Raw genomic sequence first — 107,520 nt, 5'->3', positions numbered from 1 at the left:
TATTTTCTACATCTGCCCACTCTTAAATGCATGATAGCTAATGAGATGCAAATATTTGACAGAAGTAACAAGGGCAGATGTTTAAAAAGAAAAAGGCCATCCCCAGGTGCTTGCAGTGGTGCATCAGTATTATGTTTGATGTACAGGATTATCAGCACTGCTCGTATCCCAGCTCCTTGTAGCTGAAAGCAAATCATTCTGTTACACGAGCATTTTCTCTACATAATGGATCGTTCTGACATAACAGGAGTAGTTATACATTTATACCTAGGTTGGTATCAGAATAGCTTTTCTGTCTAGGCACGCCCTTATTGTCTGCTGTCTCTATCTAAATGTTCATCTGTTTACTCTAGTGCCTGACACACATTGTTAAAAACAGTCTTGCCCTGAGCGTTTTTGATCTCATGTTGTGTCTACATGAGCAGTATTAACAGCTCTGTGCTCTTACTATAGATGCAGTTTATAGCAGCGCAGCTGTGTTTTGTGCAAATTGCAGCAATCATTCTTCCTCTCTCCCTTCAGAAGTGAAGTGAGCTGGAGAGGAGCAGTTTTCCTGGTGTAACAGCAGCTAAGCTGGGGATTCTGTTGCTGAACTCTTGGGACTGTGTCCCTTCCTGCCCAGCACCCATGCAGTATTATTCCTGCACCGTGTGGTGTGTGTTCCATCTCTTGCTCTGGTGAAGTTACAAGGCACCAGTTGCCCCCTCTTGCAACAACACAGAGGATGCATTACACTGCTAAGGCATAAACCAGTCACTGCCATGCAATAATCGATGTCAACAAAAATAAATATTGTCTGATGTTGCCTGCATAAGAGATGCCACCTGTGTGCTATGTGCTGGAAGTACAGTGACTTCACCACTCAATGTAACTATATGTGCAAAATTTGTCATGTGTAGCTGGAGCGCAACTAGCTATCCACACACGCATGAAGTTAGGATGTGAAAGTACAGCAGATGAACTAGATCATTGCCCCAAATACAAAGCAACGCATTGACTTTTTCCAGAAATTATGGTGAAAGAGTTTGGCTTGCATTACGTTTATGCCTGTTACTCGGGGCTCTTCCTTCCTTTGTGGCCCATTTCAGTGCCTGGCACTGCCCCCGGGAGGCCAGAGCCTGTCTTCTCGGGCAGAAACTACGTGGGGCTGGCAGAGGCAGATGCTGAGGTGAGAGGAGGTCAAGCTCTTGGCCCCTGGCAGATGCTTGTGGAAGTCTCTGGGGGAGTCTGCAGGTGCTGTTTGAGCAGGAATATGCAAACCTAATCCAGAACCAACACTTTTTTTTTTTTTCCTTGCTCTCTGCAGTGTGGATGTACAGTTTGGCAACTGAGAATTAGGGTGATGCAGCAGTGGCAGCTCTGGGGCTGAGCACAGGCTGCACACTCACAGGTTGGGGGGAGCTGAACAATGTGTGAATCCACTCAGTGGGGGTACATGCCTGGGTGTCTGTCCTCACCCTCGGACCAGAGGCTGTGGGCACAGGAAGCGGGTTGTAATCCCTCTGCTACTCATGCAGTAGTCTCGAGAAGCTTCCTGCAGGAATTACAGTGCATTTAAAATTAATCCTTTTCTAAATATTTACATCTCACGCTTCCTGACAGATGTCTTTCATACATGTGTTTATACATCTGCACCTACATTATGTTGATATTCACTGTCACATGAACTTTTTTGATGTGTTAACTGAATTAGTGAACACTTTTTAATAATCTATTGCCATGTGTAGACAGGTTGCATGTATCTCCTGAAACAACACTGGACTTGGGGCTCGCAGCAGCTCTGCCCTGAGCATGGAGACACTGAGGCAGCTGCCCTGTGTTTCGCTGGTATTCTTCTCTTTTCTCTGCAGTCCTCTCTGCTGCCAGTTGTACGGGGACCACGCAGCACTGGGGCTGCAGCACACCTGCTGGGCAGTGGCAAAGGGTGGCCACACCAAACGCAGGCTTCTGCACTGCCATAAGGTTTACTGTTAATGACCCAGAAAAATGTCTTGGGCACTGACTGTGAAGGCAGAAGTCAGCTCCTTGCTACGCAGCAAGTCTTTGCACCCTGTGGATGCAGCATCAGGTGCCCAAGACTGGAGGGTTCATTATTATTTATATAGGCCAACATGGTGTACAAGAAGTGAGCCTTTTCATTTCTCAAGTGAACACTGATAGGAACAACGATGATGGCTGCCAGACCTCCCAACTTATGTGCAGCCAGGACATCACTACCCATCCCCAAGGCGAGAGCCACACGGGGGTTATCAGCCACTGGGGTCCTGCAGCAGGGTGCTGGGGACTGTGCTGAGCCGACCAGACGTGGCTCTGAGGCCAGCTCTGTGCCCTGGCTCCAGGTATGGAGCCCATCTCACAGCTCCCATTGCCCAAGCACAAGGAGGGGGCTGGGCCATAGGTGCAGGGAGAGCCCAGTGTTGAGTTACAGAAGGGCAGTCAGAGAGATGTGAGCTGAAGTGACCTGGTGGAGCACTGGTGGGCAAGCAGCGTGCTGGGGAAGAGCCAGAACCAGCTAATTTCTTCTGCTCGTGGCCGTGCTGTGGCAGGAGGTGGCTGTGTCATGGCTGAGGTGCTGCGAACAGGCCTTGGACAGCAGCCACCAGGCAGACCCAGGGCCTTCTGGTGGGAACAGCCAGCCAGTGGGGTGTCAAGAAGGGCCAGTGCAACCCTCACAGCCATTTCAGTGGTATTTTGCACCTATAGTTGTGACTACTACAAGTAGAATAATAGCCCCTGCCCTCCTGCATGTGCAGCAAGTTTTGCTCCGCTCCCTCCAGGCTCTCCGCAGGCCCTGGAGGCCTTGTTGTGACCCATTTTTGCCTCCTTACAGGAGGTGAGCTGTGGAGCTAAAGCTGGATCGGATCAATGCAGCAGTACACGGCCAAGTGCAGAAAGTGCAACAGCCCGAAGGGAAGTCAGGCAGGGGGGAAGGAGAGCTTTTGTAGCACAGCCTTGCCTTGTGCCATACGACGTCCCTTTCTCTCAGCCCACCTGCAGCCTAGAGACGAGGCAAAAGGAAGGGCAATGTACTAAGCAATTAAGCAGACCTCATTATCACCATGGCAGGCCTGTGAGAGGAGAAGCATGGGCTGGGTGCCCCCAGGTGAGCCTGGTCTGCAATCACCAGGCATGGATGGCCTCCTTCCTTCAGGGACCAGGCTGTGTGCTGAGGTTGGCAGGGGGTGAGCATTTAATATGCAAGTGAGGGATGTCAGTGCCAGGAGGGATTTGGTTGCTCAGGCAGGAGAAGGTGCAGTTTTGAATGTTTTTTGGGGTTGTAATGAATTGTTGGTTTGGTGTTTAAGCCTAGGTGTGCTTTGTGGTGAAGGGTGGGCCTGGTTCCTGGCTGTAGTCACATCTGTCCTCACGTAGCTATGCAGATGAATTTGACAGTATAAACAAAAAACATGAGGGAATGAGTTTGACAATATAAAGGAAAAAAAAACAAACAAACAAACAAACAAAAAAAAACATGAGGGAACCCTGAAAATATAAAGTAAAAGTTGGGGTAGGTGCTACAGAGTAGCAGGAGTGCTGCAGATTCCTGTTGCCTATCAGCTTGTTTCAGTTTCGTAGTGGTGCAGTTACAGCACTTGTGACAAAGTGTAGTGCCCTGTAGTGTGCCTCCTGATCAGGATACATCCACCTTTCTGGATGAAACAGCCTCAAGTGACCCTTGTAAGCACAAGTAAGAAATTACAAAATAAAATGCAGGAGAAGCATCAAGTCTTCATTGCAACTTCCCCCTTGGACTCTGATATCGTAATGGATGGAGGCAGAAGGCAGCTCTCAGCACAGCAGCATGCTTTGGGTGAAAATAACAAAATACGAGTACAACTGCCAAGTTATGAAATCTTGTTTACAAATGGTTTAAATGTTTATAAAAACATTTTGCATGAGGCTCCTCAGTGGCCACGTTACTCGAGTAACCCTGGCTGAAATCACTTTTACAAAGCACTTCTGGAAGCCGCAGCCTGGCCCTGCAGCCTTCGTGTGCTGGGCAGAGCTGCAGCTGGGTGAAGGAGGTCGCTGCTGGCCCTGAGGAGTTTCTGCTGCCCCTGAGGGTGACCTGGGGGTGAGGTGAGGCATTATCCCTCCAGAATGTGGCTTTTCCCAGAAGAGTTGGCAACCGAGTACTGATTTCTAGAGATTGCAACTGAACCTCTTCTGATGGTTTTTCTGCTTGGTGCGCCTCAGACCTCAACTCTTGCTGGTGACTCCTGCAGTCCTCTGGTGACAGTGACAAGCAGTCTGTCCATGCAGCCCATTGCTCCAAGAACCAACCGTAAGAGCAACAAAGGATTAAAAATAATAATAATAAAAAATAAATAAAAACATATTTTTCCCTTTCTTTTTGTATTTTCATTCTTATTTGCATCAGTGGCTGTGGACTCTGCTCTGACTTTAGCTTTGTGTCTGCACTGATGTATTTGGGCTGCTTTTCCTGGGGGCTCGTGGATGCTTTGGGTGCTTTGATGTACTAAGCACTGGGTGAAGCGAGGCCTTTTCAGGGAGGGAGCGGGACAGATTGCTGCTGCTTTCATCCAGCAGATGAGTCGTGAGGGAAGCCTACTGGCTGGTGCTGTAGGTGGCAACTCTGACTCCTCTTCAGCAGCTCCTGCTGCCTGTGGGAATGCTGCTGCCCTGCTCGTGGTGTGCCAGCTGAATCACACTTGTAGCTGAGATTATGACGATTTGCCAGGGGAGGTATTGTAAATCCAGACTGGCAAATACAGCTGCTCCGTACTGCCTGTATAAATTGGCTGTTTCCTTAGAGAGTAGAAACCCAATTTAACCAGGACATATGAAAGAGGCAATGACTGCGGGGTGCATGGAAGAGGGGAGGGATGTGCAGGAGTACCAAGCCTCAGGCTTTTGTTTGTGAGCGCAAACGAGTGCCTGAGCTCCCACTGCTTTGCTCACCCGCGGTGCCTGCAGAGGGCTGCCGAGCACAACCGTGCTGGGCCGTGCCTGCCTCCCGCACCGCAGCCTCCACCACAACGCTTCCTGAGCACTAGGGGCCTTCCAGGGTGTGTGGAACTTGGACACTGGGCAAAATGTGACCACAGCCCAACGAACATGCTGGGAGATGTGTTGCCCAGCTCACAGACTGTGGCCCAGGAGCAGCTGGCTCGAAGTGGAGTGGACGTGCGGTCCTCGCAGTGAGGCTCTGCAAGCTGCAGGCCCCTCAGCTGCGAGGTGTATGGAGGTTTGGCTTCTCCTCTGGCTCACGCCAGCACAGCTTCCCACTTGTCCAGGCGAGGAGCTGGGTCGCTGCTTGGGTTTGCTGTCCTGTCTGTGAGGAGCCAGGCTGCTTCTCAGGCCGTGTGTGAGGGGTTACAGAGCAAAGGCTGGAGCAGGAGGGTGGGCGGTGAAGCCCCTGTGCTGGGGCCTCCCAGCCCAACCCCTTCACCAGCCGCCTGTCTCACTTACACAAGTGTTTCTGATGAGTTAAAGCAGGTCGACATAACACTACATGACTGGGTGCTTTGCATGTTGGAGGATGTGGCCTGTGGGAATTGGCAAAGTCCACAACCAATGATGGAGAGGTGGTAGGTTGACCCGGGAGGCTGCTCTGAGACTCAGCCCTCACTTACTGTCCTCCCCTTGCTCTTGCCACAGCCCAAGCGGGGATGGTGTGCTTCTTTGATGTTTATTTTAATTTTTCGTATTTAAGCTATCCTCCTGAAAATTAAGTTTGATGAAGTATTGCACATGTAATGTGTGTAGTGAGAGAAAAGGCATAGCTGGTGTGATGCTTCTTGCCACCTGGGCTCTAAACGTGAGGACTATGTTTAATGGAAGTATTTATATTGCTGAATTAAATGTTTGCTTCTGTCACTGAGCTCAGTAAAATGTGACAGCCATTCCACTACTTTACGCCCTGCTGTAAAACACAGACAATAAACACCTCAAAAATATTTCTGTACCCAATGTTCATTAAATTGCAGGAGGCTTTGGCTAATAAATGTATATACTTCAACAAGCACATCTGCCAGCACACCTGAAAGGCTGCAGGACGTGGTCAGGGTGATGCTGCAAGGCAGATGGTTGCTCTTCGATCCCACTGCCCTCTCTGGGGCTCCCCACGCTGCAGCAGTGGCACAGGAATACCAGGAAGGGTGGGGGGTGGGAGGGAGGACTACTGGTGATTTTCTGAGTTATTAGAATCTTTTCCTCCAAACAATGCATTTGAAATCTTAAAACCTTGTACAAAAAAAAGCTGGTAAGTTTTTATTGACATCTGAGATGGTGGTCAAAGTTCAGGTTTTATGAATCCTGCAGATTCTGGTAAGCCATGCTGAAGACACAGTTTTATTGTCAGTACAATGCTGATGCCCAATGAAGTAGCTTCCTTGTGTCAAGGTTCGGTGTAACATGAGCTTGTGTGCTGAAATAGGAGGCAAAGTGAGTCGAAAGGTACATGTATGGACTGATAATGCAATTTACGTTAACTGTTATGAATACGAAATAAATTCTTTAACTAGATCTTTAAGCTAATTTGCTACATGAAAGGCCCTTTTAACCTAGTCTCCTATTACAATTTCAATGATTTTTAAATTACAGATGCTGTTTACATTCTTGACTGCCTTGCTTCAAACGACATATCTCATTATTCCCCCTGGTTTGGAATTTGGGTTTACTTGGGTGTTTTATTACAGCATTTGAACTGCTGCCTCTGTGTATTTACTGTAAAGTTCCCCGCAGGACAGCCCTGGCACTTTGTGTGCTGCATGACCGCTTGTGCCCGTGCTAGACCTGCAGGTTAGGTCCCACTGTTATCTCACTTGGCCTCCACTTCTGCCCATGGCAGGGCTGAACAATCACAGGAGACAGTGTGTGTAAGTTCTCTGTTCAGAATCTTAACTCAGCTGTATGTTTTTAGAAGTTTCTTAGTGTTTCTTGAGATCTAACCAATTAATGTAATAAGGAGATCTGGTATCAGATGAGGAAAACTGGAAGGGACATACACTGTCACCAACTAGCTCCTCTCTTGCTGAAGCTCAGTGATCCCTGTTGTTTCAAGGTTGGTTTCATAGATATCTTCTTTGTAAACATTTACTTAATGAGCAGATATAGTTGAAGGGGAAAAAAGTTAATGTGGTTTTCTTCTTTACACTAGCAGTGAAATAACTCCAGGGACAATGTGTCGAAAGCTACAGAGAAGGACCTTGTATGTACCACTGTAGAGGAAATCTATAGGAAGTACAAAATGATAATGAGGAAAAACTGGAAAGCTCAAAAAATGGTAATGGTAATAAAGAACTTCCCTCTGTGCTGGTGATCAAGTCAGAGCCTTTTCTGTGTGCCTTACCAGGCCAGGGACCTGAGAGCTGAGTATTGTGAGTGTTTACTGGTTGTAATCAAAGAGCAGATGGAGGCTCCTCAGAAGTGCCCGGGTAATTCAGAATGTCACAGCTGGTGAGCCTTGTGCTCCAGGATCACCTGAATACTCCAGAAAAAATCTCATCCCCTTCCAGAAGCTCAAAGATGGCAGCAGATCTCTGTGCGTGGTAGCCCCACGGCTCCTAGCGCTGTGTGAGCTCGGCCTACAGCTAGGCTGCTGTGAGCATCCTGTCCGCAGAGTCCGCTGTCACCATGCGGGTGTTTTCCAGGCAGCTGTTTGGGCTTATGCTGCTGGGTAGTTGTTGCTGTTGTTGTTTTCCTACCATTTTAAAAATATTTATTAAAAACTTGCTTCAGAATTTCGAACATGTTAACTCAGTGATCAAATTATGTTAGGTTAAGGCATCTCAGCATCACTCCACAACTCGCTCCTCCCTGCATGAGACCAGCCAAGCACCGTCCTTGCACAGCTACTGGGTCTACAGAAAAACTCAGAACAACGGGACAACCTTACCAATTAGTTTCTTTATATGCTAATCCCTGGCAAAATGAATTGTACAACGTCTGAGTTGCCAGAACAGAGCATCCGACTCCCCTAACTTGTTTCCATGCAGTTTTGGCAGTGTCAGCTCCAGCAGCCTCCGGCATGCCGTCAGACAACCACACCAACTTCACACAAACACTTGTGCTGGTGGCGCCGCTCTGCTGCTGGAGCGGAGAGCAGCGAGGGACAGTGGAGCAGCCTCACACTGCTCAGACCGTGTCTGTGGAGCAGCGTCTGGCTACACTCTTGTGCAGCCCAGCCACCCTTTGTTGTGGCCACCAAAATCCCCGCAGTTTTAGGAGGGTTTCTTTCCCCAGTGGCTGCAGTGGAGACGTGCTGATGCTAGAATCTCAGGCGGTACTTTGGAAATAGGACTGCTTTCATGGAGATGCTTGTGGAACTTGAAGAAAGGCAATGAGGATGTGATTTTTCACAGAACATATGGGTTTGGTAGCTCATAAAGCAGGAACAAGGCACTCCAGGTTGCAGTTGCATGCCTTTCTAGTGTGCAGAGGCAATAAAACAATTTTTGCTTGACTGTCCCATAATACTAAAGGTTATCAAAATCAACAGAAGTTCTACCTAAACCTTTCCTGCAAAACTGAGAGGTTCTGATGGATGTGGTTGGCATGTTCAGGTGGTGAAGAGGGGATCCTATAAAAGCCCGCGTAGCTCTTGTGATGGTTTTCTGGGCCTTGTCTCCTCATCCTGTGTAACTCCCTAGACTCGCTCTTCTTTTTTGGTTGAAACCCCAAGCAATTAAAATCATGATAAATCAATTCAAAGTTAAAAGGGGTCTGATTTTTAGAGGACAAGATCCTTATACCACTCGGCATAATGAGGAAAATAGGCCCCTTTGTGTGCCTCAAAATGTCGTTCAAAACAACTGAGTCATGATGTAAAATGTAGGCCTATAAACTTAGCCCTGCGTTACCACACCTTGAGCTATGCTAGAAATTTGGTTTCACTTGTAAACATTCATGGTAGACCCAGGAATGTAATTTCTGACACTAGTTCAATGTAGCTCTGCATGAACACTGACTGAAAGTCATTGCTGTGGCATGTAAATTTGATGGGCAAGGCAAGTAATTTTGACGGTGTCTCTTCAATTGGCCTAGACAGGTTCTGCCTGTGCCGACAATGGCCTTATCTCTGCAAGGGGAAAAAAAAAAAAAAAAAAAAAAAAAGAGCTCAAGTTATTTGGGCCCTTGAATTCACCTTGTCTACTACAGGTGATTTCTGATGATTTTTGCAGACTGCTGAAAAAACAGAAAGGTGTCCATTTTTTATTTTATTTTTTATCTATTAACAAATAGATATATCCCCCCGTCCCTCAAATGAGATGGATTCAAGACACCAAATCAATTGTAACTGGCAATCACAGGTCAGGTGGGACTCTTTGTGGCTATTTTATGAAGTTTTTGCACATCTATGAGAAGTGTGCCAGTGGCTATCAAACACACTCAGGGCGTACATCCCAGCAAACATCCCAAAGTGTGACTATTTTAACCACCCCAACAGCTGTTTGGAGCCTAGGTGTTGGGGGAAATTGAGGTCCTGCATTCTCAATCTGGGTTCAAATTTTGCCTTTGCCCCCCTGTTTACTGCTCTCTGTCCATGAGGCAGCCGGTGTCTGTGGGCAGTTGTAGTCTGGGGCTATGCAGGGGTGTCCAAGGGGCACCTCAGAGCACGGAGCCCATACCTGCCGGCTTTGGGTCGGTGCTTTGCAGGCACGGGGTGTTTATTTTCACCTCTGCTGTAGCAGCCCTGCTTGCTCCGTGGCTAGTGGTGACCGGACCAGCACACGCAGAGGCAGGTACCTTCACACGCACTGCAATAACTCCAAACAACTAGCAGACCATTTATATATTTTTTTTCTTTTTTTAATATAAATCAACACACGTGCAGCTTGTGCCCAGAGGCCCCTAACCACCCTCAGGGCACTACCCAGCGGGGTGTCCTGTCAGCCGAGGGGGCAGCACGGCGGCTGCGAACCGCTTGGAAGCGCGGATGCTCCGCACCTGGCCGCGGAGCGAGAGCTGCCCTTGGGCGGGGGCGTCCGAGCCCGGCTGCAGGACGGGGGGCACCGGGGGGGTGCTGGGGGGCACCGGGCGGGGGGGTCTCTCCCTCCTGCCCCCATCCCTGGGCAACCCCCGCCGTTCCCGGGCCACTTTAGAAAGTCCCTCCCGGGGCACCGCACCGGGGAGAGCCCCAGGCACGAGGCGACCCCCCTCGGGCCCCGGGAGCCCCCCGAACTCACCCGGCGCGGAGCGGAGCTGCCGCCTGGCCTCGCCTCGCCTCGCCTCGCCTCCCCCGCCGCCGCCCGCCCCAGCCCCAGCAGAGGAAATATTGCAATGTTGCAAGCTGACGTAAGGACATTACAAGGAAAGGGCTACATTTCGGAGTGTTTATGAAAAGCCTCGGTACTGTACTGTCACCAGGGGGCATGCAATATAATGCATTTCGCCAAACATTTTGAATAATAATCATTTAACAACAACAACAACAAAAAAGCCCCAGTCCGGTCGGTCGGCGCTCGCGGAGCCGGAGGAACCATGCAGCCAAACTTTGCGAAGCCCTTTATTATTTTTCTGACATTGCTCGCTCGCCCTTGAGGAGCCGTAATTGCATTATCTGATTTTTCCCCCCCCCCTTCTTTTCTTCCCCCTTCCCCCCCCCCCCCCCCTCCCCGCTCCGTCTCTCGACATTGCAAATTTGCTGGCATTTTGGAAGGAGAAGCAGCAAAAGCTACCTAGCGGCAGGAGCCGCAGCGAGCCCCGCTCGCTTGTCTGGGAGTCCAGCGTTGTTTTGAAGGGAGCTAACATGGCGACGGTGCCCGTCTATTGCATCTGTAGGCTGCCCTACGACGTAACCCGCTTCATGATTGAATGCGATGCCTGCAAGGACTGGTTTCACGGCAGGTAACACAAAGAGATCGGGCCTTTTCCCCCCTTTCGCCGCGATCCCCCCCTCTCGCTCGGTGCCTTTCGCCTCCTTTTCTCTCTCCAGGGCAGAGCGAGGGAGACGGTGCCGTTGGAGCCGCTGCCGTGTGCAGTTTTCCAACAGGCCTTTTTGGAGAGGAGGAGGAGGAGCCACTCTGCCCCCGTCTCTCTCTCTCCCTCTGTTGTATTTTTTTTTTGTTTTGTTTTGTAAATTTCGCTCAATTCTCCTCACAAAGCCCCCCCCCCCCCCCCCCCTTTCTCCCCGGGGCTCCGGTGTCACTGGGGTGGGGGGGCTATTGTGCTTTCCCCGGGGCGGGCAGCCGCCGAGCGGGGGCCGCGCTCGCCCCGCCGCTGGGGCCGCTGCTGCGGGGCCCGGAGCTCAGCGGGGCCCCGCGGCTCCCCCCGGCCGCCCGCGGGAGCGGCTCGGCGGCGGCGGCGCGTCCCGGGGCTCGGCCGCCCTGACAGCGGGCTCGGCCGCACGGAGCCCAGGGCCCCCGCGCGGGGTTTCTCTCTTTTTATTTATTTATCTATTTATTTATTAAATTTATTTATTTATTTTTAAATTTATTTTATTGTTTCTCTCTCTCCTCGCCACCCCGCGGCACCCACCGGGTGTTTCTGACAGGGCTGCTGCCATCGCCGCGCCGGCCTCTCGCCTTAACCCTTGGCGGGGCGAGCCGGGCGGCGGCGGGGCAGGGCGAGGGCTGAGGAAAGGGAGGCGTGTGTGTGTGTGTGCGCGTATGTGTGTGTGTGTATTATGTGTATAAATGTGTGTGTGTGTGTCTGTGTGTGTGTGTCTGTGTGTGTGTGTCTGTGTGTACACGGGGGGGACGCGGCGCCGCCGCCGCTGAGGGCCGGGCTCCACACGCGCCCTGGCGGAGGGGAAGCGCGGCCACGCTGGCTCCGCCGCGCCGAGGGGGGAAGCCCCTCCGCAACCGGGGAGCGACGGCCCCGAGGCGGGGCGCGGCCGGGCGGGGAAGACCCCGGCGGCACAGAGCCCGCCCCTCGGCCGGGCAGGGCCGGGCAGGGCGCCCCCGCCTCGGCGGGGACGAGCAGGGTCCCCCCGGTCCCCCCTCCCCCGGTCGTTCCCCCCCCCGGTCCCTCCGCCGCCGTGTGGCGCCGAGCCCCGGGGGCCCCCGGACAATGGGCGCCCGCCTGTGACCGGCCCCGGCCGCCCCACCGGCCGCCGCCGAGGGCTGCAGCCCCTCCGAGGGGGCTCGTTTGGGGCGGACAAAGGCGGGCTGGGGCTCTCGCCCCGGCTCTCCCCTGAAGCATTGTCATGGAAAGCAGGCGCAGGCGGGCTTTTGTGCGGGAGACAATGGCAGAGCGAGCGCGCGCGAGTTAACGCCGCGAAACTGAACTTCGGGAGCGTTTCGCTTTTTTCTTTCTTTCCCTTTTTTTTTTTTTTTTTTTTAATTTTTATTCTCTTTTCCTTCCGCTCTGAGAGCAATGGGGAAGTCGGCAGAGGGGCTGATGAGCCGGGTGGCGGGGCGGGGAGAGACAGAGTCACGGTCAAAATTAAAATGCAGCCTGTCACAGGGCGAGCGCTGGGCGCGGGTGGTGGCCGGTGAGGTGAAATGGTGTTAAATTAGAGGTGTTGGGTACGTGCCTGGGGCAGGGGGCACTGACCGCGGTCACGGGCAGCCGAGCAGGCCCCGTGTCAAGTGCAGCGTCCTGGGAACTGGCCCCGTGCGCAGAGGAGCTGGTAAAGAAACCTAGCGGTGGCCCTCGGGATGGTGTGCCACCAGTGGGTTAAAAAGCTGTTTGTAAACGTGAAGTGAAATAGGGAAATGTGCAGTTCCGTGCCCGTGTTGGCAGTGGGGTGCTCTGCGTTTGTGGTTCTGGACATCAGGCTCGAACAACGCGCGCCGGCCTGCGCTAACACTGAGGTACAGGTGGAACTGACTGAGAGGCTGAAGAGAAACTTCAGTAGGTGTGTGCTTGAGACTCGGGACACTAAAGTACTTGATAAAAATGAAGACTTTCACACTTCATGGATTCCTGAAAAACCTAAGCAAGACAAGGAGTTAAGCTGCCTTGATACAGTGGGTAATGTTGATTAAAACTGATGAAGAGCGATCAGCTGTAACTGAGCAAGACGATGATCGTTCTGTGAGCAGCTCGGTGACCATCTTCCACATGCACAAGGAAAGGTGGTTCATTTATAAAGGGAGAGTGGGGTCATAAATCCATCACACTGCCTTAAAAACAGGGTGCGTATGCTTTTTGCTTAGCCACAAGGTAGCATCCAGAGATGTATTTTAATGTAAACAAAACTGAGAAGGAGGAGACTTCTGTTCGAGGGGAAACCTCATGGTTGTATTGGAGAAGTATGTTGACTGATGAAGTAGGAAACCCCTTGTATATGTGCCTATTTAATTTGCTTGGTATTACATGAACAAATTCAACAATGAAAAATGTAAATCAGGATTTAGTCATGTAGAATTGTCCTGTCTGTCTCCTAGTCTCACAAAGCACTGACAGTATTAATGTTTATGTGGATACTCTACTGCAACCAAAAATAAGCAAGTGTGCAAAGCTGCACAAGGAGGCTTGCCCAACTTTTTAATTCTGTAATCATGCTTGTCTCTTTAACATGGCACACAGTGTGCAATTCAGAAAACAAATGTCATTCCTATTTTGGTTTTGTGGAAAAAGATAAGGTGTTTTCCTGCTTCCTTTCTGGCACTAGTTTCCAAATATTTAAAGAAATATTTTTCACAGTTTCAGTTACACAGCAGTCACTGTCTCCCTGCAATCTAATGGTGGGTAGCATCTCTGTGGCAACTTCAGTGGTTTTGAGGGTAAATTAGAAGTACTAAATGTGAGTTAAACTTGTTTAATGCAATTAGAAACTTGTTTAATGCAATTAGAAGTTGGAAACAGGGAGATGGAACCACCACCACGTGACGGATGAGCGCTTTCCAGACCACCACAGTGTACTCAGCAGTTTGCTGATGTGCCGTTTACTACAGTTTGGAAATCACTGCTCTGTGATGTTTCCTCAAACAAGTGCCAGAGGGAGGGAGCCAGGGTTCTCAGGGGCTTTCAGATTTCACTCATCAGGGAAATTTTTATTAGTGAGGATTTCTCTTGTGAAGCAGTGTTTGATCTTTAGAATTCATTCCTTAACTCTGAGAAGCTTCTACGTGGTTGCTCATTGTCATATCTAAACTTTTGTGTGGCAGGGGAAGGCTGTACCTCAGAGCACTCCTCTGTTTCCTGGCTGCCTGTCATCATTCTGGTTTGGGCCTGTACGTAGTGAAGTTACTGCGTTAGAATACACTGCTGAATTGATATAGATGGCTGATAGGTTTCCTGTGAGAGACAAAGTTTAGGCATCCCTGTTAATTCTGTGCATCAGTCGTCACTGGTAATCTTGCCCATGTGGTGGTGTTGATCTATAAAGAGAAAGAGGAAAGACTTTTTCATCATTGGCTCCGTTCCTTTCCTGTGAATGCCTTCAGAGGCCCTTTGTTATGACTCCATATGTTACCCATCATCAGAGACCCTTAGATGCTGTTTATGAAGTGGATTGAACGAAGGAGCCACTGGTATGTTCACAGAGTGCTGTTTGTGACTTCTCATTAGATTGAGTTTCAATCGTTTCTGTGCTTTCTATGTGCCTGAGCAGCTTGAGACGAGCAGCTCCAAGCTCCGGCTAGAATGGAGATGATCTTATAGGCAAAAGGAAAAAAAATCCCACAGCAGACAGCAGGGTTGTCAGACTCCTCCGCTCACGAAGACTGTACATTCTTTGCCAAAGAAATGCATGGAGTTGGGACACTTTGAAATACTTACTCTTGGATTCCCAAGGAATCACGCTTGTCCCTGCTATTACTTTTCCTCCCCTGTGGTTAGTTAAGCTGGCAGAATGTTTCTGTAGCACAGCACTCACGGGTTTTCCTGTTGCAGTGGTCATGGACTTGTCATCCTCTGTGAGAATGATGAGTGGAAATCTACTGAAGACATCACTTAGGTCAAACGCAGTCTTATGGCCTGTATTTACAGGATTACAGTGGTCTCCAGTGACTCTAATCGCTGAGTCTGCACAGTCCATTCTCACTAGGGATATTGCTGGGGACTACCTGAAAGTCTCGAATAAGGTGTTGGACTCAAATGGGCGGATAAACCATTCAAGACTCAGACTTGTCTTTGTGGAGCTGACCATATACTAGCTTCAGTAATCCCAGCTCCTGTGTTTGCTGTCCTCTGCATCCTCCTGCTATGACCTCCAAAGTGTTGTCTGGTATCTCCTGAAATACCCCTGAAAATTGGATGGCAGCTGTGGCTTTCATAGTGCACAGAACCCACCTCTGACCAGGCAACTCAGCATAACTTCAGCATGCAAGCTCTTTTCCCCATATTTGGCACAGGATAAAACTTGTATAGTGCAGATATTACACATGATTTTGTGTGGTCATTTGGTGCTATATGTGATGTATGCCGTCTGATGTGGATGTTTGGTCTAGTGAAATCCCTACACCCCAATTGCTTCTAATCCTTTGCTTTCTTGTAAATGGCCAGCCTGGGTGCTCCACGCTTTCCTAGCTCCTGCATCTTTGCCATAATGCACGTATGTTACGGCCCCACTTCCTGGGTTCCCTGCCTGGTGAGGAGTGCCAGGAGTCATCCTGCGTGTTATCCAGCAGCAGGACTGTGGGTACGAGCAACAGCGGAGCGTCAGAGGTTCCCCCAGCTGTAAAGCTGGTGTGGGAGGTGGCTCTTTGGGCCTGGGGAAGGCAAAGAGAGGAGAAGGAGGGAGTTGTAGCACGTGCTGGTTGACAAAGAAGCTGAGAATCGGCAGGTTCCCAAGCAGCTCCTCTGCTATGTCTTCTGCAGGCCTGGCCTGCCAAATTGCTTTGTGCAGGCAGTGCTGAGAGCTACACGTGTCTTCCAGGCCACGTACTGTGCAGGCTTGCTTTAGGTGGGGTGGGAGAAGATAGTTTACCAGCTCAGGGGCATGGTTTGGCAAAAGCATGTTCTGCCTCTGTGTTGTGAACGGCACCTTCTTGTCTACATCTCAGTGATGATGTTGCTCATAATCTGTGAAGTTGCACGTGGTTTAGGAGCCACCCGTTTTAGGGGCACCCTCTTCTCCTGTGCACCTTTGCTGCAGTTGAAAGCAGTTATGGTATTTTTGCAGACAGTTTGTGAATGCAAAATAATAATGGTAGCAAGATGTCATGATTAGAAAGAAGTCGTATTTATTAGTGAGCCAAACTCAGCTACTACAGGAGTTTACAGAACCTAATATTCAAGGCAAGGAAAGTCTGTTTGTACAAGTTTGTTCAACTAAAAATCCGTTGTGGGTTATTTGGTACAGCTGTAGGTGAAGGAAGGTGACTTATTTATTTTCTCTGCAGTGGATATTTTGTTACCAGTATTTAAAACATGCACCTGTGCTTTTAGGGAGGGATCGTACAATCACTTGATACAAGAATAACAAGTATTTTTAATATTTATTTTTCTACTCCATGTAGATTTAAACTTTAAAACTTTCTGCCACAGGCATAGCTGAAGTAAATGTCTTAGTAAAATTATAAAAGGTTTAGTTAACTAGAAATTGTTAATGCACTTACTGTATCAGCATAAAATTATGATGGGTTTTAATCATAGTGCCTTGATGCACAGAATGAACTCCATCTGGATTAAGAAATGCACTTTTCTGTTATATTGCAAAACTAAAAACACTGTGTTTGTAGAGATGTAATTCTCCTTCTGGAGTGTTCAGAATTGCCTCTTTTTTAAATAGGTCTAGTTTTGCAAGGCAGTGTTTAGTTCTTCTCTTGTACATCTTTATCACTAGCTGTGCCCAAATTTGGGTAAATCTTAAAGATTAGGTTAATCCTTAAAATACCATGCAGTTCCCCTTAGTACTATAACAATGGAGGGAATTACTAACGTTAATTGTACCTTGCACAGAAAAGATTTCATTGAATATGAAGAATTTAGATAGAACAAGGTAAATAAGTTTTTTCGATAAATAAACAGTTAATATTTAAAATGATTTCTAGTTGTTTCTGCAGAGTTTGTCAGCATTATAGATTCAGTTATACTGAGAGGTTGACCAGAGCAACTATCGTGAATAAGCCATACTAATACCTGTACTGGGAAGTGTTTCCTTATGGACGATTTATTCCAGGGAAAAAAAGAAAAAAGAAAAAAGAAAAAAAAAAAGACAGGTTCTTGAGAAGTGTTTTTATAGAGCCCATAAAGCATGCTAATTATTCTGGATAAACTATCCATACAGACAAGTTAGTGGGAATTGTTTACTTTAGAAGGAAAATAACCTAAACAAACCAAAACACCTACTTAAAAATATATTTGCTAGTGTGGAACATGAAAAAGTTTTGAACTTGTGATAAAGCTGTTAAAAGCCTTCTTCTGTTCAGGCTGAAATCAATGTCACTTTAATCTTCCTTTCTGTAACATAGTATTACTTATTCTGAAAGTTGAAAACGGTTCAGAGAACTTAAGAGACTTTTGTCAGTTCAAATGATGTCAGTTCAAAAAATATATTTAAATGCATTTTAAAAAAAATATCCAGGACTGCATAGAGATAGAAATGCGTGGCACACTTGTCCCAGTACTCATGCTGAGTTTGTTGTCTCATACAATTGTGTGATCCCCCGGTGATTTTTAACAGCAGCTTCCAGAGTACAGGGAGTCTGGCCAGAAGGTAAAGTGAGTCGGTTTTTGTGCTGCCAGTCAGTGTTGTGTTCTTGGTCCTTTGGCACGGCTACGTAGACTGCTCGTCTTACCTTCCCACATCCATTTGTGCTCTGAGAAAGAAACTGTGATTCCGAATAGAAAATATATTAGTTTTAGTATGCCATCAAAATTTCATTTGACCTCAGAGAGTCTCGGGCCTTTGCAGTATCAATCACATCTGCAGGAATACTTCACAACTATTTGTTAAAAGAATATGCTCAATTTATATGGCAGATTTTCAAATGCAGTTTTATCTGCAGTTTTATCTTGCAGAGAAAATATGCTAGAGTGTTGAATGCTTGTCTTTGCTGTAAATTAAAAGTATTGATTTCCAACCTCCCCTCCTCCCCAATAAGTTTACGTTTAAATTGAAGTTCACCCTTAATTTTCTAAGGTGGAATTCTAATGCTGACATCCCCAGGAAAAGCACTTGATGCTGCACTCTCTTGGTAAACTACAGGCTAGTCTGTGGATTTGCATGCAAGAAGTGCATCAGCTTCCTCACTCAAGTATTTTCAAGTCTTCTGTCCTCTTCTGGAGCACTGCCTAAGTAGCAAACTGTCTTTCCGAGGATGTTAATACAACACTTAGGTCTACAAAGCTGACTTTGAATGTGCTTTTCTTTTCTGATCAGTTCTTTGCTGTAGGACTCAGCATGACTGTTAGACACCTCTAGGTTTACAGTGCCTGGATGCCTTGTATTTAAATGTGCTGGTTAGAAAACCCTGAGGTTTCAGTTTGAAACAGCGTTTAACAGATGCACTTTGAGTCCAGCTGTGACAAGCACTGATTAGTCCATTTTATGCAAATAAGAGTTTAGGTATAATGAGTGCCTAACTGGCCTGTACATCGAAGTCTTGATGTGTCAGCTCAGACCTCAAATTAAAGAATGCTTTAGAAAATACGAGTTTCAGTAACACTAGGTGTGGACAGTAACATAGGAGCTGGCCTACAAATATGTTGTTTGTTCAACCGGTATCTGCCAGTAAGTATAGATCACATAAGGGTGCTGTATATAAAGATTCCTGTAATTTCAGAGGGGTTTACAAGTAAGAGGATAAAATGTTGTGAATTCACATTTAATTTAAAAAGGCGTGTTAGAAAAAGAGTATAAATTAATGAGTGCTCTTCAGCAGCCCAAACCTTTTAGCTAGACTGTGTTTGTTAAGCAGTCCTACAAACATCCAGGTGCCTGTTAAGTTCAGTTATAGCAGGACTGCACCCTTAGCAGGTGCTGGAGTTTAATGGGGCAGTTAAAGCAATGCCATTTTTCAGGCAACAAAAAATCAGTTCTGCACGCAACGTGAGCCTTGATTAACTGACCCGCTGCTTTTTCCTTATTGCTAAATAGCTCTGCGGTGGAGGAAATAGATAAAAATGTCATGAAAAAATGATCAAGGCAGTGTAGCTATGTATGGAGAAAAATTGGTGAGGAGAAAAAATGTTCCAGATGAATTATAAGACTCTCTAAACTCCATAATTTTCAATAGCACCTTAATACATTTTCCTCTTTGTGATCAATATACGTTTTCCAGTGAACGAGTGAACATATCCACCTAAGTTCTTCTGATCATGTTATTCCAGCAGAGCTATTACAGTTGCGCAGTCCTCATGCCCAGCTGCTGAACTGTTTGTTGGCTTTGTACCAGAGATACCTGCCTCGGGACACCAGCAATAGCGGTGCAGAGCCCTTTGTCAACACAGGAGGTCCAGCTCTGCTACCTTTCTAGACGTCAGGCGGCTGATGGCAGTTCTGTGGCCTCCGTGCAATGAGGTGGAAGCCTTCATCCTTTCCCAACGTGCCAGCCACATCCAGTACCACGGGGCTGGCTCAGCACCGTGGGCAGGCTGGGCCATTCGGGGAGCTGTGGCAGGCAGGCACTGGGTTAACTGAGAAGTGCTACGTGGCTCCTTGTCACACTTGGAAGGGGCAAGCGGTAGGGAGGGAGGTTAGTATAGTATGTGTTTGCTTCAGTTCTCAGATAACATAGCCACAGTGAAAACTAATGGTATTTTTACGGCCTGGATAGCTGTCTTGTGTATGACAGCCTGTAATAAAGCAAGCATGGGCTGCAGCCGAGGTGCAGTTTGTACAGCTGTGCAATTGCACAAGGGCTCTGAGTAAATACTTGATGCCTGGAGCTGCGCGACTGCCCCACGCTGAAAGCTAGCTCCGATCTGCCTCCAAGAATTTGGGTTGCACTTTAGAGCTGCACTGCAGGCTTATGCAGAGCTGCTGGGAGTCGTGCTCTGTGCAGGAGCACTGCTGAGGCCCTCGCTCGCTGGCCTCCCATTATGACAGTGTACTTTCACTTTCAAAAGCAAACGATCTTTTTGCTTGGAGCTTTATTAGCAGCATTTTACAAGACTTCCAAAACATGCAAGTTCTGTCACAGCAAATATAAAACCCCACTAGTGATATTTTATTACAGCATGATTCCAACGAGCAGAACTCCATTAGCTAAATGGCACTAACTTTCTAGTTGTTTTGACTTGTTTTCCTGTTCATCAGAAGTTCCATATATCTAAAATGTCTTTTGGTTCCTCAAAACATTTATACTAAACCAAGCTTGTGATACTAAAAGTGTGATATAAAGGTGCCCTGTAGACCTAGATTTTTTTTTTTTTTTTTTTTTTTTTTTTTTTTTTTTTTTTTTTTGTGATGTAGGTGAGCTAACTCTTGGAAATCAACTGGATTTTTGACAGTAGCCATTTTATCTGCAATGTGTGTGTATATTAGAAAATCCTAGACTTGCCGAGTGATATAAATAGTAATTCCTTTCCAGATTTTTATTTGAAAACAATAACAGAGTGCACAATCTATTTAGGGCATCATCCACGATCTATTCTGGGGGCATTATCTAGCTGTTCATTGCATTGAAATACCTTTCATATAGTTTATATTGGCAAAAAGGTTTTAAGGAAATTTCATAAGTTCTCTATTTATTTTTTTTCCAGAAAATGAACCTGCTTTTAATTACCGTGTTAGGCAAATTATGTATAATTTTACTTGCAACAATGTAAGTGCTAAACATGAAAAATATTGTAGGCCTTAACTGACATCATCTGCAAATCAGTGAGTATACTTCAAAACAAGGCTTCCTAAATTATGAACATGTATAGTTAGTCCAGTGCAATCTGACTGGCTAAATTCACTCTATTCTTTCCAGATACACTAATTAATACACAGGATTTATAAAACAATTGCCACTGCACCCGTGTTTCTGATGGAAATGTCATAATAACAGGAGATACAATTTGGATTTATCCTCCATGTAATGGCTGAATACCTCAACCACTTCTGAAAAAAATCACAGAAGGGTGGACAGTGGTGACCAAGCTCACTGAGGATGATTCAGCCATACTGCAGCAGTTCCTCATTTATTCTGTTGCCTTTTTTTTTTTTTTTTTTTTTTTTTTGGGTACTCTCCATAGCTGGAATTCCAGCAGGGAGGGTGGGGGGTGTTTACATCCAGCACATGAGGAGATAATTTTCTCATGGTCTCAGAGAGTGAAAACTCCTTGTTGAGCTCCTGCTTTTTTTCAGTTGATGTAAGAGGCTGAAGATGTGTGAAGGATGCCCAGCCAGGAGTAAGTGGAGTTCCTCTCCTCACTGCTTCTCAGGCAGATCCCTGGAAAAGATGGGTACCTCCTTCTCCTGTTCAGGCCACGACTTAGTATTGTACTTGCAGTCCTGAGCAGATGTGAGGGCGGCCACTTTCACTGTGGTTTCTATTTAACAAGATACTCAGCTGTTTTATCCATTAGTTCTAGTAAGTAGTCAAGACAGGCCTAAGCAAGATTGTATTCTGACAGGAAAAACCCAAATAATTTTAAAAAGAAAAATAGTTTTAAATTTTGTATTTGCAATTATTAATGTGATCCCTTAGAGCTATGTGAGAGCACTTGCAGTTATAGTTGCCTTTTTGTCTTTAATTAGTTGCTTATGGATTTAATTGTATTTTCCTATTTTAGCAAAAACTACAGAACATTTACCCTCAGGAAGAGCATTGTTCCTTAAAGTTTTTGTCTGGCAGACTCAAAGGATGTAACAAGTGGGGAAAAAAAGTGAGATATTTGTGCTGTGAATCATTAGTTGTGATTTTTTTTGTTAAACCTCCTTTCTTTGTTGTTAACATCGCAATGGTAAGTGGTGGAAATGTGAAAATTGGCAGGAACATTGTTCCTATGGCATATGTGCCATTCATTGGTCTGGAAAGACTGAATTTTATATGTCCAAATTATAATGACTTAAAAAAAAAACTAGTTAATACCCATTACCAAAAAAAAAAAAAAAAAAACAACACAATCTTCTGTGTTCCTTTTGCACAGTGACATTATGTCTACACTGTGTGTGGACAGAATAGTAATTTCAGTTGACTAGATGATGTCTTTGGTTTTCGTGGGATTTGCACATGTAGCATGAGTGATTGTAGTATGCATTTGTGATTGTTCATGCGTATAAAAATATACTCATTAAATGTGAGCCATGTGGTTATGATTTACCCTTTCAGCTCAGATCTTTATTATTACTAATATGGTGTAGAACAGTATCTCATTGTAAATTTCAGCAGTGGGTACTGTAAAGTCTTCAGCATTCTGATGCCAGATACAACAAAGACTGCAAATGTTTTCCATTATGGTCTTGGATGAACACAGAATAACGTGGGAGCACATGAAACAGCCAGTGATGGTTATTCAGGCATACAATGCAAATAGCCAGAGCCTGAGCAATATTTAGTCCCTTATATTGAAATTTCATCAGAGGGCAGGAGGGGGAAGTGAAAGGGTTTGTCCTTCTGTTGTTGTACAGCCTGTGTCTGAACAATGGGAGTATCTCCTGGGCCACAGTGCTGTCCATCTGTGACTTTCTTTCTCTCCATTCGTGATTATTAAATACACTTATGTACAATTACAGCAGTTGCTAAGGAATGTAAAATTAGAAGTGTTATCTACTGTATTTTTTTTTTTTAAGCTAAGACTTTCAGTTTATTGGCTGGAATTAATTGGGAGGAGGATCACATCCAGCTCCTTACAGACTTCTATAGGTATTGTGTATGAGCTCCTATCCCAGAAGTGTTTCTTGTGGAATTAAAGAATGCTGTCACGGTGAGGAATCCTGCTGGATACCTGGATGAATGCTAAGTGAAAGAAAGTTGGTAAAATTGTAGAGCTATTGAATATTTTTCCATCATCACTTCAGAAACGTACATCACAAAAGTACCATCCAAAGCAATCCACAGAAGGACCGAATAACCGAATGCTGCTTTCCCACTGTGTGTAATCTAGCTAGAGAAGAAGTCCGTGGGCAATCTCTCAGCAGTTTCAACTCATTCATATCTACCTTTTGTGTATGAAATGCTAAAGCCTGTAGTCTACATTTAGTTGCTGACTAGGGATTAATCATTCTAAACACTTGGGTAATTTCTGGTCTGGAGACAAGGCCTTTCAGTTATGCTTTAATACTGGAAGTCATAAAAATGGTAGAGTGTTACAGAAGATCTGAGAAAGACGAGAACACCATTTCCTTACAGCTGAACACAGGACATTTGTTCTAAAATGGTAGGCTTGCTCTTGCTTAGATACGTGAGGTGATCTTAAAATGTTCAGACTTGTTCTGAGAAGATCCTATAAATTCACGGGTTTTTGATGCCAAAATGGTGGTTGGCTGTATTCTGTACTCTTATATAGAATATCAATCAACTTTTTTTTACATCAAAACAAATGAGCTGAATTAAAGCACATCGACTTGTGAGAAAAAGTCAACAATTAACTAGTGAGTTGTTACAATGGTTGATTGTTTCATTAATAAAAAACAAAACAAAACAAAACATGTATTTCCAGTCTGTTTGCTTAGTTTCAGTTTCTAAATGTTGTTTCTTGCTATTTGGTTAGTTGAGTCAAGCTCTTTTTCTCAGACAGATTTTTCCATCAACACATTGACATCCTCCTGTTAAGAGTCACCTAACCTCTTTAATTGTAAGATGTTACAGTTGTTCATTTGAGTTCAGCTGAGAAAGTAGTTGTGTTTCTTCTTGAGTCCAAGAAAAAATGTTTAATTCCCTAGTTCTGTAAAGAGACCTTATTTTTGACCGTATTTCTATGAATGTTTTCACATATCTTCCACTCAACAATAATGGTTCCCTTTTGCTTTTTATATGTGTGCAGTAACTTGCCAGTCATAACCACCAAATATTGGTTAACTGCATTAAACTCATAAAGAAGCCAACTATGAGTTACTAGTTATTTTTTAAACAATTCAGTTCGGAAATGGGCTTTATACCTTTTGAAGTAAATCATGAATATTAGCAGAAGACTCTGAGTCTTTAGAAAGTAAAACCCTCTCTAACATGGTGATCTAGCAATGATAAATCAAAGTGTGAGTATTTAAGAAAATTTAAATCACTTGCAAGCGTGGGCTTATGTTGAATTTAATCACAACTGCAGTGTCAGTGTACCATGGCTACAAGCTAATAGCTCTCAACAGGCGTCAGCTGTGGGGAACATTTCGTCATCAGTTCTGCAGGAGAGTTTCCTATCTGTCCATTAGACTGAGTCGGTCTCATGACCGTAAAGCCATACATCACCTCTCAGAAAATGTCTGCATTTTTCAGGTGCTAAGTATTGTGTTAGCTGGGGAAAATTATTTGCTGCTATGTATAAGGGTTCACATTCTCCAGTCAGTCTATCCTAATATGGAAGGGAAGGTAGAACTTTATGATAAAACTTCAGAATACAGCAGGATGTTAAGACAGTGTCTTTGGAAAATAATAATTTCTGAGTCCTGCAAAAGACATACAAGAACTGTGAAGATGAAATGTCTGTAAAATATTTGATTAATTTGGAGGAGCCCTGCCTAAGCAATTCTCTGGGTTTCCAAAGGATTAGGAGAAATAATGCATTATAATTCTTCAGAATCTGCTTTACTCAGCACAGAAAGGCTGTTCTGAAGTTCCTCACTTTCTGCATTGACTTTGTCTTCAACTTGTACCTCTAACACTTTACAAACTGTTTCAGAAGTGGTAACACTTTTTCACCCACAGCTGTATATCACCCCATGGCACTACTTACAGTTTCCTGTAGTTCTACTCCCATACTATTACTATTGAAAGCTATCCCGCATTACTAGTGGCACGGATATATTCATTGAAACTTACCTGTTCGCAGAATCACAGAATCACAGAATTGTCTAGGTTGGAAGAGACCTCCAAGATCATTGAGTCCAACCTCTGACCTAACACTAACAAGTCCTCCACTAAACCATATCGCTAAGTTCAACATCTAAACGTCTTTTAAAGACGTCCAGGGATGGTGACTCCACCACTTCCCTGGGCAGCCCATTCCAATGCCTCACAACCCTCTCAGTGAAGAAGTTCTTCCTAATATCCAACCTAAACCTCCCCTGGTGCAACTTTAGCCCATTCTCCCTCATCCTGTCACCAGGCATGTGGGAGAATAGACCAACCCCCACTTTGCTACAGCCTCCTTTTATGTACTTATAAAGAGCGATAAGGTCGCCCCTGAGCCTCCTCTTCTCCAGGCTGAACAAGCCCAGCTCCCTCAGCCGCTCCTCATAGGACTTGTTCTCCAGGCCCCTCACCAGCTTCGTCGCCCTTCTCTGGACTCTTTCGAGCACCTCGATGTCCTTCTTGTAGCGAGGGGCCCAAAACTGAACACAGTACTCGAGGTGCGGCCCCACCAGAGCCGAGTACAGGGGGACGATCACCTCCCTAGCCCTGCTGGCCACACTGCTTCTTATGCAAGCCAGGATGCCGTTGGCCTTCTTGGCCACCTGAGCACACTGCTGGCTCATATTCAGCCGACTATCAACCATCACTCCCAGGTCTTTCTCTGCCTGGCAGCTTTCCAACCACTCATCTCCCAGCCTGTAGCTCTGCTTGGGGTTATTGCGCCCCAGGTGCAGGACCCGGCACTTGGCCTTGTTGAACTTCATGCAGTTGACCTCAGCCCATCGGTGCAGCCTATCCAGATCCTCCTGCAGAGCTTTCCTACCCTCAAGCAGATCGACACACGCACCTAACTTGGTGTCATCTGCGAACTTACTGAGGGTGCACTCAATCTCCTCATCCAGATCATCGATGAAGATATTAAAGAGGACTGGCCCCAGTACCGAGCCCTGGGGGATGCCACTAGTGACCGGCCTCCAACTGGACTTGGCTCCATTCACCACGACTCTTTGGGCCTGGCTATCCAGCCAGTTTCTAACCCAACGAAGTGTACACCAGTCCAAGCCAAGAGCAGCCAGTTTCTTGAGGAGAATGCTGTGGGAAACGGTGTTAAAAACCTTGCTGAAGTCAAGGTACACCACATCCACAGCCTTTCCCTCATCCACCAAGTGCGTCACTTTGTCATTCCTTTCATCATACCTATAGCTGTGGCCTTAAAAGGTCTTGAGGACTAAGCAATGAAAGCTGAGCACTACTGAGAGGCTCACAGTGTTGATAAAATGAAAATGAGTAACAAGGACTCAGTGACTAATGTGCTGCCCTTCGAGCAGTTGGCTGGCGTCATGTTGGAAGGAGCTGTACTGTTGGAAGACATGTCCTCAGCATTTAGTTGACCACAGGCAGTCATTAGAGGGCTTTATGGTGATTTCACCAGGCTGGATTTTGTAATGTTAAATTCTGTAAATAAAAAATAAAAATAATAAAATAAATAAAAAATAATACTGGGGAGGGAGGTGGCTGGCAGCAAGCTATACTTTTCTTTCTGCTCTCCTTGGTTCTTCAGCATTTTCATCTCTTGTTGCAATGTACCCAATCTTCTAGCTGAAATGCACAGTAAATTACAGGCCTACACTAATGTGCTGCAACTATCTACTGTGCTTTGTAGAATGACGGAGCATAAAGGTAGTCTGGATTTGAAGTTTCTGTGTAAATTATTATAGTCAGAACTCCATGTTAAATACTTCACCAGTATGAAGACATCTATATTTTCAGACATACTGGTTAAACACACAGATTAATGAAGAGAAAGAAGAGATGGGACTGCAAGATTTTGTTGCTGGTTTTGTTCCTCATTTCCTCCTGAGTTTTTGTCAAATCAGTTAACCCCTCTGTGGTCTGGTTTGGTTTAACTCTTCTGCATGCAGTACAGAATGTAGCAGTAACAAATTGATACTAAGCCAAGGCTGCAATACTGATCCATCTTACCTATAGGATGTAGTAACATCTAATTAGTTAACTTTAGAAAGTGGCTTGAACTCTTTGGTTAAAATGTCCTTTGCACTCCTCATTAATATTTTAAATGTAATATATAACACAATAATGAAAATGAGTAGCTTATATCTGCAAGAGGAAGGGGAATGAAAGTTGTTCTGGAAGACGCGGTCAGAACAGGACCAGGAATTTGTTGGGAAGATGTGATCGAAGTGTGGTTTGTGTTTGTTGGATTCCATTCCCATGCATCTGGCTGACCGTTTGAGTTACTTCTGATACATAATTGTACAGGAACCACTGCAGCCATCCTTTTTGCTCTTCTTTTTCCATGTATTGACTTACACACTGTTGGAAGTATGTATCAATGATCTTTGCAATATTTAATTATACTCGGTGGAAGTCTGGTAAATTGTAATTGCACGGAGTCTTCCTCAGTGATTTAGTATCTTAAGAAAATTGCTTCTTTAAGGCAAGACATATATCTTGAACATGCTGTGCTACTTTGCAGCTTGGCAGTGGTATAGCATAGCAGCTAAGGGACAGTGCACCATGATTTTTCTGAGTGTGTGTCAGAGTACTAGCTCTTGTGATATAAGCTATTGTGAATAAACATATCTGTGTACAGCTTGCAGTTTCTAGAATGCTGCTGTCATAAACTTGAGTAACGTCATTTGATCACTCTTCTGTGGGTTTGTTTTTTTTTCTTGTATTTCATTTTTAGTTTCACTTTTTCTCAGCAGAAGTTACCTGATTTCCCTTCTTACATAAGTCGGTTTCTGATCAGCTTTATTTCACTCCTGCATAGTCACTGCTCACTGTAACTGAGAAAAAATCTGAGTTCATTCTCAGGTAATGTGAAGTGATCGTAGTCTTTTGATTTTCAAGCTCAGTGTGGTCCATTGTCCTTGCTGGGTGCTGTAGGTATTACTCTAAAATAGATGTTTCAAATTCACTTGTGATGTTTGCAAGCTATATCATCCATGGAGTAGGTAAGAAAAAGGGTGCTAGTAGAGTGGTTCTGTGAGACATCCAGCAGAAGCCGTGAGTTTAAATGTGCAGAGTAGAGTTGAGGAAATGGTGTAAAGCCCTGTGTTTCACTGTGCTTGTCCCTGGCAGCGTGCTCTGGTCCCATTCACAAACCAGGGCAGCTCCTGAGTTGCATCAGCTGCCCGCAGTAGTCAAGGACAGGTGGAGCACTGGGCCACTGGGGCTGTGTGTGCTTTGCTGGAAGTGCCCTGGAGTGGTCCTGTGAGGTCAGGCACTCGCTGCTTGGCCTGGGTCCATGGTGGTGTTGTGCTGAGCAGCCTCCTTTGAAGGAGTGCTTGTGATTTACAAAAGGGAAGGAGAGGGAGTGTAGAGGAACGAGCAGCCTGAAGATATAAATAAAGCTGTTACACTGTGTGTATAACTAATCTGCAAGATAACTGCCAGGCTGCTCACCAACTCTCCAACTACTTGAGTCCGATATACAATTTATATCACTTTTTATAATACTGCTAGGTTTTTCCATTTTAAAAAAGTATTGCTCTTGCTGAAATTAGATTACTTCAATGCTATTTGAAAAAATACTCAAACAGCTGTAGTAAGCAGTAACCATAATTGTTCCTTTATGCTTCAAAAGTAAAGGACAGGAGGAAGTTACCAATTCAGCATGTTACTTGTAATCGGAGATGTTGTTACGTGTTGTGTTAAAGGAACGACAAGCCAAGCCTTGAAGTTTTTACCTCCTCAAGCCTCTGCCCTTTCCTGGGAGGCTTTCCTCAGGGAGGGGCTGACAGCTTTTTGTTCGTTTGCTTTTGCTGCCAGCAGCGGTCCAACAGGAGGCAGAAGGAGCGGAGTTGTTTTGTGCTGCGGCAACAGCAAATTGCACTGATCCCAAGTTGTTGCTACAAACGCTGCTCAGAATATTTTTTGTGCATTTTCACGGAGAGAGACGGTTGGCAAATGACGTTATAAAGAAAAGTAGATTTCAAGAAGGTGTGGTATGTGGAGCGTGTTTCTGAACAGTGCTTGCACTGAATTCAGCAGTGAGCAGGAATGCGTCGTGTTTTCAGCCCATCTGACTGCTGACGGTCACAGTCTAAAACAGCTGTCTGCTGCTTATTTTTTTGCTGTTGTTCTGTTTCAATTTTGTGCTTCATTGCGTTCTTGGAGCTAAGTTCAGCTCAAAGCAGGACCGTTCACTTTAAATGCAAAACACGGCTCACAGCAAGTGAGGTTCAGCTGCACCGGCCCCCTTGCGTTCCCACGGAAGTGAGTGGCAAAATGCCTGCTGAGAGCAGCGCAACAGATTCAGTCCCGCGTCTTGCTTGTGCCACAGCTCTTCAGGGAACAGGAATACTGAAATTTAGACATCAGTGGCCAGTATATACACAGATGTTTTTGTCCAGTTTCCATAGAGATTACTGAGAGCAGAGCACGTACTCAAAGCCGAATTTAACTCCTGGAAAGTTTCCTGCTCACAAATCTGCTAGTGCTCTGCAAAGGAATATGTATCAGAATGGAAATGGGACAGGGCTACAAAGACGCTGGAGCATTCCCCAGAACCTTTGATTAAAACCTTGTTATATTGCAGCTTTTCTGATCGTTGTTGCAGGTAGGCTCCCTAGGGTAAAGAAACTTTTGCACTGCTGAGGGAGTTAGTCCTTCTGTGGATGGCTTAAGGAAGATCAGCGAGTGTATTTGTGTAAAAATCTGGTGTGTTTACCATGGGAGGGTGGGCACGCAGAGCAAACCTGCTGTGCAGCAGAGCCTTCCTGAGGACTGGTGTTCGATGAACTGTGGAGCATCTTGGGGAAAACCAGCCAGTGTGGACTTGAAACTTTCACTCCTTAGGTGAAGTTTTCCCTTTCAAGGAGAGCAAGGCTGTGAGTTCTCATTTTGCGTTGATATGCCACAAGCCAGGAAACAATATCAATGCTTTATGTTGGGTTTGTACAATGATATAAAGCCTGCCTGGAGAGAAAGAGTAAATGTATTACTTCCCATATAACAACTTAAGTAGCTTTGGAAATGAATGCCACTAGTACCAGTTCTCATTTTCTTACTCTTTTATGTATGAGTTGCAGTAAATGTAGCATCTTGATACATGCAATATAATTTTTAAATGATAATCTTAAAGCATAATGTTAAGCATAAATATAATGCTAATTTTGCTTAGGAGTATGTACCAGAAAGAAAACAAAGTTTCATCTAAGACTTTGCAGAGGAATAGCAGAAATTCAGTAGCATGTGTCAAGTGTTGTAGATTCAAAGAACCACAGACTTCAGGTGTATGAACATCAAAGCCATTCAGTGTGTTTATGGAGACATTTAATCCCTGTCTCAAAATGTAAAACGATTATGTTTTTTACAGTTCTTTGGTAAATGGAAATCTGCTTCATAAATTGTGTGCAGTAAATGTTTGTCAATTTGCAGACATCCGAATCAGTTGAAGCAAATAGCAATTTGCCAAAGCGTAACATAACATACATAACAATGTGCAATCTCAAGAGCATCATTCGGTTACCAATGACGGGGAATGTTACTTGGTATTTTTGGTCCTGTTACTTGTCTGTGCTCCTCTGCAGCTCAAAATAATGTGTTACTAAGAAATATTTTGGGGTTCTCTGTTAGTTTGGAACAAATTACACGTAGTTGCATAAATGTGAAGTTAGCAGGTCTTAGCATATTTGGAGCAATTTGAAAATAGGCTAAAAATTACTGGAGACTGATGTGTTTCTTACTGAAAAGAAATTAGTATCTCCATTATTATGCACTAGTAATGACATCGTGAATCCTAAGAAAATCAATTTTAGGCAGGTTATTTGGAATATTCCTGCTTAAATTTGATTTCAAATTTGCTTTTTCAACTTTTAAACCTTTTGTGCTTTTAAATGACACAAATCCACAGCAAAGATAAGGAAAGAGCAGCAAGACAAACATCTTAAATGCATCTAGTTTGACTGCCAGAATAGTGCCATTTTGGCACATGAACACAACCTAATAGCCACTTTCGAAGCTTGTCTTTTGCTTCCCACTCAGCCTACAAAAAGCGTTACAAGATTGTTCTGGCTGCCCAAAACGGCCTTTTCCAGCAATGTCAAAAAGGTAGCGATCAAAGAGCTGTTTTATTATTATTATTTTATTTTTTTTAAAAAAGAAGAATAAATTGGCACAACGGGGGCTGAGAAGTATGAAGCTTCTACTTTAAGAGTTGCCTTGGAGCTTCATTGGGACAGCATGAACAAAACGAAGTTTGTCCATGTCACCTGAATTAAAGCGTTGGGTTTATTTTAACTAGCGAAGTGTTGAAGGTGCAGCTAGCAAATGGCTGGTAGTCGCAGGTGCTGAGGGCACTGACCACTCTGGCCATGGAGGCCCTGGCTGGCCTTCAGGTCTGCAGCTGCCCATGGGCTCTCTGTCATCCTGGGCGGGTTGCCATGTATTTCCCAGAACACACACTGCTGCATAGTTCTATTTAAAATGCCTGGTTAAATGAAATTCTGATACTTAGTTTATGCATTCTTTCTTTCACATATGCAAAGGAGTCTTAGGTATGTCAGGTGCCTTGCCTAGAACCCTGAAAAAAAGCCCTATCTTCTTGCTGTTTTTAATTTGCTTTAGTTTAGGCAGCTTACCTCATGGAGGATTTGTATGTTACTTCAGAATTTTGTTTAAACTTCAGCTTTACTTGATATGCATGGCTTTCAAAAGAGTTAAGCATTGCTCTAGTTTCTGTATGAACAGCTACAAGACCAGAAATTGCTCCTGACTTTTGGTTAGATCATTGCATGCTAAACAGCTTTGGAAATCCCACCACATATGTTCCTGGGTTAAAATGGCTGTGAACCTCTTTTCTCTCCGTGGAAAATCAAAATCCCAATTGCTGCAGTCACGTCTACAGCCAAGCACTGCTTCTCACATGAGTAAGCTCCAGTTCACCTCAGTGTCAGGAGAGTAATGCTGGATGTTTGCTGAGTCAGGCTCTAAGGCCTAAAATAGAGCTTAAAAGAACAGTTTTATAAAATACAGTATAAGATTAAATTATAGCAAATTAATTTTTTAGGAATTGGCTGTCAAATCCCTGAGAGCTTGCACTGTCTCAGAGCCTAACAGGCTACTTTTTGCAAAGCATGATGTCTGTGGACGAGTTGCTGTTCTGAAGGCTGAGTAATTTACTGGGACAAATGTTAATATGGTATGTAGGCATGTGCTCTGAAATTGCTGATAAAGGAAGATAAACACTAGTGCAGTACACAGAAGGAATTCGTTTAGCAGCAGAGCTTTGGGACCTGTTTTAGTAACTAAAAGTTCTGTTGAGGTCAAGAGGGAGAATAGGGGCTCTGGGATCAAGCCTTGTTGTTCAGTGTGGTACTCGTTATTTTAGTGTGCCAGTATATTTGTCTGGCATTGCCACAGCGTATCACATTTACTATCAGCTGGGCATCACCAACAGATATATGATCAGTTTTTTCTTTTTTTTTCAGGAATATATTTGCTTGTTTTACATTATCCTGTGAGGGAAAACAAACAAACAAACAAAAAAAACAAAAAACAAAAAACAGCACTTGCTTTTTACTGGCAGAACACAGCCGTTGGGAAAGATTCACTTGTTAATTTATGCCAGGCCTCATGTTTCTCTCAGTAAATCCAAGTATCATCAACCTCTTACATCATGCAACTTACTACAAGTTAAACAAATACCTTTGCAGACCAAGAAGAGACCAGTAGTACCAGAGTACCAGTTAATATTTGAAATGTGTATATTCACGGTTGAATTTTATCAGGTGGAGTAAATCATCATATCTCATTATGATGGACACAAAGGGCACTACTACATCTTTTACCAGCCCGGTGATTCAGCTCAATGAAATTAGGAAACCTTTGTGTTTTACACCTTTGGATACTACATATATTACTATGTGGATTTGTTTCTGAAAAGTTTTTACTTAGTGTTTTACTTAGTGTTCTCTATCACATCTGGCATCTGTTATGCTGAGATATTTGTCCTCTCTGCTGTATCTAAGGAGATGTACCATCTCCATGATGGATGTCTTCATCAGTGAGACAATGAAGAGCACTGGGTAGGCAGAACAATCACATATTGCTGCACTAATTAATAATTTTTGAGGTAAGTCTGCCATAGTTGCAGAGAAGTGTACGTGAAAGTTATTCAGAGAGCACCACAAGTGTACATGTGCGCATATAAAGCCCATTTATCATCTTGAAATAGAAATAAAACATGGTAAATCTGTAATTAGATCATATGAAACTGGATATGAATCTTCAGAAAGGTATATTTGAAATGCTGAAAGCTAATGAGGTTGAGATACAAGAGCAGGTTATGCAAGTGAACTACAGAAATAGTCAAGAGTGGTTTGAGGGTTTCTGTTAATAATTTATTCAAAACGACATTCTTAAATAGCATTGTTGACGGTTTGAATATAATAGGTTCTTCATAAACGCAAAAGTGAAAATCATTCCCTTTCCTTCTGGCCTTCTTGGTATACCACTGGTTCATTGTTGGATTTTCCCATGTGAGCGTTACAGTTGGCTCAGATCATTTGCCATGCAAAATAGAGCATGAAAAACAGTAATGTCAATGTACTATCAGGACTGCTATGTGTTATAAAGAATGCAGGAATGTATGTATGAATGAAAACGAGAGACCAGTAACACGTTGATGGGCATTTTCAGTGAGATCTTGGTTTGCATAGGCATTATTGCTCTACAGTTATTACCTCAGATTAAAAAATAAGTGATAGAAATGGACTTTACAATTAAAGTAAATCAAACATGCAGTATCAGACATTTCATTTATGCATGTTTCAGTACAGTGTTTATGGTTGTACAAACTCAATGATGTTGCCTGGGGCCTTGTTTGTGTTTAGTTTACTTGTAGCATGTTTATTTGCATTTATCTGTAGCTTAGTTGTATATGTGTATTGTGCATCTACAGCATGCTCTTTCAGTACATAGGTTTTGGATGTGATACTCAGAGTGACTGGATTCTTGATTTGGTGGGTAGGTGGCTAGAACGAATATGGCAAGGATTGCACTCCTAAAACAATAGTTGTCTCTGCATGTTACGGTGCATGATGGCTGCTGGAGAAATTAGCGGTGGTTTGGTCATTCAGAGAGTGGCTGACTTGGTGAGGCCAAGTGGTGTTCCCTTCTGTGCAGTCCTCTCTGTGCACAACTTCTTGTGAAGGTGGTAGTCTGATTTCAGAAAACAAAAAGTGTTTTCCGAGTCTTCTGAACAGTTTCTTCAATTGGAGGACAGAGCAGCTGTGACGGTTGTCAGTTGTTTTATTTTAAAGTACTTACGTAGCCTCAATAACTGAGATACTAAAACATAGGCTGATGGACCTCCCATGTAGACATTAACTCCAGAAGACTGCATACCAGTGTAACTTAGCAGTAAAAATTACTCATACATTCCTCTATATAAATGAGCCCTCCAACTGGTGTACAGGGTTGTACAGAAAGAGGCAAAGACATCATTTAATCTCTGGGCGGCCTTTCAGAAAACTTAAAAATATCTGATTCAAAGAGATTTGCTCTCTTCAGAGCTTAATTATTTGTAAACTCACATTTATCAATGTAAAAATGCATGTAAATGCAGGTGTGGTCTACTCAGTTTGAAATCCAAGCCAATGTTGTTATCTATGCACAGGGAAATTACATAAACTCGTTTTTAGCACTGGGAGAAAGCCCTGTTTCTTCTTGTATTATTGATTCAAGCAGCATGGAGTATTTCTCTTAAACTATCCATAGAAACTGGAAATTATTCACCAAAAGAAAAGAGCAAGAAAGATCAGCCTGAGGCAGAGCTTTTTGCTACCGAAAACGTGGGCACTAAAACCATAGATAAGCATGACAGCTTTTCATAAAGCGAGATTTGTCGGGAAATTTTTCACTCTGCCCAGGGAGCAAATACATATGCACATGTGCTTGCATCTGTGCACAGATCCTTCTCTTTCTTTCCTCCTGCTTTTGCATACATGCAGCTCACGATCCAAAGTAAGGAAGATGCATTTGTATTTGGTAAACATGCTTTCTGTATGCAGCCAGAGTTAAATCATGGCCCTCCGTGTGGCCTGTCTGCACCAGACAGCTGTTTGGTGAAGGGTGCGTGGCATTGCCAAGGCAAGGAGCAGCCTTGCTGTCGGCTGCAGCTGCTGGCCCATTCTGAGCCAGCCACACGAAGCTAGAAGGGTTTGTGTGTGTGCAGAGGGGACTGGGGATAGGGAATGAAAGAAGTGAAAAGGAAAAAGACAGAGGCACAGTTTTTAATGGACCTAAATTGCCACAGCTGACTTCAGCGCAGCCAGGACACTGGTGTGCCAAAGGTGTGATCCATGTGTGTCTCAAATGAAGAAAGTGTTTGGAGAAGAGGAAGAGTGCAAGGTTTTCTGTGAAAGATCATGGATTTGTTCATCAGGCAGTTCTCCTAATCTTTCTATTAAGGCAGTTCTCTTAGGCTGCAAATCTGCTCTCAGCTAACATCAGAGGGCTGGCAGCATGGGGGTGCACGAGGGAGGGCAACGAGCAGTTGAAGCCCAGGTCTCTCACTTGCTGCTAGAAAGATAGGAATGTAAAATTATTGTTTATAATCCCAACGTCTTTGGTTTGCCAAAGTTACATTGTTTCTATAAACAGCTGTGCATTATGGTTCGGTGTTTTGGCTTGGGAGTCTGTTAATGTATATTTTTCAAATTGTATTTTCAGCTATCTGGAGTTTCCCCTTAAATCCATGATGGTCTCTCACTCACTAGGCAGAGCTGCTTAGCTGGAGGTTTTCCTGCTGTTTACCAAAGCTAGCAAGTTACCTTGAGGTGCCTCGCAGAGCAATAGCAGATACCTTCCAGGCACTGTTGTTGCCTGTATCTCAGTAAGGAGCAGTCCCTGCATCTCCTCAGCTGAAGGCAGAAGGCAGCTGACCCGAAGACCAGTGAGACAGGTATCTCCAACAGTGGAGTGCAACATACCTGCTGCATCCACCTGAACCATGCTGTAGTCAAGTTGCCTGACTGAGAAGCAATACGGTCACACTGTTGCTTTTAAACTGCAAGTTAGAAAATGAAAATTGCTAAGGGATATACCAAACTGCAGATGTGAGTTTATGACACACCAGTGTTACAGATTTTAGTAAGTCATGGGTATTGCGTGGCTATTTTTACTGTGGTGGCAGGACACTATTGCAGTAACATTTGCAGTAACATTCCTTTTGTAAGAAGAAACAAAAGGAAAGGGTCACGGAAAGACTGTAGCAAAGAAAGCCTGAGGGCAAAATCGAGCTCAGTGTCTCATACTGGGTGCTGTTGGAGGGACTATTGCTTTCCAGTTTTCACTCAGACCAAGCTTCCACTAAAGTCACTGAGGTGCTCTGTGGGGCTTTGGTGTGCGTCAGGGCTACGTCTAGATGCCCATCCTCCTCTTCCACTGTGAGTGCGTGGCAAACTATACATGTATTATACTGTGAGATTGTGACCTTGATCAGTGAGGCCTCAGTGCAGTGTTGCTGATTTGGGCATTTTGGCTTTGGAAAATGTATTTGCAGTTGGTGTGTACCATATCTAGGTAGGGCACTTAGCAGTGTGATGCTGGCAGAAATTCTGATTGTAAAGTAACTAAACTCCTGTGATATATAATATTTCATTTATACAATTCTGATTTGTTTTGGCTGAAGAACAAAAAGCACTTGCTAACAATAGACACTTTTCTAAAGCAGTTTTGACCTGTACTCACTCAGAAAGTGTCATATTAATGTAAACAAATGAAGGCTAAATTGCAGCGCTTCTTTGCGGAGAACAGTTTATGCTGGTTTTGGTGCATAGCTGTAATACAAGAATATTTTGACACTATCTTTCATATGGGCTGCATCTTGAAGCTTTTTATGGGGCAATGGTAAATAGCACGGAAGACATGTTAAGTGGGGATTGGGAGATGTATTTGTGGCTGAATGAATGGTGATTCTCAGGGAGCTGGTTTAAGATGCAGAGAGAGACAAAGGCTGGTCTGAACTCTTTGAGAGTCACCTCTTGTAGCAGCAGTTTCAAAGTACAAAATATTGATTTCTGTTGTTCTTTATTTTAGTCATATAGTTATCAATTGGTTTCATGAGAAATATTTAAATATTGTGGTACCTGTTTTTGGACAAGGACTGTATTTCTGTTCTGTTTGTAGAGTGCCTAGTGTAACAGATCCCTGTCCCCTTGTGCTGGCTGTGCAGGAGGGCTAAGTTTGTACAAGGAAAAGTGCTGGGGTACTAATATCACCTCATTTTTTTGGTCATATAATAAAGCAAAAATGCATTTTTACCACAGACAGTTCCAGGGTGCCCACTGTGGATACCGGGCCACAGAACTGCTCTTGCTATGGCACTGTAATTTCCGGTGACCTATGGGTAGCGCTGAGTGCTGCTGTGGCAGGACACAGAGTGCCTGGTGGTACACGGAGCTGTGCCCTACCAGACTGAAAAGCTGAGAAGCAGCTTTTGTTGCGTTCACTTAACAGGATAGCTGCAGAGAATGGTAGTGCACAGGTACCACTGCAGGCTAGGGCTGACTTGGGACATACTATGGTTCTCAAGCTGTTCTTGATGCTGCTGTGAGAAGGAGAAGGTCAGGCTCCTGAACTCAATTCTCAAGGCACAATGCCTTGAGGTTGCTCTCTGCAGTTCTGTGAGATCCACTTCTTCTACTTGCTGGAGCCTTGTCTTGCTGCAGCACTTGAATTTCCTTTTCTGTCCCTTTCTGCACTGTGCAGGATTTAGCCTACAGTTCCCAATGCGCAGGTGAAAATGAATACATTGCTATTACCGTTTTGTTTACTGTTGCACTTAGGATCTGTTAGAGAAAGTACTTCACTCGATTACTTGCAGCTGGTAAATAACAGCTTGTTTGGATCAATCCGGCACCTAATTTCATGTAAAAGTTTTGAAGTTGTGTACAGGGCATTTGTAGCTACCTGAACAGTTGCCTGGAGAGTCTGGTAGCAAGCGGGAAGTCTGAAGGAGAAAAGGGCAAAGGCTAATTTTGTGTGTGAGTCTGCTTTTTGATTTACAATCACTAAAATGACAGTTTAAATCTAGAGCGAGCCCCAGGCCCAGTACGCAGCTTGTTACTCATGCAAAGCTCTCAGTGACTTCAGTGGGAATTTTACTGAGGTAGTAACTCCAGTACTTGTGTTGTTTGTTTTTAGATCTCAGCCATCAAGAAACTTAGTGTGAGAAGTTATTCTGTTGACAGAAGCTTCTGTTATCCAGATCCCGCAGACCAGAGCTTGTTGTTTCATTGGTGCTGGGTGTAGTTTGATGTCCAATTGAAGAGAGAAGGAATAGCTCAGTATTGGATCCTGATGGGTCAAACCAGATGGTGGGGAAGCCAAAGTGTCTTGCAGAGGGCAGGGAACCACTGAAAAACAAGCATTTGACTCAAAATAGAGGAGGCAAACTTTTTTTCTGTGGTAGATGAAATTTTTATGTGAGGATCACAGGTTTGAAGGCATTGTGCCTGCAAGGTGAATGTGAGGCTATTCCGTGCAGTAAACTGATAACCACCACCAAAGCAACATGCTTCTTTAAAGAATGGAAAGCTGCTCCTTTCTTCTGGACAAAGCAAAATGGGTAAACTGATATTTGACCTGGATATGACTGCATGAAATGATCCGTCCTTGAATTAGGTCTCTCTTTTCTCTGTACAGAACAGAAGCACTTCAGATTCCAAGGCAAAATGCTCTACTTCAAGCATTTTTACTCTCTCAGAAGTATTTTCTCACATGACTTCCCTGTTTTCTGCTCCATCATTCCTGGGAGCTGAGTTGTTTTTGCTTGAACTCAGCTTGCATAGCAGTGTGTAGTTTAAAGTCTTGCACTGCAAAGGTCCTTGTGGTGATTGTAGGTCACAAATGAGGAGCGTGTACTGAGAAGTGGGAATAGCTTTGAGACCCTACAATATGTGTACTATTTATTGTTCAGTCTTGCATCTAGCCTTAACCATGGTTGAGGTCTGTTGTGCTAAATATTTGAGCAACTGGTAGAAGAAAGTCCCTATCATCAGTAAAATAGAACCAGAATAAGATATTAATGTCATTTTATGAAAATAACTTACTGCATATTAATGCAGAAAGTGGATCCAGATCTCCAGAGTCCCTGGCCATTTTGTTGCAGATGCAGCCGTTTTTCTCTTCTGTAGTGTTCTTTCCTTCTTCCCATGTTTCCTAGCAGAGTATCTGAATCACAGCTGTCAGCAAGAACCACTTGGTCAGTGTGTAGGAGACAAAGACACAAATGCTTTGGTTTTATATATGTAGAGATTACAAAACCGAGATTCAAATGTGCATAAACAAGTAGGCTGGGCCCATTTAGAAGGAAATTTGTGTTGACACAGGAGACACAACTGGTTCTTCCAGAAATAACCAGAAATATTTCGGTGCTTTCAGAGATTCCAGACTGGGAGAACGTTTCTATTATCTGGGGTGCTTTTGGGAAAGCATTAGGCTCTTTTACCTGAACAAACTGAAATATGTTGCAGGTACACATCAGAATCAAGTTTCTTACTGCTTTAATCATAGGTCTCATATTGCTTTGTAGCCTTTTCTCTAGAATCTTGATCAGAACTATAAGGACAAATTTAAGTGAAGGCCTGTCCTTGTGTTAAAGTTTTAGAAGCTGATTTGGTGATTGTGAATGCAAGTTTTATTAATAAAAATTGTATTTCACTACCATTTATGTCTGTAGTGAAAAAGAGGAGCTCACTGGGTTCACTGAGAGGGAAAATACATTTGCAGAGATTTCAGCCTTTTTTCTCTATTACAGGTAGGAGTATGTGTCAGCTTTTCATACTGTATTCTCTATATTATATATATTCCTCTGTATTGCCTAACATAAATTTTAAAGATGTGAAATGTTGCATCTGGGAAAATTTATGGAGAGCAATCTGTTAGGCATTCCCTTTGTTGCTGATCAGCAGGCCTGTAATTTTCAGCTTTAGGTAATACTGACCTATTATTTTATTGAAAAATTGCTGCTGATATAATGGAGTTTGGATCATGCCACTTCTGCTTATTTAAAAACTAGTTCAGATTTTCCTCGTTGGTTCCTGTTACGTTGCTATTACTATGATTATTGCATCTGTCTTTTGCCTGCTTGCTAGTCACACAGAGAAATTCTGTGTGGTCATCTTCACTGTCAGCCATGGGACTGCATGCTGCCAGGCTGGAGAGGAGAATTTTGCAGAAGGGACTGTGCATTGCACCTGGGTGTTGAGAGAGCGTGTGTGGAAAGGGAGGCAGAAGGTTTGCAGCCCATCAGTGTTCTCATCAGCCCTTTGGGAAATCCAGCCTCGAGTTTCAGTCATTGAAAGTATTGCGCTGAGGAAGGATTACAGACTGAAGGATTTATGCTGGTACACTTGAAGTGCTGCCTGCTGAGCAGTGAGCCTGGCTGAAAGCTTTCTGGCAACACACTTACACAAATACTACTTTAGATGATATCAAAACACCATTTCTCTGACTGTTCTGAGGAGACGGGGATAGAAGATGATGTGACTGGAGTAGTCCAACTGTGAGGACTTCAGCAAGATCCTCAGACAAGAGATTGTTCTTAAATATGCAGTCATAGCCATACAATACATGAGCTCCATGGAGACGCTGGAACTAAAAAACTGAATATCCAACAAGCCAGTGTGATGCCTCCCGATCTCTTCCACTCCTGATAACTAGATTTACTTTTTAATTTTTCTTCAGAGTGCCAAAAGCGGTCTGTTCAAGTATGTGTTTTGAATATGATATCGCCTTCATATTTTGTAACAGAGAGCATAGATACTGTCACGCTGAGTCAGCCCAGTGCCTTGGCTGGTATCCGTTTTGTGGTCATTAGCCAACACCTGGTGCATCAGTTGAAGATGTAATAGAAAACTGTATGTGAAGAACAGAAGGTAACTGGAGAAAGGAGCGGAGAGAGAAAGAAAGCAACAGAAAAAAAACATGTGCATATAAATTCTTTTTTTTTCACACCTGCAGGCTATCATCTTACACCTTAAAGCACAGAGCTTTGTTGCCCTCATCAAAATCTTCTGTTGTGCAGCTCAGATACAATGCAATGCTTTTGAACACTTGTATAATGGTGCAGTCTGCCAACCAGCATGTTTGTCTTTGTAACCTTCCCCGGCTACCAGGTCATAATGAGCACTTCTGGGCTCCCTGCAATTTCCTTATGTCAAAGTAGCCTGTAAAAAATTGAAGTTCTATTACTGTGTGTGGCTGGATTCCTTTGTGGACCAATGCCACTTCTTTCAGTTGAGTTACACAAGGAATAAATTGCAAAATAAGGGGATGATTTTGAGAGGCGGGTTATTTTTATATTATTTGTTTAATGTACTTCTCGCCCTTTTGTTTTTAATACACTCTAGCTTTGCAGTTTTCTCCTGAAGTTTTTGTTTAGTTCGTTCTTTTCAGCATTGTCTCTTTCTCTGTTGTTTCCCTGTTGGCTTATTTCCCATATGCTTTTGGAAAATCCAGTAGGGCGAAGGGGCAGGACAAGAATCAGAACAGCTGTAATCACAGAGAGCTGAGCAGTTTTTCCGCCAAACAGGCTGCATTTGGCAGAGCCTTGCTTCCAGCAATGAATCCTTGGCACACTAACAGGTGCCTCCACAAATGTCCTGTGCTGAGTGCAAATACCGCATGTGGCATATGGCTGAGGGTTTGACCCGGGCTAGAATGGCTAGGAGACGAGATGAGAGGGCAAGTTAAGCAAAGAAACTCAAGAACAAACTTCATAACTACTGTATGAATTAGGGAAAGAAACTGGAATAGTCACATCAGGATTCTAATCCCAGCTGTTTGGAGGTGTCCCTTGATTTCCATTAGCATGGTCCTACGTGACGGCCTGGTGTGGCTGAGAACAGGATCAGGCTCTGACTATCAAGACGTCACAGAGAGATGATAAATTTTGGATATAAATGGTAATATGTTGCTGTTCAAAAAAATGCACAAGCCGTTCTCCCATGTTGTCTCTGGTAAAGGTGACCTTTTCCAGGTATTGCCTTTGATGTCATTCGGATGACAGACATCACAGTCAGCTGGAATTGTATGACTAAACATTGGGGTCAGATCTCTGAGCCTTTAATTATTTTAAATTATATGACAGTGAGATGACAGAATTTTGATTTGATATAAAATAACAAGGGGGGGGAAGTGTCTCATCTGGCACTTTTCACCCCCACTCCTATTTAGAAACCTTTTCAGCCTAAATTTATTTCTGGTTGGTATCTTCTTGTGAGAGTGTTTTTCAGCAGTAGGAATTGGGAGAACTGGATTCGCTGCTTAACCGTGCCACAGATTTTCTGCATGACCTGCAGCAAATCACTTTATTACCCTTGCCTTGATTCCCTGTCTGGGAGAAGGGGCTAATGTCAGCTCCGTACCTCACTGGGAGGATAATGGATGGGTGACAGTAGGTCATCTAAGTGGGAGGTTGCACTGGTTTGTGTGGGAGCAGTTATTCCCTGAGCACAGTAAGGTGTAGCCTCCTTCCTTGATGCATTGTTGAATTGGACAACGGAAAAAATGCTCTAGGAATGGATTTGGCCCTTGGCTTGAAGTTATAATATCCCTGCTGTCCTTTCTTCTGCCTTGGCTGATACCTTCTCAAGGGTGCTGGTGTGTGACTGTCCTCAGTGAGCCTCTGCTCCTAGTGAAATGAAATAAACTGCAGCTGCTGTAGCCTGAGCAGCTTATCAAAGTTGTGACATTACATGTTGCTTCCTAGAATAACAACTGTCTTAGTTATCTGCAGCTCACTATTTTGTTTGTTTTCCTTTTTTTTTTTTTTTTTTTTTTTTTTTTATGGCTATTGGTGGCAAAAAATACACAGTAAACTCCACATTCTCACTTAAGTATTGATACAACAGGTAGTGGAAGACATCATACCACAGAGCATATGAAAAATTGTCAACTGGAAACAGCCACTCTGGTATTGCCTTGGTCTGCTCTTTGCCTTCTTGGGATGAGGTTGTTGAAAAATGCTCTTTTTAAACTAAACAGTAAGCCTCCTTCAAATTATATCTTAATAAAAAAGAGAACATCTTGGACAGTCTTTGATTTAGATGCACTGCATTTTAAATGTGTTCTAATTATAGTGCTCATCGCTTAACATTAATTTAATGAACATCCTCATTTATAAGGACAAGGTTGGCAAATAGGAATTAATGCCATTAAAACCCACAAGCCTCCCAAAGGAAAAAAAATCAAAAGATCTATGAAGAAAACATAAGGTTATTATTTATGACAAGCCAAAACACAAAATCACCGTCCATAAGTTTTTGTAATTGGCTCACGGGCCCTTAGCACATGCAGTGCTGCCAGCAGCCCATGACACGAGCCGGTGCTCCCAGCCCAGCAGGTGTCTGCACCAGGAGCCGCCGTCGCGGTGGGCACTGACTGGTGGCCTCACTGCAGCAACAAATGCAACATGGAGGCTGAGCACCTAAGGTGCTTCTGGTAGGTCAAGAAGTGTCCCACTCTTCTTGTGGACAAAAGCTTTTAACCTTGAGGTCTGTCAATCTGGCGCCTTGTCAGAGCACTACAACTATCAGATCAAACTACCACGTGTTTCCTATGCCCATACAAGATACCCGATTTGTGGCTGCTCTGAATCATGTTCCCTAATCCCAAGGATATCTTGGGATCCCTTGAGAGTCTGTCAGAGCCTGAGTGGGATTTTGTTGGCAATGCAGTGCAGGCCAGGGGCTGTTCTTGCTGCTCCATGCTGGAGGCTGCTGTAGAGAGCTGTAATTGCTGTAGCACAACTTGTTTTGAGGAATTCAGGTTGAAGTTCCAGACTTGCAGGTGGGCCCTTGGCATCGTTTTGGTTTCAGTTGTACAGATCAACACCGGGACTCTTCTAATCAGCTCCAGAAATGATCGCAATGGTTCATCAAGGCCCAAAGATAATGACTGAAGGAAAGCGTCATTGTTTTCTTAGTGGATCTGGAAAAGTGGTTATAATGCATACTTTTGCTTTTTTTTTTTTTTTTTTTTTTCATATAATTGCACACTGATATCTGAACTGTTTTATCTGAAGAAACAGAAGTGGTCAGATTTTCTCCCAGGGCATTAACTTAAACGTACATGGAAGCTGGGTGCTCCACTTACTCCTGAAGAACCTTTTCCATCCTGAACTGTTTTGGTGATGGCAATGACAGTTACATGTGAGCCAAAGATATGTAAGGGTAGGTTTTGTTAACGAAGGGGTAGCGTAGACCTATATGAACCCCAGCTCCTCTCACACACTGTTGCCAGAGGCTTAGGGTGTCATGTGTATCACAGCCAGCTCATCATACGGGTGTTAACAGGGTGTGGTTGGACACCACAGTGGCTGTGCTTTACATCTAGTCCATCTTGACTAAATTACTGCAAGATAATTTTTCTTCATAAGTATGATGATGATCTGCAATAGTTAGCCCCTTCTTCAGCATTTAGTGAGGAGAATTTTGATCTAGTGATTTTGATATTAGTGAGGAGATTTTTTTTATTAGCCAAATCCCACTGTACAATTATTTAAAGGGTGGGGGACCACAGTTGAGCTCTAAACAAAGACATAAGCCTTGCTTCTGGGAGAGTTATGCCTTGCAGAGATGCTACTCAATAGAAAAATGCTGCAATTTTAGGCCCAGATGGTGCAAAATTTTCCTACAAAAACAAATTTCAGCTTCTGTTTGAAATCAGTGATTAGTACCTGCTGAAGGGCTGCTTGACTTTGGGGTGGAGTTTATCAACAACTGATACATCCGATGCTTTTTTCTTAGGTCTCATCTGTCTTCCACTTTTACTGTGGCAGCAGTGTCAATCCTTCCCCTAGATTGCAGCTGGCTACCTGTCTTGCAGCCTCTATGTTGGAAACTGTATACTCAGCCAACCACGTGGTCAGTTCAAATTCCTTAACTTTATACAGTTACAGTATCTGTATAAATTTAAGGTGTAGGTCTAAATTTCCATCTCTTTCTGAAATGCAGAAACGTAGGTCTTAATTCACTGAAAGTCCAAGCTGGAAGTAACTTCTTCAATCGTTGCAATCACCTCCAAGGTTTGTCAGGCGATGCACAGCTGTAATGGCAGTTACAACAGGAGAACAGAATTGCAGAGCTTTTCCCTCCTGCATGGCTTTTGCATGGTTTTCAGCAGTTCTGCATCTAGAACACCGGCTTTTTCTCCCAGGTAGCTCTTGTGAGCATGAGCATTTTGTGGCATTTTTTCATACAGAATTTGTTTTCAGTTAGAAAGAAGCTTGATAAGATACGTGATCATGAAGTTTTTTTTTTTTTTTTTTTTTTAATGTTTATGGCTAAACTGATTTTAAACTAGGTCCAACTGACAGAACTGGGATAGCACAGCACAGCTGCTGCTTTGTTCTGAGTTTGCTGTCAGTGAGGAGGTGGGAGCCTGCCCTGCTATTATGCTGTGGTGTTACGGTGGATGTGGTTGCATATGCCGCAGACAGTTACTCAAGGACAATTCAAGTGTTATTTTTTTTGTCCCTGCTGTGACATGGCTGAGGACGTTTTGTTGGCTCTCAGCGTTTCCCTGCTCTTGTCCTCTCTGTCTGTGGCCACTTCAGCCTCCTCTTCCGCCTTTGCTTCTTGCCTCCCCTCGTCTTGGCACAGCTCTCTGCTCTTTGCTGTCTTGGCCCTATGATGCTCATGACCCCAGTGTGCGTAGCAGAGGGGCACCTCAGAGCATGTGGCCAGGAGCCCTTTCTCACACAGAGAAGCTGCCGCCTCTGTTGCGTTGCTTCCCTCCCTGGCATTTTTAAACATGATGGAGTATTTTTGGTTTGTTTGCTTTTCTGTGTCTCGGGTTACAGACCAGCTTCTGATAAAGATGGAGGAAAACTCTCCATTTCCAATGACAGACATCCTTAGGGATTAGGTTATATTTTAAATCCTCTGGTTTTGTGTTTTTGTTATTTCCCCCCCCCCCCTTCTCTACAGACAAAATGGCAAAAGTCTTCATGTGTGTTTGGGTTTATCTTTGCCTCTGATGAAAGAACATACCTTCTCTGCTCATCCAGGCCAAAGTACAAGCTCATCAGAGATGATGAGTGATTATGTTACTAATATTTACCATCTTACTAAAAAAAATAGAGGTTAATCAATTAATTGTGTATCTTTTGCCTCTAAGTCTTGTCAGCAGTTCAACTCAGTAAACATTGGAGTGAATATGAGTTGGAACTGTCCCTAGATGAGTCAAAGTAAACAGTTTAATGTCTGCCATCTAAATGTATGATCTTGGACTTTTACATTGTTTTCAAATATTGTAGCTTCTGAGGATCTCCCAAATAAAGTCAATAGTAATTCTCTCGTGGACTTCATAGAGTTTATTGAGGGTCAAAACCGTGTTTATAGGAAAAATGTTATTTGTGTCTTTCTTGTGTAGGTTTATGTCTATATAGATGTGGCTGTGTCTTAGTTGGTGGAGAGATATAGAATTTTTTTTTTTTTTTTTTTTTTTTTTTTTTTTTTTTTTTTTTTTGTGGGTGTGTGTTCTGAAGGGACAGGTTCCCTTCCCTTAGATTTCTCAAATCCTGCTGTTGACTTCAGACAGTCCAGGTTTATAACATTTTATTCTGGAAACTTAAAGTGCCTTGTAGTGAATTCAAAAAAGAAAAAATAAAATGATGCAATTCAATCAGGAGCTGAACTCAATGGGAAAATTGTTTCAAATATTAACATGGCGGAAAGGACTGTAAGACAGAGCTTCAGGAAAACCTGAAAAACTTCCTGAAACCCAGGAAAAAGATATACATGTATGATGGAGAATAAAACATCCACTGATGAGAAGACTTGGGCTAGATCTGTGTATATTTGAAAAACAGCCTACTGATTGCTAGCATGCTTTTCAATTGTCTCAGTACAGGTGTTCTTCCCTTTTTTTTATTTCATTATTCATATTTAGGTTTCTCTCTATTAATAAGACATAAGCAGATCTAAATTGAGCTCCTACATGCATAGAAGAGGATGGGTTCTAAGAGCAGAAGTTGACTCAGATGATTAGTTTTGTGTGCGAATTTATATTTTGCCAGGCATTTTAACTCCTTTTTGGTGACTGAAAATGTATTGTTTCTATGGTACCAAGACACTGGTGTCAGCCTCCAGAAAACAGAGCACAATAGGAAATGCACATCTCAGAGTCTTAATATGAATAACTATTTACATTACTAAATGAGGAAATAGGTACAGAAAGGATATTTTACAGTTTATTTATGTTAGTATTTCGCTTTCTACATGGGCTTCCTGTTTTCATTTTTAAAATTTACATGTTTTGCTTAAAGCAAGAGTGAGAGAGAGATTATATCTCTGCTTGTCTCATGACCTAGTTATTGTTGCTTCAGAAAAAAAAAAAAAAAAGGCAGGATTGTGTCTCTGCTTCTTAGCTTCTTGTGGAGCACAAAACTAAAAGACTGGTCATGTATTCAGTGGCAGGGAACAACAGCAAAGGCTAGGACTATTCCTTGATACCTACTCCTAATTTAAAAGCAAGTTGCACAGAAAAATTTATCTGAATCAAAACCAAGGTAGGCCTTAAGAATTAGCATGGGCTGTGTAGTACGATGATTTATTGGTGAATTTCCTGCCTCTTTTTCAGAGAATGTTTTGAAAATTAAAGCATTAGTTAGTGACCAGTAGCACGTTGAAATGAGCACAGATACCTGTGACAAGACTTTGAGCTTTACATTCGATAAATGGCTTTTCCTGCTGCTTGTGATAAAGATTTCTGTTTCTGTGGAAGCACATCCACAGTGTATATATTGCTGCCTTAAATTCAGCGAACATCTGTTTTTTTTTTTTTTTTTTTTTTTTTTTTTTTTTTTAACCTGAAGAAAAGCTGGGGTTTTTGGGTTCTATGAGGAGAGGAGCACATTTAATCTTTGGAAATGTAGGAACTTACCCATGTCTCAAAGAGTACAAGCTTTTCTGATTGTGGCCCCTCGGGACTGACTTCAGTCCATGTATGTACTCTACTCTGATGTGCAAGCTCTCCAGATGTTTTAAGTTGCTCAGTTTGAGTACTGGTGTGAGTAGCAGGGGCCTGGAGCTCTGTGTAGGCATGTGGGGCCTAGGTTGGTTGGCAGCGCTTGTGCAGCTTGAGGTGCTGTAGTAACTTCGCTGGGCCTACCTGCAGTGGAGTCGTAGCCTCCGTCTTTGTCAAGGCTGCAAAAGCTGAACTGACCCCTTTTCAATGAATACCTAATGATTCTTCGAGTTCCCTAATTTCCAGAATAACTTTAAAGTCTGGCAGTTTTTGAAAAGTTACATTGAAAACCTTCAATATTCAAGTTATTCAGTTAAAAGTATACTAGTTAGTTTGACCCAACTGTGACAGATGAGAAAAGAATGTGAACTGATTTATTAATAATTACTTTTAATAACGGTATGAATAAATGAGAAGTTATTGGGTTATCATAATTTTTCAACAGCCGTACTAATTTAGCTTCAGAGAAGGCTGTGGGAGAGTCAACCAGAACACCCTGGCATGTCCCAGTGCCCCCTTGAAAAATAAGAGGCAAACTGATTAAAGGATCCTTCTCTCAGGTCATGATTTGCCAGCTGAGGACTTAAAGATCAAAATAACTTTAAAGTCATTGAAACACCTGAAGAGCAAAAAGGAGGTGACTTTCAAGTTACCTAGGGAGAAAGCTTGGAGACTCGTGGTTTGACCAGTCTAGGGTAGGAACAGTTAGGAGAAACAGGCATGCAATCCGTTTTGAGAGAAGCTTATTTTAAACAAATACTTTATTTAAAGTACTTTAGATAAGTACTTGCTTTCAGGAGGTTATTTGGCCACTGCTTACAGTTTGTCATTGCTTCTGGAGGGAACAGAATTGCGGGTCTGAGCTTGCATGATGCTAGCTGAGCTAATTATGGCTTGTAGGGCACTGCTGCCAAAGCACCAGGCCTGAGCATGGCGCCAAGTGCTGCTGCTTAAAGATACTTGTGCTAGCTTGGGTACTAGAAGTAGGGTGGTTGCAGGCTGCAGAAGTGCCAGGTGCAGTTTTACTGAAGAGATAAGCAGGCTGTGGTTTCCCCCTTTGCTTCTGGCCAGGACATGCACTCTTGCCTCACGGTGCAGGAACAACCATCTGGCTGTTCCACCACAGCCTGAGCATGGGGGCAGGCGCTGGCCCTGAGTGCAGGTTCCCCTGTGCAACCCGTCCTATGGGGGAGGTTATATTCCTGTGCAGAGCATTTGCTAGTGGAGCTATGTTGTTCTAGCACTTGAACAAGCTGCTTTGTGTCCTGTAAATGTACCCCAAGAGAGTAATTTGATTCCTGCCCCTACAGAGAAGCAAGAATTGAAACTCTTGTCTTGAAATTCATTGTTCACAGAGGAAGTCAGGAAGGCCCCAGGTAACTTCTCCTGGTAACTACGTCACAAAGACACTGCAGGTCATGAAGTCTGTGTATGTGGATACATATGAATCATGATTGCATGAAGATAAATCTTAGGTATAGGCTAATGTCTTAGATTAGGGTTGTGCAAAGCCTCTAGTCTACTAGTTAAACATGCCTTTTCTGGGGACAGCCTCTAACATAAGTGTAAAATCCACTTTTTCTGTGAGCCTTTCTGGCACTAAACACATTGTGTGAAGATTTGTGGTTCCTAAGCCCAATGGGAGTTTAAATACAGAACCAGAAAGATCAAATTCTTATGCAAGTTGATGTTTGTAAAATACTCTTTCAGCTCTTTCTTGAGGCCTCCATGATAACCGGGTGAGAACAGTGATGTTGGCTGACTCCTGCAATGAGAAGGAATTTGGCATGCAAAGGAGAAATAGCAAGGCCAGAAGGAAGGTGGGGACTTTGTGTTGACCTGTGTTCAAATCCCAAACAGCTGCTGCAATAAAGAAGCAATCTTAGCTGCACCAGAAAGAACGCTTTGAAATAAAACCAATACAGCAAAGATCTGAACTTCAAGTCTGCTTGGTTTCTTAAGGGAGAATAGTGTGTAAAACCCAAATGTGACAGACTGTTGATAATTACTATGAATTCATTTGGACAGGTAAATTTTATTCTCTAACTGTTTTAGAGTTATGTTTCTACCACTGAATATCCAGACTGAGTAGCTGAGGGCATATTTACACTGGTAGGTTCAAAAAGCAGGCACTGCTTAACTATGTGCCTTAACAAATGTGCCAGTAATGTTGGAATCACTGATGGTTCTTTTAATATAAAACAGATTTTTTGCATTGCCCCTGCTTTCTTGGAAGATTGGCCAAAACCTAAACCATTTGTTACCTTTTTTAGTTTCCCTAGGTGTCAGGGAAAAAAGGTCTTATAATTCAGCATGTTCCAGGGACCCCCTTATATCATTCTGTTTTTAACAGATTTTTTGATCAAAAAACCATAAGTCTGATGTCAGTAAATGCTTGTTCTGTAAAGGACATCAGGAATCCAAGACTGGCAAAGATTGGGAAACCACTTTTAAATAATTGTGTTAGCTAAAAATTGTATCGAGAGATAAAAAGATGTTTTTGTAACAGATCACAGGGACACCAGTCATCTTTCTGTCTATTAGGTATGTAAAGATCATTATTCTCTGTGTTACTCTGACTGGGAGGACTGTATATTTGTTAAGAAAGGAAAATTAAATTAGTTTTGTGTTTGATACATTATTGAGAACTTTTGTTCCTTGATATGAATTAGATAATGCAGCCTGGTTCTGTGGCATCGGGGCATTCCCCTGTGATGGCTTAATTCTCAGCTGAGCAATTAGTGCAATTTCTCAGTCCTTTGTGCCCCAAGAGCAGCCCAGAAATGCTAGAACAGGATCCAGAATATGGCTTACAGTTTAAATACAAATGCACAAGGAAAGAAAAGAAAAAAATGAAGCCAAACCTGTGGTGCTTTATGAGGTGCCTGGCTCTTGACCCAGGTGAGTAATTGTTACTTGTGGAGCAGTGCCCATGTCCAGTGCAGTGCTGGTGGGGTGATGTTGGAAGACATGTCAGCTGAGGACCTCGGTATGGTCAGAACAGATCACGCCTATTTCACTCCATCCTTAACTACGTGTTTTACAGGAAGGTGAGCTGCTTGTGAAAAGAGAACTGATATTTTAAAAGGCTTTTTAAAAATAACTAGAGAGACTGGAGTCGTCTCTCTCGGGTGAAATGGAGATGTTTGAAGGATTGTTTTGTGCTGCAGTCAGGCATTTGCTGGGAAGCTTGCATGAGGCAAAACTGTAGGAACTATTTTTAGAACATGAAATGGAGAAAAATGTCCCCAGGTTGGGAACTACTGGGCTTCCTTCCCCGACTGCAGCTCTGTGGCGTGATCTGCTGCCAAGAACCAGGCAAGGGCTTCACGCAGCGAGTCCCATGCTGGCGGGCAGCCCTGGGCCCTCTGGCACCCCTGTCCTCCCGTGGCTGTCCTCACTGCAGTTCCCAGGCCTTCGCTCACGGCCTGCGTTGGGGTCTGTGGGGTTCACCTGGCTTTCCTCTCTGCTGGGAAATGCACAGGGTGGCTGTTTGGAGCCTGAGAGGGGCCAGGAGTGAGGCTGAGAGCTGGGGGGTTGTTTTTCACAGCTGGCTGAATTGCAGGACTCATGATGTCTCCACATAGGTGGGACAGCAGTTTAGTAAGAATTGAACACTTCGCTCATTTCACTCACTGATAATTTTATGTATCGGCTAACATATGGATCAGAGGCTTCTGAGTGCAAATACTGCTGCTGAAAAATACCTAATACAAATACCTAAGCTTCCAAGTGGCTTTTAAAAATTGTACCTCTTATTGCAGTGTCACTCAGCTGCTTGCTTCAAGATACCCCCCCTTTTTTTTTGGTATTAATTTTTACTGCCTCTTTTGGGGAGAAATTCTATAGAATTTCTTCTATGTTCCTTCCTAAGGCAAAATAGTGGTATAGCATGCCGTTCATTTTAAGGACTAATTTTCTTACCATAAATTTAAAAGAATCTTATGGTATTTTCAATGTAGGAATAGGCTGAAAATGAGTTTTCTGTGTCTGAGCCACTGGAGTAGTTTTAACATTTTGTATCTATGAATAGCATCAATGCAACCATGTAAAAATAGTAACTCCCTGCGGAGTGAACTAAACTTTTGTTTCCTTTGTAATGTCTTGAGATTACAGAGATCACTGGGGACTTCAGTGAGTGGATCAGATATAAAGCGTTCAAAAAACAAAACAAACAACAACAAAAAAACAGGAAGTCTTTTTCCACAACAAGTAACCTGCTAACAAAAATAGCGACTGAGGGCAGATTATCGTTAACAGCATTCAGTGTAATAGAGATGAAACTATTACACCTTAGGGAAACGTATGCTATAATAGTCTCAGTTACTAAATATGATTTGTTTCTGGTGTTTTTAAACTTGTTTTATGACTCAGGCATGAACTATCTGGATATTGTTGATTGCATAAAATTGGTGATTCTCTAAACGTAATTTAAGTTCTCAATGTCTGTCTTGTTCCTGTACCTACTTTTATTTTAACTTTCCTTGCAATTTCGGGTGCTCCTTCTGGAAAATTGCTTTTAAAACTCCAATTGTGATTTTTGCTCTCCATAGAGCTCAGTGTGGGTTGTGCCTTCAGCAAACCGACCAGAGCAGCAATCCCCTATTTCAAGCAGCTGAGTATTTTGCATCACTGGGGTTTGAGACATTTATGTTTAGACTTTTGCAGCTCTGTCTCTGTGATAAACATGTAGATGTAATGTATACTTCAATGCCTGTGTACTGCAGAGATGGTCTTCACCCCAGAAATAGGGAAGATTTTTCTCTTGATCAAGGCGGTGTTGAGCACCTGCAATGGCCAGTAACATTCATAAAGTCCCTCAACCATTTGCAATTAAAAAAAAATACTCTGCAGCTGGCTTAGTTGGCTGTAACATTTGTTTTTCAGGGAGGTCCTGATTTCACTCACTTTTACGAATAGTTTTGTAGAGGTCAAGTAATTCACACTTTCTGCCAAAGGCCTGATTCTCTGCTGCATACCACAACTGCAAACAAGTTTGAAACAAATCACAAAACATAGTTCAGCCAACCAAAGAGCAAAGTTTCTCCAGGACAGCAAAACTTGTGCAACTGGCTGAGGTGCAGGGATGTAGAAGAGAGCAGCTCCTTGCTGTAATTCAATCCTGTTTGCATTTCTGTCCAGGACTGTAACAGATTTAGTCCGTTCCTCTTTTTAAAACGAAAGGGCACCTACTTTGTAAACAAGCAGCTAACTTCCAGTACTATTGCAAACATCAGAAAGAGCAGGTAGCACCCCTCCTCCTAAAACAATTTCCAAATAATAAAGTGTAAATGGAGGCACGCCCCACGGCTGTGCCCCTAAAAGAGCATTTCCCTCTCTGTGTTCTTGGAGGGAATATAGGACCAGGGTTTTCAAACAGGAGGAGAAGCACGTTTTAGGAGAAAGGAGAGCATTACTTGCAGCCCTGATTTCAGCAGAGGGGTGCAGTTTGACATGAGTCTAAGAGGCTGGCTTGGGGCCGTGCTGGGGTGCTGGCCTGACGTCCCAGCCAGCCCTTGTGCCCGAAGCCCTTCTGCACAAGGGGCTTAGCACAGCACGCTGCCTTTGCTGTCTGTGCACACTTCGAACAGTACGCAGCCAGGAGGAAGCAGCAGCAGTGCTTGTGTTGTGCCTATTTGCTGGAATAAAACCATTTACAAGGCTTGCTGTAGGCAAAAGCTGGTTTTAATGTCATGCCTCCAGTCCCCAAGTGCTTGGATAGTTTTGTGGCTGTAACAGGCACGGCAGCTACTCAGAAGTGGGGGTGTGGTTTGGATGACTGGAATACGTGCCCTGTGTTAGCATGGTATTCCTGGTGTGTGCTGCATGTACTCGTTTGTAGCCTGGTGGCAATATTTGTTTGGACATTCCCCTGCTAAAGCCCAGTCTAAGGTTGCCTGTACATGGCTTGCATTCCCTTTGACTCTAAAATAAAGAAGAGAGCCTCTGCTGGCCATAGTACCTATACCTTACCCATTTGTTGTTGTTGTTCTTTTTTCCTCCAAACTCTTCAGTTTGAAGGAACATTGACAAAATCTTGCAGAACAGAAAATAACTGCCTTCAAGGTTTCTATAAGCTGGAGGAGGTTAATTCTTCCAGCTTCAAATGCACAGTCTGTTTGCTTTGAAGCTGACTTCATTGCCAGGAGGTTAGAGGACATGTCAGCGCTCCTGCAGCACTCTGCCAGGTGGGGCCAGGCACAGCCGAGGGGCTCCAGTCCCTGCGCAGCCTTTGCTCTGTGGTGGTGCTCCCCGAATATGTGGATTTGTGGCACTCAGGAAAGGATAATATCACAAGGAGAACCTTTGTTTGTAGATCCTCACAGGAGAATTCACAAGCAGTAGAGGCAGAACCTCTGCAGCAAAAGGTCTGCATGTGGGTAGCAAAACCAGGCACTTGCATGGAGAGTCCCAACTTCAAAGCACTGAGCAAATGTTTGTTAATTATACTACAGCAGCCTTTGAGGTTATCAGGCAGGTATTAATATTACTGTTTTATAGGTGGAGTAATTGAGTCAAAGAAATTATGTAATTTACCTGGGATTAAAGAGAGCCATAGCAAGTGGTAGAATACGGCATGTGGGAGAGGAGCCCACTGCTTCCTCCTGATGTAGAACACTAACTATCCAGTGGAACCAGGTTCATCATCATTTAGGCTCTTCTTCAAGTCCCTTTTATTAGACACTCGCAGATGTGCCTAAGTCAACAAGCATTGTTTTCCGGCTGCCACTGCTTGCTCCTGGGTTTCCTAGTGAGGTGACACTGATGTGTGCATCTTTCTGTTCTCCACAATGATTTTTCAACTCACTATTTAGCTTTAACCGTATCTGACAGCAGGCTTGAGGTCTCAAAAATTCACATGTATTCTGTGAAAATATGTGGCTGATTAGAAGAGACATATCCTTCTGCTTAGGGAAGGGCTTGTCTGTTTGCTTATTAGACACGGGAGAATATACGTGGAAGAGCCCTGGTCAGAGTTCACCCAGTAACATCCTCCAGGAAAACAGCATGAGACTCAAACCCAGACAACAGCTTTTTACTGGATTTGCTCCTCTTGGAACTATTTGTTTTTTTTTTTTTTCCTTGTCTTGTTTTTCCTTAACAACTCTCATCTGCAATATTAGCCATTGCATTTCTGGATGCTGTGATTAAGACCCAAGAAATCACTGTCATGGCCTGTCTCATAACTACTGTGTAGCCAAGGGAATGTCTCAGTTTGGGGGCAATTACAGCTACTTTGGCAGCTCTGATGAAAAGGAGTAACAAACACATGATCAAGCAGATATGTAAGCACGAGATAGCCATCAAAATGGGAACCATGTTTCTTTTGACTGCTGAGAAGTCACAATTTTCCTGTGGTACCTATAGTGGTGTTTTGTTTTGTTTTTCTCCCCAGATTACAAAGGCTTCTGAAACTCGATGTGTATCTTTCCTATAAGTGGTGTCTTGTTGTTAAGGAAGAGCATTATTGTGTAATGTGTGATAGTTGACATGTCAAGAAATTATACTGGTAGATGCCCTGTTGTTAAATGATGAGGACCAACTTAGGTTAATTACTAATTACCACCTTTATTACCCATAGAAATGCCATGAACGCCTATTCTGCTCCATGATTGCCACCCCACCCGGGGCTTTGATGCTACATCCTCACGTGCTGAGGTCGAGCACCCTTGCTGCCTGTCCCCAAGCCAGGCCCTGCGTGGGCTGGAGCACGGGCCCCTCAGCACCCTCTTCCCTCTCCTGGTTCATAACCAGTGATTTTGCCTCCAGCTTCTGAGAGAAGAGAGAGGAGTGAGGTCAAGCACCATTTTTTGTATTAATGGTCCTTATTTAAAGCTAATGGCACAGGGATGGGTCATCTGGTCTGTACCCCCTACCCAAAGGTACCGTTAGTCTGAATCATCTCAAGAGGATTTTGCTTAAGTTGTTCTCAGCAGCCTTGTGGGGTGACAACCCCACGGTCTCATTAGCAGAATTGCTGTGCCTTACCCCATGCAGGAATCCTTCACTGCTGTTGCAGGATAAGGTAAGGAAATGAAAGGTGAACGATGCAGAGGAGAAAACCATTCATGACAAACCATCCATGACGAAGGAAGGGTAGGCAGATGATGAGAAAGGAGTGCTGAGGGTAAGGACAGCTGTGTCTTTAGGTCTCCAACTTGGCTCTGGGCATTAATTGCTCAGCACAAGAAAGGTTGTCAGACATAACAGCCTGTCTCCTGCCGACTAATGTGGGTCAGTGCCTGGGTGCTCAGTATGTCAGGGTGCCCTGGCCTGGGGCTGTGCTGGTGACACAGAGCTCCAGGCTCTCCTAATTCCTTCGGTGGGACGAACACCACTGGCACGTGCATGGCAGAGGTGGCCTTGCACTCTGTCCTGTTGGGTCCTTGCATGCCTCAAGGCTTGCATATGCTTGTGCAGAAAGTTCCCATGTGTCTGGATTCACGTTCGTGAAGCAGCTGGACAAAAGCTGTTCCTGAGCTGTCAGGAACTTCTTCAGCCATACGATGAAGTTTCCAGGTTTGTGGCTGGTGGTGGAAGTTATTTGGCTTTGGACTGATTGAGGAAAAGAAGGAGAAGCAGATATGCAGTTGTGTGAAACAAGAGTTAAAATGTCATCTTTTACCAGTGTTAAAATTCTCTAAGCTTTTGGCGTGCTTTTAGTGAAGTGGTAAAAGATGAAAATGGAAGTTAAATTAAATAAACAGAATATAACAACTAATGCAGCGGTTTATTTGCTAGTTACAAATTCTGAATAGTGTATTTTGACAGTGGTTGTGACAGACACTACTGCACTTAGCAGCAATCTCTGGAGACTTGTTCTATGTTCAGCTCTGCTGCTGGCCTGCCGGGTAACCTGAGCAGATCCCCCAGTCCTGTTAGTGACACCTTCCGTGCCTGCAGGGAGGTACAGCTGTGCTGGCCTTCTCTGCAGACAGAGTGTGTTTGCATGTAATGCCTTAGCAGAGCTCTACTCAGCAGGAAGTGGATAAACCATGGCACAAAATGAAAGCTAACAGGTTAAATCTGTAATCATCTGGGTGAGACGGAAAGTAGAGAAAGAATGTTTTTTCCCCACTCCAGAATTTGGGACCTGCAATTAGGGGTGCTTCCTCCCACCTGAACGAAGTGTGCTCCCTGACAGGTTACCAAACACGATCGAATCTTGCAGGTGCTCAGCGTCCCGGGAAGCTGCCATCATTTCCATCTGTGCTGTCTTGCAACACTTAGAGACCAGTTCTCTGTGTGAAGACCTTATGTTTCATGCTGCTTTGTAGTTTGTGCAGTAGTGGTCCTTGAGAAAGGATAAAATGTAAGATTGGTTTGTTTTCGCAAGTTTTATTTATGTATTACTAAGTTTTAGTTTCTTTCCCATCAAATTGCCTTTTGTCTGGTTGTTTTGTTCTTTGATATTTTTCTGCACTTGTCTTCTGTTTGATAATGGTTATTACATGGTTTTAATGGAATGGATTAATTTTTCTCATTAACCCCTTAATAGGACGGGTTAATTTTTCTCCTAAAATTACTTAAATGTCATCTCACTGAAGATTACAAATCAAGGTCCTCATAGACGTTCATGCTATAAAAACAGTTCAGATTTATGCACCTTTTATATGCAGGCAACAATAATAAAAAGTCATTAACTTTGTCAGAATACTAAAATCTGAATATCTCTTCATTGTGAACACAGAAGCAATTTTGTTTCAAAGTGGCAAAGGGCAAAGTGTCTAATAAAAATGTAATTTCTAACCTCTGATTGCAAATGCTTCTGTTAGCGCTAATTCTCATTTAAGTCACTGTAAAATGTGCGATATATCAGCTTAAACAGCTACAGTAACAAATGATTTACTTTTATTATTATTATTATTAGCCTATGACACTTTTGGTAAAATCCAAATGCATCAATAACAGTGCTTCGCTTTTATCTGATGATCAAATTAGTTTTACACTGCCTCAACCTGAGCTAAATTATTTTAATAACATTTAAAGTCAACCATTACATTGTTTTAAATCATCCCAACGAGATATTCTTGGATACACAACAATTAACCTCTTCTTCTAGCTTTACTGCATTTGGGCAAAGATGTGGCGCATGCTTTCTGAGGCCGCTGTGCTGCCTGCATCTGCACTGCTGTGACTTGCACCGTAACCTCCAGCTCCGGCTGCTGCCCTGCTTCCCAGCTGGCATCTTGCTGCTGCAGCCTCTCACGTGTTTGTGCCCATGCCACAGTGTCTTTGCAAGACATCCTGGGGAGTGTTTTCTTTCCCTTTTTTCCTTAGCCTTTGTATATTAAGTTTTCTCCTTCAAATCTGCTTTGGGAACCTGATGCTTTTCCTGGAAACAACATACTTGGTCTGACGAAACTTCCTAGTTGTTACACAGTTAAGAAGCAGTAGCTAGAGATGGTTCACAGAGAGTGAGAACTGTCAGGGGGGCTGTAAATACTTGTACAGAGGACACCCCCCTCGTACCTGCACACGTTTGAGTGTGAAATTGCAGGCAGTGGTGGGTTACCCTTGCTGTGCACACAGGACTGTGTTCAACCACCTCTGTCAGACTGCTGTAGGGTAAGTGCTGTGCCACTTGGTCTGTGAGCTCTTGCAGCAGAAGGGGATCTTCTTGGGATGTCAGTACGTCGTTTTGGGGATTTTATGGGCTTTCTGAAACCAATTCTTGGCCTGCTGATACAAATGAATCTGTAAATGAATCAGGAGCCTGCTCCTGCTGCCATTCTGAAAGCTGCTTCCCATTCTGCCTGCTGCTGCCTGCCCCTCTGCTCCCTGCCCATCTTCCCTCACGGGAGCAGCTCTCCACAGCTTCTCCCCTCCAACCCTGTGAAGCTGCAGGGTCTCTCTACTCAGCCTTCTCCATCTCCTCCTGGCCCATGGGAGCCTTCCTGCTGGTGCCACCGGCCTGTGCTCACCTTTCTCCTCTCCTCCCCTCATGCTGCAAGAGAGCAGGGCTCAGCACAGGCAGAGGCCGGCTCCTGCTGCGTGCGTCCCGTGCAGTTGTTGCCTCTGCAAGTGGGGAACAGATTGTGAGGAGGCTGGCAGCTGTGTCTGTCCTGCGATGTTGGCTGGTGTTCCTGCTCCCCCAGTTTATTTCCAGCTCAGACTGTGCTTTTGTAAGCTCTGCCTCGACACTACAAGTGCAGTTCCTTTGCTGAACCTCCCGTGTCCATTTTTATCTCATTGGCAGATCTGAATAATTGCACAAAAGTGCTATTGAGAGTTTTTTTTTTTCCAGTTCTTTGCTGCTGATGGTAATGCGTCCAGGGCTCATATTGACAGATTAATGTGCGAATCGGTGCAGCAGGGGCTGTTGCTGGAGGCTGCTCCCAGGCACGCCGCGTGGGATCCGGCATTGTCTAACTTGGAGCCCGTTTGATCGTTGTAGGGGGTCAAATGGTCGACTCCACTCTTTTTTATGTTTGCATTTCTCTCAGGCAAATAGGACAAAAAAAAAAAAAAAAAAAAAAAAAGGAGAGAGAGAGGAGAAATTGGAGAGTCTAAAGTGGAGCATTCTCGCAAAAAAAAAAAAAAAGATACAAAATACAATGCACATTTTGTGCTAAAATTTGGGGGGGGGGTACAGGGCTTGAGGGAAAGGGCAGCACAGTTCAGCTGCTGTTGATGAAATGGTTTTATTCACCTAGAGGAATGTGATTTTATTCTATTGTTAATTAGCCACCTCGAGTTTAAAATACACGTGTAAGTTAGGCAGGAGACCACTTCAGGACCCTGCGCTGACCTCTGCCAAAGGCTGGCCTGGCGAGCTCCTCGTCTTCCCCCTTCACAGGTGCAAATGTGCTTTTGATACAAACTCAGGGACAGGCCACTGCAGTGGAGCTGACGGCAGCCCAGCAGCCAGTCCTTGTTCCTGTGCTGGCAGGAATTTCTTTGGGGATTGTGCATCTTTAACTATGGAAATTCAATTTTTGTGCCCACATTCATGTGGAAGCGTCTGGCAAGTCAAGCTCTGTTCACTGAGAAAAGGGGAATGAACTGGAGCTGGCTCATAATTTTGTTAATGATCATCAGAGTCATTTCAATAGGGGTGATCGCTTGGAAAGTTTGTACCTGCAATTTCAGGTGCAGTAAGGGTAGCGGTTTCTGGCTGCTGGTAGCTGTAAGTGGCTAATCATTATTCAAAAGCCGTGTTGTGTTGGAAGAGTTGACTGCAGCCTTCAGAGAACCATCTGAGTTTGAGGTCAGTTATTTTTACTCTTCCATTTTGTTCTAGTTAAATATTTTTACTTGCTCTCAGAACAATAGCTCCCACCACACTGAAGCCTTTGCCCATTGCAGTAGCTTTTCATATCTCCTGTAGCAATCCATGCGGTGCCCAAGGGTCTCATCTGCTTAGTTTAGCTAAATATAGGCTTTTCAAGCCCTTGTATAGAGCCTAATCCATACCTTTACAAAGCTCGACAAGCTGAACCCAGTGGCATAAGCAGCTGATGTAGCTTTACGAGCAGAGGAATCCTCCACATTCTGTTACGCTTGTTCTAATCTGCCAGGGTTTGTTTAAATTTTCTACTGCTTAATCTGGTATTTATTGCCTGTACGTACTTGACTCTGAGGACTGGATTGTTGTGATGATTTTTTCCTGTCTGCAAACTTACTCTTCAGTTTTCCATGCTGTCTGCCCAGGGAGACCCTGTGATTTTGTATTTTTTCATGCAACTGTTTAATACAAAAAGCATCAGCTAAATCTGTGATTACTTTTACATGATTCAGAAATAAGTTTTGTTTACCAGCAGTGCTGCTGCAGCTCTGCTGCCAGGCTGAACTCACAAAAATGAGAATTTCTGCAACTTTGGTTGCAAAGCTTCTTTAGTTTGGCGAGGCCTGGGTCCCATGCTTACACTGGTGGCTACAACAGGATGGAAATATCCACAAAGGTTCCTGGCAGAATATTATTTTGTGGTCAGAAAAAAAGGATTTATTTCCATATCTTACCTTCTTTGGCATTTTCCAGCTTTGTGGAATACTCACTGCTTGTTTTTTTTGTTTTTGTTTTTGTTTTTTTTTTGGTGGATGCTGGTTTTCAAAAGCAAGTAGATCTGTGGATTGTAACCATGATCCTTACAGTTACACGTCACTGTGTGGCTTGGATTCAAAGCAGCTTCAAACCTACCTCTGTAAACACAGAGGGTCATTGTGTATTTTGATTTACATGCTTCTGTCACTTTTTCAAAGCAGCTCCTGCTGCCCCAAGCATGCCGGTGTGTGCATGTGTGCTCACTCATGCTGTGTGTGCACATACCCGCACCCCCAGAGTCACAAGAGCTCTGAGCTCCACATAGCCAGGCAGGTGGTGCACGTGATGGCAAGATGACACTTCCATGATATGGGTCCAAACCCTTCCCCTGGCAAAAGAGATATATTGGAGTTTTTGCCAACCGAAGAGCATGGAGAAAGTGTTTCAGGGTTGAAGCAGGGAAACTCCAAGGCTGCTCCTGTTGTGGTGTGATCCAGCCTTGTTTGTGCTGATGGTCAAGGTGAGGCTGCTTTGGTGAGGAGCCTCTCATGGCTCCTCTTGCCCAGCTGAGCTCCCATGGAGCCATGGCACGAGGGTTCTCACAACCCCCAGCTTTCTGCAAGGCAGTTGAAGGATATTTTCCTGTATGTGCTGCAAAAATGTGCCTTGCAGTCTGGGCTGTTTCAGACAGAACAAGCAGGAGCAGAATCCTGTTTGCTTTGCCTCCTCCTGGAGGAACCGTGCCATTCTGGAGTTTGATTATTTGGCTGGCTGCTCAGCGCTTCGGCTGCGCAACATCTTATCTTGGGTACTTCATTCCTTCGCAATTTAGTTTTGTTTTCCCCCAGTGCTGTGTTGTGCCATTGGATTGCATTCACACAGCGTGCCCGCAGGCTGCGCTGTATTGTTACGTATGTTGTGCATCCAAAATAATCTCAGTGGGTGTTCCAAGCAGCTGCCATGATACAACCCATCTTCTTGGCAGCCAGAAGTGCTGTGAGCTGTGTCTTCTTTGCCTCTTCATCTTCAGATATTGCAATAGAAAGGGAACCTACAGAAGTCTTGTATATGGTATACCTTGGCAGAGTGCTCCGGTACCTAGCAGCTGTCCGTACATGCTTGGTGAAGCTGTGTTTTGTTAATTAGGTTTATGCGGGAGGGTACTTGAAGAACTCTGTGTAGGTACAAAGTAGTCTGCCTAGGAAAAAAACATTCTTGGGTACTCGGCCACATTTTAATTGGGAGTCCAGAGTGAGCTGGTAAGTGGCTTCCTGAAAGCCACCTTTTTTAGCATCACATCAGGAACGTAGGCTACAGAAAATCCGGTCAGACTGTACTAGTGTAAAGAGCAGCTAAGTTTTGCTTGGGTATAGCCGTTAGCAGTCAGCATAGCTGCATAGTAAATGCACAGCTTATAGGGTGGTGTTTTTTTTATTATTATTATTAATTGTGTGCTTGCATGTTTGGAAATTGGCTCAAGCTAATGTAATATCTGCTTTTAAATATTCCAGCTGTGTGGGTGTTGAAGAAGAGGAGGCACCAGACATTGACATCTATCACTGTCCAAATTGTGAGAAAACCCATGGAAAGTCTACTTGTAAGTATACTTGCACGGCTGGTCCTCAGACAGATGACAGATTCTGTATGTTTAAACAAAAGAATCTTCCTTTTGTTTTGTTACAGTAAGACACATTTAAATAGATTGAGTCATAAAAACAGGAATTCAAAACATGAGGTGAAAAGAGGCATCAGGGGGAGGGGGGGAATCATGGACTGGATTCTAGAGATCTGAATTTAGCTTCCAGCCTCACCTGGCCTCAGGCAGTGTGCGTGAGCTGATGCAAGGCACCTTACCTCTTCTGCTTCAGTCCCCAGTCTGCGATGAAAATAGCGCGTCCTCCCTTAAGTGTCATGAGGCACTTACTGCTGTGGACTAGACAAAGGTCTAATACAGTGATTTTCGGAAACTGTGTGGTGTTTTTTGTCTTTTGATGAGAAGAGTAAGAAACAATATGTTATGGTTTGCCAGGGTACAAAACTGTAGCAATTTCAGTGGCAGTCAAAACTGTAGGATGCGCTGGGGATGCCAATTCTTGCTGTTATTTCACAGGTAAAAGTTCTCCTGAGTAAAAGTGACAGTTGATCTCAGTGGGAGCTTTGTCTGGGAAAGAATTGTAGGATGTGTTTGCCTTTGGTCAGATTAATTCACAAATTCTTTCTGTTACACAATGGGGAAGAAAAAGAAAAGAAACCAATTGCTGTAAGATTAAATGCTTTACTTGAAAGCCATTTATTGTAAATAAGCAACAGTGATGCGGATGTTCTTGCTCCTTTGCAACATTACAGCAACACACAGAGGAAAAGCACTGTGCTCATCTCCCACGAGCACAGAATCAGAACATTTATTTTTTAGTGAGAAATCAGGGATGGGTGGAAACTGATTTCTGTTGTATTAAAACTCAGTAATACTAAAACCAGCTAATTATTCCTTCACTGTCTTCAAAATTCAAGTTGAAAAAAAAATATCTTGGAGGAAAGGGGAATGGTCTGAAGTGTTTGTTTTGAGGTCAAAAAATGAAATTGTTTTTCCACTCTTTTTCAAAATAAAGTGTGAACTTGAAACCTGGACAATCTGCAGCTGTTCTTGTCACCCAGATGGTCTGCTAACAACTGGTCCAAGCAGGGCACCCACAAATTGGGCACACTGGCAAAAAAATAAATAAATAAAAAAATTGGGAGGCAAGTCCTGAAGGACTTAACAAAATCAGTATGTCCCCACAAAATGTTTTGATTTAAATTAATCAGTTTTGTTGGAAGATTTTTGACAAATGTACTGGAAATTGTTCAAACAAATAAGCACAAGTGATGTTAAAGCAAGCAATTTGGCATTACAATGGCTTGCCTTGAAAAGGGATGTATAGCTACAGATACTCTGAGGCTATTATTGAGCCAGTGTAGGAGAGAAAGCAGAGGACTTCTGAGAGTTTTGTATGACATTGAGATTTAATTTCTTCCACTTTGCTTTGAATTATGAATGGTGAAAGACACCTATTTTTCAGTGTGTGTATGGGGGGGAGAAATCAGACAGAAGTAGCCAAAATCTACCATCAGGAATTAAATATAAATCCTGTTAAAAACAGTGGTGCATGATCTTAGAATTCAGAAATGGCAGTTTTTGATTAAAAAGGCTACAAGTTGAATATACTAGTTAAGATGAGGAGAGTTTAAACTAACGACAGTCTTCTGATGCTTTAAGGTTTTTGGCTATTTAATTCTTTTTACTCCAGATATAATCTGACTTGGCAGTATGTCCCTCAGTCTGCATTGTGCAGCATGGACTTGGCAGTATGTCCCTCAGTCTGCATTGTGCAGCATGGCAGAAAGTGGAGCTAGAACACTGTCACTAGTTACAGTGTTCAGTGTCATAGAAATACAGAACATTATATAACTTTCCCATAGATCAATATGAGTTTGTTTTCTCTCTACATTATGGAAGGTTAGAGGATGTACAAGACCAGCCATCAGAGTAGTTACATATAAAGATCTTGGGAACATTTAAACATTAGTTGTTGATTAACTTACCTTCAGTTTTGGTCTAAGATCACAGGTTCCTCAAGCTGCGTAGCAGTTTTCACCATTAACCAATAGAATCGTGGATTCTGTTGAAAAAATAGGCTGTTATCCTGTAGCCCCTCCTTGCGGAGTGCAATAGGCTAGAAAATAGAAAGACCAAGTAAATGAAGGCAGGAACAGCTTGACTTAATGCGTTCGTTCTGGCAGGCATTTGTATGCAGTACATCCTGCTACACTGCACTTAGCCTCTGTTGAGACTTCCACAAGATGATCAGATTCATTTGTTTATTAACTGTTCCAATATATGTTTAAACGAGTTATCTAGCAGTATCAGTTTTGTAATAAATGAGCAAGTGTTGTTCCTGAGCCAGTTGTTCACTGGTAGGATTTAATTATTGCAAGATTAGCAAAGGGAAACACAGACACCAATTGTCTGTTATGCAACTTGTCTGGATTTAAAAATATATGTGTATTTCTGGAGCACACATTCCACAATATATGTTTTCCAGATGTCAAATTTTAAAATCATTTTCCTCCTCTTACATTCTTCCACTTTACCAATGTGGCTTAGTGGCTACTATTTCAGAAAATTGCTTCCTGTCATATGACATTTTAAGCCATTTCACTTTAATGAAATTTGTAGGGACTTCTCTTTGGGAAAAATTATACACATTCACAAAAATTTTTCTGACATCATTTACATAAAATGTAAGTGCTTTGTTAAGGCAGACTTGACTCATTTTCATAACACAGTCTGAAATGTTTGGTTTGATTGCTGTCTGTTTTGCAGCAGTGAAAATCAGGGTAAGTTCTCTGGAATCAGGGAAGTTACGTAGATGCAAGCAGACCAAAGTTAGGCTGAAACTGTTTTTAAACAGTTACAGCCTTTCATGTAAGTCAATAGAGAACTAATATGGTGCTTCTAAGTAGCCCTTCTTCATAAATACATTTGAAAAACTGTAAGTACACCTTTGAAGTCTAGAATTATACATTTTCAGATCATGAAAATATATTCCTTCTTTCTTCTGGAGGGTTTTCTGTCAGAGGAGAGGGTTATATTTTTCAAAGGTCAAATTTTGATCAGAAAGTTCTGCAGAAAAAGAAATCTGTAATCATTTAAGAAAAAGTCCTCTTTTTGGCCAAAGCTAGTATTTGTTGCACATGTTAATGGACTTTAATCCTTACTGCAGTGCTCACGGTAAAGATGAAACATAAAGAGAATGGCTGAAAATGGGCCAAATGTCGACTGTTTGATGTAGCATAATGGCCTACAGCAGCCGGACTGCTGTGATCCTTGAGATAGCACCTCCTGTGGAGAGTTCTGGCGGCAGATGCTGCTTGCTGTCGTTGCATGAGAGGTGGATGCCTACCCGCTCCCTGTACCCAAGGAAATAGCTCCCTGGTGCTTTCTGGAGAGTTGCGGTGGATTTCTCAGATCACGCTGATTTGCCTCTTTTATTTCTCAACGTGCCATGCTATCTGAAATAGAATAAAAGAACATGCTAATATGATAAGCTCTTTAATTGTCACTGTGACAAGCAACACCTGTTTTGCTGGGACTTGTGTGAGTAGTCCCTGTGCTCCATGGCTCTGTTGGGAGGGGGCACTCACTGGGAAGGAGAGAAGAGGAGGAAGGTTTGGCATTCATGTAGTGCTTGTTTCCTTTGTTACCAGGAGCACTGAATTAATACAGTAAGCCTGAGAGTCATTAAGATAAAGAACTAGCAGCTTTAATGAATATATCCAGCTAGGCTGGAGAGCTGCATGGAACTAATAAAACCAACATGCTTTGTGCAAAACCCGGGGTGGATTCATTGGTAGATGTAATGGAAAAAGTTAGCTTGTTCCGGACCGTATGTCTTATAGCTGTGGCCTCCGGATTCCTTTCTTAACAAAAAAGTATGTGGATATGTGTGTGTGCATGTGCAAAGTGTGAGGAAAGAGTGCCATCCAGGCATGGCTGCTGAGGAGATCTTGATTTGGGGGTAAAATATTTAGTTCTGTGAGGGGTAAAAAACGTTGTGATGTATGAATATTCTGCTAATGGTTCTTGAAACTTTATGAATATGCACTTGGGACAGTACAGTGTACTGCAAAAATGAGCATGTCCAAGCAGACTGTGGAAATAGGAATAGCTGAGAGAGCTAATGCTGACTAAGATAAAAACTGGACTAGTTTTTCTCGTTTTGTGTTATCTGGCTGTCAGAGGCAAGGCAGAACTATATAGACATTTGACTTGCTTATTTGTGCTTATTTCAGCTGACCCTTTTTCCATGAGAAACTCGCCTATATGTCAGTAACCCACAGGGAGCATAAGGGGCCTTCTATTTGATGGTATCAAGTTAGTGCATAAACCTGGCTTGCCTTTCAAATCCTAGAAATAAGAGAAGTTGTAAAAATGGCATTTGTGGTGCCCTTGCGTCTTTTTTTTTTTTTTTTCTTTTCCTGTTATGTGCATGTTGTGTGCAGGGCATAATTCAAAACCTTTCCAAATCGATATCAAACCTACCACTGCTGGACAGACCTTTAGACAAAGGTAATTCATAACAAATATGTTCATAAAGACCTATGTGACGTAGTGACAGAGCAGAAAAGTGTCTTTCCTAAGGGTTTTATGATAAGGATTAAGTGTGTAGTCTGACAAGTACAAAATGTCCAGAGCCTGTGTTTGCATGAAGCCTGTGATAGCTGTGCAGCTCAGTAATTATCCGTCTGGTTGCCCTTATGTTACAAAACGAACACTGTTCAGTATGTAATAGATCTTCAGACTACAGTATAAGTGTCTAATGGTGAATTGAGAGCAATACTGAAATTTTCATGGCAGCTTAGTGGGGGTCCCCTCTTCTCTGCTCACCTAAGAAATGCCATGAAGATTTGTCCTTCTGTCAAATGTTCTAATAATTTTCTTCTACTTAGCATATGCTACTGTCCAACACATTCTTTTTCAGTGAAAAAGAAAAGAAATTGGCATAAACACGATACTGGACAGACTACAGAGGTCAAACCTGTACAGAACGGGAGTCAAGTCTTTATAAAGGAACTTCGAAGTCGTACTTTTCCAAGGTAAGTTGTTTGGCTGCATAAGTAAACAGTGCTCTTGTGAAAAAGCAGATATAGCCCATTTCATATGAAGCTGATTGTTGTTCAGCTTCTTGCTGAAGGCATTGGATAGTACAGGGTTATGAAGTTTAAGTGAACACTTCCTTATTGCAGATGTCCCTGGCTCTTCCATGTTTTTTTTTGTGCAGCAGTATTAAAATCTACTGTTGACTGAACCCAGCTCCTGTGGATTTCAGTAGATGCGAGTATGTGTGAAGACAAGAACAAGAATGTGTTTGGCCCCTACAACATATGCTTGAATAAGAGACTAACAAATTTATTGCATAGAATTATCCAGCTCTCAGAAATACTAATGGTTTTGCTGAAGTCTCTCCATCTTGAAAAGAACAATGACATCCTCAGTTGCTACAGTGACAAAGGCTCTCTTATTTGGGGTAATGAATAGTACTAATTGTTAGGTGACATGTTCCGCACTTTATTAGGCTGCTTCACAGCCGTTTGTAAGAGTGGTATTTTATTTTTTTCTGAAGTAGGCATTAGCCAAATGAATTCTTAATTATTAATGATTAATTATTTTAGAAGTACCCATAGAAACTGGTAAAATGTACTTGGTAAACACAAAACTTCTTAATTTTACAGAAGATTTGATCTTACTTTAATTTCAAATATCAGTTATTAGGCTGGTTAAGGAAAAGGCTGAAAATACCACTGCAGAATGTTGTAGTGCTTGCTTACAGATGTATTTCACTTAATTCAGTACCCAGTATTTTTACTTCATTGGCTATTTTTATCTGGGCCTGCTTTATTTTTGTCTTAGCCATTTTTAAGTACAGAACAATTTGAAAGGTTGCAAAGCTAATTTAATAAAAAAGGATTAAGGTCTAGGCACAATGTTTTCAGTAGCCTAGGATAGCCTCTGAAATTGCAGGTACAAACAGCTTCTGAATCCAAAACCCTAGGCTTGTACACAAAATCCAAACCAGCAATATACCCTAAGAAGTAAGTGATCACATCAAGACTGACATTCCTTTCAGAGAACATGGCAATCTATCTAGTTTTTAGTGAATGTCTTTGTCTCCCCAGTCACTCCAGGGAGATGTGTTCTCAGTTAATGCTTTCAGCACCTTGCTGAAAGTTATACAAAACTGTATAGGATTTCTTCTCTAATTCAAAGAAATCAGAATTTGACTGAGTGTATGTGCTATGCCTGGGTGTCTGAGAGGTTTGCATATACTTGGAAGATCTGTGCTCACATATTCAGTATCTACGAGTCATTCCCAAATTATTTAAAAATATGGACCTCCATTTTTTTTTGTTTGTTTGTTTCCCACTTCCATGCACACGTAAGGAAATCCATGCTGCCAAATCAGAAAATATCTCCTGCCAAAATAAAGTTACTGAGCAAGTACAGTCTGTAGTCAAAGCGAGTCCCTGCAAGATTCAGGCCTCTGGCATTGACACTTCTGGCATAAGTAAAACAAAGTCTTGTTGAGAAATTTTCTCTTCTAAAGAAAATGAATGAAATCTGCAGATGTTCACAGAACAAAACCCAATGCTCAGCAGTCAGAATCTGATGAAATGAAAACTGGGGGTCTTCGTTTAAAGACAGAAACATCATGGCTGATTCACAGAACACAACAATCAGTTATAACCAGTTAGTCCCTTGGTGAGACTCAGATCAAAAGGAATAGTGAAGAAAGCAAACAAGCAAAAAACTGAATTCGTGTCATGCAGCTGATTTTTTTTTAATACTGAAATAGCATTAGAATAGTAACAGTAGTAATAACAAAAAATTAATTGTTCAGGTACTTCAGTGTAGGTGTCAGACTCCATTTTGGCATGATCATTACTAGACACTTCTGTGGCACATACAGAAGCAAACCAGACTCGAATGAGTATGTGAGATGTAACAGCAGAGGTTTAATGGTATATCAATACCATTTGCTCAAACTGAGAATAAACTGAAAGACTACGCTGTATCAGGACAGCAGAGGAAGTCACCCAACCTATGTGGATGATTTGCGGCTTCCTATTTGTTACTGCTGCTGCTGCTGAATCTCTCTCACCATCCATTTCTTTGGCTTGCATGGTACTTTTGTTTCCTGTGCTTATTCAAAGTTATAGTTGTGCCAGATACACTAGACATACCTGTAACAACCTGTCAGATGCTATTTTACACCCAGGAGGTAACTGAAATCTATGAATATGCTCTAGAGCTTTCCATAAGATAGATGAATTTGATTCATTCAGTCTTACACTCCTGTCATTACATGTAGTTCTAGTCTGTGTTCTTTGTTTCCCAAATGCTTTCTTCCTCTTCATTATCAGCTCACAAGATTACCTGGAATTTAAAGAGGAGCTTAGCTTCAGTTAATTAGTATCTACTTTGTCAAGAGGTATCCCAGTTCTCTAAAGCAGGAAACCCTCCCTGAGCTAATAAGCACTCTGTGGGCAGCAAAGAAGTGTCAGGCTGTAAGAGCACAGGCAAGGATCTAATTTCCCAAAATGCTGCCTTCCTCTGAGGTTCTTCCCATAGCTTACATCTTGCTCTTTAAAACCTCCAGCCTCCATCCTTCATATGTTACTGCTGCCTGGTACTACTGTTTGCATAAATACAGAATGCTGTAATCCCTGCCAAGCCTCAGAACGTACCTGTGAGGCAGCAGGATCAGTGCCATGAACACTGGATCAGTGGTATATTCCCTAATGCTCAGTGTTTCACGCTGCTGCCCACCTGGCTGCCTCTCTGGCGGTCTTCACTCTGCTTTGCCAGCAGTGTGCATGGATAATTCCTTGTTTGCCTTAGGCCATGCTGCTTCTGGGTGCCCACGCTGTGGCATGGCAGCAGGAGCATGGTGCTAAGTGCTGGCATGGGCAGGCTGTGTGGGTCCCCACCCTGCCACCGCTGTCCTTGTGGCACTGCTGAGGCCGCATGTTGCTTGCGGTGTGAGCCGGGCTCTCCCAGACCCAGTGACTAACCTTGCCTCCTGATTGCCCACTGTGGCTGGGATGATCCAGAAGTGAGCTGTTTTCTACATCTTACCCCTGCTTGCATCCAGCAAGTTTGCATTCTTATTCTCCCTGGGAAGCCCTGCCACATGAGTGCCTGCGAAGAAATGCATTTAATACACTTCTCACTTCCCCTGCCTTGCCTCCCACATGCCCGATGTGCTTCACGAAGCCTGGTAATTACAGACCCCTGCTCAAGCACTTATGCGCCCAACACTGGGCATCAGCAGGGCATCTGGTGTTCGGTGCTTGGCCTGGGCCGTCCCTGTGGAGCAATGTATACTGGGGGCTGTGTCCATGCCAGCGCCAGACACTGTGATGGTGGCATCCAAGGCCTATAGCATGTGCCTGGTGTCTTGCAGGCCCGGCTGATCGCATGGCGGTCTGGGCAGGGCTGCGACTGGGGCCTGGCTCACTTCGTGCCTGCAGGGACGGAGCACAGGTAACGCCTGGCCGTGCCCTTCAGTGCCATCGCCCATCCCGCCCGTTTTTTCCGCCCGTTTTTGGTAACTGAAAACGTGAGCTGTAATTCAGAACTGATGCAGAAGAGGGCAGTCACGTATTGGCCTTCAAGGTTCTGGGAAGTAATGCTTTTGGGCGTAAACATGCAAAGTTTTATTATTTCCACTGTCCCCAGCCGGCCCATGGCGGAGCTGGCTGTCCCCACGCTGCAGGAAAGGCCTGAAATATCTTCAGAAAGACCAAAGAGTTGCTTGGGTTACCCAGGTTGGCTCAAAGAGAGGCAAACAACAAGCAACAGCTGCTGGAGCGCTTTTAGGCCTGACGATCCGTTCGAGTACACTCAGTTTTCACTTTGAATTCAAAACATTTTGCTCTTGAAAAGATCTAGAAATTGGCCTTGAAATTCTTTTTACAGTTGTCAGTTTAAATAACTGATCATTTGATAAACCTGCCCTTTTATTAGTCACTTTGAAGCCCTCTCAGCTACTTGAAAACAATTTGCAGAGTATTTCCTGAACAATTTATTTGACTACTTAAGAATGATTTGCAAAGTATTTCCTGGACAATTTATTTGAGATTATGTAGCATTTTAAACTTTACCTTCTTTAAATTTAAATATTTAACACTAATTTCTTTGACATTAATCACTGGTAACTTGACAGATTCCTATAGTTCGGAAAATAGTCTCTCACTTTAAGCTGTTATTTCAGAAGTTTCCAGTAGTTGGTGTATTAGAGTCGAGTGTGTTGGTTGCAGATGGTTTTAGTATGCCTGACATGCTTTGCAATATGCTGCGTTATGGCTTTTGTCTTATGCACCTCCTTTGCATATAACTGGGGTTTTTCAGTTAGTTGTGATGGTCAGCATGGTTCATAGGAATGAAATTAGCTCTTTAGGCACAAAGAGATCCGAACCTCTGATTCCATGGCTTTCTATCATGTGTAGTCACTTCAACGTACTCCAAATGAGTACTGGATGCTGCTAAAACATTGTTTAGATGGGGCAGGTCTCAGTGACAGCCTAAAACACCATGTAGCCTAATGCCATCTGAAAGACTATTGATTTTTAGCTTTGTTGAGTGAATTTCCCAAGACCTTGGGGTTTATTGTATCTAGTGTAGTCTCTTCTGACGACAGGGCTTTGCCTGGTTCTCAGAGGTGCTTTGCATATAGAGTGTTTATTCCAGGTAATAGGAATTTGTTTGTTTGAGGGTTCTCAAAATAAATGTTTTCTTTAAAAAATAAAATAAAATCAGAACTCAAATATGAACTGGTACATTTCATGACCGATAGTTTTTTTTTTTTTTGTCTATAGTTGCTGGCATTGTGCATTCTTGCCTATCTGCAAATTGCTATTTAGCGAATACTTTTGGTTGGCTTTCAACAAATATACCACTTATTTATGTGGGAAATTGGATGTTAAACAAACAAGGCGTACAAGTAGTCATACTAGAGTTCACATTCATATACTGCTTACTTCGGTAGAGCTACCCACAGCAATATAGAAAAATCACAGCATAGCTGGCATTTGTAAACAAGCTAAGACTTGGGTGCCTAGAATCCACTGCTTCAGGAAGTCTGGGTTTTCTTTTTTCTTTCCTTTTTTTTTTTTTTTTTTTTCTTTTTTTAAAAAAGATAAGCGTTTTTTTCAAATAACAGATTTGAGTTATTTTAGGTCTATTCTAGGTCATTCTAGGTCTCTAGGTCTCAAAAAGAGCTGAGACACCCAACTGAACAAAAAATGCCACATAGGCATTGGGGAGAAGTGACTATTATCTGATGATGTCAGTTTATTCTTGTTTGCTTATAACTTTTTCCTTTCAGTAGTGAAATGCAGAAGATGCCAAGCTCTGCCTAGAAGCACCTTACCATTGAACCTTACCTGTGTTTACTTTTCTAGTGCTGAAGATATAGTAGTGAAAGTGCCAGGCAGCCAACTAACAACAGAGTATTTGGAAGAAAATGGTTTCACAGAGCCCATCCTGGTTCCAAAGAAGGATGGTCTGGGATTGTCTGTACCAGCACCCACGTTCTACGTCAGCGATGTTGAAAACTACGTTGGTGCGTATGGGGCAGCAGTAACGTTTTACTTGCTAGAGCTCATTTACTTCTTTAAAAATGGTCCCAGGGCTGTGAAAAAGGCTCCCTTGCCTGGAATATTCCTGGTCTGCCTTTCGGTGCAGAACAGCAGTAGGGAAAGGTGGCGGTCAACTGCAGGTTAAATAACAAGAGTCTTTGCAGAGTCTTGTCTCTAACAAGAATCTATGAAGGCTTTGGAAAGATGGAGGCAGCTCAAAACTTCAGAGCCATATAACCCGTATGTAGGCCAATCAACATACACTATAGAAGAAACCTGGAAGAAGCAGAAAGAGGGTGTTGCACACCCTGCACATATTCCTCCATCACCCAGGTATGGCAGAGAAGAAGTTTGGCTTTTGGTGTAAATCAAAATAATCCCAGGGTAATTTTTTCTCCAGGAGTCAGCATGGTCCTAGTGGGCTGTACTGTGAGAGGTGAGGGACTGAAAGGCAGCATGCACTGGCATTGCTTGCTACCTGCTAGCTCAGAATCAATAGTATTTTCTCTTGTGATTTTACAGACATCAGTGAAAACTAGGTTTTGGGGGTAGGATGCGTATATGTGTGTTTTATGGCCAAAGGAGGAAGGAGATTATGTTATTGTAAAATACTGACATCAGACCTTGAGCTATGCAAACTTTAAGATTTATTATGTAGTGGTAGCCTGTAATTAGCAATTAATCCACACTTGTTTCTTGTACCAACTTGTGTATCTTACTGTGAACCTGAGCCAGACCACGTTGTACTCCATAGCACTGCATTAAAATAGTAGTTGTAGTATCAATAAATTATTCCTTTGGGCCAAGTCTTAATTGATTGCTGCCATCTCACTTTCTATTGAAGGAAATACCAGACTGTGACTCCCACTCTGCAGAGGCAGTCTATTTCTACACTGGTGTCAGTTCACAGACAGAGCTTTTGTCATTGTTGCCGGTCATTTGGATTTCTGCTGGCATCCTCCAGACTCTAACCTGGGCAGGGTGTTGTACTGCATCTTGCGAGTCATCACGTCATCCACCCTTGGAAAACATACCTTGGCCAGGAGCCATGGAACTGCTCTGAAGTCACTTGTCTCATCTCCACATCCTTCTTCCTTTAGCATGTGTGATCTTGTCTCTTCTTCGCTCTCACTCTGTCTCTCTTCTGTGTCAGTTCCAATGAGATTCTTGTTGCTTCCAGTGTTCTGGTAAACTGCCGTCCTTTTGGAGCCATGACTCCAGCTTTAATGTATGTATGTGTTTCAGGGCTCCCTTTATCTCCTTTTATAACCTGCTAACCACTCCTCCTTCTGTGCGGTACTTACCAGGCCATTGACCTATTCCCCAAACTGGTGGATGCTGTCAACAGCCACTGTTGTTCTTGACTGCCTTTGTTCCTCTTGCAGTGACTGTGTGCAGTGAGATAACTATGAATAAAGCAGAATTCAACACCCCTGATTTTATTGTCATTTCTATCCCATTGCTTCTACAGGAAACATATTTTCCTTGCCCATCTACTACACTTAGCAGATTTTCTTGTTTGACCTAGGTGCTCCTCATGCATCTGCTGGCTTTCTCTCAGCCTCTAGCTGAAATAATCCACCTCCTCCTCCTCCCCCCCCCCCACCCAAAACAAAACAAAACAAAAAAAAACTGTTAGTGAAAAGCTGAAGGAAAAAACAGGAAGAGCACAGGCTATTTAATCCAAAACTGGCACCAGATTTTTAAGGTGAACAGAACAAATAAAATGCTGGTGTAACCTCCATGGGATTGGTTGGCTTCAGTGAGATTTCACAAGCAGGAATTTATTTCACTGTTTTTTAGTTTATTACATTGTACCTAGAATGTCTTCTGGCAACAATCTAAAGCAAGCAGTAGAGGATGGAACACCACAAATGAGATTGCCAAATATGTCATTACTGTGTTGGCATTTTGTAGGGGGAAAAATATTTTCTTGCTCTCCTAATGTGATAAAAGAAGTAAAAAATTTCATGGTACACCTGAAATATTTCTTAAAAAAAAATCGTAAATAAAATTTTTAATAGAGCGTGAGGAAAACTGTCCTGAAAAATCTGCTTGACGAGATATCCTGTACAGTATTACACTCAATCACAAGAAATTTACAGTGTGGTGGGTAGGGCTTACTCCATAGATATTCAGGTATTTGCATATAATTTTCACCAAGCAAATAATGTCTGTAATGAAAAATAATATTAATCCTTTAAAAATAAAAACTATGGAAATAATTTTATCATGGGGCATGAATAAAACAGTACCATTTTATACATATGCAGTTTTTGTATGTAAGCCAAATAAATTACAAAAGCTAAGAAAATCAACAAATAAAATGTCCAAGATGTTTCTGGAAATGCTAACTCACACCCAAGCATACAAAATGGGACAAGTCAGGCCACCAATCAATCTCCCTTTTTCATTGAATTAATTTTTAGGACCAGAGAGAAGTGTTGATGTCACTGATGTCACCAAACAAAAAGACTGCAAGATGAAGCTGAAGGAATTTGTGGATTACTACTACAGTACAAACAGGAAAAGGGTCCTCAATGTGACTAACCTGGAGTTCTCGGACACGAGGTGAGCTGGTCCATCCTGCGGCACTGCGCAGTGCCCTGGGGTCCAACTGCTGCGTTCTGAGCAGCCTCCACCTTCTCTAGTGGTTCCCTTCTTAGGAAGTACTGCTCTAGCCTTGGGATCCTGGTTTCTTGTGATGCTGACAAGTATGGCTTTGTCCATATGTAGCCATTTTAGGGAAAGCACGGAAATGAAAGTGCTGTAGCTGTATGAAGAGTATGGTGTGGATTAGTTGGGCCAGAATTTTTCATGGTAATTCAGATGTGCATATCATCACCATTCACATGCCATCAACATTCACATATCAGAATGGAACGTTTTTACGTCTTTTCATTTTTATTTTAACTCCATTAGTACAGGTATAGTTAATTCAGTTCAACTGTATACTAGAGACTTATAACTAGGACATAACTAGTTGTTCCAGGAGAGAATTCTCTGCCTTGTCCTAGTGGTGAGTGATAATGTTGTATGTTCCTATTATGATCTTAGGTGGGGCTTGACACATACTGGTAAGACCCAAAGAAAGAAGGACAACATAGATTTGTGGGAGAACATGGACAAAAGGAGTCTTATATATATGCATATATAATATAAACTATTATATCGTGAGAGATGAGACTCATGATGTATGTAAATCAGTGACAGCTCTTCTTCCAGATTAAGGCAATCTTTTAATGTGTTCTCCTTGAAGCATTCTTTTTTAAAATGTGTTGTGACATAGTGAGCACCCTATTCATATAGCACTGGCACAAGTGCATTGTATATTACGCACTGAAATCTTCTGTTTAAAGTAAATAGATGAGATGTGGCTCTGGGTATGGAATAGCATGTCACTGGATGTCCTTGAATGAGAGTAAGTTTGAAATGATTATGATTTTGTAGTCCTATATTATGTGTTCAAGTTTCAGTCTTGGTGCTTTTGCAAGTTAACCTATAATCTGGATGACAGCAGTGAAGAACTAGAGTGATGCTGACGTCTCAACAGAAAGTTGGTGTGTGTGTGTATGCATGTGTAACAGTACCAGATGAGCTCTGCATTTGAGGCTGAGGTGCTTTAGTGTTTCAGTGAGACATATGTCATGATACTGGCTATGTGAATATCATCAATCCTCAATGACAGAAAAACTGCTATTCTTCTCATGCTTTAAATTATATGCTTTACACATAGGACAATTAGTTGATGTAAATGCCTAAGAGTTTAAGTTATTACTTTATGCTTTATATAGTTGTGATTTTATTCTATAAATAGGTAGATGCATCTATAATATATTGAAGTTTATGCAACTGTGTAAATCGTTTTTACAGTTCTTGTAGTCCTTCTGGGTATCTAATGCTCTAATGGGAAGTGTTAATGGAGGAAGAGATTCCTTTTTGTATAAACGCAATACAGAAAATGATGAGTGTCAACAACAACAACAACAAAGAACAGTGGTTTTGGGGACCATTCTATTTTAGCTGAGGACAGTAGACTTAATATAGCCTTTAAAAAGTAAGCTGATGAATAATTACGAGTTTATTATTATTTTTTAAGCCATTTTAACCTCAAGCCCTGTAGTTAGTGTTTTAGTAGTGCACACCCATTCCTGCAGAAAGCATCTGTAGTAATTACAGGCTTCTAAGATTACCAGTATTTCCAGTAGGAATTTTTTAGCTTTCTGCCATTATCAGAGAATAACGGGAGATCTTTTATTCTGAAGGACTATTGGGGCTGTCACTCATATGCTGCTAATTTAGACATTAACTAGCAAATATTTTATCTCTTAGCATAGACAGTGACATTTTAATTGAATGCACTGCTCTGTCTTTCCCTGCCATTTTAAATGGGGCCATTGTTACCGGTATTTGACAGAGAGCATAAATGACACGAGAGCTTTTAATTTTAGTTTGAAGTGCAGATACTCTTATGGAAGTGATATTTTAGGGTGTCCAACAGTGAACTTCAACCTCCTGCAAATAGTAGGCCAAATTTTCACTATTTAAATATAAAACCTAACACATTTGGGGATGAAAGACTTAGAATACTTTCTTCTTACGCCACCACGTCATTTTGGCTGTGATTAATAATATACAGTATGCTTATATAATTTATATAACGTATTTAAATGGTATGCTTACTGTAAATAAGACAATATATAAATTAATTATATATCATACTTTAAGTATATTAACATTATCAACCAAATTATATCTTTTCTTCTTCAGAGTTTTTCATGTAATTTAATCAATCTAAATAAAAAGATAACTGATTTTCAGCAGCAGATCAAGACTTATTTAGTTCACATGTCTGAAGTATCAATACTGTAAATTTTATTACTATTAAGTTTAACCTGAAAGTTGTTAAGATTTACTAGACCACTTATGTAAGAGTGCACACCTTTCACTTCTCTGAAGGGGGCTGGAAAAGTGGCTGGGATACAGCATAATTAGTAACTGAGCCTACATAGCAAGAGGCAAGAACTGGAAAATATAAACAGTTCATCATAAATATTGCTACTGAAAGAATTCAAAGGGTCATTGCTGCATCATCATACTGAAAAAAGCCTTAAATTTATATCTGCAAACAGTTTTCACAAAGTTTCTGAATAAAAACCAGTTCCACTGATATGTAAGCTGTTGCTTCATATTGCCATTGAAGTAATAGAGTCAGAGTCCACTTTTGGTTGTATTGGGATTCTTGCATTATTATTATTATTATTTTTCTTAAAAGATGCATGCTTGCTTTTAATTCTCTCTATACAGGATGTCCAGTTTTGTCGAACCTCCAGATATAGTTAAGAAGTTGTCCTGGGTGGAAAACTATTGGCCTGATGATGCTCTTCTGGCTAAACCAAAAGTGACCAAGTACTGCCTGATCTGTGTGAAGGACAGCTACACAGATTTCCACATAGATTCAGGAGGAGCTTCTGCATGGTACCATGTGCTGAAGGTGAGAGTTCATCTTTTTTGCAGTGTATTTAGTAACGAACTACATTTTATATTTGAAGACCATCCTAAAATTCTCTTGATCTCATTTTTTTCCCCAATGGTCCACTTACATAAGAAATATGCAAAGCCTTAACTGCCGTCAGTGGGTACGCTCTCAGTAGTGCCAGGGTTTACTTGTCATGTGGAAGTTGTTGGTGTATTCTCACTCTATTAGGATGTGAATATTTGTTTAGTGCCTTCTGCAAATACATCTCCTAAGACCTGGAAGATATTACATCCTGCTTTTGCAGGGTAATGGAACCTGACAATGTAAACTTTTTGTGCCATCTGCCCCACTAATCTGAGCAAATGTAGTCAGCTAGTGATTTAATTATTTCAGCCCTTCTTTACAAAGCTGACTAGTAAGTTTTACTTAAATAGTGTTAAAATATGTAATGCTATATATTTATTTAAATAAATATTTGTGTGTGCTTGTATCCATGTCAGTGAAGCTTTGATTGATTTGGCTGCTTGTTGCTAATTGTGTTTTCTAATTCAGGGAGAAAAAATATTTTATCTCATCAAACCAGCCTCTGCAAATATTTCTCTCTATGAACGCTGGCAATCAGCAGCAAACCACAGTGAAATGTTTTTTGCAGACCAGGTAGATAAATGTTACAAATGCACAGTTAAACAAGGACAGACACTCTTCATTCCTTCAGGTGAGCAGGCGATTACAGGTGAGGTTTACTGTTTGTTTTACAGCTGCCGAAACAGCATGTCCAAAGTGCTAGAGGAATGTGATTTGACCACCTTTCTCTGACAAAGTATGAAGTCTAACTCTTGGTAGAAGTCCAATTTTGTGTGCTTACAAAACAACAACAATCCCTAAACGTTTACTGTTTTCTCTCAATATTTTAACAGCCTTTTAAAAATGCAACTAGTACATACAGTGTTCCACTTTTGGTCTACCTGGGTTGAAGTAACTCCCAAGTCCTCTCTGTACGCCCAAGCATGACATTGATGTTTTGTGCCACAATGTCTAATGGAGAGCTCATGTTGCATTGCTTGCTTCACTTCTTGGTTGTTGATTCCCTTTGACACCAAGGTGCCTGCATGGTGTGAACGTGTGTTTATGGTTTCACGAGAGGCTGAAGACCAGGGTGTCGCAGATTTTTATAGGCTACTTCATAGACTCAGGCTTTCATTGTAGGTTGTGGTGAATTTTGTTTTTCTCAGTTCCTAGGATGATACTCATAAAGAATATTCATTTCTCTCATGACCATGTGTGAAGCAGATGGTGGAATAAACATTGAACAATGTATGGAGATTGACTAAATTAAGTAGATTTTTGTGTGAAAATAAGTGTTTGGAAAACACCTGTTTCTGACACAGCAATAAAGTCAGTGTCAGGAATTGTCAGTGATGTGAAAACAGCTACTATTATGTAACTGCCGCTGCTTTTAACAGCAATAAAAAAGTAAGGGCACTTGTGGCAATATATTCCCTTCACTGTCTGTCTATTTGAAATAGCCACAGTCGAAGGTAGTCCTAGGACTGTGAGTGAAAGGTGCTTAGCAAGTCCCTGGACTGGGCCTTACTAGTGCAAATTGAACAAGGGCCTAAATGCAACTTTGTTCAGAGCATAGGTGGTTCTAGTGCTGACTTGGACTGAGGAGCAGTATTGGTATATAGGAAGTAAGTTGTACAGTGAAGTATGAAGTTCATGTAGTGAACACATTGTTACTATGGACCCAGTATTTATTCTCAAGGATCTTTTCTTTCTCTTCTAGGTTGGATTTATGCAACTCTAACACCTGTAGACTGCCTGGCCTTTGCAGGACATTTTCTACATAGTCTAAGCGTTGAAATGCAGATGAGGTAATCTGTTTTTTAAAATCTTAATTTAGGTAGAGGGTCAAGTTTTAATAAATTGGTCATCCTCTCTCATAATAATTATCCTGCATTTGCAGTGATGTTATTGATGTAGCTTCTTTGGGAGAATTTTGGAAAGCATGCACATATTTGTCCCCTTGACCAGTTTCTCCTTTGCTGGGTTATTCCAAGCCATCTTTACACCTGTTACATAGTGCTTGGAAGTTTATGTGAGCTGTTTGGACAGAAGTGGTCAGATTCTGAAGGAAGAATTGTTAAAAACTGTCAGGATTTTTGCCTTAGAACATGCCATTTACCTTCTGGATACATATTCACCTGCTCAGATGGGCTCTTTGCCCAGTGAAAAACAATAGAAGTAGTCTTTATTGATGTTGGACAAATAATGTAATAAAAATATCTTACATCTATATCACAGTTTCTTACTAGTGTTATTTGTGTTTTGCTTTTGGTCTGATGCCAGAGTACTTGGTAGCAGCACAAAGAAATATCTTTCCATGTGTACTGCAAAGTGAACCTCAGGCATTTATGAGCAGTGCTTGACACTGTGCAACATACTTGTGACCTGCTATGCTTTTAAGTTCAGTTTTCTTTGTATTGCAGGGCATATGAAGTAGAAAGACGATTGAAAATTGTCAGTCTAACACAGTTTCCAAACTTCGAAACTGCATGTTGGTATATGGGAAAGCATCTATTAGAGACATTCAAAGGTAAAACTGCTTTTCTTTGCCTGCCTTAATTGCTTAGATTTGGGGGCCTGAAAATACTTACTCTTATTTTCTGCTGATGAGCCACAGGTTGCCAAAATCAGTCTTGCTAGTATTTAAAAACTAGTTCTAACATGTCAGCTGAATGTGCAGATCTGGTCCAGCTGTCACCTTAATCAGCCTGCCACCTTGCTCTAGGAAGGACCTTAGCCATCCCTCTTACCTATACTCAAGTAAAGGTTTCATCTTTGTAAAAAATATTTAAGTTGCTTCAGAGGCAAATAATGTTGTAACCAACTACCTAGGCTGGGTAGTGTAAGTTACGGATTCATTCCCTGTCTTAACGTAACGAGCTGCTTGCTTTGTCAGCCCAAGGCAGATGGAATAGTGCCACCTTTTCTCATAATTCTTATGGTTCTGGTGGAAGTACGTTGGCAGGTCATATGTATACATGGGTTCACAGGAACATCAGTGATGGGGCCAGCAGGGTAGCAGGACCACTCCGAATTTAAGCACAGTTTTCTGTGACATTCAAAATCTTCTAAATCATATTCCTTCAGAGTTTATCCAAATGTCCATACATTTTATGTTCTCTACAAACTTGGGCTCGCTTTTCTCCTTGCCTCTTTTTCTTATTATGGAACATGCCTAGAGACACCCACCAGATACATCTACAACACTTTATCTAACTAGTAAGTGATGTGTGGGGTTGCTTGGAAGGGGGCCCCCTTGTGACAGACACTAAATAAAAATTGTAACCAGCAGAAAAGTTTAGCCAAGCTTGTACTCATAAAGGAGAAGTGAAATGCTCTGCCCAGTATAGCTTTGTTTCCACATACTGATGCTTGCTTTTTCAGACAGAATGAAACAACCTTTCATGTCAGCTTTGTAAGCCCATGGCCTAGGATGTATGAACATGGAAGCTAGCTTGAATATGTGACCAAGAAAAGAGCCAAGATGACTGCCAGTGTAAACATAATTTACAGGAACCACAGTATAGAAAGGCAGAGTTGGATTTATGACACAGTAAATATACTCCTTATTACCATCAAGTAATAATAGGGATTTGTTGGCGGTGACCAACTTTTAAGTTAACTTTCACAGTTTAAACTTTTTCAGATTAGAGAATTCATGTAGAACCACTTCAGCTCTCAGCATTTGAATGGCACTGCTTTTTCTCTGATTAGGTTTGCACAAAGCTGGGCAACAACCACCTGCTCATTTACTCCAAGGAGCAAAAATTCTCAATGGTGCTTTCAGGTCATGGACTAAGAAACAGGTAGGAGAAGACCCTATTTTAATATTGTGTTCCTCAGGTTTGTCAGTCATGGGAACAAAGAACAAACGCTGGAACAGACAGTATCATCGTAGCAAAACACCTAACTCTAGAATCCCAAAGAGAAGGGACCAGGAAAGCAGGGAAGGAGGGTGACAATTGGGACTTTATAATGTTACATGAGGAGTAAGCAGGGAATAAGAAAGGTACCATCAGAGTTTTAAAAATATCAGTTCTGCTTATGGTCAACAGGATACTGAATAAATGTTTTCCATGGCCCTGAGCATTTTCATGTGCCAAATCAATTAAGTAGAGGCTGTGTATGTGAGCGAGGCCTAGAACAACACCTTCATTTTTGTGTGCACAAGGTGCTCAGTTCCTGGAAATCAACACATCAGTTAAACTAGGAAATACATATATGCCCAGAGAGATGGCTTAAAGATATTTGCAGCCTGAATTTACCACTGCAGTCATTTCAGCCACGTTATTCTTGTATGCATTGCTCCAAAAATTTGGGGGAATTAGCTGCAAGAGGCAGGCCATTCAATCAGAAAATGGGAACAATTTGAGAAGGGGTGAGCAGCTGAGTAAACAATGTTGCATACGCAGTTTAGATCACTTAGGTGGCTGTCTCAGATTTAAATGTAGTCAGAGTCTTGGCTGCTTCCTACTGCAAAAAGACAGTCTGAATTCAGAATTGTTCCTGACTGCCTGTAGTAGGACTGTCTGATGTAGAAGACCTGTTCTTCATGTCACCCACCCTCTTTATTACTACTTGCCATGCAAATGACAAGTAGTGAAAGGAAGTCAGACTGTGTTGGCAGTTAGGTAAATTTGAACTTTGAATATTGGAACGTGGCATGTGAATGAAAACCTCAGTCCTGCCAGGGAGCTCCCAAACCACTCTGCTGACAAGGTATGTGCCTATTGGGTCCACTGAAGACAGCATCCTGAGAAAACCTTTCTGTGTAGATGTAGAAAAGGAGTTTCTCATAGAATGTCATGTAAGGGGGTAAGAAAACTGATGTTACAGTTGTGAACATGCAATAATATCTAAAAAAGATGCTGACTTTGTAAGTAGTTGTCCTGAAGGAACAGCAATAACACCTAGAAGGGGAAATAAAATGTATTTTTTTTTCCGTATTACTGATGTAGTCAGTATTGATTTGAATAGTTTGGAAAAAACATTAATGTGTCACTTAATGAGTTTTATTATATTTTTGCAAAAAAAAAACAACAAACAAACACACAAAAATGTACAGAAACGGCAGTCTGGCTTTGTTCTGGTTTAGGCTTTAGCAGAGCATGAAGATGAACTACCAGAAAACTTCAAACCAGCACAGCTTATCAAGGACCTTGCCAAAGAAATACGATTAAGTGAGGTTTGTACTCTTTTCATCATGTTAACTACACTGTTCATTTTTTAATAACCTAGACTCTAAAACAGAGGACTTGAAATAAATGAATCTTTTTATCCCTATCTTGTTTGTTAAAGTAATTTGAAAGGTTTAAGCAGTAGGGTTTTCAGGACTCTTGTCTGTGGCTGACTGGCCGCATGTTTTGGGCTCCTGTTTGCTGTCTCCTTGACTTCATGCTCTCTCTGCCTGCCCTACATCCTTCCTCCTCCACGTTATGCTAGCAGGACTGGCCACACTCCCATCTCCATCCTTATTTTTCCTTTCACATTAGCTGCTTCCTACCCACAAATACGGTAGAGCTCAGAAAATGTTGTTGCCATCTCCTAATCGTGCTCAATATGTTCTTTGGTCTTACCTGTGATGTCTGAGCCAGGAGCTATCTATCCTTCTGGACATTGGCCTAGTAGGAGGCCTTGCTCTTGGCTGGCTTCTAAGCAGAGTTATTATATTAAACATAATCATTATATTAAAAACAAACAAACAAAACAAAACAAAAAAACAAAACAAACAAAAAGAAACAGAAACAAACAAACACACAAACAAAGAAAACCAACAACCCACAGAGGTTGTATTGAGCTGTTGTCCAATAAGTCTGGTATGATGTTCCACACTGTGGAGATGTGTGACAGTGCAAGGTGATAGCAGCTAGTTCATTTGCGCTTTGAGAAGGAAGTGTTGCATTCTAACTATATCCAAAGACCTCAAAATTGAAATCTATCTTACCCTCTTTGATGCAGCATGTACCTTTTTTTTGATTGTTGGAATGACAAGTTAAGCAGAAAATAACTTCTTTATAATTAGTCAGGCATTGTCAATTTTAATTGGGCAGCTATTTCACTGCTTATTTTACCTGAGGGCATGAAACACGATTCTGCTACATTGTCACATCTGAATTAAATTGAAGTGGTTGTACTCAAACTGATTAGCATTTTAAACAAAAGACCATTCATGTTATACGTTTTTTTGTGTGGGCAGTCCATTTAAGAGTCCTACCTGATATAACCTGGTGAGAATTAACTTCCTCACCACTGGAGTTTCTCCAGGCCGACCTTGTGCTTGAGCAGCAGCTGAAGGGAAATTAGCAGTGGGCAGAACGCTACTGTGACATGTGGTGTGGTGTCCATTCCCTGAGATGTGGATGCTGTTACTCCTGTATTGACGGAGGTTTCTCTGGTGTTTGTTTCCCTAAGGATGGGAGGGTGCAGGGGAATATCTAACCTGATACAGGTGGATCTGAATGCCTTCCTATTTTGTGCCAAACTACAGAATGCTTCGAAAGCCAGCAAAGCAGACACGAGTGCCAACACAAATGCTGAGGAGACCTGTCCTGTGGAGAAGGAGGATGCACCTTCACCCGTCCAAGTGACACCTCCACCCCCACCTGTAGAAAAGCTCCCTAAAAAAAAGACCCCCAAAACTGTGAAAACCCCCAAACAACTCAAGCCATCCAAGCCTCCTAAGCCCCCCAAGCCTCCCAAACCCCCCAAACCTCCCAAAACACCAAAAGTCAAGGGAGAAGGAAAAAAGAAAGGAAAGAAGGCAAAAGAGAGTCCACCGCCGGCAATCCCGAATCTTGACTTGCTAGAGGCACACACAAAGGAGGCTCTGACAAAGATTGAGACGCCAAAGAAGGGAAAGGTGGGTTGTATTTTAACCTCCCCCCGTTCTTGTCATAGTGGGGATAAAAGCTCTCCTTACATCTCATGGAAAACAAAATTAAGCAACACAGTGTGAAACCCTGTCTTTACTGAAGTAAATGAGAGTTTTGCGTTTGCCTTTTTTTTTTTTTTTTTTTTTAACCTGGCTGCTCAGTTTGATTTGACTGTTTGTTTGGTAACTCATTTGAAATGAAGAAAGAAACCTACTGATTCAAGCTGAGTCTGGCAAGCTACTGCCAGGTCCCCCTCCAAACTAAGGTGAGATGAAAATTAAAAGACTTTTTTTTTTTTTTTTGGCCCCTGTACTATTACGTTAATATTTCAAGTGTTACTATCACTTTTGTGTTCGTTTCCATGATCAGTCCATCAGACAAGATGGACTTATTTCTGGGGCATCTTGCTTGCGTGAGATTTTGCTCAAGAATGAGTGAACGAAGATAAAGCAGTAGTTTTCTTCTGGTTTTGTCCATGTAGGACAAGTTTCATTTTGATGTCTGTTAATGTAAATTTTGCTGTTGACCTCAGCAGAGGCCAAGATTTCTTTGAAGTGCTGACAGAATAATGCATTGTACACTTTATTTATTTTGTCTTAAGAAGATTCCATAAGACTTTTCTAAAATGCTTCTGAATTTCCTAGTAGTTTGTATGTTACTATATGAAGGAGAAATGCAGCTAATCTTCTGCAGTCTCTGAAACAGCAATATTTGATTGAATCTCACATTTGAATTCAAAAAGGAATAGATCAGAAAAGGAGTTCTCAAAAATATGCCATTTTATATTCTAGATAAAAATGTATTTGTGTAACATGCCAGTGCTCCATCCTCATTAAGACTGCAAGTTGATTTTCTTCCCCAGGCTGCAAAGAATGTTTTAAGTGTTCCCAATAAAGAAACAGCTAATAAGCAAAATGAGGTGGAGAAATTTGAAGCTCGAGAGCAAAATAAAAGCAAAACAGAAGCCAAATGGAAATATAAGGTAAGGTCTCCTGTTAAGTTTTGTTGCTGGTTCTGCCACATAGAGATAAGTCAATGGTGGAGAAATGTTTACAGGCCTACCTAAGCAGAGAGTGCGAGTCACCAATTTTCAGTTCCCAATGAAAAATATTTGAACCGAAAACAACAAACTAAGCACAAATAAAGGAGGCGTATGGCTGTTTTTCAAAAGCATGTGCTGAATTATTCATTCTTATCCTTGATGAAGCTGGTGGGAACACTTCTAATAGATTTTTCAGTGCTGATCACTTTTGTGGTTCTTACTCTAACCTAGTTACAGTACTTTAAGTCTGGAGTAGTTCCAGATCAATAACTCCTGATGGTATAAAAATATTGTTAATGAAATCTGAATCACGCCCCATAAACTAAAAGCTTGCCTCCAAAGAGAGCTAATGTAGGGTGAGAAAAATTCATCCATAGAATAAACTAATTTTTTTCCAGGTACCTTTTAAAACAGGGTGACATAGGCTTTCTCGTAAAAATAGCTGTCTGAATTTTGCTTACTTTGCAAACTTCTAATGACAAAGGTGCAAAAAAAATTCCTTGAAACAGAAGCATGTGTCTTTCCATGTGCAGAAAGCTACTAAGAATCCTGACCTTTTAACAGAGACATCTGAGTTCTAAATTTTGTGTTTAAAAACAGTCACAGTTGATGTGTTCAGTTCAATATATACCGGTTAATTACCCAGCCAGTACAGCTTAGGAAAGTATTAGGGCTATGCTTAAAATATAATTGAAGAATGAATGGCTTTGTTATTAAATTCATAATTCAAGCTCTTCTGAAGGTATGAAAGAAGCAAGTGGAGCCTGGGAATAAAATGTGGTCATGTTACAGGCACTGTGCTAGATTCTGTCCTTAGCTGCACAAGCGTGATGATGAAGAACAGTGTTCAATATTTTATCTCAGTCTGTACCAATTTAAGAGAGCTATACTTAAATTTAACATCAGGCATATTTGTGGTGGGCACTGCTCAAACTGGTGCTGAAGTTCTTCTTGAGCAGGGACAAGTCCCTGAACTAGAACCCATCTAGTCTAAGGAAGACTATAATTCTCTATTACTTACCTCATTTGCAGGGCATATTTTTTCTATGTACAGGTCAATGGATTCTCTAACATTACCTAGGAAATATTAGCAACTCATATAACTGATTTTATTTTTGTTTGTTTGTTTGTTTGTTTGTTTTGTGGGGTCTTTTTGCATTTCAGAACAGTAAACCTGATTCATTATTGAAAATGGAAGAGGAACACAAATCAGAAAAGACGCCTTTATCAGGAAATAAGGACAACAAATTTACATTCTCTTTCTCTAATAAGAAGTTGCTTGGGTAAGTAAAAATATTAGAATATTCATTAATTAGAAAATTAAAGTCTAGTGATTATTTATTTATTTTTATACAAGAAAGTGAAAATCTGAATTTATGGTCAATGTAGAAAATACACTTATTCAGAAAGTTTTTTACTATAGAACTTGATTTTACCTTGAATCCTTCTTGGTTGTCCATAACAGCAAAGATCTACCTTTGAGGCTGGGATTTTGCTCGAGACTCCTGCCTTCAGTATTTGTGCTATGTCTTGCTTTTTGGCACTTCAGGTTCTTACTAGTTTAAATTTATGTTAAATGATTTTTTGCAGATCCTATTCAGGGTACATAAAAAAAGGCAAAAAAAAAACCCCAACTTTTAAATGAACACTGCATGCCAAAATTCCATGCTGTGTGTCCATTATGTATATTGTGTTATACTTTGAGACAACTTAATATTGTAGTGATTATTTCAAGCCAGGAAAGCTGCGCTGGTCAGCATTGTATTTGGGGATATAAATTGTAGGTACAGTAACATGTTTGTAAAATGATTTAAATTGCTCTGGCACCTCTGAAAGTGTTCAGATTGACTGAGATTTCTGTATGAGGAAAGGTATTCATTGTCTTCCTCTGTCTATTCTTAAAATGTTTCCCAGTCGGTATATTGTTACTGATTTTTTTTTATTTTTATTTTTTTCAGTTCAAAGGGAGTCAAAACCCAACTGAATACTAGTGTGTTTGGGTCACTGCAGAATTTTAAAGAAGATAAAGCAAAACCTGTACGAGATGAATATGAGTATGTGTCAGATGATGGTGAGCTAAAAATCGATGAATTTCCAATCAGAAGGAAGAAAAACACTACAAAAAGAGAACTGCCCTGTAAGAATATTTTAAGAATATTTTTTTTTGTCTGTGTGACAGAGTCTTGTGCGTTGGCTGTCCAAAACTAGTCTTTATGTTGTGTGATTTACAGTAAAGAAATCTATATCTTAACTGTTGGTCAAACATAACTCTATTTGAATTGCTTTCAAAGTAAAGGCTTAGGAGTGCTACTGTTTAGAAGAGAAAAGGACCATGACTTACTTTTCCTCTTTTTTATTCAGTTTTATCAGATAAAAAAGACACTCTGCAGCATACTCCTGTTAAGAAGCCAAAGGTGGAGTCGGTGTCATATAAGGTATGGTAATTATTGTACCTATCACAAGTGAACACCCATTATATATCTCTTAAAGTATGTGGGGGCTTATCCAAAATTGGAAAGTTGTCTCAGATCTGCTAGGCAGTGCTTAATGGCAGCTATGCAATATGCCTTGCTGTAATCATCAGTGACATTCGTTCACAAGATAATAGTGTCTTTTTTTCTGCTCAGGTGAGGTAACAGCACTGTAAATGATGGTAGTGAAGACTTCTTTTGGTTGTCACATCCTCAGCTGGCCCAGAACAGATAGCATTCAGACATTGTAAGGACTAGGCAGAATTTGGCTTGAACTGCTTGTATGTGATTAGGCCTGATGGGAAGCATTCGTGGGGACCATGACACTTGAATGGTATCACAAGAGCAGAAGCAAGCCATAAGAAGGGGTGGGAAGGGTCAGAAGGAGCTTTATGTTGTGCCTGGCTTGATGTTACATTGCTGATGGGCACAAGGGTCTGTCCTGGGCTGTGTTTTGACCTGTGTCTCCCATTTCCAAGCTCTTTGAACACTGATCATTGAAGATTTCCATGTTCATGTTTGACAATGAAACTCAGAGTAATGCTAATAGAACTGAAGGCATGTCATTTGGTGTTTCACATTACTAGAAGTCCTATTATGTACCAATTAAAGGATTTATTTACTATCACTTAGCAGAGTCTCCATCTGTCTATTATGGGCTTACATCTGGAATGCCCTAGGCTCAGTCTGATATTTTAGCATGTCCCTAACTTGAGGCATTGTCAATGTGCCCGTTGATAGCTTTGCATCAAGAAGCTTAACAGTACAGGCATAAGTTTGCTCTTATTTGCGTTAGCATTGTAGCTCAATGCTGGAAATTAAATGACATGCTGAAATGTTTTGTCTAACTGCAGTTGGTATAAATCCACATTGTAATACCTGAGTCAATCATAGAAAGAAAAACAGCTTGTTAACACAGAACTGTAGGTGACTGAAATGTTTAGCCCTAAGAGCTAAACAGTTTTCTATATCCTGGTTTGGCTCAGGGATGTTCAAGAATAAGTGCATATCTCCTTCCCTCAGCCTGTAGCTGAAGTCTGGAGTGTGATCCAGGGGGAGCAGGGCAAAACATGCTGATATCTCATTGCATGGAAATTTAAGAAACAAAACTAGTTCCTGAAGAAAGCAGTAGTGGCAGCCTAAGCAACAATGGCTAGAACTTTGGAGGCCTGAAAGCTGACAGGAATGGAGAGAAAAAGTTGTTTTATTATAGTCCACAGTGCATAAAGGTATCAGCCCCAGAAAGTCAATTAGCTGCAGGTAGCTTCCTTCAGTGTACTCAGATGGTACTCACGCATTTGTCCCATTCCTTTGTTCCATCTTCCTGTTCTCTTGTAGCAGGGATGGTGGAAGTGGGTCTGTCTCTGTGTCTGAACTGGCCAAGCTAAGCATCTTGCAAGATACAGACCTAAGCCGTGATGTCTGGGCTGGCAGATACAGCCACACACTCACTGCTGCATGGGTCTCAAAAACAGGAGCAGTGGCTGGGAACGGAACACAGCACCTGGAAACACCACTGTTACAGTGGTGTAATCCCATGCATAGGATCTGATCTCAAAGCTGGCTCCCTAGGGTTGGAAGGGAACAGGAAAACCAACTATGCCTAAAGGCTGGAAGGAGACTGATTTTTATTGTGTACCAGATTTTTGTTTTTATTTTGTTGTTAACAAGAGCAAATTACAATGGCTAGCCCTGTGTCTTTAGAAGAGCAGCAGGCTGCAGAAATTCTTGTGTTCTTGTTAACTAACATAGTAAGTTTCCATTTTGTGAGCTGCCTTCTTGTTTTTGCAGAGTGATGACTCGTCAGATGAAGATTTGCTTCACATTGACACAGAGGCAAAGCCAGGGCGTAATTCCAAAGTAAAGAAAGAGAGCGGAAGTTCAGCAGGAATTCTTGACCTTTTGCAGGCAAGCAAGGAAGTTGGGGGTTTAGAGTATAACACCAACAGGTATGCACAAAGGGATGGTTTTTTTTTGCTCTTACCTGTAAACAAGAATTGCTCTTTTGTGGTTATGTGTGTGAGAGAGAGAGAGAATGAACTTCGCAGCTCAGTCACTGCTTTTTCTCCAGTAAGCAAATTCTTCCTTTATCCTGTGATCTGGAGGGAGAGGTGGAAAAGTGTGTGGGAAAGATTTTAGTGGTATAATTTAAACAAATAGAGGCATTTCACATCTGTAAATGCTGAACATCCATTTTAGCAATAATACTATAATAGATGAATCATTCAAAAGGAGCTTTCTGCTCAGTGAATGCTGCTTGAGTTCACTGCCTCCACTCTTTATGTGCCAAGTCTGATCATAAACTACAGATAGATGAATTAGGGTATGCGTGCCATTTCGAAAGAATCAGAATAGGACTCTTCACATATGCAAATGTCTTGCTTAATTCAAACTTTGGGAACAGAGCCCTGGAAAAGAGTTTTAGGAACATCAGAGTTTACAGCTAACATGCATAGAATGGCCCAGCGGATGTGAACTGCTGCATCCTATGTCCTGTGCTCCCTAGCAATCTGCTGGTTAAGTAGATCTTTGCCGCTTATATGTGCAAAGCAGCAAAACCAATCTGCTTTACACAGCAGAGCTAAGTACCATATTCAGTAGTTGTTGGGATATGCCAACAGCATCTTTTTCTTCCCTGCTTTGTTTAGGTCTGCCTTGCTTATGCAAACCCACAGAACCTGTGCAGAAAGTAGTAGTGGTGGTAGTTGGTCTGAGAGTAGATAAAACACTAGGTAAAGGGAGCCTGGTGCTGTCCTTCTCACCCAGGCTGTGCCCTTGCTGGGTGTTGGGTGTGCGTGACCCAGGAAAAGTGCAGCTTGCAAATTTGAAAGGACCTTTTAAAGTGGAATCAGAGAGAAAGATATTATCTAAACCTGGGAAAGATTGGAAGTTAAAAGCCATAACTGTGGATTCCAAAAGATATGTCTCATGGTCAAAGGGGAACATATGGAATAAATTATCAAAGGAAACCATAGAAAGTGAATTTTATCAGTGATTAAAAAAAAATGTTGGGAGAGAGTATGGATTTTTTTTTTTTAAAGGCTGCAGTCTGGTGACAGAGCAACAGAGAAATGAGAGGGTTATTGAAGCAGATGTTTTGACCTCTCTCAATTTATTAGGTAATTGTCTCTTTCCCAATACAGATAATTGCAGGAGATTAAAGCATAGTATACAGACTGCCTTCATTCAGGAGATCTTCATCTCTGCATTGAACAGGGGTGTGTATGTGAAGTCTCCTGTAAGAGTTTTCTGCTCGTTCCTAATGTTTTCCCATGGTACTCATTCCAGGGGTGTGTCACACAGCAGAACTGCAGGTGAAAAAAGCCAATGATTTTAAAAACAAGTAATGTAGTAACTGTCCTTAGGAGGCTTATCTTGACAAGACTGTTATTTCTAGGGAAGAGATCTGATTTCAGTTTAGTGCCATTTTTCTTCCATTACTGCCTTCCTTTTAGCAAGGAGTGGTTGTTCAAAACCAGTGATTGCAGAGGGTATGGAGAGAGGTACCAAAGTGTCTGCAGCTCCCAGGTAATACAATATTTTTTTTGTTGTCTGAGTGCAGATGGGTCAGTGCTTCTAGATTTGCCTGATCTCTTGAGATTTGGCCCTGTCTGCTCTTCAAAAGACACTGAAATAATCACATTGGCACTTGTTATCTGTTTGGCTGTTCCTCTGAATTCCTTTTTCATTCTGTATTATGGTGCATAATGGAACTAGAGTTTATATCAAATTTACACTTAGGTTTTGGCAGGTAATTAGATATTTGGCAGGTAGTTAGGTGTATCTAACTGTGGGAATTAGGTTGCCTGTGTAATATGACTCCCATACATGAATATCCATATAAAAGAAGAAAATGCCAGCCATTTTAAGAATTAAAGAAATTTGTCTTGGCCATGTTTACAGTTCTAATTATTTCACATACAGTGTGGTTCATTGCCTACTTGTGATGTGCAGATATACAGAGGTAAGCTGAAAATACAGGTTAAAGGAAAGTTCCTCAAAGATTATTTCTCTTTGGTTGTGTCTTTTGCTGTCTGCAACGGGTTAAAACTGCCATTCAGTAACAGAGTAGGACTCAGGCCTTTCATTTTTCCTCCCTTCAACCTGGGCTCTGTATCCAGTGTATTTGTAGACTTTGTGGTTTCTGAAATCAAAGTCGCAAAGGCAGTCACATAACTAAACTTCGCATGAATTACTACACTGTGTGTGGTAGTTTAGTGGGAATGTGTCATATCAATTTTGGTTCTTGTATAAACAATTAGGTTTTGGCAGTGTGTGTTGAAGCTTGATTGAAAAAAGCTCCTGATAAATGAAATTACTGTGTTTCATTTCATAATTATGCTAGGCTTTTTAAACAGCCATAACGTGCTTCTTTAAAAAAGAAGAAACCTGATATGCAAACAAACTGTGTTGCAACGTAATGCCAATGTGGTCCTGCCTGACTCACAGAAATAATTTCCATGTTTCTCTAGTTTGTTTTCCTACTTGTAAGGCAGGTAAAGGGTAGTACATATATATGTACTATGTATGTATGTGTTTATGTATATACATGTATATATATAGGTCCCTTCCAACCCCTACAATTCTGTGATTCTATGATATATAAAGTATGTAATGGTGCAGTAAAGTCTGTGTGGGATGTCCTCTGCTTGCATGGTGATCTGTGCAGATTAGGGTGAGCTCTGCAAAGGGAAGCACAGTCCTATCAGACCAGCACCAGGGCTGCTGAACTGCAGCGGTAACTTAGGTAACTTAGGTGCTCTTTTTGTGTGTTAATGACCTCGCATGAATAGTGTGCAACTTTATTCTGTAAAATGTTAGATTGTCATTTGCAACTGACCAAAACAAATGTACTGATGGCTTTACCTAGATTGCTCTCCCACACTTGTGCCAATGGTAGCAAAATGAGGAGAGACAAGGAGAGAGAGGTTCTACAGAAATGCTGCCATAGATGTGGAAACAATCTGAAAAGAGGGAAATGAAATATAGGAAAAAAAAAGTTGAGGAGACTAGTAGTCATGTGATCTTGAACTCAGTGGAATTGTTTCTTGTTCCCAAGCCTGGTAAAATATGGATAAAAATACTGTTTTTGTGCTTGAAGTTATTTAAGTCCTGTAGTTCTATACATTTGTCACTTCTCCAAAATAGTGACAAGTCATTAATGTCTTTGCTTCACTTCTTTGTAGTTCATTTCCATCTTGCCTTGGGAAGGATGAGGGAAATGCAGAAATGACAGGAAAACTATCACATAGGGAAAATGGTGATTCATTACCTCCCCCTCTCATGCATCAGTTCTTATTTGCAGTATTCTAGAACAATGGCAATTGGAAGGGACCTTGTGAAGTCATTTCATGCAGCTGCCGGCTCAGAGCATGGCCAGCTGCATAGTGTGACCCGGTAGTTCAGGGCATTGCCCCGGTGAGTTTTAGATATATTCAGGGATGGAGATTCTGCAACTTCTCTGTGTGAGCTGCTCAGCCACCCTCAGCATGGCCCTTTTTTTCCTGTGGCTGGCTGGGATTTCCCCTCCGCTGCCTTTCATCCTTTGCTGTGTACCTCCGAGTAGGATCTGGCTTCCTCTGTTCTGTAACCCCATGAGGCAGTTCGTATGTCAAGTTAGATATTTCCACTTAGAAAATGTTCAATGGGTCCTGTGACTTTCCTTTGCTCTTACCTATTTTCCCCCAGTTATGAGACTGAGCAGTAGTTATTCAGAGGCGAGACAAAATGTTAGTAAGGTTACTGTCTCTTCTCCCCCATGCCCTTCAGTACCTCCAGCCGCTGTGCAGGCAGTGTGGAGAACAGGGAAAAGGCCAGCATTCAATGAGTTGTATTCCAACAAAATGAATACATTCAATTTCTAAATATAAGAATAGAGGTAACAGGTTCGGTAATTACTTATGAAAGGAAGATGATCTCTCAAGAGAGACGTTGGACCCTCAGAGAGAGATGGCGGTACTGGAGAGGGGCCAGCCCCAATGAGGGAGGCAAAGCCTTAGTCTGTCAGTGCTGAACTGTGTGTATTCCTGTCAGCAACCACAGTTGTTTGCCTGTTGCCACCTGCTCTGGTGTGCAGTGCCAGGGAAAGGATGCTCTTGTCAAGTCTAGGAGGGGAATGCAGGCAGCACGAAAGCCCTAAAGCATAGCCTGAAGGGATGCTCTGTGCACTCCTCCCTGATGAAGACACTGCTAGCAACAGCAAGCTGTTCTGGGCCTTAGAGCCCCTAGGCTTAAACCCATCCTAGCAAATAGTTGCAGGTAGCACTGTGGAGGGCACCACGCCATCTGTGCTGTGCAGACCAACGTGTCCTTCCTTGGCTTCCCTCAGAGGTGAGCTCCCCTTCCCCACTCTTCATCACACCATCAGACTGGATGCACTGCAGGCTGATCAGTCCTGGGATCAGTCCTTTTATTTGGGCTGAGTTTTAGCAACATATTTTCCCTTCTGTTACAGTACTGCTCTCTGTTAACACTGTGCAAACTTGCTGCCAATTCCACCTGCTGTGAGCAGCAGCAGCTCCCTGTGAGCTCCAGGTGGGAGCCGGGCCTGGCAGGCCTCGGGCTCGGCCTCCACAACCTGGCCCCAGGGGTGGCTGAAGCAGCCACCTCATGGCCATGCCCTGTTGGCCATCTGAGCATTTCTGTTGCCTGTGGCACATGTCATGGCTGCACCAAGGTTTACTTCGTTGTCCTGGGGGTTACAGGCAGGGCTGGCAGTTTGCAGTGTGGACCTCTTAGTTCCTGCACTGTATGCGTCTGAAAACACCAGATGCTTGCTAGGCAGCAAATGGTTATTGCAGTAATCTATTTCCTCACTCGGGCAACCCTGAGAACACTAACACTCCAGTTCTTTGTAGAGTTTCTTTACAACAGAATCCCCCAAGGGGAGCCCACTGCAAAAGGCACGAACTGCTAGTCAATTAGTGTCCTTTTTTCTATTCATCCACTAAATTATTTTTTAGCTTGTGGAAAGGAAAGCAAGACTGCTGGGATTTGATAAGCCATGGCAGGGTCTGTGCTATCACCAAGTGCCACCTTGCTGTATGCTCGAAGTGCTCTTGCAAGCCAGCTGCTTGGAAGGGAGCACAGGGGCAGAAGGATGCTGGTTTCTCTGCTTCTGCTCCCATATTTACTGTTTTTAAGTTAAAGTTGGAACTCACAGTCAGTTTACTTTCATATATATATATTTATATATACATAAGATCATTGCTGAAGCTACAAAAAAGGGGATAAGTCCTCCAAGAGTTTAAAAATTGCTTCCTGATTCTTTCTGATTTTTTTTTTTTTTTTTTTGGCTTAGAAAGCTGAAATACCTCTAATAGAAGCACAGGCAAGAACTAATGAGAAACACTTTGCTCTGTGTGCAGCTCTGTCTCTTTAAGGCATTTTACCCACACGTTCACGTTGTGGTTTGACTCTCAGAACCACTGGTTTTGATCATATTCCACAATTTATTTGTTGAAGCTTGTGTTGCTTAAGGCAGTTCCTCTCTGATTTACCCACTTAGTGGTCAGTTTTTGATGGTCTGTTTGCACTGTTTTGGGAGTCCAGTGTTTGCAAAAACTGTTGGGGGGAAAAATGGAAAGAAAATATGTTAATTTCTTATAGATGGTGTGAAATATGCCTTTGTCAGGGGGAAGGCTAAGGCATCTGGCATGATAATGAAGGGATTAAAATGTCTCTTCACTAAATAAATGTTTCGATGTTCTTTTATTCCTTGAGTTGCAAGCTGCTGACACCAGTCCTAACTCATTTTCAGGATTATTTATAAATGCAATTAGTGCCCAGAAACTCCCTTTATGTCTAGAGTCTTACTCTATCTAGAGTCTTGTAATGGTTTTAAGTGGATTAAATTAAGATCAAATGAGAGAAAGTGATGTGGTATTGCTAATTTACTTGGGAAATGCTGTACGTTAGTGGCTTCTATTGCATAACTGTTCAAATATCTTTTCTTTTTTTGGCATTTCACTGTTTGCCAGAACTTCTGGAAATACTTGATGATGTGTTCTGCGTTTTTGCAGAATTAATGTCTGATGTTTCCTGATAAGATTAGTGTTCTTCTACATTCTTCGGTATCATGAAGAACATGCTTTGCCACCTTGCTTAAGTGTACATGCCAGTCAGAATTTACACATCATTTAACCTCAGCCTACTCTGTAGGAATATGTTGTTTTCTATAGTAGATGCACAGTGCTTGTTTTCAGTTGGCAATAAAATGCCAAAAAGCAAGTTCAATGTGAACAAGGTTTCCCTCTCCTGTAGCCCACTCATCCAGTCCTACATCTGTCCAGCACCTCCCATCGTCAGTCCACCCCACATACACATCAGAAAACCTCCCAGGGCACTGTAGAAACCTCATGATCTGCTTGTGCCCCATCATGTTGCTCTTCTGACGGTCCTGGGGCAGTGAACGTCCCCATTGACAGCTGTGGCCTGTGAACCTGAGCTTCATTCCCATTGTTTGGATCCTTTCTCCACTTGCTTGGCAGTACGTAACAGAAGCCCACCACGACAGCACTGCTGCCTGTCGGTTGTTTCACTGCAGAGGGCACAGCCTGTGTTTCCCGTGCCCACACACAGCAGCACCCCGGTGTGAGCTGTCCCACCTTCTTCGTGCAGACACGGTGATTTGGTAGCTTGGTCACCACAGCCAGACTTCTCCATTCTCCTGAGCTCTGTCACTTCTCGAGGGGTGCCAGAGAGCCTGCCCACTGTCATGGTCCATGTGCAGTTCCCCCTTACCACTGCTCCCTGCCCTCTTCAGGCTTCGCTTTCATACATAGTCATGTGAAGGAGGGGATGGAGAAATCTGAAATGAATTTGCAAGGGTATTGGCCAACAGCAGGGGTCTCATCGTTCAGGTCAGTGAAGGCAATGTGGTTTTCACCCGTCATAGCTCCATTGTAGGAGGATGGGAATTTGGGATGTGTGTGTAAGGGGCTGGGGTGACATCCTCAGGGTTGGGTAGTACAAATGTTGTGTTGCTGGGAATACTGTTATAGAGGTTACTGTTACAGTAACCCCAAATCTAATGCACTGTGATGTTGCTGTTAACATAAAAAAAAAAACACCTGTTGTCACTTGTGGCATGCCCAGCTGCTCAAAGCACAGTAATTGGGAAATTTCTTCTAGCAACACTGCGAGGTGAAAGGAGTCAACTGTTTGAGAGGGGTTTGTGTTTTCATGGATTCGCTAATAGCTCTTGTATTTCTCAATGTTTTCCTGCAGTCAGCCACCTGCCTCACCCAGCACGCAAGAAGCAATCCAGGGCATGCTATCGATGGCAAACCTCCAGTCATCAGATTCCTGCCTCCAGGCATCCTGGGGTACCAATCAGGCGAAGAATAACTCCATCTCCACACAGAACTCTAAAAAAACAGGCGGTGGTAGTAACAAAAATGCTGGCAAGCGGTTACTAAAGAAAAGCACAAAAAACAGTATTGACATTGAAGATTACGATGAAGATCAGGACCATTTAGATGCCTGTTTTAAAGATTCAGATTATGGTACGTACACACGAAGCAGTCTGAGTTGTGTGTGTGCCTGGGTATGCGTGTGCATATTTACAAATACTCCCCGTGTTTCTCATGGGATGCTTTTTTAATTTCATGTGGTCTGTTGCACTGAAATATCAAAATGTTAGTAAGGAAGAGTGTAATCAACAAGAGGTCTGCACTGCAAAATTAAGCAAACACTCCATAATAGATAGACTGACTACAGAACCGGTGGTGATATAAATATCCAGTTAGACTGTACTTGAGACATGGTGTTACCAGTAGATCTTAAAAAGCATGGAAACACACTGACAATGTGGCAGTCCGCCAGCAAGCATGGGGAGCTGTCCCAAAAATGTGTGTCAGGTACAAGTACTTATGACAGGAATGTCCTTCTCTGCACAATAACACTAAAATGTCTAGGCAAGCTGAGTGAGAAGCTGAATTTGTACTTGGAGAAGGGTTCCTGTGGTATTTTGAGTGTTGGCATAGAAAGTAAGCATCTGAAGCAGAAGTGGGCGCATAGCCAGTTTGCACCAGTTATTATCAGTTCTACCATAATAATTTGCAGGAACAATTTTGAATATAAGAAGTGAGGAAAGGAAGAAAGTAATAATGTGAGGATTGATAGGAACTGGAAAACCTGAAGCCCTGAATGGGACAAGAAGAAAGTAGAGGTTTGTGGCAAGTATGGCCATCAGAAATCATGTTATGACCAGAAAAATAGCATGTGTTTTCACCCTCTGAGATACCAAGGCAAACTGGAGGTGCTGCGACATGTTGCAGAAGGCAGCCCAGTCATTTAGAGTGCTCTGCGATGCAGTGGTGGTGCTGCTAGGTGCTTTGAGAAAGGGCAGCTCCATGAAGCAGATGCCACGCATGGGCAGGGCTCTGCTCTGCTGAAGGGCAGATTTGCTCATTACACATCTGTGCTGCGACTGAATGGAGAGCCTTTGTTGTGAGCAGGCTTGGTTTCCAAAGGCTCTGCTGTTCCACATCTAATCAGCAGACTTACAGTGTCAATGGCCAAAGGCCACAGTAAGGGTAAAATCACTACTGATGTAACAAATGACAATGGGCAAGAAAATCAAATGCCTGTTAAAAAATGTACACACACAAACAAACAAAACTTCACAGTAAAGGCTGGGGCAAAGTTTAGATCAGGTGATGTTTTATCCCTGAGGCCTTTGAAGGGTCCTTTGGTAGAATGGTTCACATTTACCTCTTGGCCACTAGTAAATCAAGGAAAACGGTTTCTGAGGTCAGCACAAATGGCACGTCATCTTGTTTCTCTCTGCCTGACTGTGCTGGAGTCACAAGGGCCAGGAAGGTGAGGTGCCAAATGAAGCGGTTGGCTTCCCTGGCACTGGTAATTCTGCTTGCACTAGGCAGGCTCCCAGAAAAGGCTGCTTCCTGCTCCTGGGGGAAGAGCAGGGGATGTGGCAGTAAAGGAATCTGCCTTGGTCTGCTCCGTGCATGAAGGGAACCATGAGTCACTGCGGTGTGAGTTGTGCTTGTGGGTACTGCTGTCCAGTGAGGATGCTGTTCAGACAGCCATGAACATGAAAAAGCCCTACAGACACCAGAAATCAAGTGTGGGAGCCAAGATATGTTGTGATCTCTCCTGCATATCTCCTTGCTGTGACAGCTGTCTGTGCCTGGTAATATCAGTGGGCCATACCCGTGCTAAGTCATAAGTAGGACCACTGCTACTGCGATAGAGACACATGGCAGATCACACGTATCTTAGCCAAGTTGTTGTGGATAGGAGTTTGTGGGAGGTCTGTAGGATCTTTAGGAGTGTATCAAGTGACCAGGGTACTTATCTGCAAGCCGTGTTAGTGCTGGGCCTGATATCATACTGTGCATGTGAGAGAGCCTCCTTTGAAAATGTGAAGCAAGGCTTGCTTGCATCTGGCAAAACCTAAACCCATGGGGACAGGAAAAAATCTGAGACATGGCACCAAGTCCTTCCGTGCAGTCCAAAGACCAGTCCCTTAACAAAGAGGTGGCTGTCTCCCTGTGAATCATAGCGTGGCTCACTTTTTCCCAAGCTTTTGAAGAAAGGTAGAAGCTCCTCTCATGGCAGGAGTACCCACGCACCTACATGTGTTTCTTTGACACATGAAGATTCACATCTTGTCTCGCAAGGGGTTATGAGAATTGTACTGGCATGTCTTCAATATCAGTCTAGCTTGGGATAAAGAAACTTGTCTGTGTCTCTTACAGCTGTGCTGCCACTACACAGACAAGATGAAGACTGCTTTTTGCTGTTTGAGAAGTTTATCTGTGTATCCTAAAAGTAGCTGGTTGCAGCGTAATGACAGCAACTTCTAAAATGCAGTGTGTAGATGAGAGCAAGAGAAAGTCTCCTGATTGTTGCAGCTGTGTCACCACTCAGCGTTACCTCTGGGGGACATAGCTCTTCTGAGCTGCGATGCCTGCGGGCACCATAACTGTACAGAGCAAGTGGACTTGTGTGCAGCACAGAGCTGTCCCCACACTGAAAGTATCCTCTTTGTTTCCTACTGTAGTTTACCCTTCTCTTGAATCGGATGAAGATAATCCAGTATTCAAATCTCGGTCAAAGAAAAGGAAAAGCTCAGATGATGCCCCTTATAGCCCAACAGGTAAGTCCATAAAATCTGTGCTACCCAGACTCAGACTAAGTCAGGCAGGTACCTAATGAACCAGCCATTTTTCAAGGAATGTGGAAACTGTAAGACCACAACTAGCAATTTCTCTGTATAGTGAAGGATTAATTCTTTCCAGCACAATGGGAGGTGATTTCATGTGCTGGGACTCAGCCGACCAGTTTTAGCCTTTTGCCATCAACCAGCAGGAAAAAGTCGTTCCTGGATGGGTTGTTTTTTTCCTTCGTGCTCTTGGTGAAGGAATGATTGGTGGCCACCTTAGCAGTGGCGTAGTTGTGAAACCACAGACAGCTGAGTAGCCCTGGCTTTTAGGTGTTGACCAAATAGAGAGAAATGACAGGGAATGTGAGAATGGTCTCCTCTGAGTTTGGCCAAAGCTGATGGTCTGGAAAGGTGTTTTTGTTGTGGCTCACCAGAGGCAGTATAAGAGGCTAGGGGGTTCCTAGACCCCCCTTTGCTATGGCCCACTAATGGGGGAGTCTCCACAGCTTGCTGCGTGTGACAAAGAAGCAGTGTCTCAGCTCGTGGCACTGCATGTCCATCCCCAGCAGATGGGGCGGTGAACGCTGTCCATTTGGAAACGATGCTGGACTCATTCATACTACCTGTAGTAGGCAGAAATCTCCCATGGCTTCAGCTTCAGGTAGCTGCATCTGCCTGTGAGGTTACTTGGCTGTGTTATATCTTTGTTGGCAGCTTCTCCCCAAACCACTGTGACTGGGTGGAGGCTGTCAGCACTTCCTTCTTCGTACACATCCTGGGGAGGAAGGAAGAGCAGAGGCTGTGGCATCCCTGGCTTTTCCTGCTCAGGAGGGCAGAGTCTCGCTGCCCAGTGTGGCTGTGCTGCTCATCTGGGCACACGCTGCATGTGTCTCACCTGCACCTGCTTTCCTTGCAGCACGAGTCGGCCCCTCGGTGCCTCGACAGGACAGACCGGTGCGAGAGGGTACAAGAGTCGCCTCCATTGAAACCGGACTTGCTGCTGCTGCCGCAAAGCTGTCACAGCAGGTGAGGTTGCTTGGGAAGTAGTAGCTGTCAGGACATGAAAGCAGCAAAGTCATGCCCAAATAGCAGCGGTGTCAGTCCTTCTTAGGGTTTATTCATGTCAGGAACACAAGGGTCATCAGTCTCAGGTGAAATAAACAGGAGGAAAGTCCTGTAGTGTTGCAGCATACCTGACAAAGCCCCAGCACAGGGCAGGCAGTGTGTCAGAAGTACAGAAAAGCATGAGAGAGCAACCATGGCTACCTTGCAGGCTAATGGTAGAAGGAGGGTCCCTGAAAGGAGTGTGTGAGAACGGTGTATTGATGTGCATTTGAGAGTCTGACTGGTGTGATTGCCTTGTCTGTGGAAATCGGCTGCTGGGAAGCATTAGGGTTTTCTCTCAAAGCTTTGGTGAACCGAGGATAGCTCATGTCAGTTCAACAAAGATATTGAGGCATTTCTGGGTGTTGGTAAGTGTCCTTTGGTCTCTGGAGGTGTCATATAGATGCTAAGTGCCTCATGCACTTGGGCCCCACAAATATGACAGAGCAAGGTGTGAAGGTGATGAGGTCTGCTGGAGCCAGGTTGGCGAGATGCTGGAGTTGCTGGAGTTGTGGCTTTTGGTGGCATTGCACTTTTATGATGGGTGCTGTTAGGTAGAAGAGCTCCAAGAACGGTAGCAGGGTTTCAACAAGAAGTGGATTTGAAGGTAGGCAAGGGAAACAGGACGGTGAGAGACCACTTTTCTCATGATGTGCAGTTGTAGGTGGTGAGATAATGTCTGTCTTAGCAGGAAGCAGATTCTATGAATAAGTGGGGTGCTTAATATCCTCCATGCTATTGTGAAAGTGTGTGAAGATTGAAGATAGGAGATGCCAGTTTATGTGGAACTTCAAAAGGTTTGTTCATGCAAAACCACTCTGGTCTCCCAAGGCAGGGTCGTTTCGGTCCTGACTGGCTGCTACTCGCCGCAGTGTGCACAGAGTTAACAAGCAAGGAGGCTCTGCACAAAGCACAGAGAGGCAAGAAAGGCAGCGTGTGCATGCAGCAGAGATCTGTGAGAGAGATGGTATCGGAACAGACTGAGCAGTTTGTACATGGCAAACTCCATTGTTTTTCATTGTATCAGGACCCTAAGCAACGCCGCTGGCCCTTGCCATAGCTAAAGGTCTTCTGGGGATTAATATGAGCTTCATGTTTGTCATTTTAAAGGAGGAACAAAAAGGCAAGAAGAAAAAAAATACCAAAAAGAAGCTGTCAACCAACAACGCGAACAAACCGGCTCAGGAAGGCAGCTCGCCAGAGCCGAAGCTGGAGTCACATGCCAGCAGCCTCACAGATCACGAGTACACCGCAGGGGCCAGCACCTTTGGGGTCGCCCAGCCTAACAGGGGATCACAGCCGATGGCACCCGGTGTTTTCCTCACACAGAGGAGACCCTCATCATCCTCGCAGAACAATGCCTCCGCCAAAGGTACCAGGAAACGCCTGGGGTTACGCTCTAGGAATGGGGAAGGGTGATTTGGTCATGTAATCCATGCCGTTTGCAGGGCCCTCACATATTATGTTTGTCATGGGTCTGTAGAATTGTTTTGGTAGATCAGATCTGGTTGGAGATCTAGCCCACGGCCTTGGCTCCCCTGGTAGTGTGGGCCCAAATTTGTGCCTTGCTGCTGGGCTGTTGTTGCAGGGTGTGAGGCATCCTGTGCTAGGAAATGCTCCTGAGCATGCCCCAGGGTTCCTGAGGAGGACATGCAGTGGCCACGTCACAGTCCAGCCCGTCTGGTGAAGCCTTGTCAAGGGGAGGATGCATCCATAAAGGCTGCTCTGCTCAGGGCGGGGTCAGGCACTGCTGAGGTCGGCTAGTGGTTGTGCAATACCTGTGCATACCTGTAAAGGAGGACGTCCTGCCCAGCGCGTGTAGAGTAGTGCAAATCTGCAATCCTGTTGCAACAAAAGAGCAGAGGAATGTCAGACCTTGGGAGTAACACAGCCACGCAAACAAAACCAAGAGAGGAAGAAGTCACTTGTCTGCCATAGGGAAAGCCAGGGCTGGGCTGGGGCCTTCTGTTCTCTGCTTGAACTGTGCTGAGAAAGCACGATGAAGGCAGGTGTGTGGGACAGGCAAAAACTCCAGTCAAGTGCACTGTGTATGGTGAAGATCAAGTGCTCGATCCCACTGGGAGAGGCCCTGTTGTAAAAAGTGAGGCTATGTGGCAGACGTTTCCAGTATTCCGCATTTGAGTGGAGCAAATCAGAGGCAGTGTGTAGTGTCCTGCAGCCCCAGTAAAACATCAGGGCAGCTGAATGGGCCATACAGGAGGATGTGTACAGCCCATTATAGGCCCAAGGGCTCTGTCAGGAGCTGGCAAGACTTGTAGCTGTCTGCAGAACCAGAGTGAAATGAAAGTATTTGCCTGGAATTGTGTCTTTGTGATGACATGGTAATGTGAATAAAACAGGTCCAAGAGCATGGAAGATGTGATGGGAAGAGGAGTGCTGAATGGAGCCAGGCCCTGGTCTGGCAGGTGAGCTGGGTGCCCAGTCAGGCCATCGTGAAGGGAGCCTGAACAGGCACGTGGATCACACCTTGCCCGTGACATAGCTCAGTCCTCAGAGGAGGGAAGGAGCCATGTGCCAAGAGTATGTGCCTGACATTGGGTGAGAGGAGCACATTCAGAGCCTCCAGTGAAGGGCCTCCAGCTGGGGCCACCTAGGGGACTTCAGGGCATCTCTCTTGCATGGAGCACAGGAGATCCCAGAGCTTGGGAACTAACAGGTTGGGAATGAAGGGACTGTGGAAGGAGAAGGTGGGATGAAGCAGAGTCAGGGAGCTCTCAGACTATTTCACGAAGGGAGACAACTCACAGTGAGGCAAAAGGATGAGAAATGAAGAAACTATAAATTGCTTTTGTATGCCGCCAGTCTTCTATGGCTGTAGAAGCACATTCTTATTGAGAAAAGGTATGGTGTGGAAGGTCACCACCTGCCCTTTGGGCTGGAGCACTCAATGCAGGTGGGAGAAGTGGAGAGGAACCAGTCTTTGCAGGTGTTGCATGTGAGTGCACTGACAGCATTATGGGCAGGGAAATGGCTCTGTGGGTTTGTGGAGTGCCAGGTAGTCCCAGATACCTTGGAGATTCACAATGTTTCTGGCTGTAAGGTAGTAGCTGGCGAGAGGTGGGGTAGAGATCAGCTGTGACAATTGTACAAGTCTCTGAGGACAAGCATGCAGGGAGCACAGGCCTTCCTGAATGGCACAGCCCACGAGCAAGGGCTCACAGTGGTGTTTTTCTTTCTTGAGTGTGGGGATAGGGGAGGTTGTCCCAGTTAGGTGCTTTGTAGTGCCTTGGTGTTAGCCTAAATCTGTAAAGATGTGCATGTCTGTGCGTGTGTGTGTGTGTGTGTGTGCATGCACTGGGACATGCAGCTGTTCAGCAGCTTGTGCCTAGGCTGGATGCAGGTGGTCTCTCTTGGGAAAGAGAGGGCAAGGAACCACAGTGGTACGTGGACTGGTGCCAGTGAGGTGCCAGACTGTGTCCCCATGCTACAGATTAGCCCTTGAGTGTGTGCAGAACAGTAGAGAGGTGTCCAGAGGTCCTGGGGGTGTGTGCATGCCCACGGTGAAAGCAGGCAGCATTTTACAGCCTGCTGGGTGCCTGTGTGAGCACAGCCTCCCCAGTGGGGCAGTGCTGGAGACACTGGGTTTGGACGGACTGTCATGCTGGGGGAAAACTGATCACCCACAAGCCATGAGCTGGGATGCATGCGGGCTGGGTGAGGGCACAGCACAGCAGGGCTGGCACTGTGGGGGTGCCCCAGGTGTGTGACGGGACGCGCCCCAGCTGCGGTGGTGCTGCTTTGGCTCCTGTGCTTGGTGCACCGGGGAGCTGGGGTGGGAGCGGGCAAGGACCCAGGCTTGTGGGGTGGCTGTGGCCTCGTGGAGGTGCTGGGATGGGGCCGGGCTTCCCATGGGGAAGGCAGCAGTGGTACGGGGCTGGAGGGTCACTTTGTGTAGGGCTGGAGCCGCCCTGGGGCTCACCCACTCCCGCTCTCCCTCCAGGAAAGCGCACGAAGAAGGGGATGGCCACGGCCAAGCAGCGGCTCGGCAAGATCCTGAAGATCCACCGGAATGGCAAGCTGCTGCTCTAGCAGCCTCCGGGCTACTGCCACCTAACTTTGGCCACCATGACGGCAACCCTTTTAACTTTCAGCGGTTGGAGTGTACAGAATCCTGCTATAAATATTTTTTAATATAGATGTCCTTTCTCAGAGTGCTGAGAGCGACCAGTCCGCAAAAAGTTAACGCGCCCCCGGCCCGGCCCCGCGGCGCTGAGCAGCGGGAGGCGGTGAGGGGCGGCGGGGAGCGGGCGGGCGGCGGTGCCTGGCTGCCGTGTAGATGCGTCTCCTGAGGCATCCTTTTCCTAGAATGTAGCTTGTACATAGCTTTTGGAATAACGACCACCCGTTTTTTATAAGGGGAAAGTCTCTCTGGGCGCCGCCAGCCGCAGCGGCCCGTACCAGCTCTTTGCGTAACTTCTTGTACGAGGAGGGAGACAGTTATTTTACTAGCACCTTGTGGAGTGTTTCCGTGTTTTGTGACGATGTAATTTATTAATGTTTGTAGCTTTTTATATTTGTACATTTCTTATGGGCTTTGTTTATATACACACATTACCGGGGTGCGGCGCCCGCGGGGAATCAGAGCCACCTGCAGCCGTGGTGAGGGCCGTGAGGGCCGCGCCGGCCTGGGCGTCGCGCCGGCTTTTTTTATTATGATTATTATTATTAGTATTATTATTTTTTCGCGACATGTACATTTCTAACAAAGTTTATCGTGGCTATCTATCTATGACGGTGTTTTATTTACCGATTCATATCAAATGCTCTTGTATCAAGTTCACGAAATCTAAGTAAACCTAGAGCAAAGTTTAAAAAAAAAAAAAAAAAAAGGGAAGAAAAAAAAAAAAAAAAGAAAGCAAAGTAAACTATTTCAGGTTTTGTATACATCCGCCTGGGCCTGGCCTTTTTGTGGGGTTGGCGAGGGGTGGCGTGCGGGCTCAGTGGAGGGGCACAGGGCAGCTGTGTGCCCCCGGGTCCCCCAGTGTGGGCAGCAGGCAGGGCAGGGCGAATGGCCTGGCGTGGTGCTCTTGGTGCTCTGCCCTCTTCCCCCTGCTCCTCAGCAGGGGCAGGCAGGCACGGAGCTGTGCTGCCCATTCATAGTCACACCACAGTGCTAAGCCAGTGCTTCAGCTGCAACCCATCTGACCACCTCTTTTTGCTGAAGTGCCACCAGAAGCCCTGGCTAGTTGGACATGGTCTTGATTCCTGTCCAGCCCTACCCATCCCTGAAGGGCAGTTGCTTAGCTTATGTCCTGGTAACACACACCATGGTCCACACAGACACACCTGCCCGCTGCCTAGCACTCCTCTCATCATTTACCACCCTTGGTCAAATATACACACTCATTTCCCTCTGCTTCCTCCCTCCATCTTGGAGGTCACCAGGTGCTACAGCCTTCTTTTCAGTCATGGAAAGGTCAGGTAAC

General features: G+C 43.1%; 1 protein-coding gene across 2 annotated transcripts; it reads left to right on the top strand.

Annotated features, from left to right (window-relative positions):
* The first annotated feature begins 10,276 nt into the window (after positions 1–10,276).
* PHF2 (PHD finger protein 2) lies at positions 10,277–106,229 on the top strand. Of its 2 annotated transcripts, XM_084530824.1 has the most exons (22): positions 10,277–10,812; positions 62,241–62,326; positions 67,251–67,365; positions 72,733–72,893; positions 75,339–75,480; positions 78,217–78,403; positions 78,941–79,103; positions 80,175–80,262; positions 80,878–80,984; positions 82,169–82,260; positions 83,550–83,639; positions 84,942–85,313; positions 86,189–86,308; positions 87,533–87,651; positions 88,327–88,505; positions 88,730–88,803; positions 90,631–90,788; positions 98,068–98,345; positions 100,868–100,963; positions 101,886–101,995; positions 103,184–103,445; positions 106,035–106,229. In XM_084530824.1, exons 1-22 carry the CDS (start codon positions 10,715–10,717, stop codon positions 106,121–106,123), a joined length of 3,186 nt encoding a protein of 1,061 aa, XP_084386950.1. In that variant the 5' UTR covers positions 10,277–10,714; the 3' UTR covers positions 106,124–106,229. The 2 variants fall into 2 exon arrangements, with proteins under 2 accessions (XP_084386950.1, XP_084386951.1); XM_084530825.1 differs by lacking the exon at positions 103,184–103,445.
* The last annotated feature ends 1,291 nt before the right edge of the window (positions 106,230–107,520 follow it).

Source organism: Aythya ferina, assembly GCF_964211825.1.
Source record: "Aythya ferina genome assembly, chromosome: 10".
In the NCBI taxonomy this organism is placed as follows: Eukaryota; Metazoa; Chordata; class Aves; order Anseriformes; family Anatidae; genus Aythya; species Aythya ferina.
The sequence above is the reverse complement of the archived record's forward strand: the minus strand, read 5'-3'. Positions and strand labels throughout refer to the sequence as shown.

Coding starts and splice junctions, on each gene's coding strand:
- PHF2 (XM_084530824.1), top strand. CDS start 10,715: ATGGCGACGGTGCCCGTCTATTGCATCTGTAGGCTGCCCTACGACGTA. Junction 67,366..72,732: donor CGAAGTCGTACTTTTCCAAG/GTAAGTTGTTTG, acceptor TTACTTTTCTAG/TGCTGAAGATATAGTAGTGA. Junction 80,263..80,877: donor AGCGTTGAAATGCAGATGAG/GTAATCTGTTTT, acceptor TTTGTATTGCAG/GGCATATGAAGTAGAAAGAC.